Source organism: Barbus barbus (assembly GCF_936440315.1).
Source record: "Barbus barbus genome assembly, chromosome: 47".
Classification (NCBI taxonomy): domain Eukaryota; kingdom Metazoa; phylum Chordata; class Actinopteri; order Cypriniformes; family Cyprinidae; genus Barbus; species Barbus barbus.
The window spans coordinates 2,665,483-2,802,082 of NC_136725.1; the positions used below are offsets into that span (position 1 = coordinate 2,665,483).

Here is a 136,600-nt window from a genome sequence, read left to right on the forward strand (position 1 = left end):
TCTATTTCATTTATGGTTTTGTGCTGACAATCCAATCAGCCTTTGCTGGTATCATGATGCCTCAGCTCAGTCAACTCTGATTATTAAAGGGACAGTTCATCCCAAAAATCAAAATTTATTTCTTTTAAGCTGCAGTCTGTAACTTTTGGCACTCTAGCAGTCAATAAACAGAACTACTCGCTTGGTGTACTCGCTTATTACATAAATTTAGTACATTTTGAACACAAAAAAGTGACGGACTGCAGCTTTAATAAAAAAATTTTTTTTATAATAAAAATGTTTAAATTAATAATGAATAACAACAACAAGTAGCCCTGATATTTTGAAGTTAATGCAGACCAAATGCATAGTTTAATGATGTTCAGTATTGTGACTAGAGAATTATTTGCACTTATTTATTTATTATTATTTATTATCTTATTCCATGTATGCATACTGTAGGTGTTTTGGGGAAGATGGGGCTTGCGAATGTGGAAGGAAGATATAAGATTTAAGCAGAATTAAGTTAAATTATTTTGTTAAAGAAATTGAAAAATTGAAGCATTTTCACTCATGTGTCAAAGAGGGTTCTGGGTGCCACTTAAAAAAAAAAAGTAATTCAAAACCGTTCAGTTATTCCTAGTTTAAAATGTTGTTAAATATAACAAATATATATTTAATAAATATAATTAATAAAACAAAGCTTGGCTTCCAGACCAAGGGCCATAATAACACATACGCTTCTCACAGCAGTGATTATGTTATTACAAAGTTGTTATGGTCCAGAGAGAACCTTGCTACATTGTGACCATGTTATATGATCTCAATTTATATAGTTGAATAATTTGATGAAAAGAAATGTTAGATGCTTTTAGAAATGCAAAAAAAAAAAGAAAAAAGATATAGATATAGATATTTTAGATATTTCAGTTTATTTGTCAAGTTGAAATGTGATTTTTTTATTTTTTTTTCTCTCATTTTATTTTTAAGTTGCACTTATTCCTCAACAAACAATAAATAAATACATTTCCTTACAATAGCTAAAGACGAAATGCTATTGGCTACCTGTCAAAAGGGTGTTTCATGCACTGACACAGGGCTGGGTCTGAGGGGGATTAGTTCATTTAAGCTCCTTCTGGGCTTTATGTCAAGAATAGAACAATAAGAAGTGGAGCAGTGCCCTGATATCAGCTGCTGTTGATGCAAATACCGGCTTTACATCATTACGTCTCTAAAGGAACCTGTGCGGAAACGTGCACTGACTGCCTTAAGGTAAGAATGTACATTTACTTGGATCCATATAGTGGCATATAATTTGAATTTTCTCTTATAGTTAGTGATTGTCATTGCAAGATTAGGACTTTGCTGACTCTTGCGAAATTTAGCAAGGCAGACACACACATTTGTCATAGTATGTCTTGCCTTCCATTAAAATAATATTATAATTTTTAGAATATCAAACCAATACAATTAAATGAGAAAGCTCCTGAATTCCGAACTAATGTTTCATTTATGGAGTGATTTTTGTTTGTTTGTTGACTGACTGTTGAACGAACAGCACACAGCTTTTATGATTATATTGAGAGACCCTATGAAATATTTGGGCTTTTAAAAATTTGTAAGAGGATCATTTAAAATGAAATAGTGTAAGTGTTATGTGTTAGTTAATGTATGAGGTCATTTGAAATAACAGTGAACGATACTTTAAAGCATTTATTCATCTAGATTCATGTTAAGTTCTACAATAATAAAACCTTTTCATTTTCAACATTTCAGTTTGTATGAATGACCATTAGTTTGGATTGATTCATTAATTTATGTTTATGAATGAACAAGACTATTTATAAACAAACAACAACACAGAAGATGAAATGGCCCCATGTTTCTATGTTTTAGTGTACAGGGCTGTAGATGTGAGGTCATCCAGCAGAATGAGTCGGAGGAAGAGGAGGAACAGTCGCAGGAGGCGGAGCTCCAGCAGCAGTAAACGTGAGTGCTGATCTATATGTGGCTCCGGGGCCATGTGTGGAGCGTAATCCTCTAAACACTGTCTGAGTCACGCTTAGCCCCACGCCTGCAGCACCTGCCAGACACGGGTGCCCGATTAGGACTCACAGCACTCGCCATCACACAGAAATCTGCTTTGAGATCTCTAAAATAACAATAAAAATGTACCAAATTATATTAGAATGTAGCAGTTGACTATGTGTATTATATAATTGTGATACTGTATAACAGAAATCATAATACCCTTACATTGGCCCCAAAAAGCTTTGGATACTAAGCCACACATAAAAAAAATCTTTGTATTAGGGAACAAAATATCAAACGCAGAGGCATTTGCAAATGAGTGATACTAGAGCTCTTCACAATGACATCCAGACGTCAAGACAAGTGTGGCTTAAGTGTCCGAATACTATTTGAGGCCACTGTATCCGCCTTGTTTAGCAACACGGACGTAAGCTGTTATCTTTAAATGTGTGAGACTTCTGATTTATCAGCTGCTGTAAGTAAATAACTAGCAGAGTAATAAAGTGCAGGTAAAACTATTTGTGCTTCAAACCAGAGTGTTTGATTATGATAATAAACTGAAATTAATATGATAACAAATAGCAGTTTGAAATATTACGCAAATTTATTAAGCTGAATAAATCATCTTTCCATTGATGTATGGTTTGGACAATATTTGTCTGAGATACAACTATTTGAAAATCTGGAATCTGAGGGAGCAAAAAAATCTAAATATTGAGAAAATCTCCTTTAAAGTTGTTCAAATGAAGTTCTTAGCAATGCATATTACTAATCAAAAATGAAGTTTTGATATATTAACGGTAGGAAATGTACAAAATATCTTCATGGAATTTCATCTTTATTGAATATCCTAATGATTCGAGAAAAATGCATAATTTTGACTCATACAATGTATTGTTGGCTATTGCTACAAATATACCTGTGCTACTTACGACTGCTTTTGTGCTCTAGGCTCACATATTAGTACAAAATTACAAAAAATAAAAAAATATTTGATTTGATTCGTTGTAATTAACAACCTGAAAAGCATTAAACATTATATTACGTCAAGGTTTCCCAAACTGGGGCTCATGAAGGGACAGCAGAGGGTTCATGAGTTTAATAAAAACAACAGTCAAACTAAAACACTTACTAAAAATGACAAATTTTTTATTGTTTACCTGCATGTCATGTGACTGTTAAGCAATGTCAGAGAACCATGAACATGCAAATGTGTTACTTAATTATTAACTTATTACCTTACAGTCTTAGAGGGGAATTCAAGAAAAAAAATATATTACGTGAAAAAGGTTCAGCTGACAAAAAAAAAATTGGGAATCCCTGCATTACATGTAAATAAGAAATAATGTGAATTTGTGCATTTTAATGCGTTTGAAAGACAGAAGCTTTCCGAAGCATAGTAATACATGGTTAAACAACCACTGAGTGATAATTCAGATACACATTAATGTTCATGATGCAATGTTGAAATGCTTAGAAAACATTTCTTAAAATTGAAAGGATTTCTGTGAATCCAGTGGTCAAATGCTGTGTGGTCTCTCAATTCTGTGTAATTATAGCCATCTGACTAGAGACTGACTAGAGACAAACGTGTGAATGTCCACAAAACTGGAAATCTTTCTGAGTATATATAAGCAGTAGGTTATTTTACAAAGAAACATTTAAAAGATGAAAAATCAATCAATTAATTATGCATAATTAATTTGACAAAGAAACATTTAAAAGATGAAAAATCAATCAATTAATTATGCATAATTAATTTTACAAAGAAACATTTAAAAGATGAAAAATCAATGAATAATGTATTGCTACCGTGTGAATATGTATTCATGTAATCAACAAAAAGTAACTGTATCTGATTATGAATAATTTAAATATGTAATATAATCTAATTTAATTATAATCTAACATGTAATCAGTTACTAGCAAGCAGCATAACGGAGGGTTTTTGTACAGCTAACTGCACACCAGAAGCCTCAAACAATCAAGTTACAAATAGCTGCATACGTCTTACATTAAAAATAAGGTGGATTTGCCTATATTTCCTTGATAGGTTAAGCAACTTTATGATTGCTAAAATGAAGCTTTTTGGGGTTTTTCCTTCAAACATAAACAAGTATTCTGTTACAAATAAGACTGAAGAAAGATACGTGCAATGCAATGCATCTAAACCTCTTTTCTTTTTGTACAGAATGCATCTCTCCATATAATTTTCAAAAACACACTATGGTGGACACTGTGGAAGCTGCAGAGAAGGGAGAAACTGACTCTTTCTGTAAAGAGCATGAACTATCAGTGTCTGAAGACGAGAAGGAGACGGAGACGGAGACCACAGAGAAAGAAAACAAATCTGGGAGTAGCCAAGATTTCTTTCAGGACAAAAAGAAAAACGACAGACAAAAGCCAAACTCAGAACCAGTAGACAGAGGTCCAGGGTTAAAAATCACACATTCTGTGACCATCGATAAATCTGGACTGTCTTCTCCAAGAGTTGTGTTCGAACAGTGCCATGAAGCAACGGTTAGCAGTGTGATAGCAGTCACAATCACTGAGGTCAAGTGCATGAGCCCAAATGTGAAGCTTGAGATCAATGAAGTCGTGACTTCTGATGATTCAAATATCAAGGCAACCTTTATCATTCAAAACCACAGAGACCAAAGAGAAGAAACTCATTTTAGAACTGAAAAACATCAAAAAAACACCCACGTCTATTCATGGAACCAACATGGAGCAGATTACAAACAAAACATCAGTGAGAATATCAGCTACAAGATTAGCATTGCAGAGCTGAATTCAGAGCCATCACATGCTTCCAAGAGCTCATGGGACGATCCCGAAGAAATGGCTTGCCGTAAAAGCTGCTGTAAAAACAACTACCGTTGGGGAAATACAGGTGGCCAGACGGACACAGATTTCACACTGGTTGATGGATCCTCTCGTTGTTCATCACCCTCTGATTTCTGGCAACATCCGAAACAGCGCTCACTGCCCAGCAGTCTCAGTAACGAGGCATTATGGGATATCCCTCCCCCTGATGAATTTGCTGATGGGAAGAGTAATGCACTGGATTTCCTTGCAGAAAATGCTGCATCTTGTCAGATCAGTCCCAGAGAAAGATTCGCTGACCACAACAACACTAACTGCACGCAGACATCATCTGAGGTTACCTTGTGCAAAGAGTTCATGTGCCAGAATACACTGGACAACAGGACAAATGAGTCCTCGAGTCCTCAGGGGTATTTATTCATGAATCCCAGAGCTTCAATAAACAGATCTTCATTCACTAAAAACTTCATCGACAATCATGAAAGGAAAACGCGCTTGCGCAACAACAGCATCGCCATCCTAGAAAGCAAAACTGATCCTGCAGGCTACATGGACATACCACCCAAAAGACGAAAGACGTATCCGGGAGTCACAAATCATATGAGTCAAGCCAGAGACAGCATTCCCTCATACAGAGAGTCGTTTTCCTCTGGCACACTGTCGTCATATTTTATGCAGTCGCTTCCCTCTCAGGTAGAGAGGATGGGCAGATTTTACGCGGAAGACGAAAGACTACGTCCCCTTGGGAGCCGCAAATCTTCCAGCAGCAGCAGCTATAGACCAAGCTCCAGCTCCACAACAGGTCCCGACTCTTGTATTCACAAATTTAAAGCTTACAGCTCAACGAAGAACCCCTTCTATCCATCCAGGTCCGATGAGAGCCCAGAAGAAGTCTTCTTTAGAGGCGAACAATATCAGGGGCCAGCACATCTGGATGAGATGGAGCAACCGAGTTCTGGTTTGATGATCGTTGATGGTGCGCCTGAGCTGAATGAAGTCAATGAAAGTGGCTTTGATGAGGAGATGGTGGAGCTGGATGAGTCCATTTCTCCAGGTGACACCATGGAGAGACATCAAAGGGAGCTTCTTATTCATGTCATCCCACCTTCCCTGTGCAACTCTGAGGAACAAATCGACGAAGGATTACCCAACTGCATCAAGCATAACACGTGTGACAGAGACGAAGCTCCGAAGAAACGAAGAGGTTCGGTAATGACAATAATCACGGGGGACTGTGAGCAGAGATTTCTGCAGGGCAACCACGTCTTCTCTTTTGATGAGGAGCATGAGATAGATGCTTTGAGCCCTGTGAGTGAGTCTCCAAGTGCTTCTCCAATAGAGGACCTCGCCAGCATCAGAGAAGTGGTGGAGGAGCTCCAGGATTACTCACAAGCACGAAAAACCACAATTTCTGCAAACAGTAAGCTAATCTTACATATGGACACGTCCTCTCAACAGCCTGGAGAAGTGCAACCAAATGAACCCCTGGATAAAATAAGCACAGATGTCTATGGGACAAACAAACTTTATAAAAATGACTTGTCTGAACGGCAAAGTGCCTCAAAAAGTGAGTACTAAAATACTGTATGCTTTCATGAAAGTGGTTTTCACTGGTGGGTCACAACCTCCTTAAAACTCTGAATGCTGGAGAGACTGAAACTGAAACAATTTACCCTCTAACGGACTCGAACTGTTTCACTCTCGCTCATGTTTCAATTATGATATTGTGGTTTTCTGATTACAGTTTAAAGCTGCAGTCCGTAACTTTTGGCGCTCTAGCGGTTAATAAACAGAACTGTATGCATCTTGTGAAAGAACATTATAGCCGGAGCTACTTCTCTCTGTTTATGTCTATGACGAATCACACAGGTACTGGGCTACTCCGCAGCAGTACCTACCTAAAATACCTCTAAAATAGTCAGAATATAAACACTTATTATAGGTGTACCGTAGTGATTCAAGAAAATGGATTCATGGTGTACTCGCATTATATACATTTCGTAAATTTTGAACACAAAAAAGTTATGGACTGCAGCTTTAAATAAATAAGTCAAATGTTCAATGTTTACGTTAATATTAAGTGTCACACATTTTAGACACAATATTGTTGATAACAACTGTTTTTGCTCTGTTCTGCCAATGAAAAAGTCACAGTGATATTTTATTCGGCCTTTTTGAATGAATTGGTTGAGTCAATGATTCAAAGACCCATTCATAAAGTGACTTGCTTTGAATGAATCATGTAAATCATTTGAATGAGTCATATTGAATCATTGCATGAATGAATCAGTGACTCTCTAATTAAGACAGCAGTTTTAGTTCATATTCATAGTTTACGTTCATTTTACAAATGGTAAGAATTTACATGAAAGCAGACAAACACATTTAAAAAACAAAGTTTAGAGTCATTTAGAAGCCAAAATGGTAATTTTAATAATTTTTTACCAATGTCCAGATTTCTGGACATTTTTGTTTACATTTATTTTGTAGGATCATTAACTTTGGATCTGTGTTGTTGGGTCACCAATCTGTGCCCTGAAGCTGAAAATGACTAAAGCAGTGTTTTGTTGGCTTTGGCTTTACAATGTTGATGTAATCAGGCCTATTGATTTTTGTGTATTTTATCATTCATAGATTCATTAGAGGTCAAAGAGCACCTCAGGCCTCCAACAGACTCCATTCATAAAGATTCAGAGGAGCATTCAGACCACTGGGCAAGGAGACGCAAGCTCTTCAAGGAGAGCAAACAGCGCAGTTCTGCAGGAGGAAGTTCTATTGCTAGCATTATCACAGAGGAATCAGGTATTCACTTACATATACGCTCAACACATGTGCCGTGTGTCGATTGTCTGATTGGTTTCGAAGGAAGTATTGATTGAAACCTCAGATTTCTGGCATATATTTGGTAGTTTGGTACTTGTATTAAGAAAGTTGTTGTGAAAATTACTATTGACTATCAAAATGTAGGCTACAGTAGGTAGAAATGTATTTTTATTTTAAAGATTGTCTTCTTTTTTTTGTTATTAAGACACATTGAACTCTGAGGACACTCGTTCAGTGGACATGTCAATGCGGGATATTGAGGACAGAGGATTTTACACAGAAACCTTTCATTCGGTATCATGGATATACCATGGAGATGAAGTTAACCAGAATGAAGGTGCACACCGTCTCAGCAGCTGTACTCGACCAGCAGCAAGTGGGTTCATGGCATTCTCGGATGAATATATGCTAGAACTGGCTATTTATGATTTGCTGTTTTTAAAGATGCATTATATGTTTCAGTTCGTCAGCGGACAGTGAAAATCAGCAAAGGCATGGGCGAGTATCCCTGGGGCTTCAGGATTCAGTTCTCCAAACCCATCGTGGTTACTGAGGTGGACACAAGTAAGTTATTATCAAGGATACATATCTGGTGCATGTCAAAGTAAAATAATTAGAAACTCACTAGTTATTTTTTAATTAGATTTGATCAAAATAATAGCTTGAAGGCACTGAATAAGACCTGTTCACACCAAATAGAGAGAGGGAATAGGAGAAGCCCACACCACAACTATAATGATAATGACACAAAGGAACAATATCATTGAAATCAGAATATGTTTTCCAGCTGATGAATGATAACAACATTCGGAGCCCATCAGAATCCATCCTGCTTTAAAGCGCTCAAGCTTTTAAAGAGACAAAGCTGCAACCTGTAGCGCGATGACATACTGGAGAAGATCCACTACATAGTGGATACTTTAACACACGTACATTGTACTGTATGTTTTAAATACGTGCCTTGCATGCAATGAGCTACACATAACTCAATAATTATTTAAAAATGTAATTATTTGATGAATCTGCATGACATTTTTTGCTACTTTGACAGGGTATGTTACTGGTTAAATACGAGTTAGCAGTTTAATTTGTTGTCTATGTCTGTAAATTCACGAGTAGCCATAGGTTTTTCTTTCTAGTGGCAACTTCAAAGATGTGAAATACTGAATATGCATTTTAGGTAAATTATCATTATCTTTATTGTTAATAATCTTGGTGACCCTTAAATCACCGTAGATTACAGTGTCAGCCAAATACAGAAAATAAGATGCACTAGATTTTCACGAGATTACTTTGCTAAAAGAGCTGTTGTGGTTGTAGTACTATGGCAAATAAGCCACAAAATCATGACTAAACAGTCAAAACACTTACAGTACATTTAGTAACACTTACATTAAAAACGGTCAGTAAATTCATATGAATATGTACGGTGTCATTTGTGTACACTCTTCAAAATAAAGGTGCACAGCGATGCCACAGAAGAACCATTTTTGATACCACAAAGAACCTTTCGGTCAAAGGTTCTTTAAAGAACCATCTCTTTCTTACCTTTTTATAATCTGAAGAACCTTCTTTCACCACAAATAAGATTTTGTGAAACAGAAAGGTTCTTCAGATGTTAAAGGTTCTTTATGGAACCATTTAGACAAAAAGGTCCTTCTATGGCATCATGAAGCACCTGTAATTTTAAGAGTGTATTTCGTGTGATCTGCTAGGTTTAGGAGCTTCATTCTTACATTTTTCTACAAATTGTATATTTCTACAAATCACGCAAATTCATACCACATCACAGATTTTCTCTTGAGATCGGGTTGGAACAGCTCTACTACTATCCTTTAGTCACATGGATTACTTTTTAAAATCTACCATGAGCAGATGGACAATGCAAGAACAGATGCCACATTTTCTTTTCAGTTCTTTAAATGCTAACTTAGAGTAAGTTGTAGTAGTAAAGAGTGTGCTGTTCATGGGCCATGCTCCTCAGATGTTGAGAGCTCAGATGGAGTCAGATAGAGCTGCTGGTGTGCTGTGTTTCAGATGGAGCAGCGGAGGAGGCAGGCCTGCAGGTTGGAGATTTTGTGCTGGCGGTAAACGGCACCGATGTCACTATGGTGCCACACTCAGAAGCGGCTGACCTCGCACGGCAAGGTAGGCAACTCAGACAATATTATTACTGCATTTCTCTTGGACAAGATTTTGATTTTAAATTTAGATTTGTTGGTTTCATGCCCAGTTTTCTCTGTAACCATTTACTGTAGATTGACTGGTAGTTGCAGTGTTGGGAAGTAGTTACATGCAACTAAATTATGTAATTTAATTACAAAATAAGGTTAGACTTTGTTTGAAGGTGTCCTTGTTTCAGTGTAATTATATTTAGGTATGGAGTAATATTAATGAACAAAATGTACTTACTATATGGTTAGGATTAGGGTTACTTGCATGTAATTATGCATAATTAATTGTACATGTAACGTGTAACAAGGATGGCTTAAAATAAAGTGTTACCCAAAATAAATGTAATTGTAATCAGTTACAGTTACTGAGAATGTAATTGTATTAAATTACAGTTTCTTATGAAATGTTAACGATTACATTTACATCTGAATATTTTCAGTCATAGCCATGCAAGATTTGATTTGCAAAACCTGTATCATAGCTTGTTATGGTTTTAAATCTGTATTTAACCTCAGATTGATTTTGAAGTAGGTCTGATTTTGTGGTGGCTGTGCTTTAAAATTTGATTATTATAATCTTAATTCAAGTGATGAAGGATTTCGAAAGTGACAGTAATCAGTGGTGAATACTACTGTAAAAATGATTAATAGTTGAAAACATTAGCAATTTAGAGAAGTAATAAAAAGTAATCAGTTACATTACTTGAATAAAGCATTTGAAATAGTTACACTATTATTACATTTTAGATAGGGTAACTTGTTATCTGTAACCTATTACATTTCCAAAGTAACCTTCCCAACACTGTATAGTTGCAATGCTATAGTGGACTATCAATAAAGCCTTACTGGTGCTGTAACTTCATGAAATCATTTTGTGTCTAATTGTTTTGTGTGATTTCTGGTTCGAATAATACAGGCCCAGACATTTTGACTCTGACCATTGGCTCGGATATCGGTCAAATGCCGAACACTCCTCGACCGGCGTGCAGGGGTTACTTACATAAGCGAACTCAGTCCAGTTTGCTGAAGGGCTGGAGAAAGAGGTGGTTTGTGCTCAGACATGACTGCTGCCTCTATTACTACAGAAACAAGCGTGTGAGTGCAGTTTTCTGTTCATCCTGACAGATGCACCTGTAAAGTCTGAATGTGCAGTGCAATGTAAACTTGGTTTCTCGTTGACAGGATGAAGGGAAGAGCCGAGCTCTGTCTGTGGTGAGTCTGGAAGGGGCGTTGGTGGAGGCCGACAGCAGTTTAGGAAAGCCGTTTGTGTTCAGATGCTGCCCTGTGTCCGGGAACCGAGTTTACTACCTGTGTGCCACATCAAACCAAGAGAGGAAGAGGTGAGAACATGCAGTACTTTTATAAACCGAGAGATTTATTAAAAGTGCTCAGACTGTGTGACACTTCAGCTGTTTTCAAAATAGTTTGGCCCTTCCAGTAACAAGCTGCAGTGATGGTGCAGTATAACAAAACACTGCACTATGATCAGCAATGTAAAGTCATTTTGGTAAATTGGTTAGTCTGCTAAATAAACAGATCACTGATTTATGGTTCCTTCACAGCTTTTACTGTTTTGATATTGAAATATATAGTTAAATGCACTTGTAAAAAAATGTGTTTTCTAGTTGTAATGGCTATATTTAGTGTAAATTTATTTTAAAGATTTAATGCCGTCATCCTTTTCCATCCCCTGAAGTTATTTATTTTCATAGACTTCCTTGCTTGTTTTTATGCCAGATACATTCTGTTCTTCAAACTGCTGATTATACACTTTGATGGTTTATATGCCTCCTTTAATAGCCAAGATGATAGATATGTATTTAACTACATTTGGTTAGTAGCTTGTAGTGTAGTTAACAACATTTTCAAAAGCATTTCTAGACTATTAACCACTTATAATTATTAGTACATTGCAACTTACTTTTAAACATATCTAAAATTCTTGAAGAAAAAAAAACTTACGAAGCAATTCATAGATTGTATCTTGAATATACTGTAAGTGAATTTTATTAATACATTTGCTCATTTTTAAGCAGATTGTTTTTAACTTTTAAATATAATTATTATTATTTATTATAGCAAGTAAAAAATGTGCCAGTGCAGGAAGACAAAATTAACTCCTATTAAAGATACATTCTCTTAAAAAAAGGCTTAATATCTCAACTCACAGTATATTTCTATTTATTTATATTCTTATTTCCTGTATACTCAGTTGAGTTTTATTTATATAGCTCCTTTCATAATGCATGTATGACTCAGTGTCTTGAATGTGATAACAGCCTTATTATATCAGACTCTAGGGCCCGGTTGAACAGACAGGGTTTAAACTAAGCCAGGATTAGGCCATTGTTTAATTAGGACATTTAAGTAATTTTTATAAACGTACATAGAAAAAAACATTACTGGTGTGCATCTTGAGGCACTATTATATTTTAAGATCAGTCAGTGCAAGTTTCTTTCAGTTGAAACAGCTCAGACTTAGATTTTAGTCTAGGACTAGGTTTAAGCTTTGTCTGTGAAACTGGGGGTATAAGTTCATCAAATGAATTAAACAAAAACTGCAGTCTTACCAGGATCAGAAATTAATGGGGTAACCATAAATGCACCCAAATTCAAGATGCAATGGCCAGCCGAATCAGCTCACTTCCTGAATTCAGCTCTCATACAGATTCTCCCATCATAAAAGATGCAGGTACGATGTAAACAAGAGATTAATTTCATACTGTAAACAGATTCAGGGGTATAATGGGAGTTCAGAACTCAGTGACCTCACGCTAGACTTAAGTCATGAACCGCTTCAATGATGGGCAACATCCTTTGCTCATGTTTTGTACATAATTTATTCTTATTTTATATCACTTTTGTTTTCATGCTGAGAAGTTAATCTAATGCATAAAACAATTCACTATTTCATAAATGAAATTGTAATTAACAAAGATAGATTTAATAAGAAAATCATAACAATTGCTCTTACAAAGGTTGCTCTTGTGCGCTTATTACAGTTTTTTTCAACAGCTTACACACATTTTCAGACCTTTGCCTCTTTTTTCAAAACTTTACACACAAATCCAGAAATTAGACACACAAAATGCAAAATGCCTCACATCTCTTGCAAAATGAAGCACTGCATTCAAAATATCAGAAAAACACATCTCAAAAGCAAACATTTGCAAACACCTTTGCCGTAATATTAATTCCTCATAGATTTCTGTGTGGTACACAGAAAATTGTGTGCTGTGTTTTGCAAAAAGTGTTTTATGAATTTTATGAAAACTGAGTCAAAGGCCATGAATTAGCATATGGTTTTGCAGATTTGGTGTGTGCTTCTGGTGTTTGAGTGTCAGCTTTCCGAAATTGTGTGACAAGTAAAGATTTTGTGTGTAAACAGCTGAAAAAAATGGAACAATCTGCTTGGCACAATCATCCTCCAGCATCACATAAAGTAGGGGTGATACTTGAGGGTGGTCCCGAGAGAAAAGTGTTTCAAAGTAGCTTCCCCAACACGGGAGGGAATTAGGCTCATAGAGCCTTTCCCATGCAACCAGACGTAATGTTGCTGTTTGCATCGTCCCATCCAGCTTGTTTCAGAGGGACTGCCAATACTGTAAGGCGATTAATAACTTGCACACCAAAAACCCATCCGGTAATAACATGAGTTTGTAATTGTTTGTTTCTCAGGTGGCTGGAGGCTATGGGCAGAGCAGTTCATCCTATTACACAGGTAACTTCCTAATCATCTGTGCATGCATTATTTGCTGTGGCATCATTACACATGTCTAAAATAGGGTATTTCGTTCCAAATTTCAACTCTATTAATGCAAATTAACAGGATAAATTAATAAACTAAATCACATTGGCTGAAAGCTAGCGAATGATGTTGTTGTTGTAATGCTCATAATGCTAATTATGGTGCTTGTTGAAGCAGAATCACGTGTGGGTGGACGTGACTCGACACAACTCAAACCTGCCCCCTCTGGCAGTCAAGAACCCAGAATGCCTTGGGTTACTGCACCAGCTGGACAGGAGCAAGGACTCATGGGTGCAGCACTACTGTGTGCTGAAAGACGGATGCCTCTATTTCTACGCCAGCATCCGGTCAACCTGCGCAATAGGTACGTCTGTTACAGTGCATCTGCTGGAACGCTTCACCATTATGATATGATTATGATTATTATATTTGAGCTTTCCTATAGCTTTCCGATCATGGGTTCGATTTCCTGGGAAAGCAAGAGCTGATAAAAATGTAGCAATATAGTACATGTATGCAAAATGCATAAATGTAATGTAAATGTAATTACAGTTAATGGCAAGAAGAATGTTTGTGAAATGTAAACTGATATTTCCTAGCGAGACACTACAGCAAAAGATAGAAACAACTGATTGAAACCATTTTTTGGTGGCGAGAATACTATTGACCTTCTTGCGCAGTAGTGAATGTGCCTGACCTCACAAATGCTCTACTGGATGAACAGGCAAAACTTCCCACAGAAGCACTCCAAAATCTTGTGGAAAGCCTTCCCAGAAAAGTGGAAGCATTATAGCTGCAAAAGGAGGGACTAAGTGCATATGAATGCAATGTCATTAAAGTACCTGCTGGTCAGGTGTCTCAATACTCTTTTCCAAATAGTGTATATATCAGACATACGGTATAGCTTTATGTTCTTTCATGCAAATGTTCTTAGTTTTTCATTCTAGTATCGCTATAGCTTGATTTGCTATGACAGCTCTCGTTTGTCTTGTTGCAGGAGGAATCTACCTGCATGGCTACACAGTGAGGGATCAGACAGTGGGATCCAGAAGATCTGCTTTTGAGCTCAGACCTCCATCTGAAGAGTTTAAAGTGTTCTACCTCTGTGCAGAGAACGCAAACGAGAACAAACGGTAATTAACTTGATATTGAATAGTGTTCATTCATGCTTTTTAAAAGCATTCAGTATGCATTAAATCCACTTCATAATGCTAGTTAGACTGCTAATACAAAAAACAGTAAAGAATTTGACAGTATTATTTTACAATTCAACTTTTCAAACAAGTGGGACTGTCAAAAGGGCTGAAAACTCTTTTTTTATTATCAGTCTACAAAACGGCTCAATTAAAAAAAATATATTAAAGGAATAGTTCACCCAAAAATGAAAATTTTGTCATTATTTACCTACCCTTATGTCGTTCCAAACATTCCAAGTTTCTTTCTTATGTTGAACATAGAGAAGATATTTTGAAGAATGCTGGTAATCAAGCAGTTGATGGTCCTCATTGACTTCTATAGTATTTCTTTCCCTACTATGGAAGTCAATGGTGGCTGACAACTGTTTGGTTCGTTAAAATTCTTCAGAATATCTAATTTTGTGTTAAGAACATAAGAAAGAAACTCATACAGTGTAAATGATGACAAAATGTTCATTTTTGGGTGAACTATACTTTTAGCCAAACAGTACTATGGTTTATTGTTTATTGCAAGGAACAAACCTAGCTATTAACAAGAGTGCATTTCTTTTGAACAATTATAAAATCAAAAGATTTAACCTAAGCTCTTACCGTTCCAGTTTTAGGTCCCACTTTATAGCAGGTGGCCTTAACTACTATGTAGTTACATCTGAAATTAATTTCTGTAATTACATTTATAATTAAACTGTTGTCCCATCCCTTGCACCTTAACCCACCCTTAAACCCACCCATACCACCAAACCTGTCTCTAACCTTACCCGTATCCCACCTCAATAGCAGCAGAAGTATTTTACAATACAATATGACCACAATACGTATATTGTACTTATTTTTTGATGTAAGTACAAAGTAGTTTAGGCCACCTAATATAAAGTGTGACCCAGTTTTATTTTTCATACAGTTTGATGTTTGAGTCATTCAGTGGTCTGCTGACAATGTTTCATCATATCATATTCATTCATTTTAATTAACTGAAGTTTGACTCATTTTAGTTGACAAAAACACTTTTTAAAAATATTAAAACGTCAAGTCTTATATTTTAAGTGCATTTTAAGCACAAGTTCAGTGCATTGTTAATATCTTTAAGTTAATATCATTTTCATCAACCATATTGTTATTTTTAATAGGTGCAAAAAAATAAAAAATCACGTGCATTTTTATCTTAATTTCAATGAATTTTAAGTTTGAATAATTTGACGGCCCAAGTATCAAGTGTATTTTGTAAATGATAATTCACACTGTTGTTTATCAAGGTGGGTGAAGTTGCAAAAACTACACAGGTGTTGAAATGTGATTGTAGGTGGTGATATGTAAATCTGCATGTGGACTTGATCTTGAAACGCATTTATGAATCTTTTGAAAATCCTGTTGCCCATGATATGAAAAAAAATATGCATTTTTGTATGCAAATCTTAATTTCTGACTAGAAGGCATTAGGTAGCACATGGGTGAAACGATAGGAATTACCATCATCCTTTTCTCTTCTGTTTTTAGATGGATTAGTGCAATAAAATCATCTACAGAAAAATGGCTGCCACTGCATCAGGCAATTCGCCCATCCGAGGAAACAAGAATGTGAACAAGACTGATTACAGGACAGTCTGGCGTTTCTCAACAAGCACAATCGTGTTCAAACCATAGCATGAGGATCATTTTCATCATTTTCTCTTAAAATCAGATCTGGGAATATTGAGCGCAATAACAACTTAAAGGAACACTCCACTTTTTTGGAAATAGGCGAATTTTCCAACTCCTCTAGAGTTAAACCGTTTTTGAATCCATTGAGCCAATCTCCTAAGTTACCCAACTTTAACTTAAGAGTTTATCAGAAGACTTCAGGCTAGTTTAATCATGAGAGGCTAGTAGGTTGGGACTTGATGCACTACAAGAACATCACTTTGTCCTCAAAAGTGAGCAGGTTGATGATGGTGAAGCTCTTATGCCTAAATGGCTCAAATGCACAGCCTTACAGATGCATAGCGCCAAATTAGCATTGAGTACAATATCAGAAAGTTTAGCTGTACAGTGCTAAATCTTGTAATCAGATCTTTACTGTTTTGATAAACGTCTATGTTGAACTGATCTTGAGATTGGCTTGACATTGACGACAAATTGATAATTGAGCAGAATACAAATAAATAGAACAATTTAACAAATTGAAACTGCAATGATCAAATCCTCTAGTGTAAATAGTCACGATGAAACCTAAAATAACTCTATATATAAGTGCTTTTTTTTGACAATGCAGCAGCAAGTGCATGAAGTCGTCATGGCAACCTGTGCAGTGAAGATGACTGGAAGCATAGAAATATAAGTAGAAACCTCAGAGTTACATCAAACTCTTTTCTCTAATTCTCTCAGTCTTTCATTTGAAATGATGATTGTTTTAGGTCCACTTAACCGTTCAGATGTTGCATGTTTCTTTGCATTCAGAGGAGAGGTTAAGAAAGAAGGCCGGCATGCATTTCTGTAAACCTGTTTGTGAATTCTTATGTTTTCCATTTTCAACATTCGCTAATTATGTAAAGACACTGCCAGTGTTATTGTATATAACACACATTATCTTTAAGGCCAGTTCCTTCAAACCTTTAGTCCTCTTTAGATAGGATGCAGTGAAGTTTCTTAATTCTTGTTTTAGCGCATTTATACATATGCCAGCAATATTATGACTTTTGCTATTTTTTCTATAACTAATGATGCATTTATGGTTTTTTGTATTAATATTTTCATTAGTATTGGGTGATCTTCCAGTTTACAGTTTGATAAGATTTTTTTACAACCTAAGGGAGTATTTATACTTGGTCACTTCATTCATTTTAATTCATTACATTACATTCATTCAACCAGATTCATTACCCTTGGCTGAAATGCATTTCGACTGGACAGCTATTTGATCAGTAAAACACATGCAGTGACCAAGTGGAAATATCCTCTAAAGATTTCCCTATAGAATTTGATGTAGTCTGTTCATTTAAGTGCTTGTATTGCATGTAAATAGCCAATGAAGCTTGCCAAAATACAGACTTGCATTATGTTCTACCTCACAGAAGCTGTTCTTGTGCTGAGTTTCATGATTACACAGTTTCCTGAAATAGTCTGACTGGTCACATGGTGTCACTGAGTGGTAAAATACACTATACTGTACTAAAATATACTGTACAGTATATCTTCAATTAATTAGTATAATTTAGAGTAATTGAATTACAATAAGATTTTAAGAAGTATAGGTAATTTTTTTTTACTGAATTGTTTGGAAACAGGCCTCCATAAATTAGATTATTTAGCAAAATTCCAAAACAATTCAAAAATATGTAGATCTATGTCATTTCCTGCCATCTCACAGTGGTCAAGAAATCAGAAATGTCAACATAATCACAGATTCAGGAGATGAAGTTGATTTTTGCTTTTGGCATTAAAGACTCAAAACAACTTTAAAGCTCTCAGTTAAAACAAATTAATACAGCAAGACAAATACTATAAAATTTAAAAGCACATAAAAATGTAACATCTGTTTAAAATACAAAATACACTACAATATAAATAAAAGAATGCACTGAAGTAGAAAAACAAAACTGTAAATGAATACTCTAAGGCATTGCATGTCTTCAACGTACATACATTATACATTTACATTTCTGCATCAATAATCTGCTCAGAATGCTTTCACTTAAGCCACCAGTAACACACTTAATGTAATGCCACATAAATAATGTGAGGCGTTATTATATTCAAGTTATCTGTTCCAGGCATGCCAACACAATCTGACATACAGCAGTACATTTGATTAAGACAGATTGGTCTAAATTACTTTGACAACATACATGTAATACATTCAGTAATCTGAGACTGATATATACCAGTGTTTCCCTTTTTTAGGTGTAACCATAAGTTTCATTGACAACAAACCAGACGTGTTCCTTTTATTTCACATTAACAGAAAATCATTTACACTTATAAATAAAATCTTCAGTCTATTAAAAAGTGGATACTGTGGGTGAAATCAGACTCACCTAGTTACCATATGCTATGACTGGAATCCAACGCAAATTCATAAAACCTTTATTTTTCACACATGATTTTACTTTTGGGGAACTGTAAAGAACCTGTTTAAGTAGCTGTTTGGGCATGTGTGACCAGGTTGGGAGTCTCTGAATTGTGTGAATAAAAAAATTATTATGTTTCTATATACTAAAAATACAGTATCTTTGGCAACTTTTTTGTAAGACATTTTCAGACAAGATCGCTTACAAAGATTGTAATATCAACGCACTAAGCAGGACATTTGGAAACAACAGTAGTTTGTTCAGTGTGTAAAGCATTGCACTTTCTCTACAGTAAACCAATCAGAAGTCTCACAGGACAGTTTGCAGTTGAAGGCACACTCATTCTCCAAAGCTGGAAACATATTTTAATTTGATCTCTCAGTCTTCACTTGAGTTCTGAGTGTCCGTCCGTTCATGAGCTGCACATCAAGGGTATGTGCATTTAGACGTGGTCAGTTTGAGCGCACCCTTGCTGTGTAGTCTCTTCAGCGTTTTGAACTCCAGCGGCATCCGGTGAGGACCCGCATTGGAAAAATAGCGATATCTCAGTCCGTCATAGTAATGATATTTAACAGGATTTCCGTTGCCATCTTTGGGGAAAGGCCAGAATCCATACAGGTAGATTTCATCACAGAAGCGCGTAGCCATTGTGTACATCAATAATCCAGTAGAGGGTCGTTTGATATTTATCTTATTTGTGAGCCAGTACCTAAAAAATAAACAGACATCGCTTGTAGTTATTGAATTATCAGTGTGCATAAGCATTTTAACCTCTTAAGACCCGAGAAAAAAGTTTTGGAAAAAATTCGTTTTTTTTATGTCTTTAAATTGTTTAGAGCATTTAGAATAAAAATGATATTTCATTCATAAGTTATGCTATGTCCTCGGTTGAGGACATCGGGACTCAATTTCTTTGAAAAACTAAAAAGACATGAATGAACATGCATGGGCAAAAACAACTGATTTTTTAAATCGCCAATACATTTTTAGTTTAAGATTTTTTTTTTTTTTTTACCAAACTTTGTATAAATATGATTCTCAACAATGTTATAACAGAATGAGTGATATACCTTTTTTCTTTATGCAAAATGTGTGTAAAATGGCCATAAACGGGTTTTCTCATTATATACAATGTAAACTACATCTATGTTAACTAAATCTAATTTGCATATTAATGTGTTTTTTGGGCAACACATAATGAAAAAAATAAGTGTAATAATAGGAGTAATAATTTACCAGATTTTCATAATAATATATAATATTTCATAGAATATTGAAATATAATTTCTTTCCCTAGTCATTTGTTATGTCTCCCAAAATAATAAATAAACATTTAGTCATTTTAGTCATATGAGGACATGTATGAAACCAACATCCTGTTTCGTAACAGAAGGTCATATTTTGATTTGAAACCCCATAACATTTTCCTGAGATGTTGATTTATGACACACAATTTAAAAATTAGACAGATTTAAATGATAATTACAAAATAGTATCATATTTCCATAAGAGTGTCACTAAATTAAATTTCAGACATTTCTGAAGACCAAGGAGAGGGAGTGGTCATGGTGAAACATCCAATCATTTGGTATCTCTGAAAAGCCCTGAATGTGCTCTGTACAGGACATCCAGACTTAAAACTGTGGCATGTATAGTCTCAGAGAAATTCACTGAAATATAATGTCCTCATATGAGGCCGCAGGGCCAATTTTCAGTATTATAAATGGTCTTCCATGTATTATGAAATATAAAATCACTACTTCTAAGTAGGGATGCACGATATTATCGGACTGATATCGGAATCGGCCAATAATGGCTTTAAATGTAAATATTGGCATCGGCCCGATATGAAATTTTTTTATTTTCATAAAAATGGTCATTATGGCTGCGTCTGTGTTCTATAATGTGCATGTTGTCAGTAAATCACATGCAGAATTTTCCCCTCCCATTGGTGTTTTTATGGAATTGCACTCTAACGCTAATTTGCCCTGTTTAGTAAATCTGTACCAAAGGGTTTAAAATCTTCCAACTTTTAAAATGTTTTTTGAATTTAATCAAAATTACGAAATTGATGTCAATTTGATTTTTAACTAGAAGAGCCAAGTTTGTCAAGAAAAAAGTTTAAAACTTGACTTTTTAGTTAAAAATCAAAATGACATCAATTTTGGAATTTAGATTCATTTGAATTTTTACTTCATTACTTATGAATCTGAATTAGCGTTCTGCACTCTTTCGTGTTACCTCCATTCAAATTGAATACTGGAATTGTAAATGTCCTAACTCACCCTCGTACGGCGTGGATCAGGCGGAGTGAAGGATACGCCGTGCGCACTTTGAGTTTGTGTTTAAGAATGAGCTGGTTCACGATTTCCACGTGCCTCTCTCCACCCTTCACCATGAAGGCAGGGATCCAGAGCACGCTGTCGTTTAGCTGCTGTAAACGCCGGATGAATCGCTCCCGCTGTCGTTCGTCCCACAGACCCCCGTACACCCGCGGGATCACGGAGGGGTTCATAGTGGTGAAGTCTGACCTCAAACCCACATCATCTGCAAAATCCTCAAGAGGAGCGAGGTTACATCTGCTCAGGGATGAAAGAACAGGCAATGGTCAGAGACAGGGGTCTTTGAAAATATGTGGAACATAAGACAAATACACGACAGTTTAAAATATAAAATATCTCAAATATAAAAAACAACTTTAACTTATTTTATTTCAGCTAGGCAACTCATTTTCATTTACTTTAACTTAGTACTAAAACAACTAACACTAAATACTAAAAATGACAATAAAAATGCTACTCAGAAAACAGGAAATATACTGTTAAAAAAATATATTTAATAAAACGATAGTATATCAATGAAACCAAAATAAGGAAATTTGGTTTTCATTTTGGGGTGAAACCCATGGAAATCTTGCAGTACTACACAATGTACAAGTCCTGTGACGCTTCGGAGGTACTTTGAGCTTTTGTTCCTAGTTCAGGTTTCCAAAAATGGGCTCAAATAGTATTCAAGCCCGACGGGAAAACACTGATTCAGTGAGCGATAAATGACCATTAGACCTTGTTAGACTGCATGCCTTGCCATAAGACACTAATGATTAGATCACCGCAAAGAAGTAAATACATTACCGGATAACAAAACCATGGCTGTCTATCTCCTTCCCACAGCCGCTCTTCAGGAGAACGCCTGAGTTCCCCACCACAGCACAGGTCTTGAACGTCTTGTTCTTTAGTGGAGAGACTTCGGGAAGTAAACTGTGTAGAGTCTGAGAAACATTGAATGTCCTGCGCCGGTCCAGAACGTAGTGGATGGTATCGCCCGGTTTGAAACTGCTCTTGATAACAGACACGTCTCTCTCCGCATCCAAGAAGCGAAGCACGTCCTTCCTTCCACGTGTTGAAGCACATAAAGAGAACAGATTACTTATTAGTTCATAACCATACCATCCTGCAAACAAGCTCTAGAAATGACCCTATGAAGTCATGCTCTCAATATCTCGACTAGCCCCTCTCGGATCTGTGCTTTATGTGCTGTGTGCATTTTAAACTCGTGCAGGTTACTCACCTCATGATGGTCACAAGAGTGGCATTAATCTTCCATCCCTCTCCCATGTCACTCATATCACTTAAACTAAAGCCGAACAGTTTCTCGGAGGCGTTGACCATCAGTCTAGTAGAACTGGGCTCAGACCCCCTGTTCAGATGGAAATGTGGCATAGTAACTACAGTGTACAGGTTTTAAACACAGTATCAGCAAGTATCAAGAAAAAAACCCCTGTATAATCCGTTTAAGACATGTTGCCATTGGACTTACCAAATGACAGAAATGTCACTCCAAACCAGAGACCTTGGCATTTGTCACAGGCCTATTGTACATTTTTCTCCAAGGACTCTTATTTTGAAGCAATTGTTTAATTGCAGGGTTTAATTTGGTTTTGTCTGTGTATGTTTTTTTGTCTCTCAAAGCCGTGGGTCCCATTGACTGCAATTATATGACTGACAGACGGCAACGGTTTGAGTTAAAAATCTTCGTTTGTGTTCTACTGAAGAAACAAAGTCACCTACATCTTGGATGCCCTGGGGGTAAGCAGATAAACATCAATTTTTTTTTTTTTGGGGTGAACTATCCCTTTAAGGGATCTAAAATATGGTCGTATGTGCTTTATAAGTGCTTTATAAGTACTAATAAATAACCAATATTCTAGTAATATGCATGCTAATAAATAGAGATAATTGCTCCTTGAAATAAAGTGTTATACCTTTATATTTATCGTTTCCTGTTTCAATTGAAATTTTAGTTTTTAGATATTTTAGTACTTCACCTAAATGAGAATTAGAAATGTTGCTTTGCCAAGTATTTTAAAATATCTGATTTGATTTCAAATAATGTTTATTTAATGTAATAAATATGCTTCTTTATTATTGGTTTGAGTTTCAGTTAAGGATAATAACCCTGATGCACATCTGTTTCTTGTTCTTATTATCCAGTATACTGTGTTTCAGTTGTCATCATCATCTTGTTTTGCTTTGTCTGTGTTTTGTAAGATGCTGTGGTACATTCTCTGGATTCCTGTGTTCCCGAGTTTTGTTTTTTATTAATAAATACATTTTGTGTATAGATTCACACCTTATAATCCTTCATCCACCATGCCATTACACTTAAAAAATAAAAAATTATTTCTCAGTATTTTTGGCATGTTTTCCAGTACAAATATCCAAATATTAAACCAAGATACATGTACTTGAGAATTAATGGGGTAACAAAACCTGATTGAAATGTATTTTTCTTACCCCATAGGTAGATTTTATACTTTTTTTTATAAGTATTTTTATATGTAAAAATTATTAAACATATTATGCATATAAGCATAAACATTATAAACATGTATGATACATTTTTAGACAACACTTAATATCATTTTGCTTCTTGATTTAATTTTTACAAATTTGTACCAGAAAACAAATACAAAGAAAGAAAATGTATTAAAAGTGCAAACTTTTTTTTCTTTGAGGGGGTGAGCTTGTACAAATCTACAGGTTGGAAATGAGCAAACTGTCTCTGCAAGACGTCAAAAAGATCTATATCATGTGAAATCAAATCGAAACCTAACAGCAGACTCAACTTCAGAAGCAGTTGACATTTACTCTCCACTTCTGTTAAATCATGTGCAGCGAGTCTGCAAGACACTAAAGAAAACCACATCTGATGAGCAGAAGCTGTCTGCTGTCCTCTCACTTACCCAACAACACACACACACGTCAGAAGCAAATCACAAAGTCACCTCTGTGCTGAAATGTGCATGTTCTAACTTCTATTGGCACCAAAATAAAGTTCATTAACTCATCTGTGGTGAAAAACAAAAATTGCCCAATGCTATGCGCGTGTTTTCTAAAGTGAGGCTGATCATGCGCAAGTATGAACTTGACCACATTTTTTCAGTTCCTGGAACAAAACAAGTGCAAGTTTGACAGTGAATCATCTAAATTTACCTTGGATTTCAAACTTAAAACATTCAGATGAAATCAACACTGAACTCCATTTCAAGAGCAACAGAAAACACACACTTATGTTTAGGATTATAATACTACACTTACTGATGATTTGACACATTAATAACAGAAAAATCAAGAAAAAATACTTTTAAAAACAGTAGCCTACTCATTTAAAAATCTAATTTTAAATGAAAATAATGAAGTGCAACCTGTTTTCTGACACTTAACTGCATGTTATTACAATTAGTCAGAAAATATTACAACGAATAAGTGCTTTTTTGACTTCTTTATGTGTAATTTCATACAGATATTGCCAAAATGTTAAGCATTTATGGTAACTAAAATATACTGTTATTTCTACTAAAACTTGTTTGTCATGTTATTAGCTTACTATTTGTTATGTTATTATTTTAAAGGGCACTTTTAAAAATGACATGTAGGCTGTGTTAAGAAACAGCATATTGTTATATTGTCAGCAAATTTATATATATATATATGAATACATGTATAATTACAATATATAAAAGTGAATAAAAATACACTTAAAAGTAGGCTATATAAAAATATCAAATTTAAAGTACACTACAAGTGAACATTCAATTAATTGCACTTCTTTTTCACAAGGGGGTGTAAGAATAAAATGGCCATTTCGACTCAAACAAAGGACAGTGTGTCGATCTTAATTGAATTGAGATGAACAACAGCAGGGCACATGAGCTATAGTTTACAAGAGAAGGGTTACGATGCAAACCAATAAATAAATGAGCATACATGAATGCCTTGTTATTGAGGTATACATATAGGCTACATCTTCATCAGACTCGATGCTCATTAGAAGAGGAGTGGTAATTCCCTCTGTAACAGCAGAAGATGAGCCCTTACCCTGTCAATCCTGTCTTCTGATGCACTTCATTTCTGCCCATTTCTGTCGTCTTGTAGAATATCAGCAGGATGCTTATGGTGCAGATAGTCCACCGTTTCCGTGTAAGACGCATTTCACACACGACCAATCTTACGAAAGTGTGTGGAGATGAGAAGAAAGCGTGCTCTCCTGTAGCGCACATTACCCATCTCAACACACACACACACACACACACACACACACTCTCTCTCTCTCTCTCTCTCTCTCTCTCTCTCTCTCTCTGTGAGTGACACCTACAGGAGCCAATAACTTAATATGCATGCTAACAATCTGTCAAATTGAATAAGTCGCAGTGCAAATTGTAATCCGTCACTGATTCCAAATGACACGACGGAAATTAGTAATATAATCCATAACATTACACATCTTAGGTAGCCTATAATCAGACTACTTTTAGATTAGGCTACTTTTGACCTCTCTCGTTCATCGCATTGATTTAAATAGGATATCCTTGTACCATGTTGATATAAAAATACAAAGATTAAGAAAATATTTCCAGTTATTAACAACTTCAGGGGGGTTATGAGTTTAATGAAAAGCTAATAATTAATTAAATCATAAAAAAGTTAAAGTAAAATAAGTCATTATAAAATCAATCAAAATAAATCACTTACTAAAAAATGTCATGTGACCATAACCAACATAAGAGAACCATGAACATGCAAATGTAATACTTAATTATTAAAATATTTATTTTAAATATCCAACTCAATCCGAGTTCTTCAAGAATCGACTAAAACACATCTCTTCCATCTTTATTTGACCCTCTCTAACTCTCTATTCTAATTCTATTGCTATTTTTAAAAATACTAACACTAGCTTTTCTAATCTTTTTGCATTCTGTTTTCTTTTTTATTTATTATACAATTAACAAAAGCAAAAAATCCTCTAACACTTGCTTGCTCTGTTCTTCTGTTTTCATTTTATTTATTATATAATAATAACATTTTTAAAAACCCTCGCTACGTGTACTGCGTTAGACTGACTGAGACTTGTTACAGCACTTACATATCAGTGCTCTTTTGTTGATTTTGATTGCTTCCATTGTCCTCATTTGTAAGTCACTTTGGATAAAAGCGTCTGCTAAATAAAAGTGATGTGGCCAAGTGAACCAACTCAGAATTAGTGCTCTGATTTAACCCATCCAAAGTGCACACGCACCCTGAGCAGTGGGCCTTGCTCAAGGGTCTCTCCTCAGTCGTGGAATTGAGAGCACTGGATATTCACCTACAATCCCTGCCGGACCTGAGACTCAAACCCACAGCCTTTGGGTTACGAGTCTGACTCTCTTACCATTAGGCCACGACTTCCCAATATAACTAAATGTAAATCAAAGTATTTAGTATAACCATTTGCCTTTAAAACAGTGCTTCTCAAGCTGCAGTGATGGTGTATTTATGTAGGCCATGAGTTCTTCAATCAGCCTGATTTCCTTGAGAAAAAACCCAAGAGGACTTTTCCATTGGCTTTTGAAAAATAAGCTCTCTGATAAACAAAAGTTTATGATTCTTACACAATTTGTTCATCATGATAATCATGACAAATTAACACAACTTTTATAAATGTGGTAGCCTAAATATAGGCTGTAAATGAACTACACCACAGTCACATGACGTCACTAACTCTTTCAGTCTTTATTTCAAAAACACTTCCCTGAAAGTTTGAGCTTCAGTGGAAGAGTGTGATTACAAACACGATGAAGCACCACCACAGACCTCACTTAACCAAAAAATGAAGGACGATGAAACTGAAAGTGCTAACATGCCTCGTCTGGACCTGGAAGGTGAGACTTGAAGGTAGATAAAGAATGCAATAGTAGGCTATGTGGTTCTGAATTCAATTACTTTTTTGTATAAATTACATGTTTAAATATCCCCAAACACTCAGACAGTGCATTTTCTGTATGGAATAATTATTATTTAGAAAAAAGACAAAGCAAAATCTAAAACAGGTGTCTTTATTAAACTAAAAATTTGAAGTTTGCTTCTCAAACAATTAATTTGCTTTTCAAACGAGTCTTTTGATTCATCCCAGTGAATCGAGTCTTTTGAATCCTTTCACCAAAAAAGATTCGTTCAGCGATCTTTCATTTTCATGCCAGAAGGTAGTCATGACGATTAGTCATTTATGTGTTATGATTGAGTCATTGCACAAATTAGCACCAAGCCTTATACTTTAATAAAATTTGCGTGTCTACCGAACTGTACTCGCTGACTTTTTAAATACAGACTATTTATTTTTACATGAATTATTTTAGCACTTTATTATTTAACTTAACTATATTTCATATTTCAATGTAAAAAAAGTTATTTTGTTCAATTTATATTGTTCTATTATTAGACTGGTAACTTTCAACCGTCCATGATCACGTGGTAGTCTCGCACGCTCAGGAGCTCACGTATCGATTACACTGGTCTGAGTGACTCTGAACATCAGCAAAACAAGCAGAAGGAAGGAAATGAAGGTAAATAACTTGTCATTTCTGTGAGTAGAGTATATTATCATTTCATGTTCATTTGTTAGTCTCACATAAGCCCGTCGTTTGGCCAGTGTTTTCTCAGTTTTTGATCAGTTCACTGAACTTCACACGATGTCATCGGTTAGCAAAGCAACTAAATTAGCCGTTTACTTTCGGACTTGTGCTAAATATGTTCTGTAACATTTAACAACTTGTTTATTACAACTATTACGCATTTTATAGCGTTTTACTCTCAAAAAGAGAGTTTACTGAACTAAGGGGTAACAATTTACAATAAGGTGTCATTTATTAGTTAATGTATTAACTAACATCAACAAACAATGAACAATGCGTTTATTACACTATTTATTAATCTTTGTTAATGTTACTTAATGAAAATACAGTTGTTCATTGATTATTCATGTCATTTCATAACTAATGTTAACAAACACAACTTGTGATTTTAATAATACATTAGTAAATGCTAGATTAATAAATGCTATAGAAGTATTGTTGATTATTAGTTCGTGTTTACTGATGTTGTTAATTATTGTAAAGTGTTACCAGTTATGGATGTGGCTAAAAGACAGCTGTTGCTTATTCGGAGGAAATGTTTATTATGGTTTTAGCAAATTTATTTTAATAATCGGGATTAAAGTAAAAATAGTGCTGTTTTTACATCAATCACGTTTACGTTTAAAACGTTTTTTATCATTGCTGTTGTCTAATAGTGTATCTTGTCGTTTCTCATGCTTTGGATACTTTTTACAGTTTTTGTTTTTTAAGTATTATGTCAATGGCAGTTAATTTGAACTTTATTCATTATAACCACGAGCCATCATTAGATTTGTTTTTAAATCTAGTTGTCATACTGTATAGTTCGCACATCTGACACAGGTTTCAGGAGAGCTGATGAGTTGAATCAGGTGTATTTTATTAGGAAGATTTTGTAAATGTGTAGTTGTTGGTGTTCCTCCAGGAACAGGGTTGGGAAAGTGAGAAAGTGTTTGCGTCCTAGTCTCTTTGTATCTTTAACTTTAATTTCTGTGTATCATATCAGTAATACTTTTCATTAGGTTTTAAGAATTCCTGTAGTATCCCAAATAAATGGCCTTAGATTTGAAAAGGAATTGGCAAAAAATGTCACTCAGGATCATGACATCAAAATTACTCTTTAGTTTTGTGTATTTCTTGCCAGATTGTGTTAAATATATAATTGGCATAATTACAGTGGATTGTTGTACACATGCATGTATTCGCAATCGCACCTGTCTTGTTTGGTTCAATTGAATTGTTTCCCCCCTTCGTGTGGATATTTTGGGCAGGTGTGAATACAGCAGTCGCACTCGGGTGCGGACCAAACAACTATGGTTTCCTAAAAGCATCGTAAGCTTAAGTACATCGTAGACCCATTGAAACCAACTAGGCTTACGATGCTTATGGGAAACGCAGCCCATGCCGAGACTTGAGCTGAAGAGGTGGTCTCGGTCCGCTTCCAAACAAACTCTGGTATGCTTCAATGGATGACCTTAGCACATGTGTGGTTTTGTTTACAATTTCTGGTTCACTTGCAAAAAGGGCAAAGTGAAAGCGAACCACACCAAAATCAACATTGTATTTGATCCGGAGCAAAGCAAGTGAACTAGCGCACTTTCTTGGTGTGAATACACCACTAGACCCTCAAGCCATCAGTGTCTCAGCAATGCTCTGCAGTGAATGGGTGCCGTCAGAATGAGAGTCCAAACAGCTGATAAAAACATCACAATAATCCATACCACTCCAGAGTAAATTTTCTGAGTGAACTGTTTTCTTTAAGGGAAAATATGGAGTGGAGAGGGGCTGACATGACAACACCACCTCAGTGCCAACCTTTTTTTTTTTGGTTTAAGTTGAAAACATCAAGCTCCTATAAACAGCACACTTCAATTTACCTTTGCATGGAAAAAAGAAAAAAACACCTCTCTCTTCTTTGTTTTCTTAATTAATATTTGTAAGTGTTTCACAAATATAAGCCATTTGGTTACGCTCAAAGTATAGATGGATTGCATAGAAACAGTGACTGTGGAGAAAGCCGTGTAAAACCCTCTCTTGACAAGGTTGCTGCCTCTCACAGTTTGATGTGTCTGTCAGAGGAAATCGCCACTGCTGTTACATCCTGTTTACACAATCTAGATTTTTATCACGGAAGATAAAAATACCACAAAAAAACCCCCAAATTAACCTTAGCCTAACCTTTAGCCTGAATTTAAAATTAACGAATGTTCTATGATGTGCAATATATATGTTACTGTTAAAATCTAAAAGTGTTTCATGACCCATTGAATGAATATATTCTTTTTTGTGTCTCTTATTGAACATTAAAAATTTCATTGTTACGTACTTTTAGGTTTTTCTTACCTTATTAGATGATGTACAATGAAGATATTGTAATGAAATAAATGCAACTTTAAATTACAAAAGGCCAATTAAAAATGAGTCTTTTTTTTTAAAGCTGTTTGCATGGGTCAAAAAGGATAAAAACAGTAAATAGAAACAGTTTATTTCAATTTTAATTTTTCAGTTCGAACAAGAAAAAAAAATAATAAAACAAATGGGTGTGTTTTCTGAATTTGTGTGTTTTGTGTGTTAACTTACCAACACAAAATTATATTTCTGTAGGTAACTGTGTAAATATTAAAAATGAGAAACATTCAAATATAATAAACAACAAATACTGTAAAAAAAAAGCCTGTGGTTCTGTGTTTCTGTTGAATTTAAATACATGATTATACTGTATGCATCTTAAAAATAGTGCTTGTAAATTGAAAATGATTGAAAATGTAGTTTTCAACACAATCCCACCTTGAGCTCTGAAATGAGGTTTCAACGGAAGCATATATCAAGTCATAGTGATTTTAACTTCATTTAAAAAACAGGGGCAATAACCTAATTCCCAGTGAAGAACTACATTACCCATGAGCTCCATTTAAAAAGGCTGCAGTTTCCATGGAAACGGAAATTGCGTCAAAAGAGCTGGTAGCCGGCCCCTTCTGTATAGTGATGTCATCAGAGTCATACTACTGCTTACGTTTAGTACGCTTAAACATTAAGCAATAACCTTAAAATGTTCTTGTTTTTTGTTCAAATATAAATCTGTAGTTTAATTTGTAATATGGTTTCCTTAAATAGTTCAGCCCAAACGCTGCAGTGCTTTGATGGTCTATGGCTGCTGCTTAAACACTGATGGATCAATGAGGAGAGAGAGACTCATGGGGAACGTAACTATGGTAACTGATGGTGAATGCAGTGGTTGCCATAGTTACCTTCTCTTCAGGTCTTGGGTGTGATGATGATGATGATGATGTCAGCCAGCATGCTGGGCTGTCTCTTCCTCTCTCTCCCTCTCTCTCTCTCTCTCTCTCTTGCTCCCTCTCTCTCTCAGTGAGTCAGGCTGCGCTGAAACAGCAGCAGTTCATCTCTCATTTTCTGCTGTGCTTCAGATCTTAATGCGACGAGCGAGCAAGGTAGGCAGTCTGTTATGAATTTTTGTCTTTTCTCCTTGTTGTGCTTTCTGTTTAATGCAGTGCATGTAATAGTGTTAGCAGAGTGAATGCTTTGTGAGAAGAGCTGCTCTTTGTGAGAGACTCTGGATGATCAATAGTGTATGTTTGAGGAAGTGATATGGCTGTTTGTTCCTGGCACTTGTCTTTATTCATCCGTGATCCATCCACATAACAAATAACGGCTGTTTCTCTGAGAGTAAGAAGCATCACTGGTTGATGGAAAGTGAGATGTTTCCCTGGTGTTCTGTTCAGTTATTTGAGATTATAGTCTGCAGTTTATATTTCATAACCGGTACAGATGACGCGCAGACATGCGCGTGCGAGATGATTCATGCTCACCTAGTGATGCGACCAGTGTTGCCAACTCTCGCAAGCTAAATAAGCAACCGCAGCTTCAAAACAAGCCCAGTATTATTATATTATTTATTATCAATTGTTTATAATCAATAAATGAGCCTGCATCATAGTAAACTGAAACCATTCTGAGTTTCAAGAGCAAAAACAGAAGTTATTTTACAAAAATCATCAAATTGCAACAAAGCGAGAGGGCATCCTCCGATCACCTGCAAGCAGAATAGTTATGAAGATGGAAAAGGACAATAAAACAAGACAAGAGCACTAAGGGTAGCTTTAATATAGCCACATATTTATAATAAAATAAACTCAAACCGTGTATCTACTATTAGTATTACTGCTAATGATTAATGCGTTATAAAAAAATATTTTACCGTTCACCTTCTCCGATGTTTCCTCCATCTCTGTACATCTCTGTTGTTGGCCTTGTTTGTCTATTTACATCTACTAACGTCACATGTCTGCAAGTTAAATGCGATTTTACTCCAATAAGGGAGAGGGGGGCATGATGTGCAATGACGAATAACCCTACAGCACATTAATTATTGCACTGATTGGCTTTTACCTGCAAGCAGACAGTGTAAACACTGTATTGGAAAAAAAAACATAGACCATAAATGTAAAGAAATTAAGTTGCTTGTCAGGTTTTCCTAACAAGCAACCATATTTTTTTAAAATAAGCCCAAAAAAACGCGCCCCGTGATTTTTTTAATGCAACTTTGCAAAAAAAGAAGCCCAAAGTCGCGTAAAATAGGCGGACTTGGCAACTGTGGATGCGACTCACTGATTTACAGTTTCTGTTTTGATGTTATAGAAAGGAAGTTTGTTGATGACTGAAATGCAATTGTATTAATGTATTTGTATCTCTTTTTCTCACCTTGGACATTATGAATGAAACATTTGTAAAAACTGTTCTTTAATAATAGCCTAACAGTATGCTTAAATAATGTATAGCTTAATGAGGAATTTTTGTGTAAGTGAACATTTTCCACTTATTCTAATTATTAAAGAAGAAGGGCGTATAGTGCATGGATGACATTTTTAAAAAGCAGACTTGTACCTTTTTCAGGCCCTGTATGAGAGATTTAATGCTTTTTATAAAGATATCAAATGATGCTATTCCAAAAATATCACCAGAGATACACAAACATGTGGCGTATTCTAAGACAACTACAAAAAACACTCAAAAAAGAACAGAAAAGCGTATGAGGACCTCATTAAATCAAAATAACCATAGCACGAGCACAGAGAGGAATTAATGAGGCTAAAAGTTGGAGACAGTTGATGAAGGTTTAATGAAGATTGTGTTATGATGCGTAATGTATGGATAATGGAGTCTTATAAGTGATGTTCACTGTGGTTTTTGAAAAGGAAGTAGCTCTATACATCACATCATCATTCTTGGAAGTTACATAAATGATACTTAGGAACATGCGATCGCCTAAACGAGTCGTTAGGAATTTGAATCTTATTCTGTTACGGCTGTACGTCACGAAGTAACACATTTGCATAATGTCCGCCCATGACTGGTACACGGTAGACCAATCACAAAGGACTTGCGCCATCTGACCAATCACAGCAGCTCAGTGCTCACGGAAAGGAGGGGTTTAGAGAGACTGATTCTTCGAACTGCTTCGCACGAGTCGTTTAGGAATAATTTAGAAATGAGGTCAAATTAAAGCTATTTTTTGAGAAAACTAAACTGTTTTTTGACCTTGGATGCATGTAAACCTGTTTTAGGAGACTCATTAAACAATATTAGCAACCTTAAAAATGGCATAATAGGGGCACTTTAAATAATTGGCATTAGCTTAGAAGACCGCTTCCTTCTTTTTTAAACAACACATCAAACAGACTTTTTTAAATCAAGGTGATGCAAGAAATAAGAAAGTGGTTTGACATTGGTTACTCATTTATACCAGACAATTGTTTTAAAAAATCTGCACTTTGAAACCTGTTTTCAGGCCCCCAAAACATCAATATTGTGTAAACAATCGGCTGAAAAGCATCCATAGCAAGCATTTTGATAGGAAAGGATGACGAAAAAGAAAAAACGCATACAAAAAGTTCTGACTTTTCGATCTTTAGGGTAAAATGGGCAGAAGTACCATTTTTTAAATTTAGTTTAATACTGTAATTTATTTATTTATTATTATTATTATATTAATAAATTATATTTATTATATTTGTTATTATTATTATATATTATTAATGATTTGTAAAGAGAAAACACAAAAATGCCATTACAATGTTTAAAATAAATTGAAAGATTTGTCAAAATACGCTGGTTTATTTCTAAGAATATGCCAGGTAAGAGTCTGAGTCTGCCTTGTGTATTCAGCTGTGTATGTTTTTGAAATCATATGGCTCAGAAAGACCAAACAGCTCCTTGGCAATATGTTAATTTCCAGCAGTGACAGGAGGATTATTTCAGTGATTAATTGAGCTTACGCTGAAAGAGCGTAAGCCCTCAGTTCCTCCCCGTCTGCTTGTTTTTCCTGTCGTTTATTTGTCTTTCTTCGGATAGGCCTCTCCTCTTCATCATGAGACATCTGCCTTTACACAAATGATATCAGTCACGATTAGCGTGGCAGCGTCTGTTTTTGCATCCCATTGATTGTATTGAAATTCTTGCCGCTGGCACTGAATGTGAATGTATTGTATGATGGTTGCTCTCAGGATAAACACACGGCAAGGTGATACCTCCCATAATTCCCTGTGGCTCAGCCCTTCTCATTAACTCTACATCCAGATCAGCTCACCGACGTCTGCCAGAGAATACCTTTAAGTGCTGCTCATTCAATCTGAAGGCTTGCAGAGATATTCAGTATTGTGCCACCCTGCAGAAGTGACATCCCCCATCACGAAGCACTGCTGAGGCCCCTTCTCTTCCTGCGTCTCCTAGGGAGCAAGCCGAGGGTATTGTTAGGGGAATCCTCTTTGATTAGATTATTGTGTGCTCCCTCTCTCTCTGTCTCTTCAGAGATGGACTGCATGTATATTTCATGAATGTTGGTCGGGATTTAAGACTTGATCTCGCTGATGATTCTGCTGGATCATATTTGAAAAGGGGTGACGTTATTTGTAATATTTTCATCTCTTCTTTTTTGTCTGCTGTTTTTGCAGGTTGTGACAGAAGCCTGATTCGTGAAATGCACTGCCCGGTGTGAGAAGCAAGAAGCCTTTCTCATCCTCCTCCTCTTCATCACGCGTGGCGGTGTCACTGTATCTGGACAGCCCTGGTTTCATTCAGTGTGGAGGCGACTGAGACGTGGACTGTTTTTATGGCACTTTGTTGAGGAGAGCAGAAAGAGCGAATTACGGTCGCTGAGTGTTGCCGTGGCTTATGGCGGCAGGGCAGGATTGAAACGCATCGGCTCACTTTCAGTTCTGTTGTTGATCGCTCTTCTGTCAGAGATGGGTGTTCTGGGGTGCTGCGTGCTCGTGTTTGCGCTCTTCTTTCAGTGCCATAGCCGCAGTGTCCAAAATCCCATGTTCAGGTTCAAGAGGTGAGACAGTTCAGTTCCTTAATGGATATTTAATGCTTTTTTGATCAGACTTCATTTTAATGTGTCCTAATAATTACACTGAGTACTGAGTAAAAAATTCACACATTAATTACACATAATCTTCTGTAGTTAAATACATATAACATGGACACAAGTAAATTGTTACCCTTTTTTTAGTTTAACTTAATGTAGTAACAGCATACAGATGCTATTATTTGTGTTGTTGATTTTTGGTCACATAGAAGTGATCCAACAAGAGTTTTATTTTAGTGATGCACTGAAATGAGTATTATACACACTGAAACAAACAGAAACCAAAAATAATATTTATTTAATAAACAGTTTATTAATCCAAACCCAAATAAAATCTGAGCTACATAGAAACATATATATCATTTTATATCACTACTCCCAATTTATTGTTTAAATAGTGGCAGTAATAAAAAAAAAAATCTCGACAGATTTATTCAAACATACATTAAATAAAAAATCATTAACAGTGCATATATAGTGGCCTCTATATACCTCTTTATACATTTAGTTATTATTAGAGGTTTTTTTCTAGTTGACTCAACTTTATGGACATTGATTGCCAATTAGATCAATTAAATTGGAGAAATTGATGTAAACTCAGCCATAGCATCCACACAGCTGGCATGTTTACCAGGCATGTATTTTGTGCCCGAAATTAAGCCCAAGACACACTGCACGATTTTCAGCTGTTGATTTCAGATTTGGCACGATTGCCACGAAAATCGTGCAGTGTGTCTTGGGCTTTAGACACTGGCAAAACACTCCATTGGAGAAGAGCTAATGAAATGTCATTGATTTCAACTGCCTAAAACAATTTCAGCCAAACTTTTGGTGCATTACCTTTTTTATTTATTAATTTGTTTTATTTGTGCTGTTGAATTAGTTAAATTAAGGGATGTTTTGTTATTTATAAATCAGTATGATTGCACATGATGGATGATAAAACCGGTCCATAAAAAACAGGGATCCTAGTCATATATAATATAAAAAGGCCCTATGAAATTCCATTGAATCTTTTCTCAAACCTGAAATGAAATCTGCATTTTTAGCTTTCATTTTTCTGAAATCTGTTTTATGGTTTAATACCATCAAAAAGGTTCTGAAATAGGACTGAACGATTTGGACACAGTCATATTGCAAAATATTGTCTAATAAAAGTTATATTCTCAAATATTGCTGAATCAGGCATCACTAGTTCTAGGAAAGGTTAATTGATTGTTCACTGTTCCAGCCAAATCAGTTTGATTTAGCAATCTGATTCAGATATTTTACTGACAAGAAGAGGTGAAGTTTACAGGCTTTCTTTGACTAAAGGAATTTCAAGATTTTGATTAAAGTCTTTTTAAGAAGTCCCAACTTAGGTGTCAGCCTTTTAAAGATGTAACTGTTGTTAATTTTAATAAATTTATCTGCATGCAGACTCAACATCTCAACTTAATATCAGTACTTTACTGTGAAATATGCATCCTAGCAACTTAGATAGCAATGCACAATCTTTTTTTTTTTTTTGGTAACAGGTTTCAGGACAATGCCTGGTCAGACCCCAATGACTGCTCAAGGACCAGACAGCCATTTGTCCTGTCCAATCCTTACAACTTTTCCCTCGATATTCGCATACCAGGGGTGATTCCAACAGAGGTAAGCGTTCTTTGTCTTTTTTGTGATGGGTACATTTCTTCACATTTCCCCTGCTTCATCTCCAGTTAGTTTTCACCACAGTTTTGAAAAATGCTATAAAAGTGAGCGTGTTGGAGAGGAGGGGAAGAGTGGAGACCAGCAGCACAACGTCTTCTGTTTTATTTCACTTTCATTGAGTTAAAAGCATCAAAGGTTCCCATAAACTAATGCTGCACTTCATCATTCCCTGCATCAAAATGAACAAATATATTATGCATGCTTAAATAAACACATCCTGTGACAGCTATAATTAATACAGACAATAAATGCACAGCCGTTTGCCTTTGTACTCTGGGTGGAAAATAGAAATAAGCACACTATTGCTTATTTAACAACTTCTGAGACTGTTATTTTATGGTGTTTATTCAAGGCGTTACGTCGAGGAGCTGTAAAAACAGTTTTATGCATGTGTGGATGGGTCACATTTGTGTTGGATACTCAGGGTCTAGGGAGGAGAATTCATGCCAAGCGAAAACAAACACTCACTGCAATCCATGAACGTGTCTGTCCACTACTGTACGCGATCTTAGAGTTTGAAGCATCTGTCATAGGAAATAAACACATGCTGTTATAAATATTTAAGAGAAACATCTTATAGGATAATGTCACACAGTTTCATGACTAATTATGTGACACAGATGAGTTTTCAAATGTATTATAGGGAGAATGAAGATTTAACCACATTTGTGATGTTTTATTTGATGTTCAAAGGCATCCAGATGCATAGAGGTTTCATTTTTAATATCTTGATATTAACAGTTTTCCTGAAGGGCTAAGGTCTGGGCTGCTTCTCCTCACACTTTGTAATTATTAGAGCTGTAGTCATTGCTGTAGTTTTAAGCTGATTTTCTGTATAGTTGACGGTTCTGAATGCACTGAACCTTGTTACTCAGGCAGCTGGAGAAAGAGAGAATTACAGCAATTACAAGCAAGCCTAAATCAGAATGACTGGAAAACAAGAAAAGTACAAGTACTCCAGTCTTCAGTGGAAATCTGCTCAAGAAACATTTCAATCACATTCAAGAAACATTATTACCAATCTTAAATACAGCTGTGCTACTTATTATTTATGAAGAAACCATGATATACTACAATTTAAATGTTTGGTGTGTTTGTTTTTAATAGAAATAAATGCTTTTATTCAGCAAATTTGCATTAAATTGATCAAAAGTGATAAAGCATGGATGTAAAGAGGCAGAAAAATTTCTGGAAACACCATTATAGCTATCTTACGTTTAGCATATCCAATTTACTGGCTAGCTAGCTGCTGAATAGACAGTTTTATTTGGTGTTTGGTAGTTCAACTTTAAGAGAGATCAAATGTATTTACCATAGTAATGGTAATGCTCAAATGTAGTAGTGTGACTTCAGTAGTCCTGCTGTAGTGTGCAGATTCTAGAAATTATTGTGCATGTGATAGAGGAATGAGCAGGGTAGAAATTTGAGTTTTAGCCAAGACTATGATGCAAGATGTTTTTCCAACTATATTAAAGTTTTAAGTTGCCTGTTATAGGCTAACCTGCAGTTTTGCAAATTTCAAGTTTATTCCCATATATTCCTGTTTATTCCTTTATATTCCTGTTTAGTCTCGTATATTCCTGTTAATTTCCGTGTATTCCTGTTTAGTCCCGCATACTCCTGTTTAGTCCCGCATACTCCTTTTTAGTCCCGCATAATCCTGTTTAGTCCCGCATACTCCTTTTTAGTCCCGCATACTCCTGTTTAGTCCCGTATATTCCTGTTTAGTCCCGTATATTCCTGTTTTTTAGTCCCGTATATTCCTGTTTAGTCTCGTATATTCCTGTTAATTTCCGTGTGTTCCTGTTTAGTCCCGCATACTCCTGTTTAGTCCCGTATACTCCTGTTTAGTCCCGCATACTCCTTTTCAGTCCCGCATACTCTTGTTTAGTCCCGTATATTCCTGTTTAGTCTCGTATATTCCTGTTTAGTCCCGCATACTCCTTTTTAGTCCCGCATACTCCTGTTTAGTCTCGTATATTCCTGTTTAGTCCCGCATACTCCTGTTTAGTCCCGCATACTCCTGTTTAGTCCCGTATACTCCTGTTTAGTCCCGTATACTCCTGTTTAGTCCCGCATACTCCTGTTTAGTCCCGTATACTCCTGTTTAGTCCCGTATATTCCTGTTTAGTCCCGCATACTCCTGTTTAGTCCCGTATACTCCTGTTTAGTCCCGTATATTCCTGGTTATTTTAATATATTCCTGCTTACTCCCATATATTCCAATTAATTCCCATGGAAAGTTCCAACTTTGAAAATTCCTGGAATTTCGCAACTCTACAGTATTTCATTTTATTTATAGGCGCCTTTCATGGCACTCAAGGTCACCAAGTAATCAAAAAAACCATACAACCAAGAATCCATACAAACAAGAAACAATAAAAAACTAAAACTAAATTAAAACATTCATTGATCCACACATAAAGACATTCTAATGTTACAAAAGTTCCTATTTTAAATAAATGCTGTTTTTTTAAAGTTTCTATTCGCAAAAGAATCCTGAAAAAAAATGTTTCCACAAAATATTAAGCAGCAAAAACTCTTTATAACACTGATTATAATAATAAGGACCTTTATTAATAACTAATTATTAATTATTAGGTAATTAATGCAGCATATAGTACTTCAGTACTTGGTCAGCTTTTGTTAACATGGTCTGATGAATAGTGAATGTGTATGGAAGTGCCTAATTAGTCTGTTTGTTTCTTAACAGTCTGACAGCTACTACTGTATGGCTGTTCCTGTCCCCACGTCACAGGAGGCCTACATAGGTGAGTACATGTGCCATCAACAATAGGAAATCACAGAGACGTGTAGTCTTCATTAAATAAACATCCAAACTAAGCCAAAACCATGAGAGAACAAGAACTAAGACTCATCAGATGAATCAAAACGTGAGACCGAACAAGGACGTCATGAGGACTTAAAACACAAAAAAAGAAACCTGGCCTCTTTATTGTTATGAGTGCATGTGCACTGTATTGTTTGGACAAGGAGCGGCCGCTGCGTCCGTGTGCGCCGCCATCTAGAATTCATATGCTTGACTGTTATTTGTTAACTGTGATCCTGATGATGAAATGAATGTTTAATCTGATCAGGCTTTAAAGATGTAATCTTGTTCAGGCCGGTCTCTCCTGTTGCATTTTCAGACGAGACTGCATTTGTTGTTGGTAATATCAAAGTATAACCTCTTTGTACTGCTCTGTGTGTGTAAGCAGATCTTTACACAAGTCATCCAGGCCAGTGAATCCCATAATATTGAGACTTGAGTAGCAGCGGCCATGACTGATGGCTAATAGCAGGCTGTTTGTTGAGTTCACCAACCATGTTGAATTGCATGCGATGAGATAACAAGACAAGTGCATGCTTTTCTATAACTGTCCCATCCTTTCGAGCTGCAAGCACAAACAAACACATACAGTGCAAGCATTGTAATCTGATTCACTGGAAATGACTCATTTGAGCGGGTGTATTTGATGAATCATTCAGAAAGTAAATCATTCACTGAAGGAACCTGCTGAATCAAAGCAGTTACTTATTAAACTGCATGTTATCATAACTTTCAGCGATATCCATCTTGAAATGAAGCATGTTTTGTGTACTGAGGGTTTGTGAGCTTTCAGTCGTTGTAATCGCTGACTGGTTGTGAGGATCTGTTGTGGAAATCTTCAGCTTTCCATGAATGTGTTTTAGGGTGGTCTTTAGAGAAGGCAGGCTGTAGATTGTAGAGTAACAGGTCCACCCAGACTTCTACATGTATCTGAGAGTTACATTATTTCTCTTGCTTCTGCCATCAATCAACATCCCATCTATTATTCATAGCTTCAATAGAGACAGAAGCCTTTTCTGAAGATATCAATCACTTTTCATATAGGTAGCATATTGATGTTCATTGTAGTTTATGCTGAGCAAACAGCATTCAGCCTTTCAAACTCTTCACAGAGGTTTCATGCAAACCTATGTTGTAAAATATGATTTTTTTTAAATTGTAAATAAAATAAAGATTGTATGTTTCTCAAGAAAATACTATTTCAGTCTTTATACTTAATTTCACGTGAGTTCTTATGCTTGGTTTAGGGGTCAAATAGTTGTTTTAAAACTGTGTGAAACCACTTTTAAATAGAGCTGACCTTTCAGCTGATTGTTTGCAGAAATGCTACAAAACTGATTTATCAAGAAACTGTTGAATCAAGATGCTTAACTTACCATGTTAAGATTCCTGACTTTAAAACACTTTTCTTTTCTCTTCTCAGTGGACTTTGTTCCCCATGCCACTATGGACACAGCCCACCACATGATTTTATATGGCTGCAAAACCCCTTATGCCTCCCAGGGATACTGGTGAGTCACCTTGAGAATTGCAGTGACTGAAGGATCTTTAATGTGTTTTTCTTTCTCTTTTAATACATTTTTTATGTTACTGTACTTTCCTTTATCCAGCAAAAAAAACATACATATTGTACAGATACACTAACATTCAAAAATGAGGGTCAGTTAGTTACATTATTGTTCAATATTTTATATATATATATATACATACATGTCAAGCAGGATTGATAATAATCAGAAATGTTTCTTGAGCAGCAAATTAGCATATTAGAATGATTCCTGAAGAATCATGTGACACTGAAGACTGGAGTAATGATGCTGAAAATTCAGCTTTCAGCTAAAATATATAAAAAATGTATTCAAATAAATGAAAGCTGTTATATATTGTAATAATAATTACCAATATTACTTTTTTTGTATTAATGATCAAATAAAGCTTTGAATGGTTTGTGCATACATGCAACAGTTGCACAAATGACTGTAATTGCAGTTGTTAGTGATGAAGTGTTGCATTTGTTCAGTGTGACTCCTGTCTGTGTTTTATGTGTGTAGTCAGTATGAATAAGCCACAGTCAGCTTGAGCTCCTGTGACCTTGTGGCGCTTTCAGAACATCAATCTCTTTATTTGAGCAGTTTGACTTGTTAGCTTCTGATTCAACCAAAAGTGTGAGTTTGAGGCTGGATTACAGTATCTGTTTATCTGACCAGTGACAGATGGGTGTGGGAAAGTAGAAGTGCTCGGGAAACACCTTCTGTTGTTATTATTCTTTTTGGTGATTCGAGGGGCACAAGAAACATTACAGTTTTAATGACATTTGTCTCTGTATGTATATATATATACATTGGTGGCCAAAATAATTGGTTATGAATTCATTATTAATTCATATTATTGTGCCATTAAAACTCATCTGAGCTTTCTTCTGGCCAGTGCCGCAACAACTACCGCTTCCCTTTAGAAAAAGTAAGAAAACTGGCTGTTACTACAGCAACCATTTGCACCTTGACAACAGCATCTGAGATGACCTGAAGGGAGGGGAGATGGAGGCTTGGTTCTCATCCTTTCTTCAGTTTTCATGAGCTGTGTGATTAGATATATTACATTCCAGTAAATACAGTACAGCAGCCATATTACCTGATAAACAATCCTCAATACAGTAACCCCAAATATAATCAAAAAGGCACATATACTCTTGGTATAAAGTCAGGGTTTTTGAGAAAGCTGAAACATATCTGAGGTATACAGTGTCTGTCTCATTTTAACCACAGTGTCATTTCCCTGCTATCAGTCTTCACCGTGTGGATTTCCATATTCCAATCGCTTCACTCTTTAATGTCACTCAAGTATTATAAAAAATTCATCGTGCAGATACTGCAGGGTGCTTCTCATGGCTTGCATGGCGTGCTTTCATAGTGAGAGATGTGAGGCTTCAGAAGCGCTGAGGATCAGCATGAAAATAAAGAGACTAATTATACCAAACCTGGCCAATGCTCAGAAATACTAATTCAGAGAGGTCATGAGTCATCTGCAGCCCCAGTGCAGTGGCATGATGGGGTGTTTGGATACACTACCAAAAACTACGGATTTTTCCCCATTGGCATATGAGAAAAAATGAAACAAAGATTGTTAAAGTCTACAAATTTTACTAATAGATCTATAGACTAATAGATTTGCTATTACTAATAGACAAACCGATTCCTGTGTAAAGGATTCCTGACACAGAATGACCATATTGCAAATGTATGTGTTGTAATGAGTAATAATGATTCATTTCTGACACATTTTGGTTGGATTGTTTAGGGATTGTGGGAAAGAGCTGGGGACGTGTAGGGATCAGGCCAAGATCATGTATGCCTGGGCCAGGAATGCTCCTCCAACCAAACTGCCCAAAGGTGCTCTCCTGTCTCCTCATCATTTCTTTCTCTCATCTCTGTCTCACGGCAGCCAGAGCAATCAGCCAGTGCTGTTATAACTTACAAGTGATCATGAGTAAATGCCTCTTCTCTGAAAAACAATGAAAAACTGAAGTCATCTTTTTCTTTTCAGATGTTGGCTTTAAAGTTGGAGGAGAGACCAGAATTAACTACTTTGTGCTGCAAATTCACTATGGTGATATCAAAAATTTCAGAGGTAAATACTGATGTCTGTAAGCATGCACTATGTATGATGGAAAATGTCCAGAATTAATATTTTCATCAACATTTACTCACTCTCCTCTCATTGTGACATAATTGTTTTCTACGTGCCATTTGCTACATAAAACAGCAGTATTTGCACAATGTCTGACAGCATTTTGGTGACATGAGATGTGACTGATGTGTTTATCTTGTCTTGATTTTAGATCATCATAGAGACTGCTCAGGACTCACTTTAAGAATGACTTCTAAACGGTACGTTATCGCCACTAGATCTAAGAATATCAGTCATTTATTCATAAGATGTAGCCTACTTGTTCAATTTTGTCATCATTTACTCACTTTCCTGTTGTTCCAAACAAGAATGGTTTTCTTTGATGTGAAGCCTGACATGACTGAGCTTTTTTGCAAAATGAGATTTGAAGAAGGAAGATTATCAAAGAATTACGACTTTGTCTTTGTGTGATAAACAACCCAAATTTATGTATGGATTTATTGCGAATGAAGTACTTCTGTGGTGATAGATCTCAAGAACTCTTGTAACTCTTGTATCCTGTTCTTCTAATGTGTCGATAAATTGTTTAGGTTTATATACGAGCAGCTGTTAAGTTCTCTGAAACCTTGTAACACTGAGAAAAAAGCATCTATTCAAGCTTTCAGAGAATCTGTGGGTTAATTATAACTTCAATTTGATGAAAAAAGATAAAAAAGCACAGTCAAACATTGCTCATTGCAGCTAAGGAAATAAAGTGTTGATTGAGCATGAGTAAAAACAGCAACTGAATCAGCTCTAGTTCAGCTCATGTCTGTCCTAATTTATGTCACACATGCCAAAGGGCACAATTACTTATTTTAGGTGCAACTGGAAAATGGGCCACATCCATGTCTTGGAAAATATGAATGTGTTGATGGAACCTGAAAAACACAGTATTATTGTCAATGCATTAGTTTGTTATTTTATAAAATTGCTAGTTCAATTCCTTGATTCTGATAGGTCGATAGAGTGATTCTACTGTGTATATATCACTGGAGAGTGCCTGTTTCCATTACGTCCATTGTGTTCTCATTGATCTGCTAAAGCATGTTTTAACGTGAGTGGAGAAACCACAAAATACAGGCTAAACAGTTTAAACGGCATAATGTACCCCTGTTATGTTTGTAAAGGGTACATAAATTGGTGAGAATGCAATACACTTGAGAAAATACGTAAACAAGTCATCCACTAGGACATCCTCACTTTACAACTGAATCAATAAAAGATTTTTTATTTTTATTTCACATGGTGACTGTTGTATAAAAAACAAAGGACCTTTAGGGTAGATGCTATATTTAAAAGTGAAATGTTTACCGTAGTAAAAAAAAACCTATGCCATAATTTATTTAAAATATATTTCATACTAAGCATACTTCAAATCCATTAACACATTTATTGACATCACTTAAGACTTACTGATATAAACAGTTGGATTTCAGTACCATTTTTGCACCATTAAAGTGCATTTAGCACAAAATCGGTTGTTCCAAGTTAGCAGTTTAGTATACTAAAAGTACAATTGCAGGGTATTTTTATTAAGCACATACATATGTAAATGTATTTGTATTATACTTAACACAAAATAGATGTATTTAAAATACATTTGAGTATTTTTACTACTTAAGGTGTGCATTATTTTTCAATAATGTGATGCTGTTAGTTATTCCTTACATAGTCATATACATATTAAGATTGTAAATTTGATGTAATATGTAAGCAATATGTCAATAAAAGTGTGTTTTTTAATTCATTTCAATGTGATGACTGTTGTGTGCTCTGTGCAGACAGCCCTTTATTGCTGGCATGTATCTGATGATGTCTGTGGACACTGTCATTCCTCCTGGGAAGAAAGGTACACCCAATCTGTGACATTTTAACTATTTTCCAGTTTGGCACTAATAATCTTGCAGACGTTTGGGGTTGTGAAGTGTCTGAGCTTTACATTGAATGTTGTGATTGGTTAGCAGTGCTTGTCATCTCATTTATGCCGTCTGATGTTTTTGGTGTTTGCAGTTACCAATGCAGACATTGCTTGCACTTACCCATCTTCCCCGATGTATCCGTTTGCCTTCAGGACACACACACACAGCCTCGGTGAGATACATACTTTATTGCATTTATTTACATCAACTAGTTCTTATTTAGTCTTAGTAAATTGTTTTACATTTTATGGTGCTAGCATATCTTGGTCTTGTTGTGTGTCTTGTTCTTCAGGTAAAGTCGTGAGTGGGTACAGGGTTCGAAATGGACAGTGGACTCAGATTGGACGCCAGTCTCCACTGTTGCCACAGGTATGTCTAAACGTGTCCACTCTGCCGATCAAGCATGATTAATACGTGGCATCTATAGAGGGAATTTAATGCATCATTTGTCTCTGATAGGAGTTATCAGTCATGTTAATGACCCGTTGGTGTTTTATATTTTGCCTGCTGTCAGACCTGTTTCCATTTTATGTTATTTACAAAGGTTATCAGTAAGAGCAATTTCCAGTAAGCACAATATCAATGCATGCATACATGTAGAGTGCACACATATATGCATAGTATGCATTACTAGAGTCCAGCATGCTTTTCTTGTTTAGACAACTGCTGCTTCTGGAGAGCCACTTGACTGTGTAGTACTGCTGTATAGTTCCAACTCTAATGTACCTGAATCAACTAATCAAGGTTTAATTTTTTAACTTTCCAATGCCAAGGGACTCTTGCAATGGTCCCCATTCTAAAGATGTAAAAGCAGTATATTGTCCCATGTATACTGTGAAGAAAATGGTTAAATGTGATATTTTAAAGACAACATCTACACATTTACATTTGGCAGATGTTTTTACCTAAAGCAACTTTTTTGCACTAAATCAATACATTTCCATGCATTCCCTGGGAATGAAACCCATGACCTGTCCTTGGCATTGCTGGTGCCATGCTGTATACTGTAAAATAATTGGGTTTCGTATTGGAATTGTATTCAAGGTATATACTGCATAAACATGCAATAAGCAGAGATGCGTAGAACTTTGCGAATGACTGGCGATGTGAATAGCTTGCAAATATATTAAAGGGCACCTATTATGCAAAATTCACTTTTACATGTCGTTTGAACATAAATGTGCAAAAAATCCACATAATTTTTTTGCACATAAAAATCCACCTGCTCCTTTTTTTTTAATCCCCAAAAATCTAAATCAGTGTCTCAGAACAAGCCGTTCGTAGAATCTGTAAAATGTGATGTCATGTTTTACAGGCCCCGCCCACGACTGTTGACGGACACTGCCGTATTAGCAGAGACCCGTGTGCTCCGAAAACCGAATATCAGAAGTTTAAATTGATATGGCTTTAAAACGCATGATTTCAGCGTGATAGACATGATAATCAAAACCAAACAGATGTTTTTTAGCAGAGTATCTGAGGTACAAGCTGTAAAGGCACAGCCCTATTCTGGAAAAGGGGGCGGGGTGTAGCAGCTCATTTCCATTTAAAGAGACATGCACAAAAACAGCCTGTTCCTGCTTCCACTCAAAATAGGCATTTTCAAAATGATATAATAAATGATCTGTGGGGTATTTTGAGCTGAAACTTCAGAGACACATTCTGGGGACACCTGAGACTTATATTACATCTTGTAAAAAGGGGCATAATAGGTTTCCTTTAATGCTAAAGGTGTTTAGTTAACCAAAAAAGAAAAGAAAATTGTCATCATTTACTCACCCTCTTGTCATTGCAAACAGATTAGACTCTTGTTCGTCTTTGAAACACAAATGAAGATATTTCTTGGCAAGCTAGCACTTTTGATCTTCTGTTTGCTATTCTTATTAAGTGAACGTGTCTATTCAGAATGGATTACTTTTACAATGTCTTCATGAACTTTTTGAAGCTTGAAAGCTTTGGTTACCTTGACTGACTTTCAGTTATGAGCCGAAATCTCTCAGGTTGCATTAAAAATGTTTGGCTTGTGTTTTGAAGAGGAATGGAAGTCTTATGGGTTTGGATCGACATGAGGATGACAATATCCACTTCTGTTTTTTGTTTGAGCTAACTTTTAAACTTCTCTTGTGTTTAGGCTTTTTATCCTGTCACCAACACCATTGATGTAAGAAATGGAGACATACTGGCAGCCCGTTGTGTGTTCACAGGAGAAGGAAGAACTACTATTACCCAAATCGGGTAAGTCCATGTCCTGGCCAATCATTGATTCTTATTGTGCTGTTGTTTTAATTAGATTCCTACTGTTTTGTAACATTTAATAGTATTGTTTAAATGTGTAATCGATGTCAGATTTCCTCTGGGAGAGTTCACCTTTTATTTTTGTTCATTTATTCCTATGTAGAGTTACTGTGGCAGTAAGTGTGTTAGATGAGAAGTGATATTGTGCATGCAGTTGACATTTCCAGCTTCTCCATTTCACTGAGTTTGCATGGTGTTGGATTGGTGTCATTGTGTCTCTGACCACCTCTCTTATTATGTCCATCTGATAGAGTGACACTGTGAGACAGGTGGTGACTGTGTGTGTTTCTGTGTGGTGTTTAAAGAGTGATTAAACACACGCAGTAGATTGGCTCTGTGTTTCATCATATTCCGTTTGAGCGTGACTCCTTGAACGTATGTGTGCCTCTGCCCTGCCGTTCCTGTTACCATGGAGATAGGGAGAGCACATAATAGTGCATTGACGCATCTCCCAGGAAGCCCAGCGCTCTCGCCCACACACCCAACTCGAGTCCACAAGATAACGATGTAAAGATGACTGTTGACGTACAGTCTGGTTTTTGGCACCAAGAACTGCCCACTTATGCCAGAGACATATGTACAGAAGTGCACATATATAAATACATTGCAAATGCTTGGTCCCATTATGCATACAGTGCTGTGCACCCCATGAGAAGTGTAATTAGGAGTTCAAGCAACAAACATGTTGGAATCTTATTGAATCTTTTTACATATTAACAAATTAGGGGCAGCACTTTTAATAGTTATGGATGTGGTCTTTTTTATTATATTACTCACCAAAATATAAAATGTTCACAAACTTGATGCAGATCTGAAGGATATAATGTGCCATGTAAAAGTTGCTGTATGACTAAGCATAATAAAATTGCAATTTGCCTTAGTGCAATTATCAAATTGCAAATGGTGTGATTGAATATATATATCTCTGCATGTTTCAAAGTGAAGTATGGCACTGTCTTCTTTTATGCGTGAGCAGCTCACACATTTAAAAGTGATTAAATTAAATATTAGTATTGTAATATTACAGTTGTACTGTAAAATAAAATTACTATTATACTATATATATACTATTATATTACTATTGTTATTATTTTATAGTCATATTGTTGTATAATCACAGGATTTTTGGCCAAATTGTGCCGCCATACACAGCAAAACTTGAGTTTCAAAAAGACATCAACATTTTTTTGACAAAATCGTGTAGTTGTGCACAATTTCTTTATTGTGATGAAAGTCTGAGTGAAAAAAGAATGGGTGGGACATTTTATTCATTGGTTTTGTAATAGGAGTAAGCATTGCATAAATTAAATGGGGTCAGATCTGAATATGAATCATGCTGTTCTGACACAATTTGGAATGCAGCAATATAAAAATAAAGTTTGCAAGCACTGCAAGTGTTTTTGTCGTTTCTGACCAAAGTGCCAGCTGATCTAAGTATAAAACAACCAGGAACAGTTAACTTTTTTTTCTTGATATTTAGGGGTGCGCCTGAGAACAAACCAAAATCTGCTTTACTAATTAAGCCGCAAAAACAGTGGAAACCCATCTGGAGTATGCAGTTTTGAGAAATATGTTTTGAGAGGGTCTGTGGGTGTGTCATTTGAGCTGAATGCAGTTCGGTTGGTTATTTGCAGTTTACTTGCAGCTTTGATGCTGTAATTTGTCATTTTGTGCTAGTAGTTTGTTCATGTGTCATTGTTTCCTTCCTCACAGAGGCACCTCCGGTGATGAGATGTGTAACTTCTACATCATGTACTACATGGACAACAGCCGTGGTGAGCCTTACATGAACTGCAGAGATGACGGCAGTAGTGAGCTCTTCCGAAACATCCCTTCTGAGGCCAATATTCCCATCCCAGTCAGTCCAGACCATATGATGTCCATGAAGCATGAGTCAGCTCCTCATAAAGGTACCATCCAAAAATAGACGGTTGAAGATTTTACACTATGAGTGGGCAGTATGACTGAAGTCTTATATCATGGGATAAATGCATTACTTTTAGGGATAATCCAGTGAAACCAGAATCCAGTTAATATTTCGCAAATTAAATATACTTGATTTTGTTATTGTTGTTTTTTCTTATTTCTTTCTTGTTTTCCACAGATGTTGTGAAGCTGCAGGAGCCCAAGATAGAAGAGGAAGTTCTGAATCAGGGTAAGATGTTTAAAAATACTTTCATATTACAGAGATGATCAAGACTGAAACACACAATCACTGCTGGAATACCATTACAAATCTCATTTAATAATAATAATAATAATAAATTTTATTTGTAATGCACTTTATATTCACACAGAATCCCAAAGTGCTACAGATTAAAACAAGAAGAAAAACATTTGACAGACACAGTGGCTGAATGACATTCTTTTATTGTGAAAAACACAGTGGTTTAATAGTACAACTCATAAATAGAGGCTCATAGACATGAGTGTGTCAGATAAGGGAGATGTCCAAATGGAACAAAAAAATCAAACAGGTTTTGAGTGGCACGAGGCTTGATAAAATGTTAAACACTTCACACATTATATGATTTATTAGTGACATGAGTAACTTCAAAGAAAGGGATATTATGGAAACCAAGCAAAAAAACACCATCATCTACTACTTCATCTAGCTGTCAATAAAATTCAGCTGTGTACGTTGACATGTTTGTTTATCGAAGATTTGTTTTAAAGGGGTCATGACATAAAAATCATGTTTTCTTCCATTTTTTAGCTTGTAAGTTAATACTGGAGGCGTTGATGCAGTGCTCAGTAGTGTTAAAATAGAGCAAATGTTTAATTCTCATCAACAAAGACAGGGTTTAAAATGGTCATTTTTAAGTTAACACTGTTTTAGGGAAATTATCATCATAACTTGACCTCAGGGAAAATAATCATATGTGACCCTGGACCACAAAACCAGTCTTAAGTGTAAATTTTTCGAAATTGAGATTTATACATCACCTGAAATCTGAATAAACAATCTTTCCATTGATGTATGGTTTGTTATGATAGGACAATATTTGGCTGAGATACAACTATTAGAAAATCTGGAATCTGAGGGAGCAAAAAAATCTAAATATTGAGAAAATCGCCTTTAAAGTTGTCCAAATTAAGTTCTTATTACTAATCAAAAATGAAGTTTTGATATATTTACGGTAAGAAATTTATAAAATATCTTCATGGTACATGATCTTTATTTAAAAGATATTTGGCATAAAAGAAAAATTGATAATTTTGACCCAAACAATGTATTCTTGGCTATTGCTACAAATATACACCAGCGACCTAAGAGGTTTTGTGGTCCAGAGTCACATTTATTAAAAAATAATATGTCATCATGACCCATTTACACATCTCGAACCTGCTGAGAGCTCACTGGAACGTCTCAAGAGATTTCTCTGCATGAATTAAAAACAGTGTCAGCATCTCATTTATGCAAAATTTAATCCTTTGCCTTTATATTTAGGTTCATAACAAATTTATACCCCTTCCTAGTAGAAGGCTTGGCTATGAATCCTATTTATGCTAATGAAATGGCTGTGTATAGTGCCGACTTGGTATTTTCCATGTTGTGGTATTTTAATGTTTTTTAACAGAATAGAATTATGAATGTTATGTATTAACATCTCCCTGTGGAGCCAGGCCAAGAACAGTGACTGAATTTTTCCTATGCATTAGTCGCTTCCCAAACCACCTCCACAACACTTTTAGGATTGTTTTAAATGCATAGAGTCCACACGTGATTGGAAAAGGTGGACCTATCATGCATGCTTTCATTTGTATGGATTGTTGTACTACAGACAGCTGTCATTAATAATAATTATTTCTCTAAATAAGTATGATTTTGTTGGATTGGAATTGTTCAAGGATTGCATACATTTTGTGTAAAGATATGTGTAGAGACTTGGCTATATTTGTTTAAGCCACAGCTGTTGCATGGCCAGTAAAATACCTTGCTACATCTTGAAGTTTTTTTAAAGGCCTCTGACCTGAACCTTGGGGTGAGTTAAGATGGTTTGAAAGGCCATTAGTTAATAAGAAACAACATTTGGACCAATGAGAAATCTTTCCAGTGGTAATGGGATCTTCTTCTTGCCCTGTAGGAGGTGTCTGGCAGTTGTCTTAGAAGACTTATCTGGATTTATTTGTGTTGATGTCCAAGATTCAGTGGAAATCTATCAAATGTTTCACCACTGGCAGTCAGAGAAGGGCCTTGCTGCTAACTACACAGTTGGCCCTTAATGTATGTTATATATATTTGACCAGTAATTGGATGAGTGTTTCTAGAGCCTACACAGAGACACAACACAATGGTGTTTTGAAGGGTGCATCAGGTGTATCCTACTGTGGTACAGCGGTTTACAATGGTAAAGACACCTGGGCAATGCTTCAGGGATTTACTTGTGATTACAGAGCCCTTTGTGTGTGACAGAAGCCAGACTTTAAAGAGAAAGACCTGGTATATAGAAAATTAAACAACATTGATCCTAAAGTGGAAGGAATTTATCAGGGGTGCCATCACCAAAGTACTGTGGTGAAGAAGGACTGTTTGGGAGTGCAAGGCAGAAATGCCCAAAACAGAGACACATTAAAGTGCCCCTATTATGGGTAATGAAAAGTTCATATTTTGGTTTTGGGAGTCCCCAACAACAGGTTGACATGCATAAAAGGTCAAAAAACACTTTCATTGTCTTATAATATGCATTTATTTTTACCTTACTTGCTCAATGACTCCCAAACGATTCACTCAACGATTCATTTTTCCAAACCCCTCCTTTATGTGACGTTAATCTGCGGTGATTGGTCGATTGGTCTCATTTTCATGTCATCATGCCTATAATGCCTGATAAAGCAGTGTTTGTGAGCAGTGCTGCTTTGTGTACAGCATTACCGGGGAAACAGCTATTTTTACCGATCCAAAAGTGGAAAAGAATGAATTTGCATTTTCATTCGGATCTACACGAAAAGACCAACAAGTGAGCGGGCCATATGATAATGTTTCATGTTGAGGTCAACATGAAATCGCTTGGGATTCATTTTAAAAACAACTCTTTTCAATGATTCAGAGTTGACTCTTTTTTTTTTTGAGAGAGAGACATTAACTTTATACATTGTGCAATTAAAAATTTTGCAGGATGTTTTCATTCACTTGGAGCTGTGTTACACACTGCATGAAAGGTCATTTTCAAAAATCCACAATAGGGGCACTTTAAAGGTAAAGTTACCATAAGATGGACCTACTGTAAAAAGCCAGAATATCATCTACGAAAGTAGCCTGTTAGGACCATTAGAGGTTTCTGTTTGAAAGAACATTTCACCAGGCCTTAGCGAAAGACGATCACTGATACTTATCCAATATTACTGATCAATGAGATGCTGGAGTCCCAGACGGTGCTGGCTGGTTCAGCACACTAAACTTCTTAGTTTACTGTCAGGGAGGGATCTGCTCATATTCTGAAAGTTTGGGGTCACTTAGAAATCTCACATTGTTCATGAAAACATACATCAAATTATTGTGTTTCTTTCGTCAAAGAATCTTCCATCTGCAGATCTTTGACAGTTTAATCATCAATTCTTTCAGGTAATCTGAGGAAATTTCATCCCATCTCCCACAAGCAGTTGCCACCTCAGTGCTAATCTATTAATCAATAAGTTAAAGGTGTCCCACTTTACATTAAGTGGCCTTAACTACTATGCACTTACTTTAAAAAATATTGTGTTTATTGTACATAGTAGTTGAGGCCATTTTTAGGCTAAAATTGTTGCTATTTTATTGTAATTTAATATAAGGATGGTTACTATATTAACCATCCCTATATAACCATGGACAATTGTCTCAGGGTTGTGCCCTCTCTCCCAGTTTGAGCCACTGATCCTCAAAATATATGTGCCTGGCATCATAACATATTGTCATTTGAAAGCAGGCATCTGTCAGCGGATCCGTCTATATGCAGATATATTAGGGATCCGCTGTTAGAGTGCTTGGTGAAGAGCGTCAAGCGATGATCATTGTAGCCAATCACAGTCATATCTGTTGAGCGTGTGAACACAATGGCCAATCAGCGCTGTTTAAGAACACGCTGTTAGCGGGAAATGGATGTTTTTAAAATTTCAGTACTGACTGGTAATTTTGACAACATTACTGCAGATACTCTGTAGATGAGCATGACATAAGTTTCAAATTTGGATATAACCTTTTCAGGCTTGATAAATGATGTGCAGCCTTTTTATTTTGCATGCCAGTGAAGATGCCAGAACACTAATATCAGAATAGATGTACTGTGTGGGACCGTCTAATAAATAAAAGGCTGTTTATGTTGCACATTCTGCCGATTACACAAGATCGCACTTGGGCATATCATACAATCTGCTAAGCAACACTTGTAAAGGACAGACAAAAATAGCACAGTATATCAAATACATATAACACCACCAGCACAGCCTCCTTTCCTCCACTCCAATGACTTTCTCACTTTTCTATTCACACCACCATTCCTCTTTTGTCTTTCCGCTTCTCCTCCTCTGTTTCCTCCTGTGCAGGTGACCTCTATTCCCTTCTCTCTAAACTGCTGGGGGAGAGGGAGAACGTTGTCCACATGCATAAGTACAGCCCCGCAGAGGCGGCCCGAGCCCAGACACGTCTGATGGCAGAGATTGATAGCATAATGCAAAAAAAAGACCTGGGCAGGCCACGTTTAGGCTACAAAACAAAAGAGGATGCAATTCTGGTGAGGGACAGAGTGCACAAGTTTCACCAGTTAGAGTCCACTGTCAGCCCCTCAAGAAGCAGGACGGTTCCCGCCAGACAGCCGACCACAGGGGCGGCTCAGAGGGACCAACCAGGTGGGTTTCGGCCTCATTTTTTTACCCCAACAAAAAGCAAGGACATAAATGTATCCAGTGCTGTGTGGATGTTGAGCTTAGGCCTCAACTGAGACACTGAGAGTTTGTCTCCCACATATCCATTTGTTTTCCATTTGAAGCCTGTTTCCACCCAGCTCACTGCTGTCATTATACTTTGAGTGTTTGCTTAGCGTGTAATATTATAGCATGTGGTTTTAATAATTCTCTAATATGGAACATGAGAATTTCCTACAGAATAGATTTCAAGATGCATTAAAAGCTTTCATCTTGTTGGTCAAAACATCACCCCTGTGAGCAAGATGAGTTATTTTTGGTTGGTTTTGAAGAGAGAGATTTTCAGGAGTATACAATCATGTATACAATTGATTCAGAAAATATTCAGACCAATAATTTTTCACATTTTCATGTTGCATAAGTATTCAGACTCTTAACTCTACTTCACAGCAATTACGGCTTCAAGTATTTTTTGGTATGATGTGGCAAAATTTGCACACCTAGATTTGGAGATTTTCTGCCATTTTTCTGTTTAGATTCTTTCAAACTCTGTCAGGTTGTTTGGTGAACATCAGTGGGCAGCCATATTCAAGTTTTTATTGGGTTCATGTCCAGGCTCTGACTGGGACACTTTGATTCTGGTTGGGATTCTGAGCTGTAGCCACACTTTCATCGTCTGAGTTGTGTGTTAAGGGTCATTGTCCTGTTGGATAGTGAACCTTTAGCTCAATCTTAGGTTTTGAGTGTTCTGGACCAGAGTTGGGTAGATTACTTAGCAATTTTAGAAATTGCAGTCCGTTTCTGATTCTAAATTACATGACACAAATTGTAGTTAGTTAAAAAATGTAAAATGAATAGAAGTCATTTTAGAATAACATCAATCAAAATAAAACACTAAAATAAATGATTTTATTTGTTCACCTGCATGAGAACCATGAACACGCAAATGTGATGCTTAATTATTAAATATTTATTTACAAATTTCAGGCATACTTCAAATAAATATATTAGGGGAAAGAGGTTCAGATGACAAAGTTTGGGAATGCTTGCATTACATGTGAAGTGAAGTGACATTCAGCCAAGTATGGTGACCCATACTCGGAATTCGTGCTCTGCATTTAACCCATCCAACGTGCACACACACAGCAGTGAACACACACAGCAGTGAACACACACCTGGAGCAGTGGGCAGCCATTTATGCTGCGGCGCCCGGGGAGCAGTTGGGGGTTCGGTGTTTTGCTCAAGGGCACCTCAGTCGTGGTATTGAGGGTGGAGAGAGCGCTGGACATTCACTCCCCCCACCTACAATTCTTCACAAATACTATTTTTCTCTAAGAAAGAATATAATTGCGAGGATACTACCTTTTCTAGTATCTTTGACAGAAAAGGGAGATTTGAGATCGGTCTGTAATTAACTAGATATTTGGGGTCAAGTTGTGTTTTTTTAATGAGAGGCTTAATAACAGCCAATTTGAAGGTTTTGGGGACATATCCTAATGACAATGATGAATTAATAATAGCCAAAAGAGGATCTATGACTTCTGGAAGCAGCTCTTTTAGTAGTTTAGATGGAATAGGGTCTAACATACATGTTGTTGGTTTAGATGATTTAACAAGTTTATACAATTCTTCCTCTCCTATAGTAGAGGATGAGTGAGATTATTCCTCAGGGGATCTATAGTGCACTATCTGATGCGATACTGTAGCTGACGGCTGCATGGTTACAATTTTATCTCTGGTAGAATCGATCTTGGAAGTAAAGTAGTTCATAAAGTCATTACTGCTGTGCTTTTGGGAAATGCCAACACCTGTTGATGCTTTATTTTTCGTTAATTTAGTGACTATGTTGAATAAATACCGGGGGTTATGTTTGTTTTCTTCTAGAAGAGACGAAAAGTAATCAGATCTAGCCGTTTTTAATACTTTTCTGTAGGATAGGGCATTTTCCCGCCAGGCTATACGAAATACCTCTAGTTTTGTTTTCCTCCATCTGTGCTCCATTTTCCGGGCTGCTCTCTTTAGGGTGCGAGTGTGCTCATTATACCACGGAGTCGGACTGTTTTCTTTGATCTTCCTTAAGCGTAAAGGAGCAACTGTATCCAAAGTGCTAGAAAAGAGAGAGTCCATAGTTTCTGTTACATCATCAAGTTTTTCTGCGCTGTTGGATATGCTGAGGAATTGAGATAAATCAGGAAGATTACTTACAAAGAAGTATTTTGTGGTAGAGGTGATGGTTCTACCATACTGTAACAAGGAGTAGAATTTACAGTTTTAGCTATATGGAGTTTACACAAGACATGATAATGATCTGAGATATCATCGCTTTGCTGCAGAATTTCAACACCACTAACATCAATTCCATGTGACAGTATTACATCTAGAGTATGATTTCGACAATGAGTAGGTCCGGAAACGTGTTGTCTAACCCAAATAGAGTTCAGAATGTCTATGAATGCTGATCCTAATGCATCTTTTTCATTATCGACATGGATATTAAAATTGCCAACAATTAAGACTTTATCTGCAGCCAGTACTAACTCAGATAGAAAGTCAGCAAATTCTTTAATAAAGTCTGTGTGGTGGCCTGGTGGCCTGTATACAGTAGCCAGTACAAACATCACAGGGGATTTATCACTAACACATGTTTCTCTAGATAATGTTATACGCAGCACCATAACTTCAAACGAGTTATACTTAAAGCCTGCCCTCCGGGAAATACTGAGAATATTGCTATAAATTGTAGCAACACCTCCCCCTTTACCTTTTGGACGTGGCTCATTTTTATAGCAGTAATCTTGGGGGGTGGACTCATTTAAAGTAATGTATTCATCTGGTTTTAGCCATGTTTCTGTCAAACAGAGCAAATCTAGGTTATGATCATTGATCAAATCATTTACAAAAAGTGCTTTTGTAGAAAGGGACCTGATATTCAGTAAGCCAAGTTTTATCAATTGTTTCTCTGTATTGTAAACATTTTGAATTTTTTGAACATCAATTAAATTGTTACTCTTAATTTGGTTTGGACATTTCCTGTATTTTCTAGTTCGGGGAACAGACACAGTCTCTATAGTGTGATATCTAGGTGAAGGAGTCTCTATGTGCTGAGAATTAACTGACTTCTGTGACGTGAAGCGGCTAGCAGACGGTCGGTTTAGCCAGTCTGTCTGCTTCCTGATCTGGGTCCCAGTTAGTCAAGTACGAACTCTAAGACTATATGTGCCATATTTCTAGAGAGAAGAGCAGCACCACCCCAGGAGGGATGAACACCATCTCTTTTCAACAGGTCAGGTCTGCCCCAAAAACTTGTCCAATTGTCTATAAAGTCTATGTTATTCTGCGTGCACCACTTAGACATCCAGCCATTGAGTGACGACAGTCTGCTATGAATCTCGTCACCCCGGTAAGCAGGAAGGGGACCAGAGCATATTACAGTGTCTGACATTGTACTTGCAAGTTCACACACCTCTTTAACATTATTTTTAGTGATCTCCGACTGGCAAAGTCGAACATCATTAGCGCCGACGTGAATAACAATCTTACTGAATTTACGTTTAGCATTAGCCAGCACTTTTAAATTTGCCAAGATGTCAGGCGCTCTGGCTCCCGGTAAACATTGGACTATGGTGGCTGGTGTCTCTATTTTCACGTTCCGTACAATAGAATTGCCTATAACCAGAGCACTTTCATCAGGTTTCTCAGGGTCACTGAGTGGGGAGAACCTGTTTGATGTTCTGATCGGAACAGAAGAGCGGTGTTTTGACCCGCGACTAGGCCGCCTCACAGTCACCCAGCTGCCCTGCTGCACGGGCTCAACAGGAACCGAACAATGTACAGGACTCCCTGAGCTAGTCGCATCCAAAGCAGTATCTACAGCCCTCACATTCTTACTATCCTCAACTAAAGTTTGGATGCGTGTCTCTAATTCTGAAACATTCTCTGTCAGCCTAACTATTTCCCTGCATTTATCACATGTGAATCCCTCATCGCCGACAGAGCGAGATAACCTGACTAATGAATGACTGATCTCTGTGAGAATGTCCAACAACAACTGGAAGTCTTTCTGAGTGTATATAAGCGGTAGGCTGTTTTAGAAAGGAATATTTAGTAGATGAAAAGTGGAATTAGGGAGAATCAACAAATTATGAATAATTTATTGCCATTGTGTGAATAATATGTAATCATGTAATCAATAAAAAAAGTAACTATAGTCTGATTATGAGTATTTGAAAATTTTTAATTAATGTAATTACAAGTACTTAATTTTTGGAATCTGATTACATAATCCAGATTGTAATCAGTTACTACCCAGCTCTGTTCTGGACCCAGTTTTCATTAAGAATATCTTTATATTTTGCTGTGTTCAGCCTTGCTTCCAAACTGACAGTGCTTTCCACATTTCACTGCTGGGGTGGTATTGTGCCAGTGATGAGCGGTGTCTGGTTTACCTGCACACATGAATTGGAATTGATAAGACCAGAGAATCAAGTTTAGATATAGTCTAGAGTCCTTTAGGTGCTTTTATTTCAAGTAGGCTTTCATGTGTCTTTACTGAGGAGAGGCTTTCGTCTGGCAACTCTGCTATAAAGCCCAGATCAGTGTAGTGTTGCAGTGACAGTTGTCCTTCTGTAAGTTTCTCCCATTTCCACCCATGATGTCTGGATCTCAACCAGACTTTTCTTACCAACTGCTCTGTTTGGCCAGGCGAGCGGTTTGGTTGCATCAACTTACTCCATTTAAGAGTTATGGAGGCCACTGTGCTCATTGCAGCAGAGTTTTTGTGGATTTTCACAAATCTGTGCCTCAACACAGTCCATCTCTGAGGTCTGCAGGCAATTCCTGTGACCTCACGGCTTGGGCTGTTTCTCAGTCAGAAGGCTTCATCCTAAGTAACACTGCATAGCTCGGCAGTCACGTCAGCATGCTCCGTTGAAGGCCATCTCAGTTTGAAGGGACCTTGGGAGGCAGCCTTTGTTTCACATCCTTCACTTGGCATAGTTTAAAGGCATATTTTAAATCATTCCGTCCTTGAAACACCCACAGTCCACATTTTCCAATTCACGAAAAAGAAAAATAAGGCAGCACTTTGCTCCCTCGAGTTCTTGAATGTTTTCGGAGATGAATGCCTTGTTTGCATTTGTTGTGTTGAGACCACACATGGTTGTCATTTACTGTATTGCATTAATATAAAGTCAGATAGTATAAAGAAGTTTTTTTTTCCAAAATATATTTTTAATAGTATTTTCTAGGGCTAACCCCTAATAGTCGATTAACCGTTATTCGACAAGAAGAGGCTTGGTCGACCAAAATTGTATTAGTCACTTAGTTGCAGAAATATATTTTTTTAAATCCACAGGAAGTGATGAGGTCACGCAGTCCATGACGGACAGATCATTAACGGCTGGTCTGTGATAATACAGTACATCGGGCAGGACATCCAAACGCTCGCCTATCATTTATGGCTTATCATCTGAAATAGATTAGTAGAAGCAACTTCACATGGCCGCAATCTAATGTTACCCTTGAAAAATGTGCGCTATTCAAGAGTCTATGCGGAAGCTGAACAGTATAGCAGTATAAGCGCCGGTGCGCTCACTTGCTTTTAAAATGCTCCCTCATTTTTGCTCATACAGATAAGAGTAATACATATGTGCCCTGTACTGGCAAAATGAGCAAATTTAAAAAAAATTAGTTATTTTTATTTTTATATTAAAATATTATAAAAGACTCTATTAAAAGACCTTCAAAATGATGTCTGATTTGTTGGAATCGGACGAAAAATGATTGAGCTACGCCTGTTTGAAGTCGATGGAGTCAAAGTAAATTTAGGAAAAAAACTATTTAAAGTTTTCTGAAGGTTTCAAAGCAAAATCACCCAGCAACATTACATCGTTCCTCACACTTTTTTTCTTAATAATCATTACTAGATTAATAATCGCAATATAGCTATTTTTTATTTTCTTTGTTATTATGAGAACCAATGCAAAAATAAAAACAAATATAAGAAACAAGTGAATTGCCGACTTTTTTTTTCATTTTACATCTAAACATAAGCATTCAAGTAAGAAAAACAAATTGTAAAATGTAAAAATCACTTGTGTGTTCATTAAAAATAAATTGATTATTAAAACTACAAGCAGTTCAATCAAGCAGCAAGTGATTCCCTCTTTTCTTTTATTTTTTTTGATTAAAGGGGGGATTCTCATGCTAACCATGGACAAAGTTTCAAAAAACAATTTGGACGTAGAACAGAGTATTTCTGTGCCAAAAATCTGACTTCTGGGTCCGTACAAGTTTTGGAGAGTTTTATTCAATCGTGGCTCTTCATGACATAAACGACAGTAGAACTCGACCAGAGCGAGAGCGCACCCATCAACACGCTTCATTCAGCTGCACTGCACGGGACTCACTCGGGAAGAATGTCTCTAAAGAAGTGTGTTGTTGGTTGTGAGGGAAAGATAACCTTGGTCAGCTTCCCGAAGAACCTAACGTTACGTGAATAGTGGATGCAGTTTGTTTTTTTGGGGCCGCCACGGAGTTTCTCAAGTGTATTGTTGACGAACGTTTTATAAACAAGTCCCAGTTCGACACTGGATTTGCGCATCGTTTGATACTGAAAGATGGAGCAGTCCCAGCTATATTCCCTCATGATTCAGAACTGCAGGTGGTAAGCGAAACGGCATCAAATGTCTGTTTTGTTGGCGATCAGTGCTCACTCTTTAACTCCACCCACGGTGCGCCTCCAGGAGCTCGGCTTTTTTCGGAGAGAATCTTAAAGCTGTATCTTTCTTTTATAAATATGATAAAACTAAAGACGTTTTGGAGATATGAAGGATGCACTACTCTATAGGTACTCCAGATTAACATGAGATTGGGTGAAACTGTGTGTGTTATGTCCCCTTTAACATTAATGAGACAGACGGCCTATTAAGACATAGTGTAATGCACGGATCTAATATAATGTTACACATCCAATGTTTTTCCCCAAAAGTTCCCCAAACGTTCCCTTAAGATATAACAGATTGTGTTTGCGTGACTACTTAAATATATTTAGCCTACTGTAAATCTGTGTATATATGTATCGGGATAGAGCGCCGTCTGTTGTCTTTATCTGTGCGCTTCAGATGAGAGTCAGTGCGAGAAGCAAGTGGAGAAAAGGTACTCCTCTCAGAAAACATAAAAATAAAGATACTTTTAGATGTTTAATTACTCATTGGAGCATTGAGATAGCTAAACGAGGGCTTAATGAACTGTTTTTTTGCCATAGCTCAAAATTAGCCCGTGCGCATTACTACTCATTTTGCCAGCACAGGTCACATATTTCTAATCTTTAAAGACTCTACATTTATTTGTGTGCTCTCACAATAACAACAAAACATTGTGCTTTTGTAAAATATTAAAAGCAAACAGGATGCGCTTTCTGCCGTCTCGGTCTCTGTGAACGTTAGCGCAAAACTCTGCTTATACTTGCCTTACATACATTAAAAATATATCTATATCTATAGAGAGTGAAATGTCTACTTTTAAATGAACCAATTGAAATGGAAAACAAATATTTTCAGATTATGTAATCCGTATGAAACATGCATACAGGCAGAGATGACGAGTCCGTGTCTTCAACTTCATCTCTTAAGCCGAAAACAAAGAAAGCACTAGTTTATCAATAAATTAAAATGTTAATGCAGCCTCCTAGCTGTTTTTCCTGACTCGTTCATAATCATTATGCTTGAGCACTCGCTTATGAAGGCAATTAAAGGCTCATTATTATGATTTAAATGGTTTATTAATAAATGTGCGATTAGTCGACTGATGCTTAAAATGAACGACTACTAGTTGACCAAAAAAATCTTTAGTCGAGGGCAGCCCTAGTATTTTCCCTGCTTGACTGTAGAGGTGAACATTTTTAAGACTTAACAAGTGGACTTATTAGAACGTCTCATTCTAGCATTAAATGCTGAGAAGCTGTGTGGTCTGGAGGTCTCAGAAGGACTGGACTGGGAAGGACACAGCTTTACTAGGATGCAGCTTTGAGAAGCACACTTGGTTTTTGTATGTCTTTTCAGCTATTAGACATTATATATATACAGGCGTGTTCATTTTCAAACAGCTGAATGTGCCACAGAGACTCCAGTCAATGTGCAGAATCAATAGAGATGATCCAGAGAAATGGGATGCACCTTATCTAAATTTAAAGTGTTATGGCTGAATACTTATGTCAATGTGATTTTTCTTTTTAATTTACTGTTTCTATTGTTGTGGGTCAGACAGTGGTGGAAATATACGTAATGCAAACAGTGTTTCATTTAATATGCATGTGTTCTGTGTTGAGGTTTATTAGTGAATGTTCAGAATTAATATATATAATCTTGCATTATTGTTGGATAGTATGTCATTGCTCTTGTCCTCATTCATAACCAAGTCAAATGCATTTCATGAATCAGTTTTATTTGGGACGTCTTTGACTTAATGCTTTGTGAGCTATTATAATGAAAGAGTGTCATTCATCAGTGCACTTGTGCTGTCATTTGAAACTCATCCTGAACCAGATCTGATACCTGAACAGCTTTGATTTTGACCTCTAGGGGTCAGCCGTAACAGGAGAAGAGTCTCAATACCAGAGAGAGATGTTGAATAACAAGAATTGATTTATAAATAAGGGTTTAGCTTCAGGGGCAGACAAGGCCAAAATAACAAACAAAAATATATTTTTGTAAACACTCTATACTTTCTAAACCAAAATAAAGAAAACTAAAATAGTTTCAACTTACCTGACTCCCTTAGCCAAAAACAATGAGAAAAGATGTTTCAAAATAAAATGGCGTCTAACCCCTTACAACCCTTAACTTACCAAAAACTTATTTACAAAATATATATACAAGTTACCAGTAAACAATTCACAATCGGAATCCAAATTCGTAGTCAATCAGGCATGGGTCAAGTTAACAAGGAATATCACAAGATGGAAACAAAACAAATAAACTAAACTATCACAGAATTACATTCACAGTCTTAAGCACCCACACACTATCTCTCTGGTAAGACACCCAACTAATGACGACGGCAACGCACAAAGGCATACTACAGAGTCACACACGACGGCACAATAATGGCCCAGATTGAGTGTTTCGGGCAGTCCTTATATCTGGGTCAGGTGAGGAGCAGAACCAATCGCAATTATCTCAGGGAACCGGCCATCTGAAACACAAACATACACATACACAGAGAGAACACAAGAGGGCATAATGGAAACAAACAAATGACTAAGGCTCATAACACAGTGCATCAGTCATTTGTTGTCTAAGGCCTTTCCACACTGAGCGGACCCGATGATGCGCTGGAATAAAACAACAGATTCCTATGGATTCTTCCACGTAGTGTGTGGCTAAAACTATAGGTTTGGTGTTTTGTTCAATTCTAAAATACTAAAAGTTCTCGTTTAGGGCGTAGTTTTTATAATTATCTTAATACAAGAAACAAAACCTAAGGTATGTTCTAATTTAAATAAATTCCACACAGAATATATAGCCACAGGCTTTTGCAAATCTGGAGCAATTGTTAGTCACACTTTATGCATTGCTTTCACTGTACATGTTTGTTTATTAAATATTTTAGTTATTTGCATGTGCTTTAAGCTAATAATAGTGTGTTCCGTTTTATCATATTTACCACATTTTACTATATTTAAATGTTTTTCAAAATTCCTGAGATTTATTTCCCCAAAATCTACTGTGCAAATGTGAAAAGAGCTACAGTACTCATTTACAGTGACATGTACAATGTACATGTACAAATACCTCTGAGACTTCTGTACATATAATAGATACTTGTGTCATTGAAATCTTTGTGTTCAGAATGGAGAGATACTTATAAAAGTATAGTGTTCTGGCCAATCCTTCTGTTAAATGTTAACAAACATACAGAGTAAAGTTTTTAGCACTCAGCAAACCACATTAATTCCTCATTTCCCACTATTGTTCAGCTCATATAGTGTTCATATACAGAACTCGTGTCACTGTATTTAGTGTGTGGCCGTATGTCTTAACCTGTGATTGTGTGTGTGCGCGTACAGGTGCTCATCTGGTGGAGGTGTCAGACTGGCCCGAGGCAGAGCTGCAGCTGGGACAGGTGTCTGGTCTGGCTCTCAACTCTAACGGTGACCTGATCATCTTCCACAGAGGAGATCACAGATGGGGAATGAAGTACGTTATGGAATATAAGCCCACTCCATACATTTAAGATTTTCTCAACTAGAAGCTCAGAGGAAAAAAAAAAAAGAACACTGACTTTGTGCTCATGAAGTTGTCATTGTCTGACTCTGAACAATGGTACTGAGTGATGAAAGGTTATATAAAAACTGTGGTACCACTGCATTGTGTACTGTAGCTTAAAAGAATAGTTATACCCCAAAAATGAAAATTGTCACCTTTTGCCTGTCATTCAAACCCATGATCATTTTGTTCATCTTTGGAGCACTATTGAAAATATTTTTAATGTTCTCATAATATTCTCATTCATTTTTGTCCATCCATTGAAAGTCCATGCAAGCAAATCTTTTCAAGCTTTAAAAAGATATTGTAAATATAATCAAGCAATTTAATCCAAATCTTCTGATGTGATTATTTGTTGATCAACACATATATAGAGCACATCAAATATGGTAAGCGGAAGCTCGACTGCATTCGTTTGAAGCTTTAAAATCTGTGAGATTTCATGTCACGCAAGCACATTTGAGCTTCCACAAGAAACAATGAGGTTTGTTTCATGCATCAGACAAGTACAGTTGAGCTGCTGTTGACCATATTTAATAAGCTCTGTTCTGTGTATGTATCTTCATTCGGGTTTCGAAGGTGAATGAAAGTCTATAATTCAGGCTTTCACAAAGTACGTCAAGCTTTTTTGGATCCACATTTATTTTCATTGTGTGGGAAAGAGCAGAGATTAAAAAAATCATATAAGTTTGGAACTGTATGAGGGTAAGACAATGATCATTTTTATTTTTGGGTTAACTATTTTTCTAAAGGGGTGAATGCTGCTTATGTAGAATATGTTGTGATGATTTAATCAAGTTGTTTTCCCTTCCAGTTCCTTTAATTTCAATGGCATCTACCAGCAGAAGGATCTGGGTCCCATCCAGCAGTCCACAATCATGGTGGTGGATCCAGTCAAAGGAAAAGTGCTCAAAGCTTCAGGAAGAAATATGTAAGTCTATGAGATTCAGTTATTGCACCATGTCTGCAGTTCATGTTAGAGGCACAATGCAATTTACAGACGGGAATTCTGCCATTTCTAATCAATGAAGCTGCATTTGCACTGTAGACAGATTGTTTATAATGAGGATGTGTGTGTTTTCACATGCAGTGTAGACACTGTACTGCTGTTTGCTGTATTTCCTATCTTTGATGCATCAATGAAATGTTTGTTTGAACAGGTTCTATATGCCGCATGGAATAACTACTGACATGGACGATAATTACTGGGTGACCGATGTAGCACTTCATCAGGTAAAGACGCTCAAATGAACTCAAGAAACTTAATGTAAAAGTGAAAAATAAAAAAACCTTTGGAGAAACCAGGTTCATCCGGGTGGGGTGAATTAGTTAAGTTCAGGACAGTCCGGGATGGGTGGCAGAAAATGCATGTATGGATATCTATAACATCAATGCCAGATTGATTTCAAAGGTTCATGTAGATGCGGTGTTCATGTTGGTTGCTGCTAAAGGCTGCACTTATCTTGTGTTGATGTGTAGACTTAGGTGTAGAATTTTCCACTGTTGTGATGGCAGCAATTTATCCATCATACTGCACTGAAATGATGAAATGACTATTTTCCTTGAGAAACTGCAAAAATAACTAAATAAAAAACAGTGTGAGTAGCGTTTCCTAGAGGATGCCCTGGACTTTATTTGTATGATAGGAAAATTCCACATTCATGAAGCACGATGCCTTAACTTTAAACCTAATTGTAAAATATTCCCTTCTGATTTACTTTTGCTTTTCTCATCACTTCAAAGAATCTTCTCTAAAAAAAGCCTTAAAGGGGTCTTATTATTATACTTTTTCACTTTTTGAATTTTAGTCAGTGTGTAGTGTGTATGTTTGGGATTTGTAACTTTGTAGATCGTTTTATGCCCAAACATACACACTACACACTGACTAAAATTCAAAAAGTGAAAAAGTATAATAATAAGACCCCTTTAAGGCTTTTTTTAGAGAAGATTCTTTGAAGTGATGAGAAAAGCAAAAGTAAATCAGAAGGGAATATTTATTATTTTACTTTTTTTGTGTTCTTGTTCTAATGTTTATCTGTTTCTTTCTGATATTGTTCATTTTTTTAAAAAAGTACCGTTTACTACACCATGCACTTGAAAACTGGAGGAAACTCTGACAGGAAGAGGTCTGACAGACACAAAGCCACAACAAAATACATTTATTTTTAATCGCTTAGCAGATGCTTTTATTCAAAGCAGCTTACAAATGAGGAAGCAATCAAACCAACAAAAGCGCAATAATATGTAAGTGCTGTGAGTAAGTCTCACAAATAAGTAAGTCTTAATATGTAAGTGTCAGGTAGTCTAACACAGCACATGTAACATTTTTTTTTTTATAATAAATAAAAAGAATGGAAAGTAGAATATATAATATAATAGAATAGAGAGAGTTAGTATTAGAGGGTCAAGTAATTATAATTTTTTTATAATGAATAGAAAGAAAACAAGAAGATAGAATAGTAAAATAATAGAGAACGCTAGTGTTAAAAGGTCAACTTTTTTTTTTTTAACGTAAAGAATAAAAATAGGTAGAATAGAAATTTCTGAGTGTGTTGTATGACCGTTCAGACGTGGGCCAGCATCACAAAGCACCAGTCCGCTTGTTTTGGTTTATTACACAAATGAAGTTGTGGCACTTTTAATATCTATCAAATCCCAATGTAATCATGATTTTTAATTAGAGGTCCAGAAAAATAAGACCGAATTATCACCTGAAATGATGTTCATTGGAAAAGCATTTGTGATAAACAATACAATTGAAATGAACACATCATAATAGTCAAGCCAAAATAATGTATCTGTATAAAAATATTGTATAATATATATGGCATAGCTCTGTAACTCGAGCACCTTTTTTCTCTATATATAGGTATTCAAACTGAGCAGCGATGGTAAAGATCGGCAGCTTCTGGTTTTGGGAGAAGCCTTTGAACCAGGAAGCGACAAGAAACATTTCTGCCAACCTACAGATGTGGCCGTGGACCCTGTTACTGGAAACGTCTATGTCTCAGATGGCTACTGCAACTCCAGGATCCTCAAATTCTCACCAGAGGGCAAATATATCTCTCACTGGGGAGCAGGTACACTTATAATCTCCTAATAGTTTCATGTTCAAAACAATGTGTAGACACTGATCCAACGACACAATACTTTTACAATGAGAAATACTTTGATATTGCTGCTAGGTATGATGAATTGAATCAGTAAGGCATCAGATAAAACACTTGTATAGTTTAGTTTTAACTCTCAATTAATACTCATTCTCTGCTGATGGCACAGGCTCCTTGGACAGAAAACGGCGCGTTTCATTCTTGATCCCGCACAGTCTGACCTTCCTGCCCGATAAACGGGAGCTGTGTGTGGCTGATCGTGATCATGGACGGATTCAGTGCTTCATGGCAGATACCGGCGAGTTTGTGAAGGAAATCAAAAAAGAGCAGTTTGGAGGAGAAGTGTTCGCCATCGCATACTCACCTGTCCAAGGTATGCATGAAGAGAGCAGGATTAGGGATGGGCATGTCGATCCTGAAGTATCGATACTGACGTGAATATCGAAACATAAAATATCGATACTCTCTTGCATTCAAACAGGGCTGCGTTTCCCAAAAGTATCATAAGAAAGCTGATGCTTTTGGAAACGGCAGCCCAGAACAATGCTTATCAGAGGACAGAAGAAACATACATTTGAGTTATTTCACAATAAATAAATTCAAATTGTAGCCTACATAGTTTGTGCAATTACATTTAAATTGAACGTTAAAAGATAATACTGATCATGTTATATTCTGTAATGTTAATATAAATCATACACTGTCAAAATAAAAAGGTTGCATTTCATGCAAGCAACAGCCTGTCACTGGCAGTCCCTTATGAAAATGAACCACGGTTTTACTAAAGTGACCGTAGTTAAACTATAGTATTTGTAGATTTCCATGGTTACTGCTACAGTGTAAACAAATTGAACCATGTGTAAACAAAAATATAACCTAATAAGTTACAATTAAGGAGTATCGAATGTGTTTCAAATATAAAGTTAAGTGGGCATCATTACCCATTTTACATAATTTAAAAGTTCAGTTTAGAAGTATCGGTATCGGCGCTACTGGCCTTGAAAATTATCGGTATCGTATCAAAACAAAATAAGTGGCATCGCCTGTCCCTAAGCAGGATACATCTCTCTACAGAGCAGATCAGTGTTGATTTATTGGCTCATCATGTTGTTATATTCACTTGAAGAAAATCATCTCCTACCTGTAAACACATTGTCTAATTGGCCTTTGATTTATAATCTGAATACATGTTCAAAAACATACTAAAGCTTTTTTTGTATGTTGTTAATGTGTGGTTTCAGGTGGTCTCATCTATGCGGTGAATGGAGTGCCTCGAGATGGGCAAGTTGCCCCCCTTCAAGGCTTTGTTATCAATTATTCAACCAAGGAGATCCTGGATTCCTTCAGTCCAGACACACAGGTGCTGCTTACAGCTTTAACTCATATTTACACACTCCAGCATTCACTCAAAACACACAAGGCTCTGTCATTGACCTTACAAAGCAGTTACTGATCACATGACAAGCTGCATGAGTGTCGCTAGTGTGAATATGAACGCGTTTATTCGTTTACATATTAGATGCTTTTAGCCACCATTGTGCCTTAGACAGGACCAAAACACATCTTCTTGTTCAGATGCTGATCTGATATTTGAAGTCTTTTGCCTCTGTTTCTCCTTCAGGAATTTAAATTACCACACGACATTGTTGTTACAGCAGACGGGAGCGTCTTTGTTGGAGACGCAGCATCAGATTCTGTAATAAAGTTTGTTCAATCTGCAAGTAAGTTATGTTAGTATAAATATACTAATATGTGAATTTACCAATATGACATTTCAAATAAAAACATGAGAAACGTGTTGCAGTGCAATCATAACGGGATACACATTATTTACAATCGCAAGAAATCCATAAATAAGCCCAGAAAAAATATTCAGGACATTTAATTTTACACGATGTTAAAGTTACATTACAGAAAATAACAGAGAATGTAACTTTTAAGTCTAATGGAAAACCTGAAATATTGAGTCAATTATAAATAACATTATGCTTTATTCTTATTCCGCCAAACTTCACATTGATTGGTGATCTGAGGAAAAAGTCACTTATCTGTCATGCGTCTGTCATTCTTTATCAGTGTTACTGCAAGCCGAAGGTTATTTCTTCTCATTTCAGAGGCAGAACATCGCTCGGTTAAAAAAGGAGGAATCGAGGTCCAAGAAATTGAAGGTAAATTGATGTTTGGATCGTCTTAATTTTTCATGACACAGCGAGCTTCATTGGGCCAGGCGCATGTCCCAATATTTCTGACAGCTGTTTAAAATAAGAACTAGAATAATTTGCAACCTAATAATTTTTATGAGGCAGAACTGGCCAAACAAATCACCGGAGAAATTTTGTGATTCAGACTGGATTAGTTTAGACGAATCGTGGAGCTGTTTCTCAGTAAAAGTATCAGGATTCTTAAGAACAAACGAGAGTGCTGTATAAAATCGATAATTACAGTGAAAACTTCAAGTAGTGCTGTCAATGTGAATAAGGGCTATTCACACCAAACGTTTTTGTGTCCTTCCATGATGTTTTCCAGTTGTTTTCTTATATAAAATTAGTTACATGAATTCTACTCAAGTAAAAAAAAAAAACTTATTTTACAGTTGAATGATTTGGTGTTGTTTTTGCAAAAACGTCTCCTGGTTAAACCATAGCTCTTGGTCATCTACTGTGTAGCCGCAACTCATCTGTCGGTCCCAGAAGACAGATTTAATTACACAAGCATTTGGTTTCATTGTTTTCTTCACATCCTGCATTTGTCAAGTGATTGTGGGAAAAGAGGGCTTATTTTCATACAAGTTGTATGTGTTTTAAAAGATAAAATCATTTTTCCACTGGTCATGGTGTGTCATTTGGTGCAGGTGGAGATCTGGAAATAAATTCAATGTTTAAGCCAACATCCATCATATTCAGAGCATGCTCTGTATGAAAATCAGTTTTAGTGAATCATTTGTCAGTTTCTAAACATTCATCAGCTTTTTACATGCATTACGATCTGAATTAAATGCTTCTTTTTAATGCTGCCTTTCTTTTAAGACTTATAAACACAGTCTGATTGTGATTGTTGAGACAGGTTGGGAAATTCTGTAATTAAACAAAGTGAACGTTACAGTCTCTTGAAACGAATAGTTAAAGGGATAGTTCACCCAAAAATGACAATTCTGTCATTAATTACTCATCTTCATGTCGTTCCAAACCCGTAAGACCTTCGTTTATCTTCAGAACACAAATTAAGATATTTTTGATTATATTATTGCATCATGGAATAGAACATTATTTGGAATAGAAGTCATTATTTTTGTTTTCTTTCATAATATTAAGGTTGAACCACTGATGTCACATGGACTATTTTATTGTTCCCCTACTTTTCTGGGCCTTGAATGTGTCAGTTGCATTGCTCTCTATGGAGTCAAAAAGCTCTCGGATTTCATCAAAAATATCTTAATGCATGTTTGAAGATGAACAAAGGTCTTACGGGTTTGTAACGACGTGAGAGTGAGTAATTAATAACAGAATTTTCATTCCTTTAATGCAGTGATTAATGTTCTTTCCCTATCATGGATGGTTGAAGCCTTTGTGATGCTTTCATTGCAACAATTGAAATAATAATCTTAGAATGTCCTTCTGTGATGGACTAAATGGGTCAAACCCTCAAAAGCAGTCAGAGTCATATTTCACCAATTTTCTTGACAGTTAAGCACTCCCACAAATCCATAATTAATATTTGTTTATCTAACTTCTTGTCTCTTAGAAACAGAAACATTTGTGCAGGCCAATCTGAAGCCGTTACCCAAGTTTCCAGCTCAGCATCCAGTAGCCGCCGTGCAGAAGATCCAGGAGCCGTCACAGAAGCAGCATCAGCAGCCGCTGGCAGCTCCTGAGGAGAAGGAGACGACCAAGACCAAGACCGCAGCCAATCAGAGCACTCAGGGCGTGTCGACCGCCATCATCACCACTCTACTGCTCGTCCCATTGGTGGTCGTCATCGCCATCGGTGCCTTCATCCGCTGGAAGAGGGGCCGGATGTACGGTGGTAATTGTGGAATTTGCTTTTTTTCCCCATCACAGTCTTGTTAACTCCATGTGTTGTTGTATGTGGGAATGTTTTTGATCGATTTCTACTTTTAAGATGATTGTCAGGTGAAGTTGGAGCCTTCAAGATCAGCAGGAGGAATCCTGGGTAAAATCAGAGGTAGGAGACAGATTCCAGGACTATTTTCCACAGATCCTCAGTACCGATGAACCGCGAGCCGGTTGAGATGCTAAACAAATCGCGATACAATTGGAGTAGAGTTTATATGAATGTATCTCTCAGGGGAACTGATTGTCTAAAGTTTACGTTGTATTTTCTTCACATCTTGCCTCTGAACGATACGAATTAAAGTAGTGTTCATAAGCGCAGCTCTAAACACTGTATCATTGCTGTTCATAAGCTCCACCTGCTGGCAGAGAGTGACTCTGCGTCTCGTTCAGCCCGTCTGCTGTTTCCTTCAGATGTGTTTTAAGTAGTATAGTTTCACAAAACTAAAGTCAGACTATTCTGTTTTTGCTTCAGATTTCAAAATTAGAGTAAGACTCTCTTTCTCACACACAGGCAAAGCTGCAGGAGGCTTGAACCTGGGGAATTTCTTTGCCACCCACAAAGGCTACACCCGGCAGGGCTTCGACAGGCTCAGCACCGAGGGAAGCGACCTGGAGAAAGATGACGAGGACGGCACCGACTCCGAGAACGAGGAGTACTCTGCTCCACCGGCCCCGATGTCCTCGTCCTAAAGAGCGAACGCTTCCTGCTAGCGCTGTCGGGATGTACTTTAATCACCTCTGTATTTGTTTGTATCGGCTGCTGAAACATTTTATCTCGTGTGAAAATGTTCTACGACTGCCACTTTAATTGATGCTTTTAAGGGACCACGTGGAGATTCAGAGCACTGGTCATTTTGAGGATAAAGACATTTGATGATTATTTTTAACAGGACCGTTAAAGTAGATTATTTATTTAGTTTTAATGACGAACAGCTAGTCAATCTCTTCCAATAATTTATCAGTCTGATAGCAGTGCAATTAATATATAACTGATCCAGTCATTTTGTGTCATAACATATCTGTATGTCTGTGCCTTTATGTATTTCGCCTTCTGCAGCGCCTATATATTACTACAGATGTGCCACATATTTAAGAGCTGCTACTGTCACCTGTGATTTGAGTTGTTTTTTGCATCTGATTAAAAAAAAGAGGAAAAAAAAAAGATTATTACAAATTTAAGGCTGTATTTACTACATTTTCAAAGCTAATGTGAGATGTGTCTGATATTTGTTGTGATACTGAGGTTTTATTGCAAGAAAACTATTTTCAGTAACAATGTTATTTGTGTAATAAAGTGTCTGCAAAGCATCAGCTCTTTCTACCGGCTGTATGATATATCTCCATGCATACTGAGAGAAGATTTACACTACACTACACTGCTTATCAGGGGACAACTTTATAGTGCTTTAGGGGAAGAGGCTGGAAAGTGTCATATTAGTACACTGAATTCAGATTCAGACTTGTTTAGCCTGTAGGTTATGAATCGTGAAGATGTATGAAATTATTAAGAAATAATGACTCCATGAATTAATATTATATCACTACACTACCAAAATAAACATGATAAACTATTTGAACTCTAACCTTTCACATCAACATAAAAATCAGGTTTTTACCTTGCAAATCTATAAATCAATGTCCATAAATGATCCACTGAAAACATAATTTCACAGAAATGGATAGACAAAAAAGGTAACACTTTACAATAAGGATACATGAATAATCATGTACTAATGCCTAAATTAATCCTTAAATCATCATATACTCATGATTATTAGAGTTAACTACAGTAATAATAAACTAATGAAGAGCTATCCTTAACTACGACTGGAGTCATATGGATTCATGCATGAATAAAGGCAGCCTTAACTACATGTTAGCACATGTTTGATAGTTCATGCATTAATTAACATTTATGGGTAAACTAAATCAAACAGCCTTTTTAAGAAGGAATAAGAAATACTCTGACTTCGAAATTAATTTAAATAATTGAATACTATCATAATTTGAGCATTTGACATCTTCAGCTTTATCATAAACATTATTGGGTGGCAAAGGATGAGTTCAAGTGTAGTCATCCTCAAGTGTAGAAAATACTAGAAGTATTAAAATACGTCAGTGTGCGCGTGTGCGTGCGTGTTTTTGTTTTTATATTCCGGTGGGGACTTAAACCTGAATACACACAGACTCATGGGGACCTGTGTCACGGTGGGCACCTAAATTGAGGGTAAACAAGCTTATAAATCACACAGAATTAAGTTTTTTGAAAATCTAAAAATACAAAAAGTCTCCCGGGAGGGCTAAGTTTAGGTGTAGGGCAATATAATATACGGTCTGTACAGTAGGAAAACCATTACGCCTATGGAAGTCCCCACAGCGAAACAAGTGTGTGTGCGTGTGTCAAGAGGTCCTCGCTGCAGCCTGTAGCGCGATGATGTACTGGATCAGATCCAATACGTACTGGACGTTTTTACGCGCATGCGCGGTGGTGTGTTTTGGTGACGTCATAGACGCATGCGCAGTAGAGAGTTGGTGAACAATCGCACGTGCTTTGGTCTTTCGAGAAGCATCTGCAGAAAAACGATGGATTAATTGACAACAGTGATTGTATGTCGGTAGGTAATTCATCTTTGGAATCTTTATTCACTGTTTTGTTGTTTCAACATTTATAGTAGTGTTATCCGAAGCGGTATAAACGTGTCGCTTAATGTTTAGCTGACATGACTTTTATGTTGAGCACAGGGATTCTCATTTTAATCGTATACTTCAGTATATAATACCATGCGGACAGACTGCAGGGCTAATGTAAAATTAATCTGATTTTGGTTGGTTAATGAATACTTATTTGTTATTGTCTTGTTTTAGATGAATGACTTTAAAAAGGGCAGTTGCCCAGTAGTATAAGGTAACCAGTATCACTGTCCTTTTTGTGAGATGTACAAAACCACATCACAACTGTCCATAGATATAAAACAAAACAGTCATTTAAAAATGTTTGTTGTCTGTATTAGGACCATATAGCAATGTGACGTCATCTTGCTGCCATCCTGGGCATCAAACCATTGGATGATATGTGTAAGTCTATTATTATGTTTAAATGATCAGTTCCCCTTAATGCAAGTAACACAGTAAGGAGTGCAAGTTATATTTTGACATAACTAATAATTGTATCTTCCAAGAATCATTTAATAGAAGTAATTTTACGGATCATGAAACCAAAAGGCAGAGAGATGTATTTGCTTGATTCATTGTATGGCCCTGGCTTCAGAGATTGCCATTATATTGATTCCTACAGGTTTTTTTTAGATATAATATTAAGAGTTCAAAAGAAATTCAGGATTATGGTAGTTCTGTTTTATACCATACATCCTTTTGCATGCATTTTGTTTTTGTTATATGGCTCATTTTTCATTGAAGCTTAAACTATTTAAAACTTAATCACTATGACTGGAATTATATTTTATAGTTCAAACATAAAATAGTTTAAAGAGTGATAAATGAGCCAAGAATTTGTTTAGGGTTGTTCCACCCCAGTTTGTTTGTTGATTAGTATGTCATTATTAATTTTATTATTAGACCATTTTTGTTGACCATTAATTGTTGTTGTTTACATGCTTTGTAGAATCCTTGCACAGCAACTACATCCTGGGCCATGGAAAGTGTATGGACGTGATGATCTCAGCGTAAGCACTTTTCTTGTTGCCATTATTAAATTCCATTTTAGATATTCAACCACATTTTATTTTTGAATAATTATAACATGTTTATTTCTATTTAACTCAACAGGGTGCTCCAAGGCAGAGTTGTTCAAATAATTGTGGAGTGTTTGTGTTGATGGTAGGAAGAATTGTGTTTGATAACAATAAGAAATGTTTATTTTCTTGATAGCTTTGTCAGATTGTCGTCTGTCATTGTTAATTTATTTTATTAGTTTATGATCAAAACCAATATCCTACAAACTTTAGATATTGATGCAATCAACAAAAAACATTTAATTATAGTTTATTACTATTGTTAACGTCTGTTTTGATGTAACTTACAATTAATGTTACAGTACGCATTCTATGTCGTAATGGGAGGTCACTTTGATTTTGCTGAGGTGAGCTATCAAAACTAATAATTTGGGAAAAGTTTATTCTCAAAGGGTGATTGTGATTTACATTAAGCATATTTTCCAGTCTGACATGGCTGCAGTAAAGAGATGGTGGTGCTTGCTTCTGCGAACAAATTATCCTGTGAAGTAAGTGTATTTGCAAGTACTTCCTATAAATAAAACATATTTATTAGTATTGTAGGTGAAGGAGGAGTAGAAGTAGTAGTGTTTTATCCTCTCGTCAATAATATTAATTTGCACAGTATTTGGTATTTTATGGTGATTTTTTTTTTTTATTAATTTTCTTTCCCTGTGTGGAGTAAATTCTTTCTAGGCATTCTGTGTAGTTTACACTTTTTTTTTTTTTTATTAATTTAAGATCAGATGCTGAAAGACAGCTATACTCAGAAAAATGCACAAAACAAGGAACACAGGAATAACTTTAACTAAAATAGGTTTGCTACAACTAATCTGACAACTGATGATAAAATGTTCAAGTTCCTTTTTCCATAATTATTCCATGATTGATGCATGTTTCTTTCTCTTTCTTTCTTTATTTTTCTTAAGGAGAATTGGAAATGGAACCAGATTACATAAGTAAGGTGGGAGTTTCCCTATTCCCTATATTTACCTTTTTTTTTCTTTTTTTTACATGTTTAATGTATACTTCTTTTCTTGACAAGTATTTTATATTGACTAATATTACAATTTTTCTCTCTTTTTTTCCTTCTACAGATGCCACCTGGCATCCTGAGGCATATCCTCATGAATGTGGTCAAAGAAGATGGAGATGTGGCTTTCTTCAGACTGTCTCTGACGTGCTGGCTTTTCCATTATGTTGTTTGTGAGGCATCATTCAGAAAAGAGGCTCATTTTGCCTGGCTTGACAGTAAGTTATTTCATTTTATTATTTTTATACTTTTACAAGTAGACAGTTTTTTAACTCTACACTACGTTTAAACAGCAAATGCATTAAGCTTTGCTCAGAACTTTTAATACTTTAAATCCCTTTCTTACAATAGGTGTTGTCAACTGGAGTGCATACTCCAGTGATTACAAGGAGATGTATCGAGTGCCATATAAACTGACCAATTGTCTTTCGTGAAGGGACTTATTTAAAGACTTCCTGCCGGGCTATATTGGAGATGGAAAGAAAGGAATCCTTCGTGGAGTTTGAAGGTTACTGCTCAGCAGACTGCTTCATCTGTGACGACAATCACAATAGCCCCAATGACAACTAGTTTGTTGTGCTATATTTAAATATAAATGGTCACTTGACTGAGAACTGCTTGATCTAAATGCTGTGATCAGTTTGTATATTGAACTTAAATTCATGTGTAATGTTGTGGGTTATTTTTTTTCTTCCATGTACGTACATGTCTTGCTGACACTGATCAGCAAATTGAAGAGGAACCCTATGTACAGATCACTGTAGAAAATGAGTATAGTCATTAAAGAAGGAACTCTTACCAGAGAAAATATCAAGCACACTTTTTGTTTTTTTTTACATCTGACAAGATTTCTTGGTGCTGTTATTATTTTTGCATTTTCCCTTGAATGTCTACTGGTATTTTAAGTTGTTTACAGAGTTTATTGTATTGTACCTTTAAGATTAAAATTACATAGAGACATTTCTTTGACTCATTTTTGCTTCCACTCAACAGTAAATATGACCTGAATAGAATAAAATGTTCCACATACACGCATTAAAAATAATACTTGACAGTGCCCTTATGCTATCAATCCATCCAATTTAGATTTAAAAGCTCTAAATCATGATATTTAAAATGAGAAATTTGAACTATTTTGCAAGAAACACGTTGTTAAACTATGAAAACTTAAGCATCACATTTGTGTAAATAATTACTTGTTCACCAATAATTACTTATTACTATCCATCAGTACTACTACACATGTTAGAACGTCATCACAATACAACATTGAGCATGCATGTCACTTAAAACCAGCGCGTGCATTATAATCAGATCGCTACTGCGCATGCGTCTATGACGTCACCAAAACACACTACCGCGCATGCGCATAACAACGTCCAGTACGTATTGGATCTGATCCAATACGTCATCGCGCTACAGGCTGCAGCGAGGACCCTCTCGCGTGTGTGTTATTGAGTGGTAAAGGATAACTTTGTGTGCATGCATGTGTGTGTTTCTTTTCTTCAGCTCTGGCCTTTAGCTGTAAACCAGTCCCTGTCCCTGTGCTCTTGTTTTATACATGGACTTTCAGTTTGTAACGTTGTCATGTTCCTGAGGCCTGTTAGCGTGAGTTTTCTTTGTGTATTTCATATTTCGGGCCTGTCTCAACACCCACGCTTGTGGTCTGTGCGCTAGCCACTCGTCTGCCTGCATGATACTTGGGCCAAATACACATTTTGTGTATTTGGCCCAAGTGTTCAAGTGTATGTGAAGACCGTTAAAACCTGTCCAGATACTCTCACTCGTGGTCCTGGCCACTTGAGAGCGTTTGCACGTGACAGGAAACGTGCAAGACTTTTTTTTTTTTTTTTTGTTAAACGTGCAAGACTTAAAAACGCCAAAGCACAGCCTAAACGCACTTCAGAGCAGTATTCGAGGCTAAGTGTATCCCATCATGCATCATGTTCTGGAAAAACATCATGTTCTCACAAGATGCTACAGAAACCTTTCTACTATAAGTGTGTCCCACCGGGTAACAAGAAGCTCTACACACTTGTGGTTTTTACACTCACAAATACAGGAAATATTTCATATAACTAGAGAAGTGGTCAAGTGCAAAGAGCACAAGTGTGAGTAGACACGCTGTAAGTGTGTTATACAGAGCTTTATTTACATATTTTACCTTTAAAATAAACTTCTACATTTCTGTTCAGTAGTTCCTGTGAATGGCAGTTTAATCGTGACTCTGTGATAAAAAGAAGTTGCAAATGCTTTACAAAATATCTGTATCAATAAAACATCATTTATATGCGATATCTAATTAAATAAGCTGACATCTTGTGTTTTTGGGACCATAAGCTCCTGAACGTGATGAATGATGGGATACGGTCAGCCACAAACAACAAAACAACTTTAGATATGTTGCATATGAGATGGATATGATTGTCTTTGGTTTCTCATTTGAAGACATCAAGTAAAACAGCTCCATATTTAACGAAACATCAATTGGTACCCATGTATCATTCGCTAGTGTTGACAAACTAATTCAAGTAACAAATAAATGAATTATGCATGAGCATACGTTTTAAAAGTCCAAAGTTTTAAATAGTAGGGTTTTATTTTTTACAGAAATAACAACAATAATGATGATATATGCAGTTTAGATGTAGCCCTACTATAATGTGACAAAAAATTCAATTTTTTTAAACAACAAAAGAAAAACAGAAAAACAGTCACTGCACTTGAATGAGTAACGTTTGTAGCTTTAATGAGAATTAGTGTAGATTTAATTCATACAATAACATAAGTCTATTATACACATATGATGAGCTTCATAATCATGCATGTTAGTTTAACAGCTCATCACTTAGATCAGTGTTTCTGAACACAATGACACAAATTACAACCGTAAACATTGCCAAATTACAGGCAAAGTACTTCATTACCCACAGTCATGACTCACTAGTCAGAGAAGCCGCTGTTACTAATAGACTGAAGGTATAAACAAAGTCTGAAACAGTAGTAAAGCTAATAGACTGCAAAACATTTGAATAAAGTCTTTATTTGATACACACCTAAGAGATAAACAAAAATCACACAGAGATACATGAATACATGTCATAAGGCATACAATGAAATATTAGCATTTCATAACTGTCATTTCAATGTAGTGTTAATTTTATCCTAAGAGAAGATGATCACCAGGAACATGAAAGCTAAAGGTTAACTCAAGCTAGGGTCGACAGTCTGTTGAATATAGTTAAAAATAGGAATATTCGTAATACCATAATCAGTTAAATGTCAATGCCATAGTGCACCTTGGCACAAATTGCTCATCTTTTCTGAACAACACTGTGTCTATGCTGACCAATCGGCTGTGAGCTAGAGGCAAGAAATCAGCAACAGCTACACTACCGGTCAAACGTTTCTCAACAGTACGAGTCTCTTCTGCTCACCAAGCCTGCATTTATTTGATCCAAAGTACAGCAAAAACAAAATTCAGAAATATTTTTACTATTTAAAGTAAGTGTTTTGTATTTGAATATATTTAAAAATGTGATTTCAAAGCTGAATTTTTAGCATCACTTTAGTCTTCAGTGTCACGTGAGAAATCATTTTAATATGCAGATTTGCTGCTAAAAAACCTATTATTGTTGAAAACAGCGGAGTATATATTTTTTAGGCTTCTTTGTTCATGGAAAGTTCAGAAGAACAGCATTTATCTGAAATAGAAAACTTTTGTAACATTATACATGTCTTTATCATCACTTCTGATCAATTTAAAGCATCCTTGCTAAATAAAAGTATTAATTTCTATAATTTCTTTCCCAAAAACTCCAAGCCTTTGAATGGTATAATGTTACAAAAGCTTTTTATATTAGATAAATGCTGATCTTTGGATCATTCTATTCATCAAAGCATCAAATGTACTGTTTTAAATATTGATAATAATAATAATAAAAAAATGTTTATTGAGAAACACATCAGCATATTAGAGTGATTTCTGAAGGACCATGTGACACTGAAGACTCGGGTAATGATGCTGAAAATACAGCTTTGATCACAGGAATAAATTACATTTTAGAATATATTTATATAGAATGCAGTTATTTTAAATAGTAAAAATATTTCACAATATTACAGCTTTTGCTGTACTTTGGATCAAATAAATGCAGGCTTGGTGAGCAGAAGAGATCTCCCTGTTCAAAGACTTTGACTGGTAGTGGAAATGAGAGTGGAAATCCACATTTTTACACAATGCTACAACGAAACATGCATGTGGTTCAACACAACAGTCAGACAGAAGGAAGTGGCTGGAGTTAGAAGCAGTCGTTCTCCCTCTGAAGGCACGTGGCAGTGTGAGCAGTCTAGTGTTACCATACACATCCGGCGTAAGCTTGCAATTCTGTTAAAATGCCAAATGAAAAGTTGGTGACAGGCACACTCAGATACAGTAGCTTAGGGCCGTCTCCAAACCGCCAGTGTCTTTTACTGAGGCCGGTAGCCGCTCTGCTGCGGCATGTAGCATAAAGAGGAGGCGGGTGGATCCTCGGCGACGGGAGACGCCTCCTCCTGCACCGGACAGAAGGTCTCCTCGCACTCCGGCTCCAGCTCTCGGCCGCGTCTGAAATACGAGCTCCTGGACTGGCTCTCGTTGAGGTGGTCCGGATGCTCCTCGCAGTCCAGCAGCGGCTGAGTGGACTCGGAGCGAGCGAACGCTGGAGGCTGGTGGCTGGGAGTCTGGCCCTTGTAGCCGCTGGCCAGCACTGAGGAGTACTGCACGGTGCTGGCCGTGGTCTGGCCCGAGTCGCCCTCATCGCTGTCCGACACGCTGTGCCGGGGTGAAGACATGCAGGACGAGCCTCCGATGCCGCTGCTGTGCTCCTCCGACAGATACTTGTCTTTCTTCAGCGGCAGCACGCCTTTGTCTTCCTCGCACAGGGACTTGCCGTCGAACACGTCCACCTCCACCACGCTGACGTCTTCTTTGGGCAGGTCAGCCTAGAGAGGGTCAGAAGCTGTTAGCCCTGTGTGCTGTCCAAATGGTGAAAAAACTACATTTGAATTTTGTACTTAAATATTATCAGTATTCGAATTTAAAAGGCATAATTTCAGTTAGGGGTAAAAAGTTTTGGCTTCTCTCCTGAGAACCCATTAAAGTGCAACGACACTTACATCGTCATGGCATCTCGTGCATCCACTGATAAGGCTGCCTGACACACACATAACATTCGAATGTGGATTTTTATTTTAAATTTGCTGAATATTCGAAATTCAATTTTTTTTTTGACAGCCCTACATGTTGAACATGTTGATGTTGCAGTGAATATGAACATGTCCAGGTCATAATGGACCACAAAACCAAAAGAAAAAATGTATTCCAAAAATGGTTTCATTGTGAGATTGTTAATGACAATAACTTTCCTTCCCTTTTAATTCTCGCTATTAACAAACCATTAACTAACCTAGTTGTCTGCTTAATAATAGTTAGTAAGGTAGTTAGTAAGGTTAAGTTTAGGTATTGGATTAGGGATGTAGAATAAGGTCAAGCAGAATATGTGCTTTATAAACAGTTCATAGTGAGAATTGGTCCCTATACTGAAGTGTTACCACTTAATCAATTCTTTTTCATTTAATTTAGGCTTTTATTGACATTAAAACACTGATCAACACATACACACAGACATGCAAACATTGTTTCAAGCAAGTATGGCTGAGCTGACATTTACATGCTCTCTATATGTACAATGATCAATGCCTATATGTGACCCTGGACCACAAAACCAGTCTTTTAAGTGTCAATGTTTTTCGATATTGAGATTAATACATCATCTAAAATTGAATAAATAATCTTTCCATTGATGTATGGTTTGTTATGATAGGACAATATTTGGCTCAGACACAACTATTTGAAAATCTGGAATCTGAGGGTGCAAAAAAATCTAAATATTGAGAAAATCACCTTTAAAGTTGTTCAAATGAAGTTCTGTGCAATGCATATTACTAATCAAAAATGAAGTTTTGATACATTTATGGTAGGAAATTTACTAGATATCTTCATGGAACATGATCTTTATTTAATATCCTAATGATTTTTGGCATAAAAGAAAAATTGATCATTTTGACCCATACAGTGTATTTTTGGCTTATTGCTACAAATATACCCCAGCGACTTAAGACTGCTTTTGTGCTCCAGGGTCACATGTGTATATGTTTATATTACTTTTGCAGTGTCTTTATGAACTTTTTAAAGCGTCAACATTTTGGTTGTATTGATTTTCAATGGAGAGACAGAAACCACTTTGGTTTCATTTACAAATAACTTAATTTGTGCTTCATTGTGTTTTGAGGCATGTCAAAAGACTATACACTTTTTTCTTTACACATAAATATTAACGGCTAAATGTTTAAATACAGCACAACTACTTGTGCATACTTCCAGGAACCAATCTTTAAAGTCATAATAATTTTACGATTAATTCATAATTTTTTTTGGACATGTTTTGCGATTCACCCATGATTTGGATTCCTTACTGACCTTTACGGGGAAATCAGGTGACCAGTGGGCAATGGAGCTGTCAGACGGGTCTGGAACCTGTGGCCACAACAGCTTCTTAATCCTGAAAAGAGAGACCAGAAAATAATGAGTGTAAACACCACACAAGCACCATTCACTGCTGTTAGAAGTGGGGTTAGGTGACATATCTACTCTTCAACAATACATTACGAATAACTTCTGTTTCTTTATTAAATTAAACAATGCAAAAAATTCCTAATGATTTTAATGCACTTTTCATTTGGGGCAAGTTACTTTAAGAGCGTGTCATTAGTTTCACAATCCTATATTTTGCTTCTTCTATATTTTCTATATTTCAACAATCTTTCCATATTTTGAATGGTGACCAGGAACTGTGAAGACGTGACAAAAAGCGTTAAAAGTTTAAATTAATTATTTCAAATGGACTTCTAAATTGTGCACAATGACACGTTTACAAAGTCTGGTTAGGCAATGCATTTCCAGACCAATGCTTCTCTGAAAGTTGAATTCTTGCTTTGGGTTTCATTTTGAGTGTTGAGAAGCACTGACTCACACTTCTCTTTTCCGAAGGCAGAGCATTATGAAAAAGACGGTCAGGAACAGGAAGCTGAGGCAAACCACCACTACAATCACCTCCACCTCTCCATCACCTACAGTCAAGAGAGAATCAGCATAACTCACATCCTTCAGCAGCAGCTTCTTAAAATCACAATGCATCATCAAGCATTAAAATGATAAAACTTACCGTACTTCATAGTTTTGAAAGTACAGTCCATGCCTTTGACAGAGCCAACTTCTGTTGACGCCATGACGTTAACCACGTAATCGGTTTCACTGGCCAGGTCCGTCAGCACATGTGAATGGACATTAGGGCCCACCGTCACAGCTGCCAAACACATTCGACACAGATCAGCTTGAGAAACCATCACACATCACACATTCGTCACATGTTGAACATGAATGTACATTTTTTTGTGTTTCCAGTGGCATAGACTATGGTGTAGTTGGTGATGAATCCCCGCTGACTGTCCAGAGGAATCTCCTCCCACATCAGCTCGGCACTGTTCTTCTCAGATTTTCTCACTGTGACAGTAGGACCCTCTGATGGAGCTAGATAAACAACAACAACAACTGTTATACGAGTAGGCCTGTCGCAATAATCAATATATCGACTTATCGCACAATATATGTACATGACCTATATGATCATATATGTACATGATAATTTTTGGTGACGCAATATATTGCCCATAACATAAAAATGAGTGTCACCATGTTTTTTTGCATTCCACTTGCATTCCGCTGCGCTTTAGAAACGATCCCTGTTTACACTGACGTTTCCGCTGCGCTTTAGAAACGATCCCTGTTTACACTGACGTTTCCGCTGCGCTTTAGAAACGATCCCTGTTTACACTGACGTTTCCGCTGCGCTTTAGAAACGATCTCTGTTTACACTGACGTTTCCGCTGCGCTTTAGAAACGATCCCTGTTTACACTGACGTTTCCGTTGCTCTTTAGAAACGATCCCTGTTTACACTGACGTTTCCGTTGCTCTTTAGAAACGATCCCTGTTTACACTGACGTTTCCGCTGCACTTTAGAAACGATCCCTGTTTACACTGACGTTTCCGCTGCGCTTTAGAAACGATCTGTTTACACTGACGTTTCCGCTGCTCTTTAGAAACGATCTGTTTACACTGACGTTTCCGCTGCGCTTTAGAAACGATCCCTGTTTACACTGACGTTTCCGCTGCTCTTTAGAAACGATCCCTGTTTACACTGACGTTTCCGCTGCTCTTTAGAAACGATCCCTGTTTACACTGACGTTTCCGCTGCGCTTTAGAAACGATCCCTGTTTACACTGACGTTTCCGCTGCGCTTTAGAAACGATCTCTGTTTACACTGACGTTTCCGCTGCGCTTTAGAAACGATCCCTGTTTACACTGACGTTTCCGCTGCGCTTTAGAAACGATCCCTGTTTACACTGACGTTTCCGCTGCGCTTTAGAAACGATCCCTGTTTACACTGACGTTTCCGCTGCGCTTTAGAAACGATCTGTTTACACTGACGTTTCCGCTGCGCTTTAGAAACGATCTGTTTACACTGACGTTTCCGCTGCTCTTTAGAAACGATCCCTGTTTACACTGACGTTTCCGCTGCGCTTTAGAAACGATCCCTGTTTACACTGACGTTTCCGCTGCGCTTTAGAAACGATCCCTGTTTACACTGACGTTTCCGCTGCGCTTTAGAAACGATCCCTGTTTACACTGACGTTTCCGCTGCGCTTTAGAAACGATCCCTGTTTACACTGACGTTTCCGCTGCGCTTTAGAAACGATCCCTGTTTACACTGACGTTTCCGCTGCGCTTTAGAAACGATCCCTGTTTACACTGACGTTTCCGCTGCGCTTTAGAAACGATCTGTTTACACTGACGTTTCCGCTGCGCTTTAGAAACGATCTGTTTACACTGACGTTTCCGCTGCTCTTTAGAAACGATCCCTGTTTACACTGACGTTTCCGCTGCGCTTTAGAAACGATCCCTGTTTACACTGACGTTTCCGCTGCGCTTTAGAAACGATCCCTGTTTACACTGACGTTTCCGCTGCGCTTTAGAAACGATCCCTGTTTACACTGACGTTTCCGCTGCTCTTTAGAAACGATCTGTTTACACTGACGTTTCCGCTGCTCTTTAGAAACGATCTGTTTACACTGACGTTTCCGCTGCGCTTTAGAAACGATCCCTGTTTACACTGACGTTTCCGCTGCGCTTTAGAAACGATCTCTGTTTACACTGACGTTTCCGCTGCGCTTTAGAAACGATCCCTGTTTACACTGACGTTTCCGCTGCGCTTTAGAAACGATCCCTGTTTACACTGACGTTTCCGCTGCGCTTTAGAAACGATCCCTGTTTACACTGACGTTTCCGCTGCTCTTTAGAAACGATCTGTTTACACTGACGTTTCCGCTGCGCTTTAGAAACGATCCCTGTTTACACTGACGTTTCCGCTGCTCTTTAGAAACGATCCCTGTTTACACTGACGTTTCCGCTGCGCTTTAGAAACGATCTCTGTTTACACTGACGTTTCCGCTGCGCTTTAGAAACGATCTGTTTACACAACACAACCTTAAACGCATGTCACATGACCATTCATGCAGGTACAACCATAGATATGTATAGGTAGATCCCTATTATTTAGATGCGGATGCGTCTGCGTGCCTGGAGCGGTCGAATGGGGAATCTACCCACACATATCTATGTGTACAATAACGAGCATGATGTTATTGTTTACACAGTCATCAATCACACGCAGAGAGAATGTGGGCAGCCATGCCATCGTTTTCAAAAGTCTGCGTTTTGGTCCGTTTACACTGAAACACAACCCCGAAGTTTTCAAATTAAAACGGGGTCTGCAGCGCTTTCAAAAGTTTCAGTTTTCGACCTCGAAAACGCCGGAGTAGAGTAAACGACAGCCGTAACCGTAGGAAAAGTTATGCGTTTTAAAATGAAAACACAGTAGTGTAAACAGGGCCTAAATATTCTTAAGAATTAAAAGTGTGTAGGCCTTCTTGCATTATTATGCTGTTATATTATGATTATATATTAGGTGGCCTAAAATGGTCTTAAAATGACAATAAAATAACTTCTCACAATTATTTCTGGGGCAATATATCCCACAACAAAAAGTTGTTATCGTGACGGGGTGAGTGTGCTTTAGTACATGAGAAAATTGCATAATACTTCAGATACATACTTCCTTGTTGAATGTAGGCTGGTCTGGTTACTGGACGTCCTGCTTGGAAGAGCCTGTTGAGCTTGTAAATTGGATACACTGATATGTTGTACCGCTTGAATTTCTCCAAATCAGCTTGAGAAAGAGAAAAAGACATTTGGTCACCTGCATTGCTCCCAAACCGTTTTGTTTCACAGTGAAACTGCAACAGCAGACATCCGTTTCACACTTGCTTCTATAACAGACCTGTGACTCTATACGGAAAATAAGGTGATTTTGCTTTGACAACAATTATAAATTATTTAAAAAACTAAATTACTTTTTGGCACTTGGCCAATAATAGGATTATATTCTGAAACCATGCATATTTTTAAAATGTTATATTTGAATTTTTAGCATTGAGCCAAGAACAGACTGCAAAACTTGTAGTGCTTCGTTTCCTTTGCTTTTGACGTCACGCCTGAAAAATTAACATGCAACACTTACCCGCTACAGATGTACGCAACATGCCTAATACACACTAAAAAAGTTGTTTACTGACAGTGTTGGGTGTAATGCATTACTAAGTAATTAATTTTACTTAATAAGGCAGCCCTGTACTCAGTGAGCATACATTATAACCTCATTTTCATGACTGAATAAATGTTTAAATAAAATAGTCACTAATCAGCTACCAATAATGGTGTAACACGCTTGGCTCAAATCAGCATATTTAGTATTTTTAACTTCATCCTGCAGATGTGCAGACAGTCAGCAGATTAAAATGTAAATAATAATGCGGTCAATTAACTAATCAATTCCACTTTTTTTCTCTGAAATGAATCACGATTAATCCCATCTAACATTAAAGTTTTGAAATACACATTTACATTGCAATAATTTCACAATCAATCTTCAAATAAATGTAGAAACAACATAAAAACAACGTTCATTTTTAATATTTTTCTATGACTGAAGCTTGAACTTAAAACAATCTTCACATAAACCCATTATAATAAATGTTATATTTAGTTACCTGTGCCCTTCAGCAAGTAGGAAATATACAGAAATTGAATAAAGTTATCAAACACTAAATTCTAAATTAAATATAGATGAATCCTTAAAGCTACAAAAGTTATTAATTTCCTCTTTTTTTCTGTTGTTCTTTGATGAACAGACATCACAGCAGCTGGGTTATTAATAGGTTATTTGGATGCTATTACTATAAGTGCTGCCGCTGCTGAACGTGACGCGGATCTTTAATATGAAATGATACAGGCTACAGAGCATGAGAGCACAGTATAAAGGCAGACAGGAGAGGAAGACTGGTTTTTACTGACATATGGCCTGACAACCTGTCATCAGATGACAGCTCACCGGTAACGTTTCTGGCACTGAGACGAACTGAGCGTCTGAAAAGTCTCCCGTTTGATGTGCTCGTAAAGACATTCTGTATCTAAATAAATGCAATTCTTGTCAAGAAAAATGAGACAGAAGCAGTAATTGTGAGTGGGGTGGCCAACCCTAGCCCCGCCTCTGCATTAATTATTTTTAACACCGTTAAACTGAAAAAATTAATCATCTGCATGCACAGTTTCCACGTGGGCCAGCGTATTAGTCAGAGCTTCAGGAAACAGAATATTTAAATATATTCATAAACAGCTGGTACCGTTTAGTGTGGCGATGGTGACACTTTTGGGGACTCTCTGCCAGCCGGACTGCAGCTCTGTTTGATGCACAGCCTGTGGGATTTTCACCCACTCCAGCAGGTATTCGGAGAGTTGTAAGGCGTGATGAGGAGGCAGGACAGCTGTCCACTTCACCTGCAGCTTTTCATCACGCACCGACCAGCTCATATGCTCCACGCCAGGAAGCTCTGCCAAATCACAAACGCTTCACACATTACACCTTCCACATGCCACTACAAAGCAGTTTTATTAAATGTGACCCTGGAGCACTAAACCAGTCTTAAGTCGCTGGGGTATATTTGTAGCAATAACCAACAATACATTGTATGGGTCAAAATTATCCATTTTTCTTTTACACCAAAAAGCATTAGGATATTAAATAAAGATCATGTTCCATGAAGATATTCAGTGAATTTCTTACCTTAAATATATCAAAACTTCATTTTTGATTAGTAATATGCATTGCTAAGAACTTAATTTGGACAACTTTGAAGGCGAGTTTCTCAACATTTGGATTTTTTTGCACCCTCAGATTCCAGATTTTCATATAGTTGTATCTCAGCCAAATATTGTCTGATCCTAACCAACTAGACATCAGTGGAGAGCTTTCAGATGATGTACAAATCTCAATTTTGAAAAATTGACTGGTTTTGTGGTCCAGGGTGACTAAACGTATATTCAAAAATAATTGATTTTATACACTACCAGTCAAGAGATTTTGAACTGTAAACTTTTTCATGTTTTTTTTTTAAAGAATTCTCTTCTGCTCACCAAGCCTGCATTTATTTGCAAAAAAATTTATTCAAAGACTTAAAATTTAAAGCCAACGGTAAACAGCTATTACTGATTCTTCTAGAAATTAAATAAAGATTATTTTGATTATTAAAGTCATTATTTGATCACTTATTTTGAATATCAATAATATTTTAATTTTAAAAAGGAGCAAATTAGCTGTTATTTTGTTTGTTTCGATGATGTAACAAAGCCTGGTTCAAGCGCCAAAAGTGGTGCTGCATTTATAGCACATTCTTTATCAAATAAGGGCACAACTGAACAGAGGACAAAAGAAGGGTTAAATGTTCAATTTACAGCTTTTAAACTCAAAACCACTGCAGTCTTTAACATACCGTTATCTGATCTTGGAATGAACAAAGTTGCTATAGGAGACACTCCAACTGAATTGTTCACATTTATTTCAATACTGGCCGTTTTTCCTGGGGGTAGCTCCATCGAATACGTCTGGCTGATCTTATCTGCTCTTATATAGTGGCTTCCAAACGTCTCGTAATCTTGGCTGATATTCAAGTTATATACCAGCATTTTTCCATTAGCTTTTACAGGAGCCTGCAAGAGAAGACAATATGAAAACATTCACTATTTAACTTGTAAAGAGCAATTGAATATTACACTACACAGATTCACAGCCTGTACAAATACTATTATGGTTATTTTAGCACCTGTAAGGTGAAAAAATGAATTTACCTTCCATATTAACGTGACATTTCTACTATTAGAAGTGGGCTGAATGATTCTCCAAAGATCTGGTGCGCTTGCTGGCTCTGAGAAAATAAGATGGTGTAAAAATGCAGTATCCCGTTTCGCAATGCTGGGAAGTAATTAAACAGTGATGCTATGCTACTAATTAACTATGTATTTCAGTAGCTTGACAGTAGATCAGCTGCTTTTTTACCTCACTGTCATATTGTTTGCACACACTTTACAGTCAAACGAGTCGAGAGAATAATCAAACTCACTCTCCTATATACTGTGTTGGAGTCTAATAAAACAATGTGTTCGCTAAAACTCCTTAAAACAACACATTTTGCCAAAAGGTGATAAGTTGTAAAGATACGCTAATTTTGTTACTAGTAGTAGTGTTAGAGAAGCTAACTAGTTCCCCAACACAGTTCTTAAGGAGTATTTATTTTATAGCCCAATTTTAAAATCCTTCCATCAATGTTTCGGAGAAATTCAGTCACTTTATGAATAATACAGATCTTACTGGCTTCTGCAGTGCTGTTTGTAACGCTGGAGCTCCAGCTGCTCCAGTAACTGCTATTATTTTCTCCAATGCATCGCATCTGCACCAAATATTGAGTGTACGGCTCCAGAGACTGCAGTCTGAACGACTCGATGTTCCCCCTGGTGAACTCCTCCGGCACCTAAAACAATCATCAATTCATGAATGAAACAGTATGTGAATTTTTTAGAGGTTATATGCAAGATGAAAATAATTCAAGCTTGTACTGCATTGTTTGAGATAAGAGCCCTCTCCCACCCTTGAGCCATACTAATGCTTTCCACACCTGAAATATTTAACCCTGGGTAACAGAAGCCAAGTTTATCTTGCTTCACACTGCCCATTAATTAATTCTGGTTCTTCGTAAGCTGCTGTTTGTACAGTCCTAACCCCAGGTTAGCATTTTTATTTGCATATATAGTACCTATTTACATAACGGCTCTAGCACTGCACAAGTTTTTCCTGAAAGGTAAAAAACGGCCTCTTCTTTACTTCTTAATACGTTTTCTGCCACACTGTTTGACATTTTTCCTGTTTATACAATGTGCTGTTTTTTCTTGACTGTGCAAAGCAAGTGAATATGAGGTACTTGATTGGTTGTCGGTTGTTAAGCATCTAGTTGTAACATTTTAACACCGCATCGGTCAATGTATGTGTGTGTACTGTATGTAAAAATATAAACACATACAATATATATTTAGAAAATATTTACATGTATATGTTTATATTCATATAATTTACACTCACCTAAAGGATTATTAGGAACACCATACTAATACTGTGTTTGACCCCCTTTTGCCTTCAGAACTGCCTTAATTCTACGTGGCATTGATTCAACAAGGTGCTGAAAGCATTCTTTAGAAATGTTGGCCCATATTGATAGGATAGCATCTTGCAGTTGATGGAGATTTGTGGGATGCACATCCAGGGCACGAAGCTCCCGTTCCACCACATCCCAAAGATGCTCTATTGGGTTGAGATCTGGTGACTGTGGGGGCCATTTTAGTACAGTGAACTCATTGTCATGTTCAAGAAACCAATTTGAAATGATTCGAGCTTTGTGACATGGTGCATTATCCTGCTGGAAGTAGCCATCAGAGGATGGGTACATGGTGGTCATAAAGGGATGGACATGGTCAGAAACAATGCTCAGGTAGGCCGTGGCATTTAAACGATGCCCAATTGGCACTAAGGGGCCTAAAGTGTGCCAAGAAAACATCCCCCACACCATTACACCACCACCACCAGCCTGCACAGTGGTAACAAGGCATGATGGATCCATGTTCTCATTCTGTTTACGCCAAATTCTGACTCTACCATCTGAATGTCTCAACAGAAATCGAGACTCATCAGACCAGGCAACATTTTTCCAGTCTTCAACCGTCCAATTTTGGTGAGCTCGTGCAAATTGTAGCCTCTTTTTCCTATTTGTAGTGGAGATGAGTGGTACCCGGTGGGGTCTTCTGCTGTTGTAGCCCATCCGCCTCAAGGTTGTGCGTGTTGTGGCTTCACAAATGCTTTGCTGCATACCTCGGTTGTAACGAGTGGTTATTTCAGTCAAAGTTGCTCTTCTATCAGCTTGAATCAGTCGGCCCATTCTCCTCTGACCTCTAGCTTTAACAAGGCATTTTCGCCCACAGGACTGCCGCATACTGGATGTTTTTCCCTTTTCACACCACTCTTTGTAAACCCTAAAAATGGTTGTGCGTGAAAATCCCAGTAACTGAGCAGATTGTGAAATACTCAGACCGGCCCGTCTGGCACCAACAACCATGCCACGCTCAAAATTGCTTAAATCACCTTTCTTTCCCATTCTGACATTCAGTTTGCAGTTCAGGAGATTGTCTTGACCAGGACCACACCCCTAAATGCATTGAAGCAACTGCCATGTGATTGGTTGATTAGATAATTGCATTAATGAGAAATTGAACAGGTGTTCCTAATAATCCTTTAGGTGAGTGTATATATATATATATTTTTTCAGTACCAACTGGTGCCGACGTCATTTGACAACACTAATTCACAGTAAATAAACATCGTACTTTTTGTCCTGACCATTTTAAAATCTGAATTGCTTTTGGCTTTCCCGTACCTTGATCCAAACATCGGATGCTGCTTTGCGGTATTTGATGGCATAAGAGAGTTTCAGAATAGTCCTGTCAATGGGATGTTTCCAAGTAACCATGAGACTTGTGGGGATGTAAGCTTCAGAGAGGACTTGGACATTCAGTGGTGGATTTGGTTTTGCTACAAAAAAACACACAAAAAAAGCCTGTTGAAGTGATGCATTCATACAGAGTGCAAAATGCATCCTTTCTTAATTCATAAGCCGAAATCATACCAAAATAGGAAGCCTCATTTTCAAGTTCTTCTGACTGCTCTGAGCCCAGAGCATTCTCCACTTCAACCCACAATTTTAAAACCATATGATCTGGAAAATTGTCCAGGTTGATGATGCAGGATCTTGCAAGATGCTGTTTACAGTTAGCTTTTTTTGGTTTATCTAACCCAAGGCTAAAATAGAAAAAGAAGAGGAAGTAAATGACACTCACTTTGAGTCATTCGGAAAAAGACAAAAAAAAATCAAAAAGGTTTTTAAAGGTTTTTAAAGCTGAAACAGTGTTATCAGGACTTCTGTTACTTTAAAACATACTAGTCCACATTAACGGTGTAAATTGTCTCAATCAGCGGGTTTCGCGATCCTGGATCCCAACTACAGTTTAAGTTAGGGGAAAAATCCTTGTCCTCTTGCACAGCAATGCATGACAGATCCTTTGGTTTCAATGGAGGATCTGGAGACCACAAACAGAAAAACAATGGATACATAAAGTAGTTTTCTTGAAGTTAAAGTGTTTAGTAAATAATGCAAAAGGTTTCAAATAATGAGAAAAGATTTCACATTCCTATCAGACTGTCATTATTTGCCACCACAGGGGGGCTATTTTCTTCCTACAGGTTTATAAACAACTGCATAACAGGGTCAGCTCATGAAAACTGAAAGTCATTATAATTAACCAAATCTTCTGAAGCCGTACATTTTGTGTTTTAGAACAACAAATGGTCCTACTTTATATTAGGTGGCCTTAACTACTATGTACTTGCATTTGAATTAATGATTTGCTACAATGCACTTATTGTGTAAATACATGGTTTTACATTGTACTTAAATTTTAAAAATACCTGCATGTAATTAAATCTGTAAGTAGTTTATGTAATTGCATTTATAATTACACTGTTGCCCCATCCCTTACACCTTAACCCACCCTTAAACCAACCCAAACCTGTCCCTAACCTTATCCCTATCCCACCTCGATAGCAGCAAGTGTTTTGCAATACAATAGGTAAATTTTTTGATGTTAGTACATAGTAATTAAGCCCACTTCATGTAAAGTGAGACCCAACAAATGTTCATCCTGGAGAGAGCCATCCCTACAATACGTACAAAACTAAAACACAGCTGGAGTTAGAATGAAGAATTAGCCTTTTAATTTTAAAGCACCACGTGTGATTTTGGCATGAAAACACTTACATCCTGTACGGAGAGAGATTCCATAGATACACGTTGATACGTGTGACAGGGACTCCTTGGCGGCTCTGCACCGCAACCATCCGCTCATGCCACTGCTGATGTTAACAGTAACACTCACAGATGTTTCATTTATTTTGTGGTATAACTGCTTCGCAATGCTGACGTTCTCCAAAAGCCATTCAATGTCATCTGAGGTGTAAGCGGACCCTTTCAGGAGGTGACATGTCGCGGTGAAGTCTTTTCCCACCTCAACAACAATGTTACTTCTGGAGTCTGGAAGAATCTTCACACAATTATCAGTGGAACCTGTGTGATAAAACACTGAACTGAGTATCACAACAAAACAACAACGATAGAAGCGTTAACTGGGAGGTAATACATGACATGGCTTTGGCTTACCAACTGCACAGTGCAAAAACATCAAGCGCAAGAGTAAATGCTGGGAAGAGCCCATTGTGACATCAAGGCAGGTATCTGAGAAAAGACGGAAATCAAAAGATAGTATATAGATTGAAAATGTAAATGTGTTCCCTTAGGGTACTGCTTCAACCTAGTGACAAGTTGCTCTATCCGATTTTTGCAGATCTTTTTTTCTAGTGCTTTCAAACGATTAATTGCAATTAATCGCATCCAAAAAAATTTGTGTACATAAGATATGCGAGTGTGTACTGTGTACATTGATTATGATATAAATACACACACATGCATGGATATATTTAAGAAAAATATGTTACATTTATTTATATATATGGTGATATGATTTATGAATATAAATATATACATGTAGATACATGTATAATATTTTCAAAATATGCTGTATGTGTGTGTATTTATATATACATAATCAGTACACACACACACACACACACACACACACACACACACAACAACAACTTGTATTTTGGATGCGATTAATCGTGATTAATCGTTTGACAGCACTACTTTTTTCTGATTACAAGTAATGGTTTTAGCAACATTTCTTCATAAATATTAAGGACAACACTGTCACTTTTAAATTTGTAAAATGTGTTTTTTATTGGAAAGACTGTTTTAATATTTTATCAATTTATATGCTTTTCTTATGTCCACAACAACACTTTCCATTCTTAGTCTTGTGTAATATCCCTCTCCTCTTAAGATGTATTGGATTTTTAGGTTTAATAAATCATTTGGCATGAAAAACCAGCAGCTTTTCAAATGTATCCAATTTACTGAAAACAAAAAAAGGTATTGCTGATCTACTACATGAGAGTTGTGCAGCCGGGTTAAGGTTAGCTAATCTCATCTACATTTAAAGAAAAAGACTGCCGATTTTCAAACAGCTTTGTATGGAAGCTCTTTTTCTCAGTTTGTTCTAATGATGCAGCACCAGTTTTTCCTTTAAAGTTTAATTTAAAGCCATCCTGCCAGCGGTAAAGCACCTCTTTAAGTAGAGGAGTTTGCAATCTTATACAAGCCGATATGAGTAAGATATGAACATTTCAATACATGGTTAAAAAAACTGAAATAAACTTCTTCAAGTCAGCACTCTCGTGTTTAACCCTCACTCAGCAATTATTAACTTTAGCTCCTCATTTCCTCCCTGATCCAGCCTGTTCATTTTCCTGCCATTATGCAAGTCATTTAAATAATGTAAAACGATGAAGGATGTTATAAAAATACTTCCTTAAATTACAACACAAGCATTTTTTTAATGTTGGAAACTGTAAAAAGTACTGGATAATAGGAATGATTATGCAACAATGACATAAAAGATGTTTTGTTGTTTCCACAATAAAGATAAATTCCTTTTAAAAAACACATTGAGCAAACTCTTTGTATTCATTTTTGTTTCCATTTTTAGAAAATGTCATGTGGTGTGAATATCAAATAAGAGTAATAACATTATCTTTACACCTTGAATAGATGTGAATGTACAAATCGTAATCATTATTTTTAATATGTAGTGTTTCAAATTATTTTTCAAGGTAAAAGAGTTTTAATTAGTGTGGGGGAGGGGGGGGAGTTTATACAAATATCATGAATTATACATTTATAAATATCATTGGCTTTTGGGGAGTCACAGCACAAAATTATAACCTGAAGTAATCTTGCCTTGTAATTAAAAGATCAAATGACCTAGGCTACGTTTCCCAAAAGCATCCTAAGCCTAAGAAGTTCGTAAAAACGATCGTAGGAGTAATCGTAAAGCCCTACGTACATCGTTAGAAGACAGAATTATGAGTTCACCTGCAGGACAATCGGCAGATTACACCTTTAACTTTATTCAAGTGCAATGTGATTATAATTAAAGCTTTGGATTGCACTTTATTGTACACTCGTTATTTATTTATTTATTAATATAAAATGAAAAGAAAAAAACTAAAAAGGGCAGATAATAAAAAAAAGCATCTAAATTAATTGACTGAACAAAAAATATTAATAAAAGTAGTAATGTAGGAAATATGCTTCAAAGACTGGGAAAAATAGGGATAAACTCATAAAAATCTGTCAATGGCTTGCTGACGTGCACGAAAACCAAATAATGTCTCTACAGATATTATATACAATAATATACATTATTATTATATATAGTATATTAATATTGTACTTTTTTACATATTAAGATTATTATATTAAATTATATTATTATATCCGCGCTATCTGGAACGCAGCTTTAGGTTAAAATTTCAATTAACGAGCGTGTACTACAATTACGAGCTAGTCTATAAACTGACATTTCAGCACTTGACCAACGGATAGCGACTCCTAAGTAGCACTTAAAGCTACGTGCCACTGTGTTAAGTGCATTTTTGGGAAATGCACGTGAAACAATAACGAACGTTCGTAAAATGACTCGTAGAAAACGTGCTAAGATCAAGCGTTATCGAGAAACCCAGCCCTGATATTTTGGATATTTGTATCACTTGATATTTTTCACTTCGTGCCAAACAAAATGATCAAAATTCATTTTAACTCAGAACCATATTTACTAACAAACATGACTCTGATGTACTTATTGTACTTAACAACTGTTTCCTTCATACTACAGTTTACATACAGTATTTAAGCCAATAATCTAATAAATAAATAAATAAATAAATCAGTATCAAACCCCTTTTCTGGTCTTGCAATATTGTCTTTTTTTATACAGTTGAAGTCAAAAGTTTAATTACACCTTGCAGAATCTACAAAATGTTAATTATTTTATCAAAATAAGAGGAATCAGACAAAATGCGTGTTATTTTTTATTTAGTACTGACCTGAATGAGATATTTCGCATAAAATATGTTTACATATAGTCCACAAAAGAAAATAATAGTAGTTATAAAATGACCCCGTTCAAAAGTTTACATCCCCTTGATTCTTAACACTGTGTTGTTACCTTAAAGATCTTAATGCATGTTTTTCCTTCTGCATCAGTGAGTGTTTGAACCTTTTGTAATAGCTGCATATGAGTCCCTCAGTTGTCCTCAGTGTGAAAAGATGAATCTCAAAATCATAGTCATTGTTGGAAAGGGTTCAAATACACAAAAATGCTGGAAAACCAAAGAATTTGTGGGAGCTGGGGGATTTTTCTGAAGAACAGCAGGCAAACAAGGGACTCATGAACAACTATCACTAAACAGAAAAAAAAAAACACAGCTTTGAATCGTTCAGGTATTAATACACAGTATTAAGAGTCAAGGGTATGTAAACTTTTGAACGGGGTCATTTTTATAAATTCAACTATTATTTTGTCTTGTGGACTATATGTAAACATCTTTTATGCGAAATATCTTATTCAGCTCAGTACTAAATAAACAATAACATGCATTTTGTACGATCCCTCTTATTTTGGTAAAATAATTAACATTGTGCAGATTTTGAAAGGGGGATGTAAACTTTTGACTTGAACTGTACATATATACACAGATCATTTAGAAAGTGAAATGCTTCAAATTGTGTGTGTGTGTGTGTGTTTCACTGGGATGGCATTATGCAGGTGATGAGCGGTGCCTGGTTTCCTCCAAACATGACACTTGAAATTGAGGTTCATCAGACCAGAGTTTCTCACGATCTGAGAGTCCTTTAAGAGCTTAAATTCCAGCCATGTCTTTATGTGTCAGGCGTGTCTATTCTGCCATAAAGTCCAGATTGGTGGACAGTGTTGCAGTTTTGGGAGAAACCTTCAGAAAAACAAGCATCTCCACACATGATCACTGGAGCTCAACCAGAGTGACCATCAGGCTCTCGGTCAGGACCCTTATCTCTCCTGATTGCGCAGTTTGGGCTTTGACCTCATGGCTGGGTTTTTATTCTGATATATTTTCAGCTTATATAGAGAGATGTGTGTCTTTTCAAATCATGTGTAATCAATTAAATCTGCCACAGACTCTCCTACATTTCTAGCACAGGGTCTTAATGCGTTTGTCAATGTATGTATGCATTATTTATTTTGTAAAGTTATCACACATCTGGTCTTTGCTTTGTCTTTATGGAATATGGAGTATTGACTGATGTGGGAAATAAAAGATAATTTGGTTACACTTTGTTTCAGTGTAATTATACATTTAAGTACTGAGTAATATTAATTAACAACATGTACTTACTATATGGTTATGATTAGGGTTTGGCTTAGGGTTACTTGCATGTAATTATGTAACAAGGATACCTTGAAAATAAAGTGTCAACAATACTTTAAAGCATTTTAACAGCCTTATATTAAAAGGTAAATTTATTCTATTATATACAGGCCTACTTTCATATTTAATCGCCAATATTTAAATTCAAGATATTTCATAATAGCAACACTATGAATGCAATCTTACCCAAAACTTTATGTTCTTCAAAATTAAAACAGATTTTACTCCAACATCTAAAATCATTAATGTGCCCACAAATCCCTCATTAACAAATAGACAAAAACTGTTAATATTCAACTTAATACAATGTCATAGATAAATATAGAGACACAAAATGATCTGTAAATAGATAACTCTTCAAAATAATATTTATAAAAGTAGGCCTACTAGTTATATTCAATATTTTCATCTGCAGCTTATAATATTTTCCTACTTTATTTCATTTGATGAAACCTATAACGCTACAGTATTTATGGTTTTCTTTACAATGATATTACAATACATTTATATCATTGGCAAGGATGCCAGCAATCTCTAAAAATCATTTATATATTAAGTAATTTATAATTTATTGACGCACATTTCACAGTAACACGTAAAGTACGCAGACGTTCAAAATAACACACTAAACGACATCATAGAATATATATATATATACACTTTATAATGTTCTCTTACCTTTAGAGTGACTTCACATCATATGAGTTACTGTACATTTTAATACTTAAAAAACAAGTCGACATGTCTTTTCCGGTCGTTCTGTAAGTAACTTCCGGTGTTTTTTGGACAGAAGCTCACACTCATCAGGACCGACCTCCAGCTGCGCTCACTATCACTGAAGACCAGACTGTGTTCTACAGATCGAGGCATTCTGAGCATGCGCACTAGAAACCGAAACTCCTCTCGTGATTGGCCGGCAGAGCTGTCAGTCATTTAAACACGCCCCGTTATTCATAATCCATTAGTTTTCCCGTTAGTCACGGCCCACTGCCGGAAAACAGTGCTCTCACTGCAGCCAATGGGAGCTCGTGATTAGCTCACGATTTTCTGTAATGTAACACCATTAAACTTCTTAGCTGATGATGAAGAAATCACTATGAACAATATAAAGAAATGAAACACATTTACACAGCAAGAGAATACATCTGCTTTCCATATGACCTGCTTCTCATGTCATTAAAGATGAGCTTGAGTCAGAGCATTTATCCTCAGTCCACTCTAATCTATTAGTAATTTGGCTTCCTGAAGAGTGGAAACACTATAGCACTGTCAAAACATGTCTGGTTTTGTGTGATTCATCTCAGATAATACAGCGCAGAAACAACACCTTTCAGCTGGGGTCCCCTCCAACCCAATAAAGCACAACGGGGCTCGGGGGATCAGGCCTATACTTGCTAATTGTAATCCATTACTGATTTCAAATTACATGAGAAAAATTGTAATGTAATCCATTGCATTATATATTTTAGCTAATATAGTCAGTAATATGCTACTTCATCAGCTAATATACTGCTTTTTGATAACTTTTAGATTAGTTTTGAATAAAACAATATAGGATAATGTGCGCCATACTGATATAAAAGAGAGAAAAATCCAATCATTGTTAATAATAACATTTACATTAACTTACATTATTACACTGTTACATAATTACATTACGGTTTTCCAAACTGGGATTTGTGAAGAAAATAAAAATAAATAAATAAATAAAATAAACTATAAATTAATTAATAAAAATAAATAACCTTATTAAAATTATTATTATTGTTGTTTGTAAATCCAGTGGTTAAATGCTGTGTGGCCTCTCAATTTTCGGTGTAATTATTTATACATCAACTATTTGAAAATCTGGAATCTGAGGGTGCAGAAAAAATTAAAAATATTGAGAAAAAAGTTGTTCAAAGGAAGTTCTTAGCAATGCATATTACTAATCAAAAATGAAGTTTTGATATATTTACAGTAGGAAATTTACAAAATATCTTCATGGAACATGATCTTTATTTAATATCTTAATGATTTTTGGCATAAAACAAAAATCTATCATTTTGACCCATGCAATGTATTTTTGACTATGGCTACAAATATACCCCAGCGACTTAAGACTGTGCTCCAGGGTCACAAATAAGCAGTAGGCTTCTATAGAAAAGTAAATTTAAAAGACAAAAAAGAAGATTTAGTGAGAATCTATAAATTATGTAGGATTTACTGCTAGTGTGTGCATAATATGCAATCATCAATATAAAAGTAACTGTCATCTGATTATAATATAATCTAACTACAAGTGCTTAATTTTTGGAATTGGATTTTTAATCCAGATTACATGTAATCAGTTACTGTCCAGCACTGCTGATCAAGGTGTTCAGGGCTACCTGATAATTACAGGCAGGAGTGTTGGACTGGAGCAGGGGTGCAACTGATGAAGTCTGATGGGTTGGAGACCCCTACAGCAACTGTGTGTGACTTTGTGTGTTTGTGTGACTTTGGAGCCCCCTACAGTTAAGTGGGTTGAATTGACAGTCATAACTATACCGCTTTCATAATTACAGTGGAAAGTTGCACATGTGCATTCAGGGAATTTCGTACCCAGTCAGTCACCAGACAAACACACTCCCAGACAGACATTTGAGGGAGATTGGGAAAGAAACACAGCCTTTCGCCTTATTATAATCAGTGTGCCATCAGAATGATTTTGAAACTGATATTTCAAGGTAAAAAAACGTACATACAGTTGCTTATTTTAAGGTAAAAATATTCCCTCTTACAACATTCAAGTTATGTTTTGACTTTATGACTCTCATATTGACTATATATTTATATCACAGTTATCACGATTCCATATTTAACAATTTCCTTTATTAATAGTAACAGTAAACAATAAGCTTAAAGCGTGTTTAAATGTTACAGTCAAAATTTCAACCATATGCATACGATAAAAAAGATCATAGTTGCAAAACTGTATGAAAATCGGACTCAGTAGTTTTATCAAACAGTGATTCTTCAGCATCCTCATGATCTAAATAAATCCAAGTGAGCCATGAAAAGCTGAACAGTGTTACAGTTTAGGCAGGTTTCCATCAGTGTCTGTTGTCTGAGAGACTCTGGGTTGTGAGCGGAGATGGGCTGCGTTTTCTCTGCGGAGGAATGGCAGGAAGAACTTGAATGTTTCGTAAAGGTTCTCCTGTCAGCGGCGTCGGGAAGGAGCCGAGCGACTGGCTTTGAGGAACGCCGGCTCTTTGCAGTTTGGATGCAAACGGAGGTGGAAGTACAGCCAGGCCCGCTCCTAAAGAGGATTTCGACTTCTTCACTCCCTGAGAGACCTGGTCAGGTGGCAAGGAAACTGTGGACGACATGCGTTAAACCAAAGATGTTCAGTTGGGAGTGTATGATATTTAATTTATGCTAATATTGTTTTCTCATGCAGGGAAGAGTTGTAATACATTTCAGTTCAATATCAACAAATTTGACCCATTTTAATTATAAACATAACAAAACAAACAAATGCAAACAAATATGGAACAACAGATGATTTTAGGCGATAACAGTTCTATCGTTTCAAAAGTAAGTCATTTCTTGAGCATTATGAACAGGGGATTGCTTTACATAGAGTCTTATGAAGCATGCAAATATTATATTAGGATATAAGGATTAAACTTACATCTGTGAGTGCAGTGGTCACGGATAGGAGCCAGACTGTTACGTGTGAGAGCAGATTCTCTGACCCTCAGAGGAAAAAGATGATTCTGAGCTGCTCAGGGAAGAAGACACAGAATATAATATACTGTATATAAAATATACGTCATAGACTAATTCACTGATTTGTGATCCTGCAACACAAAAGCAGTCACAAAAGCATGGTTATATTTGTAGCAATAGTCAAAAATACATTGTATGGGTCAAAATTATTGATTTTTCTTTTATGCCAAAAATCATTAGGATATTAAGTAAAGATCATGTTCCATTAAGATATTTTGTAAATTTCCTACTGTAAATATATAAAAACTTCATTTTTGATTAGTAATATGCATTGCTAAGAACTTCATTTGAACAACTTTAAAGGTGATTTTCTCAATATTTAGATTTTTTTGCACCCTCAGATTACAGATTTTCTAATAGTTGTATCTCAGCCAAATATTGTCCGATCATAACAAACCATACATCAATGGAAAGATTATTTATTTAAAAAAATTGACCCTTATGACTGGTTTTGTGGTCCAGGGTCACATTTATATCTAAGTCATTCTTCAGTTCGAGACTCTTAACTATTTAAAAAACAAAAACGTGAAACAACTGAAACAAACATGTGTTCAAACATGAACTTCGAAGCTTAAAAGTACATTTTAATTAAAAACTGTACTAGCAAATAATGTAATTTTAATGAAATGAAAGCCCACTTTACATCTTCATGACGGTTTCTTACCACACTTTATCAGACTTTTAAAAAAATGTACTTTGTCAAATGAATAGTTTTACTTTGAAGTACATTTTAAATCATTATGTTTTAATAATCTTTTGATGTAGCTTAAAGAATTTCTTAAATATAATTTTACCTGTAGAATGTAGTTTTACCTTTATTTTACATTTCATATGATTTGATTCCACTATATTGCAACAGTACTGTATGGACTTTACTGTACTTGCAAATATATCTAAATACATATATTTTAGTTTACCATAAATGCTTGTCAATGCATTCAGCAGTACTTTACCCATGTTTCAAAGACAACAGAAGTCATTTATATGTAATGAAATTGCATGTACTTAAGTCGAACTTAAGTGGGTCACAAAAAAGTTGAGCTAATTCCATTTTATATAAATGTAAATTATAATGCATTTTGATTTTATTGTAGTTAACATACAATTAAGTGTCAGATTTAAACATTGCAAAAAAAATAGTTGTTTCAACTTAAAAAACGTTAGTATTCTTGCTGCCTTAAAATTTTAAGTGCACTTAAGCCGAAATTAGTGAAATTCTGCCAAATGCCTAAAAACTAGGCAAAAGTAACAGATGTGATAAACACTTCAGAGCCATTAGCTATTATAATAATTCTATAATCTTTGAAAACTTATGTGATTGTTCAAATGAATGAATTAAAATAATGAATAAGAATCACCTAACTAGCAATATTCAATACCTCACCTTGGTCATTTCTCTGTATGTACGGCGTGTGATTTGAGCACAGCACGTCTAAAGGGCTTGAGGATCCATGCAGCAGCTTGTCAAGCAGCCGTTCAGATGGAGTTGAGATCCATGCTTTGTGAGTCAGCATCTGACTGGATTCAGTCTTCCAAGTCTGTCCGGCAGCTTTTTGGTCCTTACTTTTGCCTTCGAACAGATCATGCTCGCTCTTGCTCTTCTGCGACCTGTGCGCTAAATGTCCTGCCACATGACCTCCGCTGGTCCTGTGGGCCAAAGCCTGAGAGTTTACCAGCAGGGACTTCCCTAGAGTGATTGGAGGAAGACTCTGTGTGCGTATGGGTGGGAGACTTTGGAAGTCCTTGCTGGATGTGTCCTCAACGAGGTGGACTTTCTCAGACTCATTATTTAGTTTTCTGACTGTAGAGCTGTTTTCGCTCTCATCTCTGGCTGACGGTTCAGCGAAACAGTCGAACATTGTGATGATGTCGTCCACCTCAGATGTCTCTTCTTTCAGCTGACATTCTTGACTCAAGTCTGTCTGCTGAGAAGGATGCAGTTCTTTCTTCTTCTTGCAGAAGATGTGGTTCAGCATGCGAAATTTCCCCTCCTTGCGTATAGAAGGGTCACTGTTTTGGGCGTGCAGTGGCCTGCTTGACTCAGACCTGTGAAAAGTATGGCCATCTTTAGTTCTGAAAATACCTCATGGGATCTCTTCCTGCATTTTACATCTGAGTGATACATATTTTAATGCTACATATTTCAAATTACCACAGTTCCCAACCACGTTCCTGGAGCCCCCCTAAAGTGCACTATTCACGCATCTCCTTAAAGGGGTCATAAACTGAGATATCATAATTCCCTTAATCTTTTGACATATAAGAGGTTATTGTACTATAAAAACATCCTGTAATTTTCATAACTCTTCAAAAACATTCTCGTCAGTCTAAAACCAGCTTATATTGAAGCCAATCTGCCAAAACGACAGCTTGTGGAATGTGCCACTCTATGATGTAATAGTGTGGCTACACACTGCCTCCGCAGAGGAAGATCAACGCCTGCTTCTACATCGCTGCCTGTTTAGCCTCGCCCTGATTCTACAGCAGTGCCTGTTTAACCCCACCCACTGATTCTACATCACTGCCTGTTTAACCCCACCCACTGATTCTACATCAGTGCATGTTTAGCCCCGCCCACTGATTCTACATCACTGCCTGTTTAGCCCCGCCTACTGATTCTACAGCAGTGCCTGTTTAACCCCACCCACTGATTCTACATCAGTGCATGTTTAGCCCCGCCTACTGATTCTACATCACTGCCTGTTTAGCCCCGCCTACTGATTCTACAGCAGTGCCTGTTTAACCCCACCCACTGATTCTACATCACTGTCTGTTTAGCCCTGCCCACTGATTCTACATCAGTGCATGTTTAGCCCCACCCACTGATTCAATCAGTGATTGACAATGCTACGTCGACGATATTGGAATCCGACAGTATTGTAGTAACACAAGTGTGAGTAACTGGTTTTATTATGTGGTCACTATTGCTTTGTCTGTTACACAGATCGTTTGAAATGTACTGAGTATTCATGTGTTTTTAACCTAAATCACAGCACCGTCCATCTATGAAGGACGTAGGCTATCAAACATACACAACTGTTAGCCAATCATTGCAGTGGGTGTTAAGTTCTGAGTCTACAATCCTCCACGCCGATTCAAACAGAGTGTTCTGATAAGGGGGGGCAGAAACAGGACAGAAAATAGCCTATTACATCTAAATTATGATGTTTTTTGATGTACAAAAAACAAAGGCAGTTCATGAACCCTTTAAACAAACACACCTGTGTTGCTGCACTTGGGAGGGGTATGGCCCAGAGGAGACATCCTGCTCTCTATTCACCTGCTCTATGTTGACAAAAGTGCCAAGTTAAATATATGTTTTTGCTTTCCGACAAACAACAACAAACCTGTTTTCAATGGAGAGGAGTTTGATGCATGCAGTGTGACCGCAGTACATGGCGTATGTGAGTGGCGTATTCTCATTAATATCTCGAGGGTTGGGCTCCACTCCCAGCTCCAGCAACACCTGCACACAGTCATCTTTCCCTGCTGCAGCGGCCCAATGAAGAGGGGTCCTGACAGAAAAACAGATATAATGTTGTACAATAATGAGAAACGAAATTTGAAAACACAAAGTTTAGTAAATGTATGAAGTATAAGTTAAATAATGCCTATTAAGCACTACATATTGTCCTAGTTGACCCTCTGGTAAACAAAATAATGATTAGCACTCCACAGGTTGACAAACTAATGTGAATATCACAACGTTACTGTACCGTTCATCCACGTCTAAAGCTTGCAGGTTGGTCTCAGGGATGCGAGACAGTTCATAGATGATGTCGCTGAATCCCGCAGCGGCGGCAATGTGAACGCAGGTCTTCCCGTTCTCATCATCGTAATTGATCACAGAGGCACCCAGATGATGGTCAAGAATGAGAGAACACATTAACCGGCTGCCGCTCTGCCAAAGAGTTAAAAACAATGAGAAATTAATAACCAACTTGCAATGTACATATATCAACCATGTTTCACAATTAATTTTTAAGACATACATTTTTAAGACATAAAAGTTGTTTAGCTAACAAGATAAATTAAAATACTGATATTATTAGAAATATAATTATATATATATATATATGTCTACTGTATATATGTGTGCGTATGTATGTATATATATATATATATATATATATATATATATATATATATATGTGTGTATATATGTGTATGTATACAGTATATATACATGAACACACATACACACATACATACATACATATATACTGTATATATATTTATACATACACACATATATATGTCAGGGGTGCACATAAGCTTTTCAGCCTGGTTCTCACAAGAGCACCTGGAGATTTGGTTTGGTCCTCACACTGCACATGGTGTGACCCATTAAGTTAAAAAATAAAATAAAATAATAATAGTGATAATGTCAGACCTCTGTCATGTATGTCATGTGTTCCCACCTCTTGTTTCCTGACCTTGTTTAATGTGATTATTAGTTAATTCTGTTCAGCTGTGTTTGTCTCATTATCTATGATATTGCAGTGTATTTATAGTCCTGTCTGTTCAGTTTGATTTAGTCTGGTCTACTCGTTACTCCCTGGTGTTCCTTAAAATCAGCAAGCTTTTATTTTGGTGGGTTGCCAGCAAGTAAGTATATGTATGTAAGTGAATGAAATGTCACAGTTTTGTATTGTGCTTTGAAAACGGCAGCGAATAGCCTAGATTTATGCTTTCCATCCAAATTGAAATTTTATACTCTATTATAGTTTGCCGCTATAAAATGGTAATTATGCATTAACAGTCATCAACTGTCGGTCCTGTGTCATGTGTTCCCTTTAGTCATTATCCCGTGTATTTATAGTCCTGTCTGTTCAGTTTTGTGTCGTCTGGTCTACTCATTACTTCCCGGTGTTCCTGTCTGTGTCAGCCTTGCCTTGTCTTACCCTGCCTTGTTTGGATTTGATTAAAGACTTATGTGCACCCCTTACTATAGTATACCTACAGTTTACAGTACAGCATGTAACCAGGCCCAGACAAACACTACAGAGAATTTGCATTTTAGGAGAATTGCATTTTCTCTCTGACTTGGTATGATGTTGTAATATGTGTTCAGTGGAAGTAAGAGTACTAGACACTTAATAATAGCTGAAAGTATAATTACTGTAAAAGGCCAAGATTACATATAAGGGGTGTTTGAACTCTGTGGAGCTTTCAAAGCTCATAATGCACAATAGTAAATGTGTCTTGACCAATTTGTTACAGTAAACTTGTTCAAATTAAGTCAAGCTATTTCAAAGGACCATATTTAGAATTGTTGCAATGTGTGATTTTTACTCATAATTTTGTATGACTGCTAAAATGTATGATCATTGTCAATGGCAATGTACTGGTGATACATACTTCTTGAATTGTTCTGTGATCTCTCTTTTCTCATATCAACACACATTATAGAACGAGCTGTTCTAATTTACAGTAGAGACTATAGAAAAGATGAGCTCTTTGTAGATAGAAGCTCAGCAAAAAAAAAAAAAAAGGTGTGACTTTTTAATTGAACAGACATAAGCAGAGTCATCATAGAAAAAACAATGTGTTTGTTTGTGATTTGTACCTGCACAGCCCAGTGAAGAGCTGTTTTAAAGTCTTTGTCCACAAGCGTGGGGTCGGCTCCCTTCTGCAGCAGGGCCTGCACATGCTCTGGACGGTTATGGAAAGAAGCCCAGTGAAGAGCCGTCATTCCCTGCCAATCACAGTCTTCGGGTTAACCACATGCACCTACCAAGTATTGATGACTATGAAGTAACAGTCATCAATACTTGGTAGGGTGCATTCCCATATATTGCCATTAATTCGCATGAAAACTTTGAAAAATCCCAGAATTCTGCAACCCTAATATTAGTTTTCATGAGAATTATTGGCAATATATGGGAATTAATGTGAATAAACTGGAAATTTGCAAAATTGCAGGTTAGCCTATAACAGGGAACTTAAATGTAGTTAATCTTGGTTACAAAAAACAGATTTAATGCAAATTCAGTAGAATTTCTACCCTGTGCATTCCCTCACCACATGCACAGATAATTTCTAGAATCTGTACACTATTACATTTACATTTATTCATTTAGCAGACAATTTTATCCAAAGCGACTTACAATAGAGGAGTACAACAAGCGATTCATTATAAAGAGGCAAAAAAACACAGGAAGTGCTCATAATGCAAAGTTTCAGGCATTGTTCAGATTAGTACAAACTAGACGGGGGGATTAAGGAAAGAGAAATTACGGTGGCCGAGAAGTGCAAAACAAATCACGATTCTGAAAAAAATAAAATAATTACAAACGCAAATCTAAAAAAACTAAATAATTCAGAAAACATTATAACAATAAGAAAACAAAATAACAAATCAGAAAACACAATGACAAATCAGACAAACCGGAAGAGGTAGGTATAGTTTGAGACAGCGCCATTGGTTTGGGAATAGATTACTCATCGCTGACTGGACGAGACATCTGTCAATCAAGGTGTACAGGAAGAACGAGAAGAAGAACAGCAGAGTCAACTAAAGCATCATTTACAGTGGCGCAGATGGAAGATCACGTGTTATTGTGTTTTTGGACGCGAGTCCGCCTTTTGCCGAACCTTTTTTTCAAATCTCGTATTGCATCGGAAAGGCATTTATTTTCAATAAAAATTAAGGAAATAATCCAAAAGTTGAAAAAGTATCGGGTAGGGTTAGGGTAGGAGTAGGGAGAGCTTTATTGTACCAATAAGGTGGCATCCATTTAATAATTTGAATTAAAATGATAATTTACACTCAGTAGTTATTATTGCATACTGTTTTTTTTTTTTTTTTACTACAATACTGAGGTGCAGAGAATTGCCACTATTTGCAACAAATAGTATACATAGCACAAAATCCTGCTATTTGCCATCCAAAAACACAATAACACGTGATCTACCATCTGCGCCACTGTAAATGATGCTTTAGTTGACTCTGCTGTTCTTCTTCTCGTTCTTCCTGTACACCTTGATTGACAGATGTCTCGTCCAGTCAGCGATGAGTAATCTATTCCCAAACCAATGGCGCTGTCTCAAACTATACCTACCTCTTCCGGTTTGTCTGATTTGTCGTTGTGTTTTCTGATTTATTTTGTTTTCGGATTTGCATTGCGTTTTCTGAATTGTTATTGTGTTTTCTGAATTGTTATTTTGTTTTTTAGATTTGCATTTGCGTTTGTAATTTGTTATTTTGTTTTCACAATCGTGATTTTGTTTTGCACTTCTCGGCCACCACAAGAAACAATTGAAGCCATTCTGCATTTGAGCCCAAGGACTACATCCAGTCAAGTTGGCTTTGCTGATATTATGATATTACTGTGATTTTACTATTATAGTATGATATTATACATCATGGGAGTATTTTCTGTACTGCTTTCTAGTCCATGCCAGTGCTATTTTCATGGGTCATCTGGCTTTCCATAAAAATGCATCATTAATATAATTGACATTATCATCTCAAAATGGTTACTGACTGGGTGTTAAATGCCCTCTGAGGACTCAAGTGATAGTTTTGTGGTGAACATAAATCCCTTAATATATGCAATTATATAAAAGCAGTAATATAAAAGCATTTCATAATACGAATATATTTATTGCTGGAAGCTTTAAGTTATCTACAGTAAATCAAAATAATGTTCTCATATAAATATATCATGTCCATTCATTACATTCACCCTTCAAAAACAAATGAAAAGTGAAATGAATAAAACATATTTAGAATGAGATTCATTCCCTGTTTTCCCTTGCAAGAAAAAGTGCACCTAACAAACTTTTAAAAAGAGCACTTGCTACAGAAATAATATAGTAATATACTTAAACAAACAATATGTTTCAGACGCCTTATTGCATATTAATTAAACTGTATCATAGTTAAGTACTTAATATGTCATTTCATAATTAGGGGCCAATTATGAGTTTTCTTCTGCTCTCAAGTCAATGGCAGCCCATAGAATCGCTTGCGGGAAAGTTATGAAATTTGGCACACAGATAGAGGACAGATCTAGTCTTTGCTTATAACTTCTGAACACTTTGACCTAAAATCATAAGATTGATCTTTTTAGATTCAGTACGTCATACCAAATCAAAAGGTATACCCAATTTCCTATGTTGGCATTTTGGCCGTTGACCATTTTCAGTTTTGTAGTAAAATGCAGAATTTAATGAAACGGATTCAATGTTACCCTCAGCTAATTTGAAGCCTTCATCTAAAACTTTCTAGCACCACCAACAGGCCTGCACTTTTGTCTATGCTAATAACTTTTGAAACTTAAGGATTAGGATCAGCTTTCTTTTTTATTCACTTGGCTCATGCCAAATAGATTGCACCTTATGACGTCATTTCCTGTCATTAAAATTGTCCATCCAATTTGAATTTTCCAAAAAATATACCTTTCCTAAATAAACATATCGTTGTACTCTTTTAAATTAAAGATGCGGCTATCATCTCATAACCCTCTCACACACTGCCAGTACATCCACAGACATGCTGCTGTGAGCATGTAAGAAATACTGCTGCTGCACATACTGTATAACTTATACTATAAAATATCCCCATATGTAACATATGTGACCCTGGAGCACAAAACCAGTCTGAAGTCGCTGGGGTATATTTGTAGCCAAAATTGCATTGCATGGGTCAAAATTATAAATTTTTCTTTTATGCCAAAAATCATTAGGATATTAAGTAAAGATCATGTTCCATTAAGATATTTTGTAAATTTCCTACTGTACATATATCAAAACTTCATTTTTGATTAGTAACATGCATTGCTAAGAACTTCATTTGTTCAACTTTAAAGACGATTTTTTCAATATTTAGATTTTGTTGCACCCTCAGATTCCAGATTTTCAAATAGTTGTATCTCAGCCAAATATTGTCCGATCCTAACAAACCATACATCATCGGAGAGCTTATTTATTCAGCTTTCAGATGATGTATACATCTCAATTTTGACTGGTTTTGTGGTCCAGTGTCACATATATGAAATTACCCCATAGCAGATCTATACAGGTGGAGCTGGGGAAGGAGAAGGGTTTCTGAAGCGTGCAAACACAAAGTTAGTTAGAACATCTAGATTTTCATGACAGAACTTATATATACTTTTAAGATTTGAATTGTACTTCAGATGCACAATCAATACTATAAAGTGCACTTCTTATTTAAAAGGGTTTTACAAAGCTGAAACTCAAATGATTTGAAATGAAACTCACCTCATTGTCTTGATGGTTGATTTCACACAGTGTCGACTGCTGTAGCAGCACAGCCATGAGCCTAAAACAAACAAACAAAACATGATTATTACTCTATAAATGCTGCATTATTTACATAATATAATTATGTTGGATTGGTGAATGTTTCCCCCTTTTTCAGAATAATGATAAATCAAGGAAAACTAAATGAGCTTCATTTTTGGTTTCATGTTGACTGTAACAACATATTTTGTGTTGACAACAGTCCCTACACTCTTAAAAATAAAGGTGCTTCACGATGCCACAGAAGAACCTTTTTGTCTAAATGGTTCCATAAAGAACCTTTATCATCTGAAGAACCTTTCTGTTTCACAAAAGGTTCTTTGTGGTGAAAGAAGGTTCTTCGGATTATAAAAAGGTAACAAAGAGATGGTTCTTTAAAGAACCTTTGACTGAATGGTTCTTTGTGGAACCAAAAATGGTTCTTCTATGACATCGCTTGAAGAAATTTTTTAAGTGAAGTATTTTTTAAGTGTATCACTGATATAAAAGACTTACTGATATAAAAATTATAATTAAACTTTATTTAGTGTAGTGCTTGAGCACAATGCATGTTAATATTAAGCCTAAAATGTGTTTTTTTATAACTATTGATCAGGATTGTATGATCTTTGAATAATATCGGCCTTTAAATGCAAGATCTTTAAAGTGTATCTGAAGAACACTTGCAATAGTTCCACTTTACCACAATCAAATATACTTCAGTATGGGTAGTTAACGTATCAATGTGTCCTATGGTGTGATGGAAAAATGTAATAAAAATAGCCTTAAACATTGAAGATAAACCACTCTTATGCTATTTGTAACTCTAAGAATGAAGATACATTTTTCTCATGTTATTTGTATAAGTTTTTTTTTCTACATCTTTGCTATGTCACACCTAGGACACAGTCCAATTTTTATTTGACTTCAATAAATGGACTTCAGCACTACTTCAGCACAATTAAAGTGCATTAAGTACAAAATTAGTTGTTCCAATTTAACAGGCTTTAAGTAGACCAGTTTAGTATACCAAAAGTACAATTGCGGGGTATTTTTATTAAGTACATAAATATGTACATGTATTTGTAGTATACCTAGTAAATAAAAATGTATTTCAAATACATTTTAGTGTATTTCGTTTTCACTAGAGGTTCCATCTCTGAAATCTCTGTTTCCTAATTATCATCTTGTCAAATGTAAGTGTTCTGCCAAATGGACAGTGAGAAACAGGAAGCTACTGTTGTTCACACAGCTTGATGAACGGCGGAGTGGGGAGGAACACGTCTTCTTCCTATCAGACAATCCAACCTGATGCTATTTTCTACAGAGACAGCACATACACACTAGCAGGGGCAAATAAATGGCTTACAGGAGTTTAATTCCACACTGAGATGAAGCCAACTGGCTAAACAAGAAATGGAAATTGCTTTTCTGTGCAATATGTGTGAAAAACAATTCTGCAATGATTTCAGTACAAAACAATGCAGGATGGTCGATGTAATGTTTTTCTCTTGTTTACAGGAATGTTACTGTAGCACTTAATACTTTTCGTTTCATTAACCTATTTGTTTTCCTCGTTACCTGAAGTCAGTTTCAGCGGTAGCAGCATGAATTGGCAAGCGTCCGTTCTTATCGGGAATGTTCTGTTTCGCCCCGTTGCGAAGCAAACACACACAGCCTTCCAGCCAGCCCTGCACAGGAAAAAAACAGCAGACTAAACTAACTAAGTCACTTCAGTCAAAGCTTGGCAGGTCACTGCAACTTCGAACATGCAGTTCATAAACACAATCCACTGACAGCAATGCACACAATGTGCATTTTTAAAGGGATCCAGCTCATCACTGATCCTCAGGGAGTTTCGTTACCAGGTATGTTGCTAGAGAGAGGGACGTCCGCCCACAGGCATCTTGTGTATTTATAGAGGCTCCCATCTTCAGCAGCAGTTTGACCGTATCCACCTGCCTCCCAGACACAGCATGCATCAGCGGCGTGGATCCTGTCATCAAGACATTCGCAGTCAGAAACGCTTAACAGCAGCTCTCCTTCAAATCAGCTCTACTGTATTATTCCGTTTATGATGATGGCTTATTTTTGTCTCAGATTGCTGAATGTGTGAATTGCATGACAATGATTATAGGTTTTTGTTTGATTGATGAGACATACCATGAAAGCTCATGAAATACCTTTTTCTTTAGCTTCTTTGCCTGTGGAAAAAACCCCCTCAAAACCTCAGTGCTAGAGCTGTGGATTGACGCTGGGCCTTTCTAAGTTGCTTGGCAGAGCAAAATATCCCACCCAGGGCCGGCGCTAGCCATTTGGGTGCCCTAAGCACAAACGCTTGGCGGTGCCCCCCCCCCCCCACACCACCACCAAAGAAATAACTACCATTCAGAATTTCTTAGTTAGGTTCTCTTTACTTCCAAAATAACTGCTGCAAATAAATAATTGGAACAGAACAATGTAAACACAGAAAGTTAAAAGTGCAAAAAAAGTTTAAAGTGCAAATAACAGTATAAGTGTATGAATTTTATGAAGTATGAATTTTAAAGTGCACATTTTAAACTGCAAATAACCATACATAACTGCACAGTAGAATTTACTCAACAGAGGGACTACATCTCTATAAAGAGACCATTCTGCTATTCTATAGAACTATATTAAACATTTTCACTACCATCAGTTGTCAGAGGCCCTACAGAGGCACACGCCTACATTTCCTAGCTGCAAAATCAGCTATCAGGTCATCATATGACAGTTTCTGAGCCACGTCCCCATTGATGCTGATGACAGCCAGACCACTTAAACGTTCCTGCCCCATTGATGAACGCAGGTACGTTTTGATGAGTTTGAGCTTTGAAAAGCTTCGCTCAGCAGAGGCAACTGTGACAGGGAGAGTCAGTGCAATACGAAGAGCAATCCACAGATTGGGATATACCTCTTGAAGCCGATTGTTATGCAGAAATGTCAGCATTTCCCAGGCAGATGTCTGTGGTGAAAGCTGAGGAAGGTTGATGATTTCCTGCATCATCTCAGGTCCATCAATGTCAGCCAGTCCCTTATCCGTCATTGTCTTGTGTACTTCATTGCAGTGTCTCTTCAAGTCCTCCTTGGACATTCCGTTCACTTTGCTGAAGTCAAGCAGCACTCCATATTTTTCTTTGACTTGATTCATGGTCTCAAACCTCTCCTGTAGTGACATCAAAGCAGAGTCCACAACACAATTGAAAAATGTGACTTCAAGCTTTTTAAGGGCATCATTGAGGGGCTCATCAGCAGCTTCGTATGCAAAGTGCCTTTTTGTGCTCCTGAGCCTTTTCTCCTTAAGCTCTGTTTCTATATTCAGGGCCTCACAGAGTTCCTTGGCAGTTGACACAGCCTCATCAAACCCAGATTGTCTGTATTTGGAGAGGTTGATTTTGGTACTGTCAATGAGCCTGACAGCAATATCAAGCTGCATGGAACTGGATTGCAGAAGCTTGTTCACCTGGTTTGTAATGGTAAGTAGTTCACACCACACAACAGAGCAAATCACAAAACGAAATGAGGCTACTTCCTCAGCAAGAGCTTGAGCCTCCACTTTTGCCACTGGATCATTAACAGCCTCCCTTGCCTCAAGGAGAGCATCTCTCACTTCCTTTGTTTGATTTCGGACAGCTGTTACACTCTGAAGCCTACTCTCCCATCTAACGTCACTCCAAGATTTCAGAGTGAGTTTAACATGTTTTGTTAAAATGGACCATCGCTGGGTGGCACCGGAGAAGAAATTGAACAGCTTCTGCAAATACCCAAAGTAGCCAGTGGCATCTTGTGAGGACTTGGCAGCATCAGCTATGACAAGATTCATAGTGTGAGCTCCACAAGGGACAAACAATGCTCTTGGGTTCAACTGTAGCAGTCTAGCCTGAACACCTTGCTTCTTCCCTCTCATGTTGGCTCCATTGTCATAGGCCTGTCCTCGACAATTTTCAAAAGGAATGCCAAGCTCCTTCAATTTCTCAAGGACAACATTGGACAGGTTAAGGCCAGTAGTTTGCTCCACATCAATATATCCTAGAAAGTATTCTTTAATGTCTGGTTGCAGTTGGAAACAGACAATGCGCACTATGACTGACATCTGTTCCCTGTGACTCACATCTGGAGTACAGTCAAGAATGATAGAGAAATATTTGGCCAAATGGATGTGTCTCACAATGGTGCGTAGTGTCTCTGAAGAGATGATCTGAATTAGATCGTTTTGTATCTCATGGCTGAGGTAATGTGTGTGGGAACTGTCATCTTTTATTCTGGCCAAATGATTTTCCATTACAGGGTCATATGTTGCCATAAGCTCAACTTCCTTCAAGAAGTTGCCATTGTCTGGCTCATAAAGACGGTCAGAAGAGCCTCTAAAAGACAAATTTCTTGAGGCCAGTGAGAGAGTGATTGAGAGCAAGCGTTTGAGAATCTCTCGCCACCTTTTCCTTTCTGCCTCCAGTAGTTTCAACTCCTGCTGATCTATTGCCATGCCCATCTTTAGCCGTGTGTCCAGTTCTCTCCACTTGAGCATGCACTGTGTGTGATCTTGGCTACACTCATGACCCCTCAAACTGGTGTTGATGTTAGACCAATCACTGTGGCCCTCTGCAGTCAGCTTTATATCTTTTGTGCTAAAAAGCTTGCATGCAAAGCAGAACACAGCATTGTTCTGTGGAGAGTACACTACCCAGCTCCTGTGCACCTTTTCTCCATTAGGGAGAACTTTGAACTGGAGGCTAGTATGAAATGCTCTTCCATCCGGTCCCTTAGGGACATTAAAATCAGAGCTGACTTTAAAAGGCCCTCTCCGCACAATTTCCACACGATCAGCATCTAAAATGTGAGCTGACCATAGAGCAGGATCAGTTGGAGGGGGCACATATAGCTCTGCAGTATCACTTGGCCCCTCACTGACAGGACTCACTCTGCCTTGAGAAGCGGATGCAGTTGTGTGCTGACTTGTATCTGTACCTGGGCTAGGTGCTGTTGCAGAGTCTGAGCTGGTTGGTGGCTGCTGTTGTTGGCTACAACTGCTGGTTGATGGTTCTTCCTCCTGGCCTTGAGTTGCTCCTTGCATGTATTTTAGCATTGACCCTGCATTCAGAAATACAAGACAAAATATTCAGGGATTCTACTGAAATGCATTTTTGATTGAACCATCAACCATCATACAAAAATATTGCACACATTAGTCTTTTATATAGGCCTATGTGTCACTGGAACATTTAAAATTCAAAACTCTATTTTACCTTTAAAAGAGGTCTGATGAGGCACAATATAATAATTCTGTACATAATTTGTAGGGCTGGGAAAAGATTAATCGCGATTAATCACATCCAAAATAAAAGTTTGTGTCTACATGATATATGTGCGTGTACTGTGTATAATTATTTTGTATATATAATTTATATAATTTGTATAATTATTTTGTATATATAATTTTGTATAATTATTTTGTATATATAATTTCTATATACAAAATAATTATACACAGTACACGCACATATATCATGTAGACACAAACTTTTATTTTGGATGCGATTAATCGAGATTAATCTTTTCCCAGCCCTAATAATTTGACAACTCTGTGAATATGAAAATATACAAACACTGAGATTATGTTTTTTTTTTTCTAATTTCAGTTTCACCAACAGATGTCGCCCTTGGCCGAACCTCTTGAAAATGACCGCATAGAACAACAACGAAAAAACTTTATCTAAGCGGTCTAATTTGGCAAAATCACATCACGTTCAGTTGCAGGGTTTTTCTAAAGTTCACCTTACCAAGAGGCAGATAGGCATTATATTGAAGCGAAGAAATTACAATAGGGAACGTTCTGCACTAATAGCTATATGCACACACATCTGTAACGTATAGCCTACCTAGGGGGAAAATTAGCTTTATTTGTCATTCAAATATGACGATGAGGACCCCAACGATTGGCCTTCCTTCTCATACAAACTGCATCTTTAACAGCCCAAGTTTCAAAATTTCCCGGGGGAGAAACCCCCGGACCCCGTTAAAATAAAAGACTCAACATGCAGGGCTAAAGCCCCGGATCTTTTGCACTACTAGCGACGCGGACGCGCCGACGCCCCTGGACATGCATACTACACGCACAAAACTAACATTTTTATTTAAAACATTGTCTTACCTGCAAGCGACGCGCGAGCATCATCCCGCTGTCTCTTCTTTTTTCTTTTTTCCGCCCCCGACTCCTGGTGCCTTTTCGAGGCCATGTCTGAGGTCGGTGTCGGCCAAATTTGAAATTGATTGAAGCATAATTGAACAGACCACTGGGAGGTGGGGAAGGGGGGGCACCAGAGGGAGACTGGCACAGAGATTCACCTTTTTCTCGACTAATTTGGTCTAGGCCTATATTACTTTTGTATTGCTTTTCTATATTAACATGCTAGAAATATTTTATTTGTTATTTATACTAGTAGCCTATATTGTGATGATATTTTCACGACCCAGATTTTTTGGTGCCCCCCCAAGCACTTGGTGCCCTACGCGCAGTGCGTGATGTGCGTGTGCGGAGCGCCGGCCCTGATCCCACCCTTAACCACATTTTGTAAAGCACAGCTCTTCTCAACATGCTGTATGATTTGATGTAATACTCATGTGAGTAGCATAAACAAGTTAGGGTCACAGGTTTGTTCTAGTTGGTAACCCAAACTATATGTAACAGTAATAAGTGCCTTGGCAAACACCACTAATAACACAATCATTCTCATCAAAATGCACTTGAAATACCCCAGGTGTGATGTTTCAACAGAAGGCCCATCCTTGTGAAAACAGAGGTAAACTTTGGCATACTATTAAAAAAAAGAGTACTAAATAATATGCTTTAAAAGAATAGATGGAAAGGGATAGTCCATCCAGAAAAGAAAAAAAAAAGACTATAGAAGTCAATGGTTACCAGCAACTGTTTGGTTACGAGTCCATAATCTGAATCCAAAATATAATCCATAATAACACTTCCTCCAGTGAAAAAGTTCATCTCCTGTTGTCTCTCACATCAATAACCACCCACATATTAGTTTAGAGCTGTTTTGGACTGTAAACCGTGCTTGATCTGTGCAGATTTCTCCTGAATCAGACCAGATGACAGTTCTCTGGAGGAGGTGTTGTTAAGGATTATGGACTTTTATTATAGACAGAAGCATGTTGAAGTTCAAAATGTCTTAATGATGAATTTGTTTCTTGCAAACATGCAGCTTTTCTCTTCTCAAGATGTTAGGGTTGATGGACTGGACTGGAGTGGTGTGGATTATTGTGATGTGTTTGGACTCTCATTCTGACGGCACCCATTCACTGCACAGCATCCATTGGTGAACAAGCGATGCAATGCTACATTTCTCCAAATCTGATGAAGAAACAAACTCATCTACAATGTGGATGGCCTGAGGGTGAGCACATTTTCAGGAAATCTTTATTTTTGGGTGAATTATTACTTTAGACTTAAACTGACATCACAAAGTGCTTTTTTAAAGGTGTATTTAAATTCCATTGTCATTAAAATGCACTGTCTTTAAGTACACTTAAGTGGTCTGTTCTTAATATTATAAAATTCTCAATTACAGATACTTTTTTACATATACTTTGAAGTTTACAAGTATTTGAAGAACACTACCCTACACACTGACCTCAATTAAGTGCAATTAAGTTTTTCACGGTAAAACTAGCATCAAAATGAGCTTCATGAAGAGTGTAGAAGTGCAGTATGTCTTGTGAAAGAATACCTTCACTATCGCAGCACTCGAGGATGGACGGGTCCTCTCGTATCGTGGCGGTCAGCGTGTTCACGTCTCCGTTTGCTGCTGCCTGGTACACCACATTCAGATCAACCTCCTCAGCAGCCTCTGAGAGGAAAATGAATCATTCACTATCATCTGCTGGGTGCAAGATGAGATGTCTTTATTTGAACATTCCTCAGATATGTCTGATTTTAGAAGAATAAAGGCAAACAGTCTTGCTTATCATTGACTTGTCAGCTTCGGATCAATAAACAAATGATCATCGTTCTTTCAAGGCATTCTAATTGTTTGAAATTAAGAAGTGATTCATAATAAATCAACAGGTCACTGTGCTACATCCGAACTGACTGCACTGTATTTTCATTTTATATAATTTTCCTTGTTTTTATTGTTGTGGTTATTATTCCTTGTTTTTATTGCTGTGATAATTATTTTCTATTCTTAACTGTTTTAAATACATTTTTATATCATTTTAAAAGTTTCAACAGAAGGCTAAAGTAAGTGCTGTGATGGTAAAGAGAATGTGGGCAAAGAAAGACAAGTGTGTTGGTCAATCAGTTGAAAATAGGACCTCTGAGTTCTATTTGTTTGGCTTCTGGTTAGGGACTGTCTGTAAGCGGAGGGAGTGCGGGAGGGGGAGGGCGAGGGACTCACTCAGACGTGAGTTAGGGACACCAGCAGAAGAAAACTGGCGTCATAATTTAGGTACACCTATAAGTGTAAAGGTGTACGAGTGCACAGTCCGGGAGGGACAAAATGCATTCTCCAAGGCACTAAGAGCCCTAGAGGCAATATAAATACCAAGAGAATGTGAGACACTAGAAGGGAGGTTCTAGTCACGAATCCAACTCTAAATTCCTACCATTACAGACGGGGGCACGGCCCGAGTTTTAGCGAATAGGTCAGATGTGATGGTCAAAGTAAGTAGGGGGTGAAGTAGTGGAATAGTTAGGTGTTTTTGGGAAGGTTTTTTTTCCCGCTCACTTAGTGCGGAAGAGTTTGAACAAAGCTTGAGAATATTTGTTTTTAAGTTTCTTGTTTCTATTATTATTACAATTTTAAAAAAAAAATGTATTGCTGTGATAAATATTATTTTTATTTTTTATGACTATTTTACTTTCTTTCATGTAAAGCACTTTGAATTACCATTGTGTATGAAATGTGCTATATAAATAAACTATTTTTGGGGACCTGTGATACTTTTTTTCATCAAAGAATCAACGAAGAAGTTGAAGAACAAAAAAATATTAAGCAGCACAACAGTTTCAATAAATCAGTATATTATAATGATTTCTGAAGGATCATGTGACACTGAAGACTGGAGTAATGATGCTGAAAATACAGCTTTGATCACAGAAATAAATTATATTTCAAAGTGTATTAAAATAGAAAAGTTGTATTTTAAATTGAAATAATATCACAATATTACTATTCTTTCTGTATTTTTGATCAAATACAGCCTTGATGAGCATTAGAGACTGCATTAAAAACATTAAAATCCCAACCTTTTGAAAGGCAGTGTAATATTTTATTGTTCATATTAAGCTTTCATTGTTCAGTATTCTTACTTCATGTCTACAACTGGATCCCTCAAATGAATGAACTCCTAAGCAGATATGAAAACAAGTTGATGAAATTAAGTATACAGTTTGAGCAGCCACTGAGAAATCAGATATTCCCTTGGGCTTATGTATGTATTGTGTAGGGTGTGTGTAGGGTGTATTACACACATAACAACACAGAAGATCCACTGACAGAGCTGCTATCACAGACCTCATCGACTACAATAGAAAACCCCGGAATCTGTCATGAAACACTGTGATGGTGACCCTCACTTCGTGCTTTACAAATCATCAGTCATGGGCACCCTGCTCTTCATTCACAAACAGATGGCAGCCCTCACATCACGCACGCAAATGATGGGCTATGGCAAAGCCCGTAGACAAGCATTCCTATGGCAACAGTGGCAGCAACCCCTCCTTGTTATCAGTGTGCGTGTGTGTAGTGCTTTACCTTTATGCTGCTCAAACACAGATGAAGAGTTGAACTCCATAGCAGATCGGATGCAGCCTTTAGAGAAATCCCTCTGGTGTCCACGACATGGTGACTGCGATTCAGAGCGCTCGCGCGGGGAACGGAGAAAGAACGGGAGCGCGGCAGAAGCGGAGAGAGAGACGCGTGAGCATCAGTTCCTGGAGGAGGAGGCAGGTGGAGGAGCTGCTCTGTGTGATTGTGCGTGATGTGATGGGAAACACACTGAGCATGTGCAGAAGCTGCACTTCACTGCCTGCTGACAGCATAGTGTACGGCCTGTGTTCACAACACAACACTGTGTGTGTGTGTGTGTGTGTGTGTGTGTGTGTGTGCGTGCGTGTTTGTTCTCAACTCTAGCGGTTATTCCTTCAACCAGTGATTCCCAACCAGGGGGAACTTCAGCACATTCCATGGGACTTTTTCTTTCTTTCTTTCTTTCTTTCTTTCTTTCTTTCTTTCTTTCTTTCTTTCTTTCTTTCTTTCTTTCTTTCTTTCTTTCTTTCTTTCTTTCTTTGTGTAAAGCCATTCTTTTTTTCTGTTCTACTTTCTTTCTTTCTTTCTTTCTTTCTTTCTTTCTTTCTTTCTTTCTTTCTTTCTTTTTACTACAGAAATGACCTTATAAAATGGGGAAACACTGACCTAAATTGTTCATCTATTTTTCTTGCCAACTTCTATTCTATTAATGTTCTGTTCTCTTCTATTCTGTTCTGTTCAGTTCAGTTCAGTTCAGTTCTTTTAATTGTTATTTTATTTCACATCTTATTTCTATTCTATTCTGTTCTGTTCTGTTCTTTTTATTGTTCTTTTATTTCCCATCTTAATGGTTACATTTCTATTCTATTCTATTCTATTCTATTCTATTCTGTTCTTTTTATTGTTATTTTATTTCAATACTTAATGTTTATATTTCTATTCTATCCTATTCTGTTCTATTCTATTCTCTTTTTATTGTTCTTTTATTTCCCATCTTTATGTTTACATTTCTATTCTATTCTATTCTATTCTACTCTATTCTGTTCTTTTTATTGTTATTTTATTTCAATACTTAATGTTTATATTTCTATTCTATCCTACTCTGTTCTATTCTATTCTCTTTTTATTGTTCTTTTATTTCCCATCTTAATGGTTACATTTCTATTCTATTCTATTCTATCCTATTCTGTTCTATTCTATTCTCTTTTTATTGTTCTTTTATTTCCCATCTTTATGTTTACATTTCTATTCTATTCTGTTCTGTCCTGTTTTTCTGTTCTACTCTTTTATTATACCTCCTAACTTTTACATTATTAATTTCTGTTCTGTTCTGTTCTGTCCTATTCAATATTCTTTCATTATATTCCATAATATTTTTACATTTTTCTGTTCTATTCTGTTTTGGTCTTGTCTGTTCTGTTCTCTTCTATATTATTATATGTCCCATCCTAATTTCAACATTATTCTACTCAATCCCATTCAATTCTATTCTGTTATTATACGTTGTATCATAATTATTTAGACTATTCTGTTCTATTCTACATTCTATATTATGTCTCATCCTAATTTTACATTCTTCTGTTCTATTCTGTTTTGTTGTTGTCCATTATATTATATTCTTTTGTCTAATCACAATTTGTACACTATTCTATTCTATTATATTCTATTCCATATTTACTATGTCTTATCCTAATATTTACATTCTTCTTTTCTGTTCTGTTCTATTCTATTCTATATTCTTTCATTATGTCCCATCAAATTTTTTACATTCTTCTGTTCTATTCTATTCTATATTTATTATATGTCCCATCCTAATTTACATTCCTGTGTTCTTTTTTATTCTACATTCCTCTATTCTATTCTATTCTATTCTATTCTATTCTATTCTATTCTATTCTATTCTATTCTATTCTATTCTATTCTATATTTATAATATGTCCCATCCTAATTTTTACATTCCTGTGTTCTTTCTTATTCTACATTCTTCTATTCTATTCTATTCTATTCTATTCTATTCTATTCTATTCTATTCTATTCTATATGTCCCATCCTAATTTTTACATTCCTGTGTTCTTTCTTATTCTACATTCTTCTATTCTATTCTATTCTATTCTATTCTATTCTATTCTATATTTATATGTCCCACCCTAATTTTTACATTCCTGTGTTCTTTTTTATTCTACTCTTGTTTATGTCTAATCAAAATGTTTAAATACTTCTGTAATTTCAGTTCTGTTTGGTTCTATAGGATGTACTGTGTTATTGTAATTTCATGAATTGTCAAGTGTCACTGTCAAGACTAAACCTGTTATTCTTGTTAAAAAAGAATGCTTCACACATATTCTCATTTCATTCATGTTTATCATGCAGCTTGTCACCATGGGAACCCTGGAGGACATCATGAGGAACAGTCACTTTGCAGCGGTGAGTCCATGTCTACACACTGATTCCTCAGATAAACTCACATATCTCATGACCTCCACGTCATAATGCTCTTTGCGCTTTAAAAATCACTCACATGTATAGCCTAATAAAGACAGTTTTTGACAGGGTGCCAATCTAATTATGATTCTAATCACACTCAGATGGTGACGCCAAAGAATGGAATAAGATGTTTCATTCATAACAGCAGCTGCACTCTGCTGGTGGAAGGGGGCGTTCCAGAAGAGTGTGTGTGTGTGTGTGTGTGTGTGTGTGTGTGGATGATGACTAGAAAATATTACTCATGTTCCAGTTTAGCAGTTTTCTTTCTCTACTTGAGGCAACAGTGTGAAAAACCCTGATTATATAAAACCTAAACTTCTTATAACCTAAACTGATTATATAAATAACCTAAATATTAAATAAATCGTATTTTAAACTTAACTTAACTTTTTGAACTTCAATCAGTATATTTGAATTATTTGTACCGAGAAAAAAGTAAATGTACTTACAGAAAATCTGTCCCCATTTGATTTATAATAAAGCAGAACAAAGTATATATTTACAATAATAAAGCAAATGGGAACATTTCCCATCTCTTACATACACAAAACTGAATCTTTGTTAGGGAGGTTGAAATTACATTTACATTTAGTCATTTAGCAGACGCTTTTATCCAAAACGACTTACAAATGAGAACAACAGAAGCAATCAAAACCAACAAAAGAGCAACAATATGCAAGTGCTATTACAAGTCTTGGTTAGCCTAACGCAGTACACATAGAAAGGTTTTTGTTTGTTTGTTTTTTTAAATAAAACGAGTAGATAGAATATAGAAAAGAGAAACCTACTGGGTTTTTTTTTTTTTATAAGAAACAAGTAGATAGAATAGAAAAAAAAGAAAGCTAGTGTTAGTTTTACAAGAAAAGCTAGCAGTTATAGAATAAATATGCAATTGATGGAGGGTTAAATGTGTGTGTGGTTTTTTTATAAATAAAAATAAAAAGAAGACATAGATAAAATAAAATTATAATAGAGAGTGCTAGAGTTAGAGGGTCAAATAAAGATGGAAGAGATGTGTTTTTAGCCGTTTCTTGAAGATGGGTAAGGATTCAGCTGCTCGGATTGAGTTGGGCAGGTCATTCCACCAGATGGGAACAGTTCATGAAAAAGTCTGTGAAAGTGCATGTTCCGAGAGAAAGGGCCTGATCTTCTTAATATTGTATAATGCAAATCTGCAGGACCGGGCTCTTCTAGCAATGTGGTCTGAGAAATTCAGCTTATCATCAATCACAACTCCAAGGTTTCTGACTATTTTTGAAGGAGTTATGGTTGATGAGCCTAACTGGAATGTGAAATTGTGATGAAGTGATGGGTTTTTTGAAACTACAAGCAGTTCTGTCTTAGCTAGGTTGAGTTGAAGGTGATGGTCCTTCATCCAGCAAGAAATGTCTGTTAGACCAGCTGAGATGCGAGCAGCTATCGTCGGATCATCAGGATGGAATGAGAGGTAGAGTTGAGTGTCATCAGCATAGCAGTGATATGAAAAGCCATGTTTATGCATGACAGAACCCAGTGATGCCATGTAGACAGAGAAGAGAAGTGGTCCAAGAACTGAGCCCTGAGGAACCCCAGTAGCTAGATGTTGCAACTTGGATACCTCACCTCTCCAAGATACCTTGAAGGACCTCAATAGGGTTGACAGGAGGATCTGGTGGTTGACCGTATCAAAAGCAGCAGACAGATCCAGCAAGATAAGTAATGAAGACTTGGAAGCCGCTCTTGCAAGTCTTAGGACATGATCAACTGAGAGCAAGGCAGTCTTGGTTGAATGTCCACTTCTAAAACCAAACTGGTTGCTGTTGAGGAAGTTGTTCTGTGTGAGAAAGGCAGAGACTTGGTTTATAGTTCCCTAAAAGAGTTGGGTTAAGAGTGGGTTTCTTAAGAAGTGGGGTTATACGAGCCTGTTTAAATGCTGAGGGAAAAATTCCAGTGTGAAGGGATGTGTTAACAATGCGAGTGAGTGCAGGTACAACTGCAGGAGATGAGATGGAATAGGATCAAGCGGACAAGTAGTAGGACGGTTAGAAAGGATGAGACTTCTGCCTCCAAGTGTATGTTTGCTGGTAAGATGTGCTTGACAGATTGTGGTGTGGAAAATTGTGCAGGGAGGTTTGTAATTTTATTAATGAAGAATGTGGCAAAGTCGTCAGCTGTTAGAGTTGATGAAGGAGGGGGAGGAGGAGGACAAAGGAGGGAGGAAAATGTTTTAAAGAGCATGCGAGAGTTAGGCGAATTGTTAATTTTGTCATGATAGTACGTCCTTTTAGCAATGGAGACATTAGCAGGGAAGTCAGAGAGGAGTGATCGATATAAATTAAGGTCAGTTGGAATTATTGGAGAGTGCTGCAGGTGTAGCATTGTCCTCTGGTTTTATCCAGGTCTCTGACAAGGCCATGAGGTTTAGCCTTGAATGACTAGTAATGGAAGTAATGAAATCAGCTTTGTTGACAGCAGACTAACAATTCCAGAGACCAATAGAAAAAGAAAGTAATGTATTAGCAGACATAGGCAAAGTGCGCAAGTTGTTAGGATTGCGCTGTCTACAGTGCAGTGTGTGATGCGTGGTTGGCAGTGATAGTATTGATCTGAAAACACACTAAAACTAAAACAGAAGTGAAACAAGTAGTAGGAAAGAGGAGAAATAAAAAGCAATACTTATTATATTGTATAATTATATAAAAATATAATTCTTATATCTTAGACTTAAAATAAAATATCACACAATAAATAGTGCTAGTTTCAGGTAATCTCAGACTGATTGTTTTGGTTTGCTCTTAAACAAATACTCCAAATGATCCAGCTCTGAAAACATGTCAGATCTCATCAGGTTTACTGCTCACTACCATCAGCATTCTGTGTTCACATGTGGACTGTAGTAATGGACCAGGTTACTTATTTCTTGTACTGCCACTAGATGGCGCTGATCATCCATATTTAAACATAACTGTGTCATGACCTGTAGTCAAGAAATGCAGTACTTCAACCAGACCTTTCCTGACGCTTTGGTGAATCTGTTGTATCTTATCATTTAACAATGCAACCAATAATAACCATGAATATGAGAACTATAGATGAATGTTTACTGAATTACAATAATACAATAATAAATTCTTTGTACCTTCCATTCCGTTATCTATTTATTGCAGTGACAGCCCACTATTTATAATGATAGTGTTCGTGATTGGACTATTTACAATAATGAAAATATTTACAGTTATAAACATTTTAGGGCATAATAACTGAATACACATTTGGATATTCTGTTTTCAATGCAGATTGTTTTTTGTTTTTGTTTGTTTTTTTTGGAAGAGCATGTACAAACATTACACGCATACAAAGATTGTACAAAATACACATACTGACTAGCATAGAACAAAAAAAGTAAACAAACAACATTATAAAAACAAAAACTAGAGAAAGAATAAAATGCTCAATCAGTTAATAAATGCTCAAACAAAAACATAAATGTAAAGTTGCTTTGACACATCTGTATTTTTAGAAGCGCTATATAAATAAAGGACTTGACTTGACATGAACTAAAGGCAATGAATTGGAGAGTTTTGGTAATGATGTTGTTGAAAATACAAAAACTGCATTAATTCTACGCCTTTTGCACAGTGATTTCCTATTACATTTCATGATTACTAGTTCACTGCTGTTATTAAATATTTCATACAGATTTAATAAAACATTATGTAATAATAGTATATTATGCAGTAAAATGTGCTGTATAAATATCCACTCTTTTGTAGGTTTATGTAATCCCCATGCATTTTCCAGGTCACAAATGTGAAATTAATGTATTTCCAGGTTTTTAGGTATTTGTGAACGACACAATGCGCAAACTCAATGTTACTATCTAACTTACTAACATGGTCAAGGAAAAAAAAAGCAACTGGAAAACAAGGTTGTAATGTTTGAGGAAAAAGTCGTAGTTAATAGTTAACAAGTGTTGCCAAAATTTGAAACTGGATGCTTTATAGGGTCATGTCAAGTCATGATTATTTATATAGTGCTTTTTAGTCGTCAAGTCACCTTTAGCGCTTATACAGATTGTGTCAAAGCAACTTTCCAATATCAAAACAGGAAAATAGTGTGTCAATAATGTAAAATGACAAGATTAAACACTCAATTTTCAGTTAAAGGCATTTCATTATTGAATTCAGTGATGTCATCATCCAACTCTGTTCAGTTTAAATAGTATCTTTGCAATCAGGTCGACGATATCGCTGGAAATGAAGTGTCCCCAACTAAGCAAACCAGAGGCGACAGCGGCAAGGAACCAAAACTCCCTCTGTGACAGAATGGAGAAAAAAACCTTGGGAGAAACCAGGCTCAGTCGGGGGGCCAGTTCTCCTCTGGCCAAACGAACCAGCAGTTCAGTTCCAACTGCAGCAAAGTCAGATTGTAAGGGCAGAGCTGGTTCCAGTGGTCTTTCCCGATGGCTGTCTAAGTGGCAGGGTCCTGCCTGGGGATCTGTCTCTGGCGCTCACCTCGGTGTCCTGGTCTCCACTGACGTTCAGGGCTGTAGAGGTCATCTCTGGGTGCTGATCCACCATCTGATCTGAATACGGACTGGATCTGGTGACTGCAGTGACCATCTGGGCTGGATACGGACCGGATCGGGTGGCTACGGTGACTGGGGATATGTCCCCGGGGCTCATCTAGGTCCACCATCTGATCCGGACACGGACTGAGAAACAGAATAGAAACAGACAAATATTAGCGTAGATGCCATTCTTCTTATGATGTAACGAGTACATCATGTGTTATGAGGAGTGTTCCCGGTTCCGGTTGATCTAATTAATGCAGACTAACAATCCTTTAACGGATTTGAATAATAGAAGTGTATTAGTGTGTTATGTGTAAAACAGATTAAAGAAATGTGTCTTTAATCTAGATTTAAACTGACAGAGTGTGTCTGTCTCCCGAACAGTGTTAGGTAGATTGTTCCAGAGTTTGGGTGCTAAATAGGAAAAGGATCTGCCGCCCGCAGTCGATTTTGATATTCTAGGTATTATCTAATGGCCAGAGTTTTGAGAACACAGCAGACGTGGAGGACTATAATGTGATAAGAGCTTGCTCAAGTACTGAGGAGCTAAGCCATTCAAGGCTTTATAAGTAATTAACAACATTTTAAAATCTATATGATGTTTGATGGGGAGCCAGTGCAGTGTTGACAGAACCGGGCTAATATGGTCGTACTTCCTGGTTCTAGTAAGGACTCTAGCTGCTGCATTTTGGACCAACTGTAGTTTGTTGATCAAGCGTGCAGAACAACCACCCAATAAAGCATTACAATAGTCTAACCTTAAAGTCATAAACGCATGAATTAGTATTTCTGCATTTGACGTTGAGAGCATAGGTCGCAATTTAGATATGTTTTTGAGATGGAAAAACGCAGTTTTACAGATGCTAGAAACATGGCTTTCAAATTAAAGATTGCTATCAAACAGCACACCTAGGTTCCTAACTGATGAAGAAGAATTGACAGAGCAGCCGTCAAGTGTTAGATAGTGCTCTAGGTTATTACATGTGGGGTTTTTAGGTCTGATAATTAACACCACTGTTTTTTCAGAATTTAGCAGTAATAAGTTACTCGTCATCCAGTTTTTTATATCGACTATGCATTCCGTTAGTTTCTCAATTTAGTGTGTTTCCCTGGGCCGCGAAGAAATATAGAGCTGAGTATCACGAGCATAACAGTGAAAGCAAACACCATGTCTCCTGATAATAGCTCCCAAGGGTAACATGTAAAGCGTGAAAAGTAACGGCCCTAGTACTGAGCCTTGAGGTACTCCATACTGCACTTGTGATCGATATGATACCTCTTCATTCACTGCTACGAACTGATGGCGTTCAGATAAGTACGATTTGAACCATGCTAATGCACTTCCACTAATGCCAACAAAGTGTTCTAGTCTATTCAAAAGAATGTTGTGGTTGATAGTGTCGAACGCAGCACTAAGATCCAGTAGCACTAATAAAGAGATACAACCACGATCAGATGATAGAAGCAGGTCATTTGTAACTCTAATGAGAGCAGTCTCAGTACTATGATACGGTCTAAATCCTGACTGGAATTCCTCACAAATACTATTTTTCTCTAAGAAGGAATATAATTGTGAGGATACTACCTTTTCTAGTATCTTTGACAGAAAAGGGAGATTTGAGATCGGTCTGTAATTAACTAAATCTTTGGGGTCAAGTTGTGGTTTTTTAATGAGAGGCTTAATAACAGCCAATTTGAAGGTTTTGGGGACATATCCTAATGACAGTGATGAATTAATAATAGCCAAAAGAGGATCTATGACTTCTGGAAGCAACTCTTTTAGTAGTTTAGATGGAATAGGGTCTAACATACATGTTGTTGGTTTAGATGATTTAACAAGTTTATACAATTCTTCCTCTCCTATAGAAGAGAATGAGTGAGATTGTTCCTCAGGAGATCTATAGTGCACTATCTGATGCGATACTGTAGCTGACGGCTGCATGGTTACAATTTTATCTCTGATAGTATCGATCTTGGAAGTAAAGTAGTTCATAAAGTCATTACTGCTGTGCTTTTGGGAAATGCCAACACCTGTTGATGCTTTATTTTTCGTTAATTTAGTGACTGTATTGAATAAATACCAGGGGTTATGTTTGTTTTCTTCTAGAAGAGACGAAAAGTAATCAGATCTAGCAGTTTTTAATGCTTTTCTGTAGGATAGGGCATTTTCCCGCCAGGCTATACGAAATACCTCTAGTTTTGTTTTCCTCCATCTGTGCTCCATTTTCCGGGCTGCTCTCTTTAGGGTGCGAGTGTGCTCATTATACCACGGAGTCGGACTGTTTTCTTTGATCTTCCTTAAGCGTAAAGGAGCAACTGTATCTAAAGTGCTAGAAAAGAGAGAGTCCATAGTTTCTGTTACATCATCAAGTTTTTCTGCGCTGTTGGATATGCTGAGGAATTGAGATAAATCAGGAAGATTACTTACAAAGAAGTCTTTTGTGGTAGAAGTGATGGTTCTACCATACTTATAACTAAAACTGTAAATTCTACTCCTTGTTACATGGAGTTTACACAAGACTAGATAATGATCTGAGATATCATCGCTTTGCTGCAGAATTTCAACACCACTAACATCAATTCCATGTGACAGTATTACATCTAGAGTATGATTTCGACAATGAGTAGGTCCGGAAACGTTGTCTAACCCCAATAGAGTTCAGAATGTCTATGAATGCTGATCCTAATGCATCTTTTTCATTATCGACATGGATATTAAAACCGCCAACAATTAAGACTTTATCTGCAGCCAGTACTAACTCAGATAGAAAATCTGCAAATTCTGTGTGGTGCCCTGATGGCCTGTATACAGTAGCCAGTACAAACATCACAGGGGATTTATCACTAACACGTGTTTCTCTAGATAATGTTATACGCAGCACCATAACTTCAAACGAGTTATACTTAAAGCCTGCCCTCTGAGAAATACTGAGAATATTGGTATAAATTGTAGCAACACCTCCCCCTTTACCTTTTGGACGTGGCTCATTTTTATAGCAGTAACCTTGGGGGGTGGACTCATTTAAAGTAATGTATTCGTCTGGTTTTAGCCATGTTTCTGTCAAACAGAGCAAATCTAGATTATTATTATTGATAAAATCATTTACAAAAAGTGCTTTTGTAAGCAGGGAGGGGACCAGAGCATATTACAGTGTCTGACATCGTACTTGCAAGTTCACACACCTCTTTAACATTATTTTTAGTGATCTCCGACTGGCGAAGTTGAACATCATTAGCGCCGACGTGAATAACAATCTTACTGAATTTACGTTTAGCATTAGCCAGCACTTTTAAATTTGCCAAGATGTCAGGCACTCTGGCTCCTGGTAAACATTGGACTATGGTGGCTGGTGTCTCTATTTTCACGGTCCGTACAATAGAATCGCCAATAACTAGAGCACTTTCATCAGGTTTCTCAGTGGGTGCGTCACTGAGTGGGGAGAACCTGTTTGATGTTCTGATCGGAACAGAAGAGCGGTATTTTGACCCGCAACTAGGCCGCCTCACAGTCACCCAGCTGCCCTGCTGCACGGGCTCAACAGGAACCGAACAATGTACAGGACTCCCTGAACTAGTCGCATCCATAGCAGTATCTACAGCCCTCACATTCTTACTATCCTCAACTAAAGTTTGGATGCGTGTCTCTAATTCTGAAACATTCTCTGTCAGCCTAACTATTTCCCTGCATTTATCACATGTGAATCCCTCATCGCCGGCAGAGAGAGATAAACTATACATGTGACATGAAGTGCAAACAACAATAGCAGGAGAAGAAGCCATTACTCACCGTGACTGATGAATGATACCAACTTAACTTACCACTTACTACTGTTGTTTGATGAACTCGTGAAAAACGGAGTGAGAGAGAAATGAAAACAGAGCAAGAAAAAAGAAAACAATAATAGCTGTGAATAGAAACGCGAATGGAATTGCGCTGCACTCACGGTTTTAAAAGGCGAACGATCAAATTAGATTAGTTTGATAGATAATACCAGAAATATGGTGGGAATTAAGTTATATATTATCACTTTAAACAACAGAGAGTGAAAGTAAGGTAAAGATTCAATAAAAAAGCAGAGCTACAAACGCAAACCTCTCAGCAGCACAACAGACAGGGACAGACTGAAGTGTCCCCAACTGAGCAAGCCAGAGGCGACAGTGGCAAGGAACCAAAACTGCATCGGTGACAGAACGGAGAAAAAAAACTAGGGAGAAACTAGGCTCAGTCGGGGGGCCAGTTCTCCTATGGCCAGACGAACCAGCAGTTTGTGCTGAGGACTCTGGTTCCTGTGGTCTTGTACCGATGGCCGTCTAGGAGACAGGGTCTTCACTGGGGATCAGTCTCTGGGATTCATCTAGGTGTCCTGGTCTCCGCTGACGTTCAGAGCTGTAGAGGTCATCTCTAGGTGCTGATTCACCATCTGATCTGGATACGGACTGGAATCTGGTGGCTACGGTGATCTCAGAATAAGAAAGAAACAGACTAATATTAGCGTAGATGCCATTCTTCTTATGATGTAACGAGTACATCGGGTGTTATGGAAAGTGTTCCCGGTTCCGATTTTACAATACACAATTGTGTCAAAGCAGCTTTACAGTATTAACCAAACAACGTGTCAGTATCATTCCAAACAAATGTGAGTAACTGGACACACAGAGACAATATTGGATGCAGAATTTTATTTGTCTCACATAAACATACTGGGGGGGGTTCCACTGAAAATGTGCAGGGTCCCTTGGACTTCCATGAAAACCTAAAATTTACTAAACCCAGAAAATTCCCTGAACATGTGATATACTGCTCACACCTTACAATCTGCCATATTGGTTGTATTTAACATCAGTCATGCTTAAATGATGGAGTTTGCAGCACTCAAAACGTCCCCCTCTGATATTTCGTATGTGCCCTAGAGTTTCATTACATTTGGACGCAAGCCCAACAGAAGTCTTACATATATGCAGTAGTGACGCACACACACCAGTGAGACCTACAGGACAGAACCACAGAGAACAACACGCATCCGGCTGCATGCACACACTCACTATAGCCTTTCCATCAAGGCCCTCGCACGCACACACACACACACACACACACTTGCACACTCACACACACACACATTTTCATAGCACGAGTCTTATAAGCGATGGGTCGCTTTTCGGATCTGAGAGTAAAGGTGCAAGTGTGCAAGGACAGTCGGCGCAGCACCTCAGATTAATATATGTTTTCTGGGGTTGGTTACAGCAGGAAAGAAGCTTTTTGTAATGAGAAAAGCTATTGACACAGAGATGACTCAGATAGGTAACACTAACACGCAAGAATGGCCATTCGAGTCAGTCTGAACTGCTACTTCTTGGGTTAATTGTTGGTAACTGATGGACAAAATTCAATATGCTTAAGTCTAAGGTATTTGACGTCCTGCACTGTGGCATGCTATTACTCCATTTTAAACAATTTCAAACAGCATTTTGTTAATTATTTTAACATTGAATAGAGTTCAGTGGTAACCATATTAACTAATACGCTATGTGCAATATTTATACTTGGACTAAATGACAGGGCCATTTAAAATGAATTACCTATTCAAAACAACAGCAACTAGGCCTCTTCCATTATATCCCTTATATATTACACATATGTATATATATATATATATATATGTATTTTTTTCTCTCTTTTTTTTTACTGTAGCAGATAATGTAATATTAATTAAATAAAATGCCACTTAAATGTACTTAAAGAGATTACTGTGTGCTGTTAACACACTTAAGTACACTATTACAAAATACAGCTTGTAAAAATTTTAAATTAAAAGTTTTACTTCAAAATACTTTTAAAAATCATTGTTTTCTTCTGTCATGCTTCAAAGAAGTACACTTATTGTGTTGACTTAGAAATGAACACATGTAAAGTACTTGGTGATCATTTTAACTGTAGTGCATTATTCAGTACTTCATTGAAAGTTAACACATTTCAAATTGAGTAATTACAAATATATTTAAATACATGAGATACAAGTTTCAATAGAAATGTCATTACCCATAAATGCTTGTCAGTACATTAGCCAGTAAATTTTAACCATATTTTAAAGACAATATAAGTATGTTATTATGTTATGAAATGCTCTAAAGTCCTACGTCTATAAGTGGGTCGAAAATCACTCTTAAGTTCTGCTAACTTGATCAATTTAAATTGTACTGTAATGCATTTCATTTAATTGCAATTAACATGCATTTAAGTTTCCAAAAGCAATACATTTTGTTTGCACTTCAAGTAGCCTATATTATTTTTGTAATAAGTACACTTTTTTTTTTTCAAAAGTATGTTTGTTTGTTATATTTGACATGGTGGTTTGTTGCTATTGTGACTGCACTAATTATTTGACCAACATATTTCTTCAACATAAGATCTTGAATATCAGATTTTTATGCAATTTTCAAGATCAACCAATGACAAAAATCTGCAATACTCTCACACCCACACAGCTTCATTTTCCATTTGCAGCCATACAATTTAATAACTACATTGCACATAACTGCTCGAGTCTGAGTTTCAAACAACATAAACTAGCCATGATAAATGGGGTTCCAGCTGCTAAACTCGAGCCCCACAAATGAACCAGTACTCAACATAGAGTCCACCTCAGCCGATGAGAGAGCTGAGAGACAAGCACAAGCAGTCTTCTTCTCATCTCTTGCTGCTGGAGCTCTGGCCAAACGGATGCACCGGCCGCTTCACCTCAGAGCAAGAGGAGAACCGCCTTTACGCAACCCCCACAGCCTCCACCCCTTCCTCCTCGCGCTTTCTGTGGTGGAATCGTCCTCGGCCCTGCAACTGGGACATCTGCCGGAAGCAGGTCACCCACAGTGTAATGTGCGTTGCCTGACACAGGCCCCTGCAGCTCTGGGACTGAAGCCACAGCTCAGGGTTCCTGGTCAAGGCAGATCGCCTGCAGGCGTCTGATAGCAGCCATCGGAACCTGTGCTTGCAGACAGACACCGCAGAGACGGTAAACCAGAGCCTATTTCTGTTGAGTCTCGGCTTGTGGCAGATGTGAGGACGCTCCAGCTGCTTCGCTGCAGCTCCAAATGCTTCTTTCCACGTCAGGTGCTTCAACAGTCACTCTCAAATCCTCAAACCATGCTTTATAGGAAATCAGTGACCCAAAGAACTGAAGCTTCGTTTATAGCAGGTTTGAATCTTTGATAGGCCCAGATGGACTGATACTCCAAAAGCAGACTACATTTCAAATCTAGCATGGGATTCTTCTGTAAACTAGGTGTTTTGCGCATAAAGTGCATTGAGTTAGCGCACTGAATTATTTGTTTTCATGAACCGTCTCTTGAAATCCAGGCCATTCAGATGAACTATACTATAACTATTACTATTTCACTGACACACTGTAGGCCAGGATTCAAATCAGGCTGTTGACAGCAGCAGGCGGGGAGCTGGAAGGTGTGTGGTTCGATGTTTAATTTATTATGCAGTGGATGCCAATTCAGCTGCCTGTTCAAACCACTGGATATCCGCTGGAAGTTTATTCAATCTTCCCTAAGCCCTATGTGGTCGCCCTGCGGTCAAAACACAAAGGCCACCACTCAGTCTAGGACAGCATATGCTTCATTTGTTGTGGGCAAAAAAATGTTGTGGGCTTCACTGTAGAACAGACGAGCACACCTATAGTCTATGAGCAGCTGAAATTCAAATGCAAGTCAATAAACGTTCATCAAATTCAGCAGCATGGAACTGAGCGAAGTGTTTTCTGATAACAAATAACTTGGATTTTAGCAGGTCCTGATGCATGTGTAGAGGTTAGAGACAAAGAGAGAGAGAGGATTTTAGATTTAAAGCCAAGGTGGTGCACTTATGTTTTCTGTTTAGAGCTCTTTACACGCTATAACAAAGAAGAAATGCTACTAAACAGCTTCATTAACAGACTAGTGTAAATCAATCAATCAAAAAAAAAAACTTTATGTTAAGTTGTTTTTAGCATCATTGAGAAACAAATTCAAACCTTCTGTTCTCATAAATTTAACTAAAGAACTGTCATGGAATCTTATATTTTTCCTAGTGCTGTCAAACGATTAATCGCATCCAAAATAAAAGTCTTTGTT

The 136,600-nt window shown here is 36.8% G+C and overlaps 6 protein-coding genes across 22 annotated transcripts; 3 read left to right on the forward strand and 3 right to left on the reverse strand.

The window, feature by feature from the left end:
- Positions 1-1,149: 1,149 nt before the first annotated feature.
- LOC306865454 (uncharacterized protein) lies at positions 1,150-17,865 on the forward strand. Its single transcript, XM_079410054.1, has 13 exons — positions 1,150-1,251; positions 1,876-1,968; positions 4,202-6,403; positions 7,471-7,638; positions 7,865-8,035; positions 8,122-8,223; positions 9,697-9,807; positions 10,750-10,928; positions 11,016-11,173; positions 13,512-13,554; positions 13,759-13,945; positions 14,579-14,714; positions 16,272-17,865. Exons 2-13 carry the CDS (start codon positions 1,911-1,913, stop codon positions 16,354-16,356), a joined length of 3,600 nt encoding a protein of 1,199 aa, XP_079266180.1. The 5' UTR covers positions 1,150-1,251; positions 1,876-1,910; the 3' UTR covers positions 16,357-17,865.
- A 128-nt stretch (positions 17,866-17,993) lies between these two features.
- Positions 17,994-25,436, reverse strand: LOC306865455 (CMP-N-acetylneuraminate-poly-alpha-2,8-sialyltransferase-like). Its single transcript, XM_079410055.1, has 5 exons — positions 25,198-25,436; positions 22,388-22,516; positions 21,952-22,209; positions 21,106-21,399; positions 17,994-19,529 (listed from the first exon to the last, which is right to left on the reverse strand). The coding sequence occupies exons 1-5, from the start codon at positions 25,377-25,379 to the stop codon at positions 19,247-19,249; spliced, it is 1,146 nt and encodes a 381-aa protein (XP_079266181.1). The 5' UTR covers positions 25,380-25,436; the 3' UTR covers positions 17,994-19,246.
- A 1,895-nt stretch (positions 25,437-27,331) lies between these two features.
- LOC306865528 (peptidyl-glycine alpha-amidating monooxygenase B-like) lies at positions 27,332-73,153 on the forward strand. 6 transcript variants are annotated; one of them, XM_079410191.1, is made up of 26 exons: positions 27,604-27,701; positions 34,718-35,100; positions 36,651-36,771; positions 39,542-39,599; positions 41,082-41,169; positions 42,956-43,047; positions 43,202-43,285; positions 43,497-43,545; positions 45,109-45,176; positions 45,338-45,418; positions 45,539-45,615; positions 47,378-47,481; positions 49,255-49,451; positions 49,646-49,696; positions 54,067-54,369; positions 64,452-64,581; positions 65,465-65,581; positions 65,811-65,883; positions 67,520-67,730; positions 67,930-68,133; positions 69,002-69,120; positions 69,382-69,481; positions 69,875-69,928; positions 71,502-71,783; positions 71,880-71,942; positions 72,345-73,153. In XM_079410191.1, exons 2-26 carry the CDS (start codon positions 35,009-35,011, stop codon positions 72,521-72,523), a joined length of 2,997 nt encoding a protein of 998 aa, XP_079266317.1. In that variant the 5' UTR covers positions 27,604-27,701; positions 34,718-35,008; the 3' UTR covers positions 72,524-73,153. The 6 variants fall into 6 exon arrangements, with proteins under 6 accessions (XP_079266320.1, XP_079266317.1, XP_079266321.1 ...); XM_079410193.1 differs by having other exon boundaries at positions 27,655-27,721; XM_079410192.1 differs by lacking the exon at positions 27,604-27,701 and adding an exon at positions 31,123-31,198.
- Positions 73,154-74,336: 1,183 nt separating this feature from the next.
- LOC306865479 (uncharacterized protein) lies at positions 74,337-77,560 on the forward strand. 11 transcript variants are annotated; one of them, XM_079410091.1, is made up of 10 exons: positions 74,346-74,448; positions 74,845-74,908; positions 75,456-75,516; positions 75,620-75,670; positions 75,888-75,932; positions 76,012-76,073; positions 76,306-76,381; positions 76,494-76,528; positions 76,662-76,815; positions 77,034-77,556. In XM_079410091.1, exons 7-10 carry the CDS (start codon positions 76,339-76,341, stop codon positions 77,165-77,167), a joined length of 366 nt encoding a protein of 121 aa, XP_079266217.1. In that variant the 5' UTR covers positions 74,346-74,448; positions 74,845-74,908; positions 75,456-75,516; positions 75,620-75,670; positions 75,888-75,932; positions 76,012-76,073; positions 76,306-76,338; the 3' UTR covers positions 77,168-77,556. The 11 variants fall into 11 exon arrangements, 9 of the variants coding, with proteins under 9 accessions (XP_079266220.1, XP_079266219.1, XP_079266218.1 ...); XM_079410094.1 differs by lacking the exon at positions 76,306-76,381 and having other exon boundaries at positions 74,337-74,448; XM_079410090.1 differs by lacking the exon at positions 75,888-75,932 and having other exon boundaries at positions 77,034-77,560.
- Positions 77,561-79,322: 1,762 nt separating this feature from the next.
- Positions 79,323-99,505, reverse strand: LOC306865999 (interleukin-6 receptor subunit beta-like). Of its 2 annotated transcripts, XR_013783914.1 has the most exons (17): positions 99,347-99,449; positions 94,464-94,538; positions 94,065-94,370; positions 93,189-93,327; positions 92,877-93,049; positions 92,628-92,782; positions 90,518-90,677; positions 89,998-90,074; positions 89,643-89,859; positions 88,497-88,703; positions 86,870-86,983; positions 84,084-84,227; positions 83,863-84,003; positions 83,671-83,767; positions 83,118-83,199; positions 80,791-81,580; positions 79,323-80,039 (listed from the first exon to the last, which is right to left on the reverse strand). XR_013783914.1 is itself a non-coding variant. In XM_079410931.1 (16 exons), the coding sequence occupies exons 2-16, from the start codon at positions 94,516-94,518 to the stop codon at positions 81,068-81,070; spliced, it is 2,580 nt and encodes an 859-aa protein (XP_079267057.1). In that variant the 5' UTR covers positions 94,519-94,538; positions 99,347-99,505; the 3' UTR covers positions 79,329-81,067. The 2 variants fall into 2 exon arrangements, 1 of the variants encoding a protein (XP_079267057.1); XM_079410931.1 differs by having other exon boundaries at positions 79,329-81,580; positions 99,347-99,505.
- Positions 99,506-101,742: 2,237 nt separating this feature from the next.
- On the reverse strand, positions 101,743-121,498 carry LOC306865800 (ankyrin repeat domain-containing protein 55-like; the record flags this gene model as incomplete). The annotated part of the gene is made up of 11 exons (XM_079410602.1): positions 101,743-102,005; positions 102,324-102,413; positions 103,806-104,467; positions 105,769-105,936; positions 106,138-106,322; positions 107,991-108,119; positions 111,650-111,710; positions 113,252-113,361; positions 113,536-113,666; positions 119,431-119,550; positions 121,459-121,498. The coding sequence occupies 11 exons, from the start codon at positions 121,496-121,498 to the stop codon at positions 101,743-101,745; spliced, it is 1,959 nt and encodes a 652-aa protein (XP_079266728.1).
- Positions 121,499-136,600: the final 15,102 nt, after the last annotated feature.

Coding starts and splice junctions, on each gene's coding strand:
- LOC306865454 (XM_079410054.1), top strand. CDS start 1,911: ATGAGTCGGAGGAAGAGGAGGAACAGTCGCAGGAGGCGGAGCTCCAGC. Junction 8,224..9,696: donor GGTTACTGAGGTGGACACAA/GTAAGTTATTAT, acceptor GCTGTGTTTCAG/ATGGAGCAGCGGAGGAGGCA. Junction 14,715..16,271: donor AACGCAAACGAGAACAAACG/GTAATTAACTTG, acceptor TTCTGTTTTTAG/ATGGATTAGTGCAATAAAAT.
- LOC306865455 (XM_079410055.1), bottom strand. CDS start 25,379: ATGTGCGCTACAGGAGAGCACGCTTTCTTCTCATCTCCACACACTTTC. Junction 22,517..25,197: donor CAGAAGACAGGATTGACAGG/GTAAGGGCTCAT, acceptor CCATCTGAACAG/GGGGTCTGAGCCCAGTTCTA. Junction 19,530..21,105: donor CTGATCCACGCCGTACGAGG/GTGAGTTAGGAC, acceptor TTTATTTTTTAG/GTACTGGCTCACAAATAAGA.
- LOC306865528 (XM_079410191.1), top strand. CDS start 35,009: ATGGGTGTTCTGGGGTGCTGCGTGCTCGTGTTTGCGCTCTTCTTTCAG. Junction 39,600..41,081: donor GTCACAGGAGGCCTACATAG/GTGAGTACATGT, acceptor TTCTCTTCTCAG/TGGACTTTGTTCCCCATGCC. Junction 54,370..64,451: donor GGCTCAGAGGGACCAACCAG/GTGGGTTTCGGC, acceptor GTGCGCGTACAG/GTGCTCATCTGGTGGAGGTG.
- LOC306865479 (XM_079410090.1), top strand. CDS start 76,339: ATGCACAAAACAAGGAACACAGGAATAACTTTAACTAAAATAG. Junction 76,382..76,493: donor AATAACTTTAACTAAAATAG/GTTTGCTACAAC, acceptor ATTTTTCTTAAG/GAGAATTGGAAATGGAACCA. Junction 76,816..77,033: donor TCATTTTGCCTGGCTTGACA/GTAAGTTATTTC, acceptor TCTTTCGTGAAG/GGACTTATTTAAAGACTTCC.
- LOC306865999 (XM_079410931.1), bottom strand. CDS start 94,518: ATGGGCTCTTCCCAGCATTTACTCTTGCGCTTGATGTTTTTGCACTGT. Junction 94,371..94,463: donor GTTTTTGCACTGTGCAGTTG/GTAAGCCAAAGC, acceptor TTTATCACACAG/GTTCCACTGATAATTGTGTG. Junction 84,228..86,869: donor AGCCTACATTCAACAAGGAA/GTATGTATCTGA, acceptor TTGTTTATCTAG/CTCCATCAGAGGGTCCTACT.